We start from the raw sequence: 101,490 nt of genomic DNA on the forward strand, positions 1-101,490 counted from the left end.
TTAATGAGAAATCGGTAATTAAGAGAAAAGAATGAGAAAAAGTGAGCAAAATATGAGAGAGAAGAGAAAAAGTGAGTAAAGAATGCTAGAGAAACTTTTCATTTTTTGGAACGAGACTATTTTTTTGGACACCCAAAATAGAAAAATGAGACTATTTTTTATGGACGGGTGGAGTATATATTAACATTTAACTGTCTCAACCGAAAATATGTTTCCTTTTTATTTTTTAACAGTCATGCACAATTATATTACATTTTAAATTTTATATTGTCCGATCAGATTAATGTTTATAGTAATAGTTCCTTCCTCCTCTATAGCAAAAATCATTTTCATTAATTAGTACACTTAGTTGCGATTAAAAAAAAATCTATTTGCATTCAAAGTCATTTTGTTGATAGATCAATCCTACAGCAGTAAAAAAAATGCATAGAAAATAACATGAAAACGTGAAATTGTAGAATCACAAACATAAATGAAGTCATTGACATTAACAATTTAGCATTAACATTAACAAATTCCAATAGTGGATATGTGTGATTCACATTAACATAAACCCTAATTTTCCAGATCTCTCAACTCTAGTCTCTGCCCCAAATCTGATCCAGCGTATAGGTAGGGATGATATGATCGTTAATCTTGACCTGATTGGACGAAAAAGCAGCTTGATCTCCGCCCTTGATCTCCTTCTCCGTCGATCTTCTCTTCTCCGCCTCCAGCATCTTCATCGCCGCCTCGATCGGATCGATGCGGTCGATCAGAGCGGCGACGGAGGGGTGGCCGAAAGCGTAGAGCTTCTGCGCCGGGGACTGCACCAGAATCGCGACTTCCGCACCGCAGAGGATGGAGAGTTCGGTGGCTTTGCGGAAGAGGCCGCCGCGGCGCTTGGTGAAGGCGACTTGCAGGCTTGATTTCTTCTCGATTTTCCTCATCGGGATTTTCCTTCTCCCCAGAGTTTTTTTTCCGTTGGAATTCTCCATTGCTGTGATCAAAATAATTGTAATGCTGTTGCGTTGTGATTGAAACTAAACATACCATCTATATTTATAGAGAGTCGAGGGCTTCAAGATTCTGTCTTGATATCTTCTTTCTTTCCTTTTGTGATCTCAAATTTTCCTTATGTGATCTCAAATTACCATACTTCGCTGCTTTGAGCCGCGGCCAACGGCATTTTTTTTATTACTACTACTACACTTTGATCATTTTTTTAACTGATTTAATTTTTTTATGTAATTGTCTATTTCAATTAATATGATTGATTTATTTATCAATTTCAGATTTACATATACTTTAAAATGAGCAAATTAAATATTACTACGTATTTTTAGATTTTAATAAAATTGGCATTTTCGATTATTTTTGCATGTAAATTAAGATATGCAACTGTAAAATATATGGAAATATGGAACAGGAGAGAATTAAAAATAAGAGTTATAAATACCATGGAGCTAGATTTCTGAATAAACAAGCTTCAATATGATATCCCCCATGTTATTCATCATCATAATAATAAATCTAATGAAAGAAGTAGGATGGATAATAGACAGTTAAAAATTTATAACCCTTAATTTGAATAATTTGTGTTATTTATTTCCAGCCCAATATACTTGATATGTGTTTTATTTATTTCCAGCCCAATATATTTTCGGGCCAAATTGGAAAGCCTTGTAACGCAAACCGGGCTGGCCACATATCGGGCCAGCCGAGCCCGGTCTTTGGCTAAAAGAAAAGAAGTTTAGTTGATTAAACTCACCACGACTCTCTCTCTCTCTCCTTTTTGTCTCTCCATTCATCGATACCTGCAGATCAAATGTGAACCTAATTTCGATTCAATTCAAATCTCCCACTTTTTTCAGAGATTTAACTGAGGAGAACCAAACGAAATTGACACTGAATCTCAATTGAGATGGCAGGGGTCTCGGTTGCGGCGGAGTGGCAGCTCCTCTACAACCGGTACTATCGGAAGCCGGAGCTCTACCAGATGGAGTGGAAGCAAGTCGACCTCACTCGCAACAAAATCGGCTGCGCCCCCTTCGGCGGCCCCATCGCCGTCATCCGCGACGACGCCAAGATCGTACAGCTCTACGCCGAGTCTGCCCTCCGCAAGCTCCGCATCTTCACCTCCTCCGGCCGCCTCACCGCCGAGACCGTCTGGCGGAACCCCGGCGGCCGCCTCATCGGCATGTCCTGGACCGACGACCTCACCCTAGCCTGCATCACACAGGACGGCACCGTCTACTCCTACAACATCCACGCCGAGCTCCTCGGGACCTTCTCCCTCGGCAAGGAGTGCTTCGAGAACAGCGTTGTGGAGTGCCTATTTTGGGGGAACGGCGTCGTTTGCATCACTGAGGCGTTTGAGATTCTAGCGGTGCCGGATTTTAAGATGCCTAAGGCGGTTAAACTGGCGGATTGTAATTTGGAGGAGCTCCCGCATTGTATGGCGGTGATCGAGCCTCAGTACACGAAATCGGGCGACGTGGAGGTGCTGCTAGGGGTTGGGGATCACGTGTTGTTGGTGGATGAAGAAGGTGTGCAGACGTTGGCGGCCGGAATTGGGCCGTTGCAGAAGATGGTGTTGTCCAGGAAAGGGGAGTTCGTCGCTTCCTTCACACACGATGGAAGGCTTTTGGTTATGTCCTCGGATTTTTCCAAAGAATTCATTGACTATACTTGTGAGGTAAATTGTGCTCTGATTAGCATTTTTGTTCAGCTAATTCAATACCAATTCAGTTGTATTGAGCCTTGAAAAATCAGTGACAATTGCAATGTGTTTTCTCTCTGTTTAGCTAAATCAGTACCATTACAATTGTTTGGACTCTTGCGCACATTTATATCACTTCAACATTTTCAGTCAGCCATTTATAAAACCGTTACATTCATTGGCACTCCAGAGTTGCAAAATTTGATGTGTTGTATTACTTCCAACATTTTCAGTCAGCCCTCCCACCAGACCAACTAGCTTGGTGCGGATCAGACACTGTCTTACTTTACTGGGATGACATGTTGTTGATGGTGGGTCCTTATGATGAGCCAGTACGGTACATATATGATGAGCCAATTATTCTTATTCCAGAATGTGATGGGGTGCGCATACTATCTAACACAAACATGGAGTTTTTGCATCGAGTTCCAGACTCTACAGTATCAATCTTTCAGATTGGAAGCACGTCACCTCCTGCTTTATTGTATGATGCGTTAGAGCATTTTGATAGGAGAAGTGCAAAGGTAGTTGGTCCTTGCTTTAAGTTTTTAACTATCTCCTTCTATTGCACTATTCGGTTAATTGCATTTTCTATGTAATTATTATTTAAAATGTTATATACAAACTTGTCTAATGTGTTGCCTCAACTTTGTCTATGCTTGCAATAAGTAGAAATGTGGCACATTGTTGTTTGGTAGATTTAAGATAGTTGAAATGAAATACATAAAATACCAAAGGAGGAAACATTCCAAAACCGAGGTTCACAGAGAGAGTTTTCTCTGCCACAGCAATAGCCTGATCTTCTCGAAGATTTGTTATATGCTAAGCCGATGAAAAACTTGGAATCTATATTACTCTTCTCCTTTCATGCCTAGCCTATTTATAGAAGTCATCATACACTATCCTGTTAACGTCCCCTACACCTTCACTATTAAGCTGATGTAGTTCTTATTGAAAAGTGAAAAGTTGGAAAAAGAAATCCATCCGTATTAATGTTGAATATGGTAGTAGACTCATCGAAATTGGACAAGTTTTGTTTTGGGACTGTATTCTAAAACTATTCAAGAAATAATTAACTTTTGAATATTTGTATTCTATAATTTGCAGGCTGTTGAGAACTTGAGATTAATCCGCACTTCATTGCCTGAAGCTGTTGAGTCATGTATAGATGCTGCTGGCTATGAATTTGATATTTCACAGCAAAGGACACTACTAAGAGCTGCAAGCTATGGTCAAACCTTTTCTAGGTATATTTAGTGCTGAAAACGACTCATGTTTACGAATTAAGTTCTCTTTTTTCCTATTGGAATTGTTCTAGTGACTAATTTTCATTAGAATAACTATTTGTTGTTAATATGTTAAGTATGACTTTAATGGAAGTTCCTGTCTTTGTAATATTCAGAAGATAATTAGTTATGATAAATTTTATAGTCAGCCTATCTGTGTTGGCAACTTGGCACAGAGCTCCTTCATAGTTTCTAGTATTTATATGTACAAGTTGCAAACACCTTTTTCCATTCCTTATATGAGGTGTTATCTACCGTAATTGTTTAAGAAAGGATGAAAAATAAGTTTGTTAATACATTGGGATTTTTTGGTTGGTTATCGATTAGATGACAGTGTCAAGAAAATTTTTACATATTATATTCTTCGTGTTCTACTTTTTGAGATTTTTCGACTCCATACCATCATAAGTAATGAAATCTGAACGAGTGAACTGAACATTTATATACTCCTATTAGTTTATGTGTTTCCACAACCTGGGTTGTGGACTTGTTTGTTATAGTTTCTTGCTTGCAGTTAGTCTAAATTTGGTGGGATACATTGTTGTTCATGCTCCAAAAAGCAATATCTGCAGTGTTTTTTTTTCTTGCTATTGATATCCAGTTGACTTTTTGGCAGCCATTTCCGACGTGACAGCATTCGAGAGATGTGTCAGATGCTGCGTGTCTTAAATGCCGTACGTCATGTCGATGTTGGAATTCCTCTGAGCCTTCAGCAGTACAAGGTGTTAGCATCTCAGTACCTAATGCTAAAATTTTCATGTCCTGATAGGCCATCTTGCAAAACATTTATTTATTTTATTTTTTTGCAAATGTTTCTTTGCAGTTACTTACTCCATCAGTTCTGATCAACCGTCTAATTAATGCCCATAAACACCTTCTAGCTTTGCGGATATCAGAATACCTCGGCTTAAGCCGAGTAAGTAATCAATTTCTTGTAATGTATACTTCATTCTTATAAAAAAGTAAGGTTGTAAGCTGGTACTGTTTCATGCATGTCATTCAAATTTTATTGTGCTATTTGTCCTTTGGTTTCAGTTTTGTATAAATACTTCTCAAGTCTGATTTATATCTACATAGACTTTATTCTTGGAGAAGTTGGCCCAATTTCTTGTTTAACTTTTGAAAAATTCCACTTCCAAAAAGTGATGTGTAGTGTGTACATTCTCTTGATGTTTTCATCTTGAGCCCACGAGCTGTTTTTAAAGTTGAGGCTTATCATGATTCATGGGCAATTTGAGAAGAATGTGAACTCTAAACCTCTTTTGATAACTGTTAGGAAAAGATATGCTCCTTAAAAAAGCAGTGAGGCATTCATAACAAAAGCCTCAGTTAATTTGCAATGAGATCGTTATAATTTGATGCTTGTATAGGAAGTTGTAATAATGCACTGGACGTGTACAAAGATAACAGCTTCCGCAGCGATTCCTGATGCCACTCTTCTTCAGATTCTACTTGACAAGGTCAGTTTTTCAGTAGTCTATGTTTTAGTTATTTCCCAAAAAAATATGATCTTAAGAATCTTTCATGGCATTCAACATATATAGTACCTATTTTGTCAGTTTCCTTCTAAGGAGATTCTCACATTGCATCTTGTTACGTAGAGTAGTACTAAAGGAACTAATTAATATCCCCTGCCGTTCAACTTGCTGACCCAAAGTTTCATGACTAGTTACATTCACCATGATTGGTGGCTGAAAGATGTACAAGCAGGCATAGTTAGTTTTGCAGCAATCTTTTCTTTAAGTATTACTACATGTAGCTTGATTCTGTAATTCACACCACTTGTTTGGTTGCAAAATGTTTTGTCTAATGTCTTTATTTATTAGATCTCAGTTGAAGATATGCAAAGGAATATCTTATGCAGCAGTTGCTGCTCATGCTGATAAGAGTGGCCGTAGGAAATTAGCTGCTATGCTAGTTGAGCATGAGCCACGTTCCTCTAAACAGGTAGAGCTTAAGTTGTTTTCCGTATTTCTGTCTATATGCAATATTTCTTCATTACGTGTTTATATAGACAGGATTATAATTGGCTTGATAACGTTCAGCTTTAAAACTACTTGTTTTTCACTCTTTGGTAACTTCTGTACCAACATTAACTTATCTATATGTCAGATCCCTCTCTTGCTAAGTATTGGGGAAGAAAATTCAGCTCTTGTGAAGGCTACGGAAAGTGGAGACACTGATCTTGTTTATCTTGTCATGTTTCATATCTGGAAGAAGGTATGTAGCAGTAGTATTGTTTTAGATAAATATTTTCACAAATCTATATAGGAGCAAGATCTAGTTTATTTATAGTTTAAATTCCTGGGTCATAATTCATTGATTCACAAGTGAAATATTTCAGAGGCCACCATTGGAGTTTTTTTCAACAATACAGGCTAGACCTCTTGCACGTGATCTGTTTGTCAAATATGCACGGTAGGTAGTACTTATCTTCCCAAATTCCATGAGGAAGGAAGAAATTTGTTTCATTAGTGCAAGTTATCCCTCTAATAATTCAATCTTTTTTCAGGTGTTATAAGCATGAGTTCTTGAAGGACTTCTTTTTATCCACTGGGCAACTCCAGGTCAATTAACTTTAACCCGATTCATGTGGTCTTTCTTGTTCATTTGTCATAAATTCACATTTACCTGATCCATGGGCTCTCTTCTTCTTCCTTTATAATATACACTCTCAACACGTGTAAGGAATTGCTATGGTTATTTCAGATTGATAGGAGAAACTTGATATCATGGCTTTCTTGTCTTTCAAAACTTCCATTCCTATTCATTTCACATTTCTACTTCAATGATTCCTGTGAAATATTTGGTGGGATTTCAATAATTTTTTTATTGCCTTAGATATTGTATTCTTCTGTGCTGCCTTTCACAGATTTTCTGTTTTTGAAGTATTACTTGTTTATATGATGTTTTCTGATATGCTATCTAGGCTCTGGTAAAAAAGTTCTTTTGTGATCCTAAAGCACAACAATTTGCCTCTTCTCTTTTATAACATCTTTAGTAATAAAAGGTTTTATATTTTGTAGGAGGTAGCTTACCTCTTGTGGAAAGAATCGTGGGAACTTGCAAAAGATCCAAGGGCCAAAGGATCATCTCTTGGCCCACGCATAAAACTAATTGAAAAGGCTAGTAATCTTTTTGCAGAATCAAAAGAACATATGTTTGAGTCCAAGGCAGCTGAGGAGCATGCCAAACTCTTAAGGTATACTTTCTGTTGGGCACTTAAGTTCGTGAGTGCCTCCAAAAGTTATTGCCAAAAACTCTGTACTCCCTAGAATTATTGAATAACTATTGTCATTAATGACAAGAAACAAAAATAAATATTAAACTAAATTGATTTAACTTTCAACCATTTGATGTGATATCCACTATAAAACCACCTAACATGAGTCTATCCTGACATTTCATAATGGTATAACTTGTTTGAAATTATGGATTCTATCAATCATGTCGTTCTTATGATAATGCAACTCTGTTGATGGCCACTGTACTAATTCTAACATATGAATCTTGTATTTTCGTACTACCATTCAGTTTTAAGTAATGACTTAGTCCCGGATTAGACTCATATGAATTTAATTGTTATTCTTTTGTAATAAAGGAAAGCTACATGTCAAGTAACAAATTCAATCTACTACATTAATTAAGAACCCATATAGCTTAAAGTGATAATTTCATATCATGTAGGAGGCGTTTATTTGAGTGATACGATGGACTGATAAAAATAACCCAAGCTAATCCACTACTATTTATTTTGATGGATTGACTGATTTTGAGCTTGTTTGACCATTGTACCCTTGAAATACACAATCCTATCTTTAGAACATGTGATATGTAGAACAGGCTTGCTTAACTCAAGCTGTCAAGCAGCATAATTTTGTTCTTCTTTGATCCTCTCCTCCACACTCTTTTTTAACCTCTTTCAAGACTTGCTATTTCTATTTAAAATGAACCGTGCATAGTCTTTTATTTGCAGAATTCAACGCGAATTGGAGGTATCAACAAAGCAGGCTATTTTTCAGGATTCAAGTGTCAGCGACACAATTCGCACATGTATTGTTCTGGGCAATCACCGTGCTGCAAATAAAGTTAGAGCAGAATTTAAGGTTTGTATAATCCACATATTGCCACTTGAAGCAACAACAATATGCAATTAACTGTTCTAGGAATATTCTTTCCTTTTCATAGACTGGTAGACGGGTATTTTTTTTGGCACAATTGATTTTGAAATGTCATAATTATAATTTAGGTTTCTGACAAGCGGTGGTATTGGCTGAAATGCTTTGCTCTGGCAACAATCCGAGACTGGGATGCACTGGAAAAGTTTTCGAAAGAGAAGAGGCCACCTATTGGTCAGTGTTATGCGTTCATAGTTTATTTTATGTTAAAAAATTGTCCTATCTTCGACTTATTTTGCCATTCTCTCCTCTGTGCTCTGTTCACCTCGTCTTCAATATTTTACATAATCAGAATATGCTTTTCTTGCTAAGATATGATAACCTTTCCAGTTCTAAGATAGTAAGATACAATTTGCAAGTGTCGTTGTAAGTGTACAGGTCGGTTAGATAAACCTTTTTTTTGTGCCTCTCGCTTCACTGAGTTACGTTGAGACTATGCTTGTTTTCTGTGCAGTAATGAGTGATGGATGCAGATTCTTCTGGTGATGCGTGTTTACATTGTTATGCCTTACTGCAAATTTTGCTTGGTTTTTGCACTCATAAGGATAAAATGAGAAATCAATAACATGAAATCATTATTCAACCATAGTTGGTTTGAAATTTCAGCATATCTTGTGCTAATATATCATGCTTCTGACTCATCTATGAGAAACCTGAAACTTTTACTTAGTTGGTTCCATCCCTTTTCATGCTATATTAAGTTATTAACATATATTCACGCCGTCTCTAGGTTATCGTCCATTTGTAGAAGCTTGCATTGACGCTGGTGAGAAAGATGAAGCACTTAAATACATACCGAAGCTTTCAGATCCGAGAGAGAGAGCTGAGGTAACCACTCTAACATGCAAATTTTCACATAATTTTATTTGTGTCTTCTCTTTTACAAACTGAATGTGCTGTAATTGGTAAACAGGCTTATGCGAAAATCGGGATGGCCAAGGAAGCTGCAGATGCAGCATCTCAATCCAAGGATGGCGAACTGCTGGGGAGATTGAGACAGTCGTTTTCACAGAATGCCGGAGGTTCTTCGATCTTTGATACTCTGCGCGACCGCCTGACTTTCCAAAGCCTCTCTTAGTTCTGTTTGCTCATTTTTACAGTGATTTTATTTTTTGTTTGGTGCCTTCATTTAATCGTAAAGCTTTGTGGTGTGAGAAAAGGCAGTGTGACTGAATATTTAATGGATGTATGTAGCCAGCTAGCATGAAGAAAGCTATAGCGCCCTTGGTTGTATCAGTTTGTGTACACTATATAATTGAATTTCCTTCACCTGATTTGTAATTTAATTTAAAATATGAATTTGAATCTTGATCTTGTCTAATTATACACAAGTTGTTTTTTTTTCTTTAATATCTAAAAATGTTGCAATAACTTATATAAGTAACATCAAGAAAGACCGACTTCTTAAATTTGGTAAAAGTGAACAACTACATACTTCACACTACCATGATAATTTCTTTTACTTTAGTAGCTACATGTGTCTATAAGAATGATTGTCTACAAAAATAGAAAAGAAAAGAAAAGAAAAGAAAAGAAAAGAAAGAAAGGTAGATATTTGTTAAAAAGCTCAAATTAAAATACTACTCCACTAAAAAGTTCATGGAGACTATCCCTTCAAAGCAAGATCAAGGCATAGGTAGGAAAGCTAGAAACTCATTGCCATTGTCACATTTCCAAAAAGAAGTTGGCAAGAAAATAATGATGAGAGAGATGGAGACTCTATTCTTGTGATTCATCTCCAATCTTCATTTATATATCGGTACAATTATAGCCATCTTCATCCTCTCTTACCACATCTACAAACATGTTATCACTACATGACAACCTCATTTCTCTTGCAGGCTTGCTCCTCTTCAATCTTCTTCCACTAGCTTCATACACAGAGTTATTCCTCCATTTTCCTTCTCATCACAGTTTCAGATTTCAATTCTGTTTCCTTTAATTTGTAGGTGACTCCCAAACTCTCATATGAGATCAAACTCCATGGATTCCTCCTCTGGGATTCTGCTGTCTTCTTGATGCCAATCTCCATACTCATAAAGAGGATCTCAAATGCAAACTCATCTCCCACTAACCTCAGAATCATATTCTACACTCATGCCATCACCCAGGCAAGAAAATCACTTCTCTTCAATTTGATACATTAATTACATGCTTTATTGTTACAAACCAAACACCAGTGCTCTGCCCAAAAGATTAGCCTATCATGATAGAGAGTCCATTTGGTCTATAAAACTCGTCTCGAAAGACTAGCTTATCAAGAGAGAGCTTATTCGGTCTATAAATCCATATCTTTTATGTTACACACATCCCCTCACTCAAATCATCTCAATGATTATTATGATCATGCAACAATCATAATGGAATCTTGCAAGGAAAGAAAAGTACTAACCAACCCTAGTCCCACTCATGATCTTAGTTAGGTACTACATATTAAAGGTCAATGATTATTAACTATCATCACATAACATTGATTGTTGTTTCACTAGGTGTGTGCAGTCCTTATTGCAGCAGCAGGAGGAGTGATATCAATAAAACACTTCGACAACTCATTCACCAACCAACACCAAGTAATAGGTCTCCTCTTCTATGCCGCCATATGGTTCCAAACAATGCTCACCATCAGGCCACATAGGTAAAAATATGAGTAACAAAATGTCACATTTGTATATAAGTCTCTCATATATATATAAGGGGGAAGTAGAGGGAGGAAGATTTGGTATGTGATGCACTGGCTAGTGGGAGTGATCAATGTGTTCACTGGCTTACAAGCTTACCATGAAAGAACATTGGAGGATGTAAGAATTTGGACAGCTATTTTTATAGTTGAGCTGTGTTTGGTGCTTCTTGTCTATCTTCTTCAAGAGAAGTGGCACTACTTGGGGCAACATGGCGGCGCGTCGAAGTCGCAGATAGCTCACCACAAGTTGAGTGAAGAAGAGAGCTTTGAAGCTAGCTAGTGAGTCTCAACTAATATGTAGTCATGTTTGAAGAAAGAGAAGAATGTAATGAAATTCAGCAATTTCCTGAAAGGGGACTGAGAAATACTACTTGTGTTGCTTTATCTGATGATTATCAGACATTTTTCTGGTTTTTTTTGTGTAAAATACTAGGGGCTATTTATAAGTACTCCATTAAAAACCGGTCTGATTTGATTCAAAATTTACGGGCAATATGATAAATGAAGATTTAAAAAAAGTAATTTGTAATGAAGATTAAAATGAGAATATCAATTCCTTAAATCCCGTGCCCAAAAGAAGTGCTTCACTTATCTTGGATCGAACCCAGAATCTCTGGTTTCGTAGACCAGCGCCTTATCCATTGGGGCAACAGAGTCGTACTCGTTTTTGCTGATTCAGTGAAATTATTTAAACTAGGTTTTTGGTTTTGCTACTTCACCATTAGTTAAACTTGGTGTACAAATTACTACTCCAGGTTGATATTGATTATGTAGACAAATGGTATTAATTTATGAGTAAAGGTCAAAACTGGTCTTGAACATATGCTCATTTTACGATTTTAGTCTTATACTTTATCTTTTGAATTTTTGCATCCTGAACATGTCAACTCGAATCACAATTGGTCATCTATTAACAATTCCGTCAAATTTTAAACTGTTTTAACCCGATTTTGACCGATTTTGATGGTTTTAACAGTCTCATTCGGGTTAAAACCGTGTAAAAATCGGTCAAAATCGGGTTAAAACCGTTTAAAAATTGACGGAATTGTTAGTGTATGACCAATTGTGATCCGAGTTGAAATGTTCAGGATGCAAAAATTCAAAAGATAAAGTATATGACCAAAATCATAGATGGACATATATTTCTGTGAACATATACCAACACTGTAATAACACACAAGTAATAACACTACACAAGTAGTCTCTTTCAAATATGATTACATCCTCAACGTATACATACCAACACTGTAATAACACTACACAAGTAGTCTCTTTCAAATAAAAACATATACAAAATACAAACACACATACATTCATATGTTCATATCATCATCGGAATCATGAAATAAAGCTAGAAAAATCATAATCATATCCGCAGACCTCTTGCTGAAACGGAGCTGAAAACGAAGCGTTCGAACAATCCATGGAGTCAATCTCCATCAGCAGCGACTCCAAATCCATAATCTGTGACGAGAAATCGAATCCATATTCGAAAGAATCGAGCTCCCTCGAGTCCGGAGACCCCTCCAGCGGTGTACCGAAGCACGACGAGTCAAACGAGACGTCAAAGCTTTCATGCGGCGGCGGTGGAGGAGGAGAGGCGGAGGAGTTGGAGGTGGCGTTGCCGGTGAGTTGTTGGACGAGGGTCTTGAAGTTTGAGGAGTCGGTGATGAAGACTTTGGGCCTCAAGATCTTCATCAAGCTGTTGCTTTGCTGTTTTTTGTTGTTTGGAGCTTTCATGGCGGCTTGGCTTGATTTCTTCCCCATTTTTTTTGGAGAGAGAAGAAATGGGATTCTTGTAAATGATGATTGTAACGGAGGATGCGAGGATGTATTAATATATGGACTAGCTGGAAAAAAATATATTTCATTTTTTATTTTTGTTTGGGATTTATTAGGACTAAAGTGTGAAGATGAGCCCTAGCAAGTGATTGGAATTGGAAGATGCCGAAAATGATGTTTATTCAGTGTATTTTTATGGCTCCTTAATTCATTAAATTATTCATTATTAATCATATGCCAAGATTTGTAGTTATGTTGATGGTAATGGTTAGGAATGACCCTCTTATACACCTCCACGTCATGCAGTAGCAGAGCCAGTATTTTGACGATGGGATCCGAAGAAAGAAAATTTTTTACTCCGCCACTAGAGATACATACGGTGGTTGTCGCAAAAGCAATATTGACACTGAAAGAACCGACATTGTCGGACAAATGGTAGTAATACGGTGGATAAAGATTCTCTAAGAAATAAAGTGAGACAGATTGACATGAGAGATCTAAATGCAAAGATCAAATATATTGCGAGACAGATATGTGATTATGTAGGAACTTATGGATTCGAACCAATTCTAAGGGAATAAACACGACTTAAAAGAAGGGTAAATCCTGATTGGAGAAAATTATTAAATGTATTAATCAATAGTTAAATTATCAAAATATTTTCGAAAAATATCAGGGGCTGCAACTCTTTATTATTTTTCGTTATAAACAATTTGATTAATTAATGTTTGATTGACTTAAATGTGTATACTCTAATTGTGAATTGATAGATGGTGTTACAAAATTATAAACATGTTACATGCATTGTGTATTTTGTTGGCCTAATTAAAAGGACTTTGTGAGTCGTGAACTACCAAAGCCTTTAAAATATCAGTCAGAATTAATACGAAACATATCGTATTAAAATTAGGTGTATATTCCCTCACTTATATTCCTTGAATTGATGTTGTTTGATGAGGTCTTTTTTAAAGTTATTAGTATTTTTTTAATAATTAGATAAAATTTAATTTGTAGTCTTATAGCAATACAAAGTTTGGAGTTTGTAAACGTGGGAGTGTGTGGTGGACATAAATGTTGGTTCTTGAAGCTGAGGTTGTGGGAAAATGACACTATCTCTGAGAATTGAAAATAGTTTTATTTAATATGTATGGTGTGAGGTAGACCAACATCTAAGGCACGCAGATGAAACTATTCACTACTTTGTCATTTTATTCATAATTATATTCTTACATTATCAAAAAACACACACATCCACATGTGTGTGTATGTTTAAGGTGAGATATACGAACACATCTTCATTTCAGAATTTTATTTTATTTTATCGAGGTTTGATAGGAAAAAAGGATGAAATGGACGATATATATGAGCTTTCAATAAATGTATTAATGATAGAGCAAACATGAGAATTCACTAATTGAGCTAGTAGAAGAGAGTTTAATATTTGATATGTAAACCCAACATTTGTTTCCTTCACTATCGATTTATATACTAGAGTCCCTAACAATTTGGATATATTTGTTTTAAAGAAAAAATAGGCATAGGAATTTTGATACTTCATTAGGTTTGAAATGTGAAAATTAACAAACTAATCATCACTGTTATAGTAATATTAAATTATGACAATGATGATGATGATAAATAATATGAGAAAGTCCATTCAATTAGGTATATAGATACAGTATCCAAATCTGGAATTTTGGCTCTGGCTGTCTTTCCCCTATTTATATTTTTCTCCATTTGAGAGGGAGACTTTTATTATTAATATAGCCGTTTTCACTATCCCATTATTCCAATTTATTCGGCGTTTCATTAATATGAAAGCAACGTCTTAATAAAAAAAATATTGCGTAAGTCGTCTCTTTTTTGGATAAACAAATCACAACCCAATATAACATGAATTCACAATCTATTACAGTCCAAAGCAGCATATGTCTAATGCCAACACACAAATCAACAAATCCCTCACACTAGCATATAAAAAACATAGCAAATCCACGGCACTAAACAACAAATCGAAGACAAGAAATAGGTCACTTTTTCGGTGGTCTTTGATTGCAACCTTCTTGGGGCGGCCACAATGGCAAGCCAAAACAGCGAGATAGGAGCTGCCAACGTGCGCGTTGGTTCTAGAGTGACGGGACGAGCCCATGGTCGCCGGTTGCTAATGCCCTTATAGAAAATAGGAATCATGTATAATAGCGCATTGAACTTTTATGTTTTCTCATTTTTCTTTCCAAACTTGTTTACTCCAATTAAATCTTAAATTTGCAGTTTACGTAGTAGTACTCTATCTGGAGGGTAAAATACTAAATGTTTCACATTCAATAAAAATCCTTTGAGGAAAAGATACGAAAATTTGAAGTCTTTAAAAATAATAAAAGTACAACACAATAGTCTACGCATTACAATCTAATTAAAACTAGTTGGTCAATTGTAGATTCCTTTTTTCTATATAGTTTGTATATTAATCTTTATAACATTGAACTGCCGACATTATCAAATGGTAGAACAAATTTCAGAATTGACTGTTTACAAATTTAAGCCATTGATATAAGTCACCCAAATAAATTTCTAATAAAAAGATAATAATAAATTCAAAAATAAGCCACATTACCATGCTTTTTCTAATCTGAATCATACAGAATTCGCAATTTCAAATGTATATCTCCACAATAGACCAAAAATGTGAAAAAAAAAATTCAAGAACTGAAATCTATATATCATGCTGTTTTTCTATAAATCAGTACAGGTAAAGATTGCCAAAAATAAAAGATTGAGAGCAAGTGTAACAGCCTCTGTAGAAGGCAAGATTTACAAACAGATGCCCCAAATGCAAAGATCATCTCCCTGTTAGAGAAGAACCAATTTTCTGCATCAATGGATAAACCGGGCTGAACTCCTTATCCCCTCTGGCTCTGATATTCGCAGCGTAATCGTCCAAAGTTGCTTTGATGCCCTTCCATATCTGATCCTCCCCTTGGGAATCCATCCACAACGAGTACTGGAGAGGCGTGAGCTTGTTTCGTTGCAGAGGAGACTGCAGTTCTTCCGGGCCTCTTGAGTAGAGATGGTGGAGTATGACACTTGGGGGAAGATCTTGAAGAAGTGGCGATGATCCCAGTTGAGACGTCTCGAGGAATAGAACAGGGCGGAACGCTCTGAGGGAACGATATGGTGCACCTAGCTGCTCGACTGGAAACAAGTTCTGTGCAACTGCCAGCTCAAGCTCCGCCATGTCCCTAGCCATTCTCAGCTTCCCTGACTCGGACAGTGGCCTAACGAGCGATGCATGTCTAACAAAGAATACAAGGATTCGAGAAGCCATGCTCCTTACCAGCCTTGTGCATATAGTCTCCGTGCCAGCAGAGATGGCTCCTGAAGAAGGTAGGACCTTGGACAAGAACTCGGATCGGAAGTGATAGATACTTTTTTGCAGTTCTTCCATGTAAGGAGATGAATTGTTATCCATGGCAGCATCCAAGCCGAGAGTACCAAAATTTTGTTTGTGAATCTGCAAGATGCAGGACTCGAGTTGCTCGAGCATGGCTTGAAATAAGGATGACACTGAATCACCAGCAACACCATATATTGTGCCAAGAGCCGGGGATAAAACATCAGCAGCAATGGAGGGGAGTCCTGCTATCATGGACGTTACGCGTGTATGAACTTCTTGGAGATGCTGGCACAACATGAAGTTCTTCTGCTGCGCATGGGTTGCAGGACCAGATATTTGGCGTGCTTCAGGGCCCGTAGATATCTGTCATCAAAATGTAATAGTCATGTGTAAGCTCAATAATAGTCGAGGACACTAACAACATGCAAGTGGCCAATAGCACCAAATGCGCCAAACAAGATCTAACACACTGAGGAATGTCCAGACTAGCCTGTTTACACTTGTAATACTCAATTTTCAAATGCCAAAACTCGAATCTCAAGAACCAACTGTTTGTTATTTTGATTGCAAATTCTCCATAATGTATAGACCACAAATCATGAGCACAACCAGTTTGTTTTGATAAACATATATGCAGCTGATTTCAGAGTAATGACTTCTTGCAGTTAATGAACTAGTAGCAAAATCCCTCAAGAAAAGTCCAATTTCTGCTTCTACATGCAATAAAAGACCGAGAAGGCAAAAAGGCTCCTGTGATTAAATTTCACTGCCCCAGAAACTCATGTTTTAAGTTTCAAATTGCATATTTGTTACAGGTTTGTGATTTTTGAATTCAAATTAAATACTATATCAAAGTAAGTTTTTATCCTATAACCATTTTGCTAAAATTAGTCCACATTACAATTTACAACATGTTTGGCATGAACTAAAATCACTTCCACGGTTTAATTTTTAATAACAGGTGTTTCTATCCAACAGAATGACATGTTTAAAATTTCACAACAAAGCACGAAATAGGAAGAGTTTGCAGGGATTTTATAAGAGGTTTACCTGGCACTCTGCTCTTTCTGCTAATAGAAGCAAAACTTTACTGATTTGGCGCAAGACGCGAAGAGTCAAATGTGCATCTGACTGAACGGCTTCGATCTCTTCCTGAATCCGAGAAAGGATTCTAGATATATGCTCTTTGGAGGGAACACTTCCACGGCTTGACAATGGAAATACAGAATTTACAAGATCTGACAGTCTACTCAAGCAAAGGGCTAAAAATGCTGTCTCAAAATTCTCAACAGCAGCTACCATTTGTTCCTTGCCCTCTAAAGTCAGTGCTGGTGGAACTCCTTTCACATCTGTATCTCGAGAGATTCTATCAAGAAGATTCTCAATCATTGGTAGCAGCTTAGGATACCCAACAGTGAATATTTCCTTGACAAAGCTCGATGCAGTGAAAGCAGACTTCATTTGGTTTGCAAAAGACTTAACTAACACATCCCAGATGCGATCAGTTAGTGTTGGGTCACCATCCTGAGACAGCGTAAAAAAATCTTGAGCAACATGCATAGAACAGTAGCAGCTTAAACCGAAAAGGAAACATACAAAAACTGGTTATGAAACGTAGCTCATCTTCCCTCACCAAATTATAATTATGGATATGGAACTAGACAGCTACAGTGCCAATGTTCTATTAACATGATCTTATTCAGCAAAGTATCAATTCTTGGAGTAAGTTCTTAAATTCATGAGAAATAGTTGCTTTGCAGGTCAGGACTATGTTTGGTGTCACCAGGTGGATAAGAGGGGGTATACCAAAACCCCCCAAGCTGTTAGGTCTAACAAATATAGTTAACAGGGATGGATCATGGATGGCTACACTTGAGCATGGATTATCATTTAAATTGCAAATCTGAATATTACTAAACCCCATTTCTGAATCACATAACAAAGAATGCCACTCTAGGTTATGCCATTTTATGACAACGCAATTCATCAAGTCTAACATAGAAGGCCACTCTAAGTTATGGTATTTCTAAGGAAACACAATTCATCAAGTCTAATGCACAAAATCAAATGCTAGCAAGTCAATGAATGAGCTAAATTTCAAGAACAGAAACAGCAAAAATATAAATAAGGATTCATTCACTACCTCCATGACTTCATCCAACAACAGAACATGAGTGAAAGGATCCCGCTTCTTCGACAGCACCCTCTGCAAGTGCCAAACAGCAAGCATTATCGAATGCAATTGATCCATACAACCACTCATCCTCTGCCAAAGAGCCTCCCTCGCCTTCACCCCACCCCCAATCTGAGGCGTCCCGTGCCTCTGCACCCCTCCGGGACCTCCACCACCATAAACCCCAGCGCCAGAAACCGCCTTCATATCCAACGCGCTACCCACGCTTTTCACCCCCATTTGCTTATACTTGCTCACTAAACCATCCACCGTCCCCCTCAATTCGCCCATATTGTAGAAAACCTGCAACCCTAACCCTACTTCAGGTTGATTCAAACTCTCCAGCCCCTTCTCCAATACCTTCATACCCTCCTCCCTTATTTTCGACCCCATCTCAATCACCCATTTCAATTCAGCATCGACCACATCGATTCCCGATAAATGTGACTCGTTACATAGTGTCAAAATCTCGCAATGCAATTGAGCCGCCTTGGAGAGATCCCATTTCGACGCATCAGGCTGTGAATCCACAAGCTGCCTGAGCTTCTGAATGAGGCGGAGGGTTCGGAGAGTGTTCTGAAGCAGCAACGAAGTCGAATGGAGGTTGTTGAGCTGGACGGTCTGTACGGAAATGACGCGGTGGGGATCGGAGAGCTCCGATCGCGCGCGGCGGAGGGAGGATTGGAGGGAGGAGATGGAGGATCGGAGGGAGGAGAGGGAGGATTCGGTGGATTTGAGGGAGGAGAGCTGGTGGAGCAGATCGTGGTGGCGGGAGAGGACCTCGTGGCGGAGCTGGGTGTCGAGGAGGCGGAGGCCTTCCTGGAGCTTCTCAATTCGGGAGGCGGCGGAGCCGGAGGAGAGGGCGGAGGAGGAGAATTGGGTGGGATTGAAGTCGGGAGAGAGGAAGGCGGAGAGGATTGGATCGGAGGAGAAGCTGTCTAAGGGGGAGGAGGCGAGGGAGTGTGGGGTTGCAGCGGAGGAGATGGGAGTGGAGGGGATGGCGGTGGTTTTGAAGGTGGAGGAGCGTTGGAGGGGAGATCTGGAGATGGCCGGAGAAGCCATGGATCTGCGGTTGGGTTTGCTGTCGATTTTGCGTTTCAGTGATCGATTCAGAATTTACTAGTGTACTCAAAGCAGTAATACTTGTACTTTAGTGCTAACTCCATGATAATAGTAATACGGAAATACTTGTATTCAAAAAATTAAGTTGAATATGAAAAAAATACTTTATAATCCTAATTTATCAGTGTACATAAATTTTTTAAGTTTTCAAATTGTATTTTTATTTAGTAATTTATCAGTAACAATGCAATTGTATGAATTGTGTACTTTTAATTCAAGTCGGTTGTCATGACTAATTATTAATAGTATATAATAATTCATTCAAGATTTATTTATGAGATTATTTAACTTAGAGCTATATATCCATTTAGTAGGATTAAGTTATGAAATTCAGTTTCATGAACTAAGCAATATATATTTTAATTTTGAGATATAGTCTTCTAAATTGAATAACTCTTAATTAAATGATTTGTGTAATTTATAATAAATTGTTAAAATAGTTTACTTCGAGTAAATCAAATCACAGTCTATGTGATTTCATTTTATTTAATTTTTTTGAAGTAGTCTAAGAAAAAAAATCAAAATTACATTAAAATAACTCAAAAATAGATTAATGGGGTACTATTAAGAAGTGAAAATGGCTCGTAATTGGGCTTGTATTGCTGTTGTGATGGAGATCCCAAAGCCCAATACAGAAATTAGTTATAATCCTAATGATCGGAGACATATAAAGCCCAAAATAGAAATGTAGCATAACAATCATATGTTTTATAAGATAATTGAGCTAATACTAAAATTTGGTGCATATTTTATAGGCTTTAATAGGCTAAGAATTTTGGAATTTGGGAAACTTATGCGCATATAGAATGCTATTTTATGATGATCTGTTGCTTATAGTTTTAATAGAGGAGTTTACTTTTATTGATAAGTGTATTTGCATGAAAAGAATATAAGGGGACAAGTTTAATATATTAAATACTAATAAAGTGAGTAAGCATGTGAGCCCAATGATACAAGTGTAAGATTTGTTGAGTTTTTGTTATATATAGAATTTGTATATTAAAGTAAATTGAAATTGGACTTTAAATATGAGAAGATTATCTAAGGAAATTCCATGAGAGGAGGGAGTAAAAGAAAATGAATAAATAATAATATGAAATAACCTAATCCATTAATAGATTATTCAGAATGATTCTTGAAACATTTGAGAGATGCTTGGCCATGTTTGGAAAAGATTCTTAAACAATGAAAAAGAGGCTATATGGTCATGGAAGTAGGTGATGTATCCATAACAAATATGGATTTGGAATGATATCCAAACATAGAATTGAAGGGAGCATCAAACAGGACAAGAAATTATGAAATTCTCAAATAGTCTGCACTTGCACCAACATTTCAATGGGTGTTAATTTTTATAGTATACAGTATAAAAATATTGTAATTTGTAAGTGTAGTTATTCATTTTTTTTTAGGTTGAGGTTTGTGACAGCCAAATTTGTCTTGTGGACCCCATGGCCGCGGTCTTTTCGGCACTTGCAATAGCGCCGTGTAGGGTAGTTGTCTCATTCGTGGCTCTATTGCAACAATGGAAAAAAGGCAACGACCTATTCATACTTTTTATTGTAATGCCGTGCTAGGAAGGTTAGACACATGGGCCGTGGGCAACAGTGGCTGCACGTGCAGCGCGTGTTTCTCGCAACAACTAATAGTTTTCGTAAAAATGATCATAACTTTCTCTATGAATCGTTAACTACAGCGTGCAAAATAACACACGGAGCTCTTTGATGATGAAGGTATTGGCTCCCAAGAAATGATGAGGCCATATCATTTTTACACTCCAAACTTCATTCATTGTTCATTTTGCCACTACATATAAGAATAAAACTCAACACAATGAGTTTACAAAAACATTAAGGGGAAAAATTGAGCAAATGTTATTCAAAAAGATCGAAACACTAAGATGTAAGTTGCAATAAACCAAAATCAACAAAAAATACATTATAGAATAACAAACAACACTCATGGATAAGCACAATTGACAATAAGCGGCTAGCAAGCAAGTAACAAATAATTATAAGAATATATAAAAATTTTGTAAATTAAAAAAAGTGGCTTAGTTGTAAAATGGATCAAATATTATGAGTGTTATGACTGAAGTTGAACTTTAGCCGTTTTCATTTAAATGTAGTAGTACTTCGTAATTTTATTAATTTATATTTTCAATGCCGCCACATCAGATTAGTTCGATCAGATTTGGGATTTTAATTGAAACGATATTGATATATTGGGCAGCAATATACTATTAGGTTGGAATAATATGATCACAATTTAATTTTTTATAAATAATTTCAGTAAAAAAATAGAAACTCAGAAGCATAGCATGTGCTTAAAAATAAAACAAATCAGTCAGACGAAACTCCTTAATTACTTATACATTCTTTAATTTAGCATGTTATGCACTTTGATTAATACTACTATTAAGTTTTACCAATTTAAATTCTAATAAAACTAGAAATTACTATCTAATTTGGATATGAGACCGAATACAATAAACAGATATTGTCTCATTTTTATTACTTTTGCATATTGTAGATATAGGTTTGTATTAAAATGACAACACCTCTTAAAATGACACTGTGACACCACGTATCCAGCAATATTTTAAACGCTACACAGGATATTGCTGGCCGAGAAAAATTGTTGTGTAGTGTATTGGATATTGCTGGCCGAGAAAATTTACCATAGAGTATTTTTTATGATTGTCACATGGCAGCTGATTATTCGTCCATGTGTACAAATGATTGGCTAAGAATGGTGGTATGATGTTACTTTAACAGGTGTTGTTAGTTTAACGCACCCCTGTAAATATATACACATATATAAAGTGAGAGAAATGATCTGTCGAGCGCTCAAAATGAGCGACAGCATGAGCGCCCCTCTTCAATACTCTTTTTTGCTATTTTTTTCATTTTATAATTGAGTAAAGGCCAAAATTGGTCCTGAACATATGCCCATTTTATCATTTTGGTCCTAAACATTATCTTTTGAATTTTTTGGTCCTGGACATTTCAAATCGGATCACAATTGGTCCTCCGTTAACAATTCCGTTAATATTTAACGGTCGACGATTTTAATCACAATTTTGACCAACCTAAACAATTTTTAATTATTTAATCATCAAAAATATTTTTTAAAATAAAATCATAAATAATTTGATTATTTAAAAATTGTTTAAGTTGTAATAAATAATTTATGATTTTTTGATGATAAACACAAGTTTGACCAACTTAAACAATTTTTAATTATTTAATCATCAAAATTATTATTTTTAAATAAAATCATAAATAATTTAATTATTTCAAAATTGTTTAAGTTGTAATAAATAATTTTTGATTTTTTTATGATAAACACAATTTTGACCAACTTAAATATTTTTTAATTATTTAATCATCAAAATTATTTTTCAAATAAAATCATAAATAATTTTGTTATTTAAAAATTGTTTAAGTTGGAATAAATAATTTAATTATTTAAAAATTATTTAATTATTTCTAATAAATAATTTATGATTTTATTTTAAAAAATAATTTTGATGATTAAATAATTAAAAAAATTTTAACTTGATCAAAATTGTGATTAAAATCGTTGACCGTTAAATATTAACGGAATTGTTGACGGAGGACCAATTGTGATCCGATTTGAAATGTCCAGGACCAAAAAATTCAAAAGATAAAGTTTATGACCAAAATGATAAAATGGACATATGTTGAGGACAAATTTTGGCCTTTACTCTTTATAATTTAGTCAATTCTCGCTTTCCTCTTCGATTCCTCTATGCTACCCTTCTTTTTCTTCTACAATTCTCTATGCCTCCCCTCTTTAATTATCAACACCTCCCCTCGCTTTTTTTCATCTACAATCAATTCTCTATTTTTTTTTCTCTTTATGCAATTCCCTCTTCCAATTTTGTGCCTAAATTTTCTTGCTCAATTCTTAATTTCTTTCAGTGATGCTACTTTCAATTGCCAACTACATGCAACTTAGAATGCACATGGCTGTCAGATTTGTTCTCAAATTTTGAATCTCCATTTTTGAAATCATTATTCCCAAATCTGAATTTGATATTCCACATAGATTTGTGTTTGGAGAGAAAAACGTAGGAGAATTTCAATTTCTCCGTGTGATTTACATTTCTATGCAAATATGAGATTGTGGATATATTAGAAGTGAGAAATTACAATATAAGATGTGTAGTGGAAATCGATTTTGGAAAAAAAATGTTATGGAATCTCATTTGGAGAAATTATTGATAGAAAGAGTTCAAATTGAGCAGATGAAATTGTACGGGATAAAAAAACTGTGTGTATGGGGCTTTTTGACTCAATATCGCTGGAGAATCAGGATCTGTGAAGAAATATAAAATAATTTTATAATGTTAAAGGAATTTAAATTAATTTAAAACTAAAAATCAAAAGAAAAAATGAAAAAAGAAATTATTAAAGAAGCTCTTGCTCATGGCGCTCATTTTGAGCTCTCAGCGTAGCAATCCTCAATAAAGTGATTGGCATAGAGTTTTTTTTAATAAATTAAGCAATTAATGGAGACCCCCACATATTGCTGCATCTAAATAATTGAACACTACTTATTAAATACAGCTTAAATATACATGTCACACTCAGTTAACTGTTGTTTTACGAGTTGCATTATGATATGTACTTCTTCATACTTTATGGATAGTATAGGTTAATGGAGTAAATGATCATGGTTTATGGGAGTCGCTTCTTCAACAAATTAGGCCTTAAAATTATTTTTAATTTGTACTCCATATATTGATAATTAAATGTGAACGAAATATTTTGGAGGATATAATTGTTTTGGGTCTATATAATAATTTATTTTGTGCTAAATTGCAATATTTCTATTGTCTTATTTAATATCAAGATCAACATAGGAACATTCATCCATGAGATCACTCGTAAATACAAAGGGAATATGATTTTAATTGGGTTGCCTTCGTTTGATAAAACTCCTACATTAGAGTGTCCATTTATTGATTAAATGATATTGGACAATATATGAACAATTAATTATCCCTAATTTTAGCTCAGACTACTAATTAATTAATTAGAATTAGTGGAAGTTAATTGCTCAGTTGCAATAGCTCATCTCAAGTCAGTGTGGAAGATCTTCATCAATGGGCCAAGAACACTCAGGAGCCGTTGGATGGAGTAATAGTGTTGATTAATCCTAACCATAGGATTTGAAAAGTTGTTAGTTAGTTGAGTGACGCTTTATAAAAGGGAAATGAGGGAATTAGTGTGTGTAATTTTCCCAAATTCATATTGTAAACCTTCTTCTCGAGAAATAGAGATTCCTCAAATTTTCCTATCACAGTCTACAATTTACAATCTTTCGTCGGCTTCATCTCCAAAAGAAACCGCAACAAGTGGCGCCGTCTGTGGGAAGTGGCGGAGGTGACGACGAGTAGCAGACACGGTGCAGAGCTTTGGATCAGTGACGATGGCCTCAAGATTCGAGGCGGAGAAGTTCACGGGTAAGAACGATTTCGGTCTCTGGCGAATGAAGATCCGAGCGTTGCTTATACAGCAAGGGCTGGCAGATGCATTGAACAAAGATGATCCAGAAGCGGTGCTCGATGAAAAGGCTAAGATCAAGCGAGCGGAGGTACTCGCGAAGGCGCATAGCGTGGTGGTCTTGAGCCTTGGCGACAAGGTTTTGCGCGAAGTGTCGAAGAAGACAACAACGATTGGAATCCTTGCGAGGTGCAAGGAATTGTACATGACGAAATCATTGGCCAACCGACTCTTCATGAAGCAAAAACTCTATTCCTATCGCTTTATGGAAGAGAAGGATATCTTGGAACAAATAGAGGATTTCAACAAGGCGATTGACGACCTCGAGAATATCGACGTGAAGCTCGGGGAAGAAGATAAAGTCATTCTCCTCTTGAACGCCCTACCTAAGTCATACGACCAAATGAGGGATGCGATTTTATTCGGGATAGAAGGAACTGTTACATTGGTGCAGGTCCAGTCAGCTATAAGATCCAAAGAGATCCAGCGGTGTGGGGATAAATCAATTGAAGTGACCCCAGAAAGCCTGAATATAAAGAGATTCAAAAGCAAGAAACCGTTCAAGAAGGAGAAGGAGGTTCTGAAATCTGGTGGCCTTGATCAGAAAGAGACGCGCTCTTGCCATTGGTGCAAGAAGCCGGGTCATTTGAAGAAGGATTGTTATGCGTGAAAGAGAAAACAAGCGCAAGAATATGGCCCTTCTAAGCCGAGCTCTGATTGTGTGCAGGAACAAGAGGTGCCCCATGCATTGAATGTTATGGAAGCTGCGTATGGGCAACCTTGGATCTTGGACTCCGGTTGCAGCCTACACATGTGCCCTACGTTGGAGTTGTTTGAAGACATAGCAGAGGCGCATGGCTCGGTGGTCCTGGGAAATAATCAGGTGTGCCAGATAGAGGGGGTCGGCAAGATTCGCTTCAGGCTCGATGATAAGTCCTCGGCCATCCTGAGTGATGTGAGGTATATCCCGAAGTAAAAAAGAAACCTCATATCATTGGGGATGTTAGAAAGAAAAGGCTGCTCCTTCCATTCGACTACTGGAGTCATGGAGATCAGAAGGAATGGGGTTCTAGTCATGAAGGGCTAAAGGAATGGAAGCTTGTACTACCTATGTGGATCTGCTGTAAAGATCAGGGATCAAGTAAATAATGTCAAGAGTGAATCTGTTTAGACTTGGCATAGAAGGCTGGGGCATCCGGCCATGGGTAGTGTCAGGGAATTGATGAGCAAGGAAGTGATATCTGGCACTGATGAGAAGGCTGCTAAACCTTGCGAGGAATGCATCATGGGGAAGGCAAGAAGCTGCCATTCCAGAAAGGTAATCACACATCCACAACTCCATTAGACTATGTTCATAGTGACTTGTGGGGACCATCCCCTGTGACATCTATTAGTGGAGGCAAGTACTATATGACTGTTATTGATGATTATTCTAGAAAGTTTTAGGTGTATATACTTAAAGAAAAATCTGAGGCACTCTCAAAATTTAAAGAATGGTGCACTGCTGTTGAGATGGAAAAGGGGTGTGTGGTGAAGTGCCTTAGGACAGATAATGGCTTAGACTTTGTGTCAAAGGAGTTCGGGTTGTTCTGTCAAGCCAAGGGAATAAAGAGGCACCGCACTGTTCCATTGAATCCGCAGCAAAATGGTGTTGCAGAGAGGGGTAACAGGACAATAATGGAGAGAGTGAGGTGCATGCTGCTGGCTTCGGGCATGGAGAAAAGGTTCTGGGCAGAGGCTGTAGCTACTGATGTGAAATTGATTAATAAGTGTCCATCTTCAAGTATAGATGGGGACACTCCAGATCTTAGATGGTATGTCCGTTATGGGGACTACTCTCACCTCAAGACATTTGGCTGCAGGGCTTATGCATATATGAAGCAAACTAAGTTGGATGCTAGAGCCTTGAGATGTGTAATGCTGGGGTATCAACAAGGTGTGAAGGGCTATAGACTTTGGTGTGTGGAGCCAGGAAATCACAAAGTCTTGATCAGTAGGGATGTAACTTTTGTGGAGTCAGAAATGCCTTTCGGGAAATCTGATAATGTGATAGAAAAGCCCCAGCAGGTAGCTCAATCTGAGGTGGAGAATCAGGGACCCTCTGGTGAAGAATCTGTCGTACAATATGATGTTGATGAAGAACCAGAGAGTAGGGGAGCTCAGCCTCAGTCAGACATCTCAACTTATCAGTTAGCTCGAGATAGAACTAGAAGAAATGTGAAGCCTCCAGTGAGATATGCAGACACTGAACTGCTGTACTTTGCTCTATACGTGGCAGAGGAGATTGAGTTTTCTGAGCTAAAATCCTATAAGGAGGCTATGAATTGTAAACATAGAGACCAGTGGCTAAGAGCCATGGTTGATGAAATTGATTCCCTCATCCAAAATGGTACTTGGATCCTAGTTGATAAGGTGGAGGGTAGAAGTCTAGTAACTTGTAAATGGTTGTTCAAGAGAAAGATAGAATCTGTAGACAACCAACAAATCAGATTCAAGGCAAGATTAGTGGCTCGTGGATTCACACAAGAGCAGGGTATTGACTACACTGAAGTGTTCTCACCCGTAGTCAAACACACTTCAATTAGGATTCTGTTAGCAGTGGTTGCAAAACTTGATTGGGAGCTTGAGCAATTGGATGTCAAGATTGCCTTCCTACATGGGGACCTAGAGGAAACCATTTACATGTGTCAACCAGAGGGATTTATCAAACTTGGGATGGAGAACAAGGTGTGCCTGCTCAAAAAGAGCATATATGGCTTGAAACAAGCAAGTAGGCAGTGGCACAAGAAGTTTGATGATTATGTGTTGAGCAATGGGTTTGAAAGGTCCAGCTATGATGAGTGTGTGTACATCAAGAAGAAAGACAAGGTTGCAGTGGCCTATCTACTCCTATACATTGATGACATGCTAGTTGCAGGGGCATCAAGGCATGAGATTCAGGAAATCAAGAAGGATTTGAGCCTAGCTTTTGATATGAAAGATCTAGGTGGAGCTAGGAGGATACTTGGCATGAATATTGTGAGAAACCGAGAAAAGAGGGAGATTTGGCTGAACCAGACTGATTACATATCAAGAGTGCTTAAGAGATTCAGAATGGCTGATTCAAAGACAACAGCTACTCCTCTTGCTCAGCATTTTAGGCTCACTGTGGAGCAGTCACCAAAAAGTGATGAGGAGAGGCTAGAAATGCAGGCTATCCCATATGCAAATGTGGTAGGAAGTGTGATGTATGCTATGATTGGAACTAGGCCGGATGTGGCACATGCTATAAGCTACACAAGCAGGTACATGAGCAATCATGGGAAAGAACATTGGCAGACCCTAAAGTGGAGTCTTAGGTACCTGAAGGGAGCTGGAGATGTAGGAATCCTGTTCAAAAGCAGCAGCTACAATGAGGAAGATGCACTGATTGGGTTTTGTGACAGTGTGATAAGAACCTCTATTATTATTATTTAGTTTATATATTATAGGGATTTAGCATATCTTTTTCTATATCTTTGTTTTCTTGTTCATTAAGTCAGTAGCATTATAAATAGGATAGATTGTTATCCTTTTTATTCATTCAATCAATATATGAAATTATCATTCTTTTGGCTCAATTGAGTAGCAAACAAGAAACATCTCCTAAGGTTGCCGACGAGGCTGATCTCGCGCTCAACCGCCCCTTTTTGCCGTCCAAGTCACGACCCAACGTTGGGCGCTCGACAACGACGACATCTCGTTTCTTGATTTTGTGTGGAAATCGACGTTAAGGAGGACGGTCCTTAACAACTGGTGCTCTCATTGAGAGCTTACCCTCCCACCATCTCGAACCGAAGCTACACCGCTGCCCGACGGAAAACATTCCGCGCACAGCAACTCCTTTGGTTGTCGAGTCTCGCCTATCCGCCGAGCTCTAGCCGCAGGACAACACTACTTCTGCAACGCCCGACGGGAAGGATTCCCGCGTGCCGCGTCGAAGTCAGACGATCATCATCCACCACAGCCACGCCTCAGTCCGTCAACATGTCATACGACTACGCCGGCTATCGCCGTCGTCAATACGACTTCCCTCAGGCCACACAGCCATTCCGTCCCTACCATCCGGCCCAACCTCACCGTGTAACCAGTTGGGACCCTCCGAGCATCCGGGTGGAAGTACTCCGCCCGCCGTCGTGGCCTGATCCAGAATCACCCTACGTCTCACACCACTTGGATCCACCTGATCGTCGCCCACTGCCGAGATACCAGCCCATCGGGTACCGCAATCGCGCGCAAGACGCTTGGCCCCGACACCGCGGCGGCTACGTCGAGAGGGGTGGCCACCTATCTGATCGCGGAGAGCATCAGACCCAATTAGGGTTTGATCGCTACCCGACAACCGCAACGCAGCGACACCGCCCAACGTGCTGGGACCCACCGGCGAAACAGCAGGACCGCGGCTACCCGACCGTTGACCGGCCCCGACGCTCGAAGACGTGCTGGGACCGACCTCACCCTCAGGAGGAGGTGAGAGCGCGAGTCCAGCCCGCCTCCCACCAGCCCCGCTACTCCACCAAAAAGCCAACGCGGGACCTATACAGTCAGCCCGCACGTGTGACCAGTCAAACTCCGGAGCAGCCACGCCTGCCACTAATACGGGTCTCCCAGGCGAAGAAGTCAGAACGGTCCAGGTTGGGTCTCTGCTGGCACTGTCCCGAGAAATGGGTGATGGGACATGTGTGTAAACAACGCATTCTCTATTATGCGGATGATGGGGAGGAGTTTGAGGAGAACATTCAAGATGAGAATTTAGCCGAAGAGAAAACTGATAATACTCCCACGATAGTATTCGGTGATGATGTTCCCAATGACATTACCAATGTTCACAATGATGGCGCTCATCTTGATGTTCCAAACAACGAGTCCCCTGGAGAGTTCGTCAAGAATAAAGGGATTGTCAAGAACGACAATGAGTCACCGCAAGTGCTCGTTGGGGTATATGATGAGAAGATTGGTGAAAAGGAGGAGACATTGCTAAAAGATAAAGAGGAGAATGGTTCTATTGGTGAAGTGGAGAAGATAATCGCCTCACTCAATGTTGTTCAAGTGTCATCCAAAAATGTTGTTGGAAATTGTTGGGGCAAGAAAGGAGATGGTGCTTACACCGATTTGCCCGTAATTGCTTGTGTCTATGTGGATTTGAATGTCGGTGATGTTCCAAGTATGAATCATCGATCAACATCGCTCGACAAAGATGCAAGGTTGATCCCTCCGAGTAATGACATGCCATGCTTGGGCATTCTGGGAGGCGTGGACAAGCTTTTCGATTTGGCAAGGAATTTTTCCGACAAAGTTGGGTCTCCTTTGTTGATTTTTTATGGAAGTGAAGAAGGGAGACGTTCATCTATTCGGAGTGTGTTTGATCCAGGAGGAGTGGCCTCGCCGAAGCTTCTGCTTTCAACTCTCCTTTTTGCTTCGTGGTTCCCACCTTGAGGACAAGGTGGATTTTAACCGTGGGGGAGTTGATAAGAACCTCTATTATTATTATTTAGTTTATATATTATAGGGATTTAGCATATCTTTTTCTATATCTTTGTTTTCTTGTTCATTAAGTCAGTAGCATTATAAATAGGATAGACTGTTATCCTTTTTATTCATTCAATCAATATACGAAATTATCATTCTTTTGGCTCAATTGAGTAGCAAACAAGAAACATCTCCTAAGGTTGCCGACGAGGCTGATCTCGCGCTCAACCGCCCCTTTTTGCCGTCCAAGTCACGACCCAACGTTGGGCGCTCGACAACGACGACATCTCGTTTCTTGATTTTGTGTGGAAATCGACGTTAAGGAGGACGGTCCTTAACACAGTGACTTTGCAGGGAGTGTGGACACTAGGAAGTCCCAATCGGGTTATATCTTCACAATGTATGGTGCAACTGTGAGTTGGAAGTCGAGCCTACAGAATGTGGTGGCTCTCTCCACAACTGAAGCTGAATATACTGCATTAACAGCTGCAGTGAAAGAATGTACATGGCTGAGAGGTATTGCTGCTGATTTTGGAGTGCAGCAAGCTGCAATCTCCATTGGTTGTGACAAAAATGGTGCTTTGAGTTTAGCAAAGCATCAGGTGTTTCATGAACGTAGCAAGCACATTGATGTGCGGCTACATTTTGTCAAAGAAGAAGTAGAGAGTGGAAGGGTGAAGCTGTTCAAAGTTGATACAGTTGTGAACCCAGCGGACATGCTCACCAAACCGTTGCCTAAGGAGAAGTTTGAGTTTTGTTTGAGGCTAGTGAGTTTGTGTAAGAGATGATGTCCAGATGTTCAACTAAGCAATGAAGGTGGATATTTGTGGGAGTTAATTGCTCAGTTGCAATAGCTCATCTCAAGTCAGTGTGGAAGATCTTCATCAATGGGCCAAGAACACTCAGGAGCCGTTGGATGGAGTAATAGTGTTGATTAAATCCTAACCATAGGATTTGAAAAGTTGTTAGTTAGTTGAGTGACGCTTTATAAAAGGGAAAGGAGGGAATTAGTTAGTGTGTGTAATTTTCCCAAATTCATATTGTAAACCTTCTTCTCGAGAAATAGAGATTCCTCAAATTTTCCAATCAAAGTCTACAATTTACAATCTTTCGTCGGCTTCATCTCCAAAAGAAACCGCAACAGTTATGTTAGATCAGTCACTGTCGTACTTAATTAGAGCTATCTTAGGTTAGTCACTGATACGGCTATTATTATTATAATTATTTAGTTAATTAATTATGGACTTTCATATCTTTTTAATATCTTTTGTCTTGCTCATTAAGTTAGTATCCACTATTATAAATAGTGGACATTGTTCTTTAGTTCTATCATTCAAAAAATATCAATTATCCTTCTATTTTATTTTCTCTTGCTCTCTTTCCTTTTAAACGTGCAAAACGCACAAAACTCTAATTTTGACGCCGGATTGATCGACAGGCAAAAGCTCCCGCGACGTTTGACGCAAAATCTACGAGTTAAGGAACTTCATCCTTAACTATTGGTGCTTTCATTGAGAGTTCCTTAACTCGTAGATTTTGCGTCAAACGTCGCGGGAGCTTTTGCCCGTCGATCAATCCGGCGTCAAAATTAGAGTTTTGTGCGTTTTGCACGTTTAAAAGGAAAGAGAGTAAAAGAAAATAAAATAGAAGGATAATTGATATTTTTTGAATGATAGAACTAAAGAACAATGTCCACTATTTATAATAGTGGATACTAACTTAATGAGCAAGACAAAAGATATTAAAAAGATATGAAAATCTATAATTAATTAACTAAATAATTATAATAATAATAGCCGTATCAACTCCCCCACGGTTGAAATCCACCTTGTCCTCAAGGTGGGCACCATGAAGCAACGATGAGTGTTGAGGAATCCTCCTGGGTCAAACATACACCGAATAGTTGAGCGTCTCCCTGCAGCAATGCGTCCATGAATGCTCAAGCATAAAGTGTCATTTTGCGGAGGAATCAACCGGGCATCAGCGTCGAGCGATGTTGATCGATGATTCATACTTGCGACAACCCTTACATGAGATGAATCACTCAATAATTTCAGCGATGCGTTGTCCACAATGGAACTACCCAAACCAATCTGGACTTGGGGAATCTTGAATTGAGAAGCATTCAATTGTCGCGCGCACTGAATCTTGATGCAACCGTGAACCGGTTTCTCTTTACATGCGGAATCCGGACTGGACTTCTCTATCTTCTCAACCTTTTCAACTCCACCAAAATGAGAAGAAGAATGTAGAATCTTCTCCGAAGAGTCATCAAATCCTTCCTCGACTCGATCACAGTCAAGAATCATAATCTCTTTCTTATTGCATTCCAAAACATTCCCAACTGAAGTCTTGGACATAGCATAAGCCAACGAGCGATATTCCACTTTCCAAGGAAGAAGTTCTGACGGCGGCGGCGGCGGCGGCTCGAGGGCGGTATCGGGAAGCAGCGCAAAGGGTGGTGGTGTTGTACTCGACTGCGGAGCCAATGAGTCGTAGGGGACTAAACCCGACGGCCCCGACGAAGCCTTGCTATTTCCTGATGGAGGAAGGTGCTGAACGAGGTCCCCAAACCCGAAAATTTGGGAGCCGTAGGGCTGCGCAGGTTCAGGCAGTTCGGGAGGAAGCATGTTGTCGATTCGTCGGTCGGCTGCAACAAGGCGAGACTCCATCCTGTAGCACGCTTCCAACAATTGTTGAAGTTGTGCGAGAGTCAGATGTGCCGTGGTGGTGGCTGGACAAGGTAGCTGTGGCGCGGGTTGATTCCATCCTGAGTTATGGTTGGGGGGCAGTGGATGATCGTATGCCGAGACCTCGTGGAAGGGGAGTTGTCCCGTTGTCTCCCCATAGGCAGGTGGATCCCAGCTAGTGGGTTGTCTGAGTGCAGTGTGGTGTGGCTGCTGAGGCGGTTGATAAGGCTGAGAGTATCCCTGTTGCGTGCACAACCTTGGCAGGTCCCAACAAGAGGGCGGTGGTGGCGAGTACAAATCTGTCTCGTAGGACGATGGTTGCTGAAACTCAGTTTCCTGGCGCAGCCATGGTGGGTCCCAGGAAGTGGGTTGACGGGCTTGGTAGGGATGGTGTTGTGGGTGGAGTCTCCCATCCTGTGGATATGGATATGATGGTTGTTGATCTAACGCTCTGTTCGGATGGAGCAGGGGTTGAGATACGGGCTGCCATGGGTGGTAATCCGCCTGCCGGAGTTGATATCCGGTGTAGCTGTACGACATGTAGACAACGATTCGGAGGAAGAGATCACGATGAAAGCACCAATTGTTAAGGATGAAGTTCCTTAATTCGTAGATTTTGCGTCAAACGTCGCGGGAGCTTTTGCCCGTCGATCAATCCGGCGTCAAAATTAGAGTTTTGTGCGTTTTGCACGTTTAAAAGGAAAGAGAGTAAGAGAAAATAAAATAGAAGGATAATTGATATTTTTTTAATGATAGAACTAAAGAACAATGTACACTATTTATAATAGTGGATACTAACTCAATGAGGAAGACAAAAGATATTAAAAAGATATAAAAATCCATAATTAATTAACTAAATAATAATAATAATAATAGCCGTATCAGTCACTGTCGTAATTTTCTTGGAATTGGATCTTGTCTTTTTCCTCCTCTTTAGTTATTCTACTCCCTCCATATATCATCAATAATTTTGTTTTTCCAATTTCATTCAAAAAAGTTTTATTTTCTAATGTGACATGTGTCAATTTTTAAAAATAATATACTCAAATAATTCTCTCTCTTACCAAATTTACATTAGAATTTTTGTCATCTACCATTAAGACTATTATTAATGAAAAAATATTTCTATTCGATCATAATTAGTGTTCCTTTCTATTGCTCGCATTCCGAATTCAATCGAGGTGATTTTGTATTTTGTGTGCGAAAAATGTGATTTCATTTTAGTATATAATTTGCAAATTAAAAGTGTCATTTATCATCGAATTTTAATAGAGCATAAAATCGGACACTATTACCAGCCGATTAGTGACGTAATGTCGGCCGGAAAATTTACTAGCAAAATTAGCAATGGATTAGTGACAGAATGTACATATTTCATGAATTCATGTAATATATCTAGAATTGGAACTAAGGTGTCGATATTTTTTTTTGTAGATATTCGAAGTACTCTTGTGCTTGTAATTTATAAAATAACATAAACAAACATTATATAGCATAACTTAATTAAGATTAAATGGCCAGAAGGCGCCTGCTGTCATCTTAAGGATATTTGTTAGTACTACCTTTTTTTAATTAGATCTATCTAAAATCTAAATTGACTCTTTTTTAATTATATATTTGATCAGATATGTATAAAGCATATTTTACGTGTATATATATGATATATTGGCACCAATGTTGTACTATATATTCCATTTTGTAGTCAACTAATGTGACAGCAATTTTAATTCTATCATTTGTGCTACTTACCCTATGCCTCAAGAGTTGATATTGTAATTGGATCATGTGGGTACCAACTACCAAATAATTAATGAATTAAAGTATACTGTTAAAACTAAATATATGAAGAGTGGTACTTTTTTATCATATTATAAATTAAAGTATTTTATCTCTAAATCAATGAGAATGTGCATAAGATTATTTGATCAGTACATTAACTCAAATTTATTACGGAGTACTATTTTATTAATTATATCAATGTAAAATTAAGAACATATCTGAAGATCGGAGTATTAACGACGATATGTCTTAGACAAAAACTCCGATACACACACTTATACGCATTTATTATCTAAAATGTTTAAGATAATGTTTGGATCGATTATCAATTAATTAGATGGATTAATGCATGGTCTCGTGTAGCACATGAGACTATCAACAATATAACACTATATCAAATAAATACTTTGTAATTTGTAGTAAATGTTACGTCCCATAAAATATGAAACATTTGAGAATCGCCAAGTAATTTTATATAGTGTTGTTTTGTGAATTAAAATGAAGAGAGAGTAAAGTAAGAGTGATAAAAATAGAGATATAGTTGTTTCTATTTTCAAAAATGTTTCATGACAAACTAAAAAGGAAAACGTTTCATTTTTAATGGGACAGTTGGAGTATAGTATAGTCCTATATTAATAGTAAAAAAGGGGAAATTCTTGGGATTTGTAATTATTTACTTAACAATAGCCCTATCAATCTGGTTAGTTACCATTAATGTATGGATCAGGTCACTGAATTTTGAAAGTTTGATTAACTTTGATTGGCCCTATAATTATTAAGATGTGTAGCATGATCGTGCAAGATAGTTGGACCTATAAACTAGGTGCGCCTCCACTCTAAAATTTACTAATGCTATTCAAATTGAAATACATATGCACGAGTACACTTGCGTTAATCAATATCACTGTCAATTTAAAAAACTCCCGCGTGTGAGTAGGAGTTCCGTTTCTCATTTTAGTATGGCTATGAATAAAAATTTCAGTTCATTTTTATTACTACTATAAATGATAATATGATCTCACATTCTACTAACTTATTATATTCGCAATTCATTTATACTGTCATATATAAGTGTGACATATATTCTACAAACATTTTTCCATTCAATTTTTCAATATTTTTTTAAACCTGCACAAGAAGAGAAATGAAACTCCTAATGACGAACGAAATGAATATCTTTCCAATTTTAGGAAATTTTTTACTTTCCTAATTTTGTCTCGTATAGTTTACTCCTTAAATTTTAATAGTGGATGGGGATAGTATGATTATAATGGTTTTTTTGTTGTCCTTTTTTTTAATTATTCAATGTAAAAAATTATACTCTATTTAAATAGATGATAAAGAAAAAGAAAAAACAAATATATGCATTTTGAAAGGGTTTAATGGATAAGGTAATTTAATTTAATGAATGTTGAAAAGACTAGTTTAATTTTCCTATGGAAACATTTGAATGGCATTAATTTCTATCAGTTAGCAACAATGTTTTACGTGTATATAAAATAGTACTCTCTTTGTCTCTATATAGTTGAGATGTATTCCTTTTTAGATTGTTTCATCTTAATTGAGTCATTTCCTTTTTTTGATAAAAATAATATATTTTTTTTACTTTATTCTTTTTTTTATCACTTTATATTTAACTTACTACTTTATTCTTCATTATTCTTCATTTATTTAAGTTAAAACAAATTTTTAAATCCTGTTATTTTTCGTTGTTTTCTCTAGATTTAAGAGGACACAAACTAACTAAATTTGAGTAGTATAGGTTAATGTGCATTATGGCACTTAACCCATTATAGTTAAATTAATAGTCTTGGAGTGATGCGCCACAATAGTGGGACTGCGTAATTAAAGTATAATTAAGAATAGAAATTGGCACCCTCCAATTAATTAATAATAATTGTTGATTAAGTATGATACCGATATATAAAGGGATTTGTGTGTGACACTTTAATGAAGAGGTTATGCTTCAAATCAAAGACATTGTTCCTTCATCCAATAGTTGCTTCCCTTCTTTATATCTCCATAATCACACCCATTTTCTTAGCTTTTGAACTATTGCAATTCGAATAATCTTTGAATATATCATATAAATATCTCAGAATCAGATATATAACTAGGACGGTGAATTTATTGACATTGACTTTTTTTTAATCTTATAATCCAAGACATTATCAATAACTTGACCTATCCTTGTCACATATTCAACACCGAATGATAACCATAAATCAAACTATATACTGTAACAATAAATTTTTATTAATTACAAAAATTGAGGATAATTATTGGGACTCTACACTCTACAGTTATTTAAACCATACACATTGATTAAGCACTGGTCAAACTTCTCATTATCTGTCTGTGTCGTCAGGAATTCTGTGATAACCAAACAAAAATAATTTACATTCTCTATACTTCGCCTATGAATAACAACCTTATTTTAATTTTTTTACTGTACAAATTATAATCATGAAATCAATTAATAATAAAATACTTAATTCATTTTCATAGCATAAGATCATTGTAGAATCATACAGAGAGATGACATCCTCAAAAAAGGACAAACTTGTAAATGTAGCTGCTCTTCAATAGCCATAGATCTGCTCTCTCTTTCTCACACACTCAATTCAATTTTTTTCTTTTATTCACATTCCACTTCTGTCTGGATTTCACACTTTATCCACCATTTTTTTTCTTATTTTCTAACTCTATAGCTATAAATGCAGGATTTTACTAATCTATAATCTCATTTTTGCTTTCCCTTTACTATTCTCTTTCTATCTCTCTGGTTTTCCTCCATTGCAAACCAAGCAATTTCTTTACAGCTTTACTGATGTACCTCTCATTTGCAAAACCCTACCTATCATTTCTCCCATCTAACTCTGATTCAAATCCCAACCAAATAAGGGAACAAAGATGAACTCTCCCCCCTCACAAAGATTGGATTTTTGGTCTGCCATTGTTTCCAGAAGTAAAAGAAATTAGCTTTCTCATTTCCATGATTGTTAGTATCACTTTTCTTGGCCCACTCCACACCACAACCTTCTACTTCTAAACTACTCCTTGCCCAGCTCCATCTTTCTTTTGTCATACTCTTTTCTCTCTCTCTTTTTTGTGGGTTATTGGTATTTCATCTCTGCCTTGGCGCATCTATGCTCATTGTGCATCTGTTGAGAAAAAAAGGTACCCTTTCTTCGCTTCTTTGGATTCTCAAGGAGGAAGATCAGGGGGGTTGAATTCAGATCACTTGCCAAGGTCAGGTCTTTCTCTATTTAGATGCGTCTCTCTCTCTCTCTATGTTTCTGTTGCCTGAATTTTGACCTGTAATCTGTGTAGATCAATGGTGGTTTAGCTTATCTTTAGCTCTTAGATTTCTGTAATGCTGTTAATTGTGTTTCTTGCAATAGGTTAAATTTGGTATCCTTGAAAAGAAAGATGTGTTGACTGTTGATGTTGCTAATTTGTGATCAGAGTAAGCTCATTTCTTGTTTGGTTTAGTTTGTTTAAGAAATTAGAATTCTAGCAGCATTGAATTTGTTGATGCTTTGACTATACTGAAATCTTGAATCTTGATAGAGGGAAGTCTTACAGTGTATAATCATTGAACTCTTAGATGCACATTGTTGTATATTGTGTGTTTTCTGATAATGTGATGTGATTCTTGGATTTAAGGTTCAATGAGGTAGTCCTCGTCTGGGAAGTCTTACTGCATAATCATTGCACTCTTAGATGCACATTGCTATATATTGTGTGTTTTTCTGATAATGTGGTGCGATTCGCGAATTTAGGCTTCAATGAGGTAGGCCCTTGTTTGGGACTTACTGAGTGTGGATTTACTTTGTTGTGCTGACATATCAGGAATGGCTTCTGGAAGCTTAAATGCTGAGTTGTCGAAGAAGTATGGGGCTCTGAAGCTTTGGGTTCTCATAGGCATATGTGTGGGTGCATTTATAGTTCTGATTTTGGGGATCTTATCAATATGGATCATGTTCCAACGGAGATCTCGAAAAACCTTAGACAAGTACTCCTCTATATGCCAGATTCCTAACATCTCAAAAGATATCAGGGTAGATAGAGTTGAGGAAGAAAGCATGCGCGATCATCCAGAATCATTATACTTGACTATTAACGATAACCATAGTGATAAGAAAACGGAGAAGATGTTAGTTCATTTGGGTAGGAGTAAATCAGGTGATACTGATAACATCAGCCAGAGCAGTTCAGTTTACCATCACGAGAGTGGTAGCCATCAGTCTGGAGAGGAGGGGAGTTCTGGTAATGGGCGTAAACAATCTTCAATGTCGTATGGAATTGCCATGCCGTCTCCTTTAATTGGTTTGCCAGAAATATCTCAGCTTGGGTGGGGCCACTGGTTCACACTCAGAGATCTTCAAATTGCAACAAATCGTTTTTCAGCAGAAAATATCATCGGGGAAGGTGGTTATGGGGTTGTTTATCGGGGCAGATTGGTCAATGGCTCGGAGGTGGCAGTTAAGAAGCTTCTTAATAATCTGTGAGTATCCTCATCAGGTTTTCGTATCTGAAGCTTGTGGCAACTCTGTTTGATTTTTTAATAAATGACGTCCTGAATTGCAGAGGTCAGGCGGAGAAAGAGTTTAGGGTCGAAGTAGAGGCCATTGGTCATGTTCGACATAAAAACCTAGTCAGGCTTCTTGGCTACTGCATAGAAGGAGTTCAGAGGTCTGTAATATTGTTTTCGGTTCTGGTTTTCGTACTTGTTCATGGTCATTTTTTCTCCTTGGACTTTGTTTGCAAATTGAGATGAGGTGGCATGTCTTCTACTTTCAGGATGTTGGTATATGAGTATGTAAATAACGGAAATCTCGAACAGTGGCTTCATGGGGCAATGAGGCAGCATGGCTCCCTAACGTGGGAAGCCCGAATGAAGGTTCTGCTTGGCACCGCAAAGGCGTAAGTCAACACTATCTTTAACAATTTATACCATTAATTAGAGTTTTCTGCTCAATGAACTGCTGATTTCTGTTCCTTCCATTTCTATTCCTCAAAGCATCTACGTTAACTAATTGGAAAACGATAAATTTAAGTCTAGTGGATCGAATAACCATCTCCCTAACTAAAGGGAAATTGTTTTTAATACTCAGACTAGCTTATTTGCACGAAGCGATAGAACCAAAAGTTGTACATCGTGACATAAAATCAAGTAATATCTTGATCACTGACGACTTCAACGCTAAAGTTTCCGACTTTGGTCTGGCTAAGATGCTGGAATCTGGAGAAAGCCATATCACAACGAGGGTGATGGGGACTTTCGGGTATGCTTGTCTTCAAAGTTTACTCGCTCCACTTCAGTTTTATGATCTATCTTTAGTTTAGTTTCTCCTCGTAACATCAGGTGTTTTTGCAAATTTCAGTTATGTGGCTCCAGAATATGCAAACACCGGCTTGCTGAATGAAAAAAGCGACATATACAGTTTTGGCGTTCTACTTCTTGAAGCCGTCACTGGAAGAGATCCAGTGGATTATGCACGTCCAGCCAACGAGGTGATAATCTAATTTGTTTTTGAAGCTTGAAGGGTAAACATAGCTAATAAATTCGGATGCATGCTACTTCAGACAGAATGACTGGGAAACCAGCCCCACCCGTCGAGTAACAATCCATAATTGTGTCTGCTGCAGGTTAATCTTGTCGAGTGGCTTAAGATGATGGTAGGGCACAGGAGAGCAGAGGAAGTTGTGGACCCCAGCCTTGAAGTCAGGCCTACTATCCGTGCTTTGAAACGTGCACTTCTCGTAGCGCTAAGATGTGTAGACCCCGAGTGGGAGAAACGGCCCAAAATGAGTCAGGTTGTCCGTATGCTGGAAGCTGATGATTTTCCTTATCGTGAGGTGAGCATCTATATTTGTATATATCTGTTTACATTACTTGCAGAACCTAATTAAATGAACGAACTTTTGTCGAATAGGTTTTCGTTCCATTGAATCGTCTTGATAATAGACAGTGTTTCGGTAGATCTAACCTTCATTACCTGCAGGATCGTCGGAATAGGAAAACTAGGACGGTGAGTATGGAGATCGAGTCGTTGAAGGAGGGTAGTGGCTCGACCGAGCTGGAAAGCAGAGCGGAGCCCTCAGAAAGCCACACTTCCAAGGCAATGGATTGAAAGTTGAAACTGACTTTTTAGACATAATCTCTCTCTACCATTCACATTTGTTAAGTTTGTTTTCTGGAAAAATTCCTCCAGTGACAGAGTGCGACTGAGAGCAGGCATGGCCCAGTTTGGAATCTTGAATCATTGGCATCTTGTCTCCAGGATCCCTCCAAAAATAACGAATATGCGCTCCTCGAGTCGAGCTAACATGATGCGGTAAGGGTTTAGGGTTCCGGTGGGCGGGACCAAAGTGCCCATTCATTGTAAAATTATGTTTAATATCATTTGATCATTCTATTATCGACTTCATTCTGTCGTTCGTTGGTACGGTTAGGATACTTTCACGCTGATTCTACGGCATCCCTATTTATAGTTCACCTGTTTTATCTGCATCTCTTGTATGATTTTGTGCAGAAACATTGTTCTTGCATTATGAGATTTGAATGTGCAAAGATGGGTTATAGATTCAAAGAAGCTCTTACCCTACAATGTCTGAATTATGGCCCTAGATAGATTTACAACGGCTATGTTTCTTTGTTTTTTTGTTTTTGTCATTTGGAGTAATCATCATATATCCTATGATTCTAGTTAGGCCTATGAGTGTATCATATCTTTAGTTTCTTAGATAAGATAAGATAATAATGATATATGATATGATAGTATAAGATAAGTGAAGATAAGATTAAATTAGAAACTGAGTTTGAAAGATTATAAAATTGGTTTTGGTTTTTATGTTTTTATTTGGTGGTTAGGAATAAAAAATGAGTTAGGACATTCAAATGCATCCATCACAATTAGATTCTTTTGGATAATGAGTACAAACCTGGATAAACCAACATCTTTGATCAAAGATTGTTTATTACTCTCTTTGTCAGCGAATAAGAGCGTCATTTCTTCCTAGCACAGATTTTAAGAAATGTTAAAAAAAATTATTGGAAGAAAGTGAAATATGGATCTCAGATGTATGCTCTTATATTGATACTACTAATTAAAATAAGTTAACTGAGTTTTTCCCCTGTATTTTTGAAGAAAAATATCTTCTTTTGTCCATTGGAAAAAATGAAAAATATTAGGACTAGTATTCATTATAATCAACTCCATACATCTCGAAATCGATTACATTTCGAAAGGGACCACTCGACAAATTGATATGCTATTTTTTTCGAGAAAAGGGTTGTGATAACACCCATACATTATTTAATATTCAACAATGACTCGTGTAAATTGGAATCTTGTACCTTGATACTAAAATTTTAGATCCGTCATCATCTAAATTAATTATGTTGATAGTATATTATTAAAGAATGTTTTGACATAAGTATTCATACATGACAACCTTTAAAATGACCAAAATAATAACAGAAGAAACATGAGTAGTCATTTTCTTTTAATAACTCAACTTATTTATGGATAAAAATGTTTAAAATTCATCTCAAGATTATAATTATGAATAACTAGTTATTTGGATGAGCTTATTTGAAAGAAATAAATCTGATTTTGTTGGGAATATTCTATTTATTACCCTTATTTCTTGACAACAACGTTCATATAAAAAGAAATAAAAAGAAATTAATATATAATTTTGTTTGGGATTGGCTGGGCCAGCCCATCGATACAATCTGGAAACATTAACACATAAAATAACGAATTTAATTAATGGGCCAAAAATATCGTTGAATATTGTTTTGAGTGATTTTATAGATACACTCCTAGTTTATGAAATTTTATTTGGGACTATAGAATGTTTTTATTATTAATATTATAAATAAGGGGTGGATTGAATAAAACTAGCTTAATCCCCTACCAATTTTCACCCTTTCCTTTTTTTAATATTGTTGAAACTATTTAAAATTATAGTCTTTATTAAGTTGATGCTACTGAAGACCAAATTGCAAGAGGCCAAAGAATTAATGAATGATTGAAATAGCATAAAGATAAAGAAACTTTGCTGTAAAAGACAGATTTAAGAGAAGAAGAAAATTGTGATAAAGGTTGAATAGTACTACAAATTTCTTTTTAAAGCTAGCATGATGCAATTATTTCACAGTTAATGTGAGTATACATATATACCACAATTTATTCTCTCCAAATTATGAACATTTAATTTCATACTACAATAAAATTGAAGATATTCAATTAAATTCGGATGGATGATGTAAATAAGACGAAAACTTATGTGAGCGCACGCTACCTATTGAATATGTCATTTATAAATAATATTTACAATATTAAATAATAATATAATTAAACATTAAATACACTAGAATACTGATATTCTTGTGTATGTAAGTCATGGTATATCATGTGATCATATTAATTAAAAGTGTCTTTTCTTAAAAAATTTGTCACATAAATTTGTGTTTTTCTACTAACAAAAAGATCACCTTTATATCTCCATGAATACAAATGTGGAATCTTCACCAAAAAAATTTAGTAATTTCATTAATTGTACAATAAATATTCAAACTCAGTGTTGAACATCACTATCCACATATGTCTCTCTCCCAATTCCCTCTCTCTCTAGAAAAAAATGATGATGGAAGGAAAAAAAAGGCAATAAAGTATGTCAAAAAGCACAAGCTATTCTATCTCCAGCCCACATGAAACCATAGTCTTTTTGTCCAAACTATCATCATAATTCCTGCTTCCTTAACCCCAAAATCCTCCAACAATCCTCCCTCAAATTCTCACAATCCAAAACCCCATGTCTAATGATCAAAACAAGATCATCAATTCCAATCCATTCTTCGAATTCCACCATGATCATGAATCAGAAGGGTTTGCATTTCCCATAGTCACAGATCACTACAACCCTTTTATGTACAACCTCCCACAGCACCACCACCAAAACCCTACTGAATTTCAGTTCCAAGGGTACAACACCCTTGATGCACCACCATCTCCTTGTAATACCACGAGAAATTCGAACGATCCTGCCGTCGAGGCAGCTGCAGGTAGCGGAGGCGCTGGTGGTGGTGGTGGTGGTGATAGTTTTCCATTGACGCCTAATTCGTCGGCGTCGATTTCTTCACAGGAGGCTGGAGTGGAGGAGGATTCTTCCAAGAGTAAAAAGGAGGTTGAGAGAAGAGCTTGTGAAGAAGGAGATGCTAAATCTAAGAATGTGTATGTTTTTTGTTTAATTTATTTTTATTTTTATTTTTGTTGATCTTTGTGGAAATTGATTTGGGACAGATTTAATAGTTGAGCATGTGTTAGTTACAGTTGAGGTGTGGACTTTTTTTTAATTAAAAATGGTAGCTTTGGTGATTAATATTATTATAGTATATAATTAGCTTATTTTCAAAGCAGGAGATAACATGCCAGATTCATACATAGCTTAAATTCTTAACAGTTTCCTACTTTAATTGCAAAAGTATTCTCACATACATACTTGATTATTCAAAGCTAATGATATTACAATTTCCTGTTTTAGAAACATAAGAAAAATCACCTCTATTAAAAGTTTAGTAGTACTAAAAGTTATTGTAATGAAAATGATGTGGGAGAAAAGAAGAAACCCTAGTTAGTGTGTATGTGTTTGATGAATTGATTAGTCAAGAATTGGACTTGTGTGCAGCAAGGCAAAAGAAAAGGAAGGGAAAAAGCAAAGACAAGCTCGATTTGCCTTCATGACTAAAAGTGAGGTAGAAAATCTTGAAGATGGATATAGATGGAGAAAATATGGCCAGAAAGCAGTCAAAAATAGCCCTTTCCCAAGGTAATTTGGTTATACATAACGTGATGTGTTCATAATTTAAGAGTGATATAAGGAACGAAATAATGGATTTGAGTTGATGCACTAATTCAATTATCATGTATGGTCCTAATTAAGCACGCTCTCTTAGATTTAGAGAGTGAATGTTAGAATTCTAATGTTGTTTTGCGGTAAAAAGCGATCAATATGCGATTGCTCTTTCTCCTAATAGGATAAGTGTTTTTGGATGAATTCTCATGTATACACAATATAATATTGGTATTTTTATTGAGACCTGAAAAATGAGCCGGTATGATGAACAAGGACACTTGGTAACCAACTCATAGTCGTAGACTAAGATGTGAGATTTATAGACTTAATCAGTGTGACCAACGAGGATGTTTGGTAGCCTACTCAAAGGGGTGAGCTGTTTATAGAGCATATAAACTCGACTATAACATTTGGTATCACACATTAGTTGTGTGAGGCAACAGATGTGGGATTTATAGATAAAATGAATATGACTAATGAGAACGTTTGGTGGTCAATTTGGAATGATGGGTAATTTATAAACTAAATGAACTCTCTTCGTTAATAATTTTTTAAAATGAGTTCCTCTTTTATTATTTATTATGAGAATCCTTTATGATCACTTATAATATGCAACATAGTAGAAGAATTCTTTTTTTCATTTTTACCAAAAAAAAAGTTGCATGAGTGGTTAGTCAATTTCATCTCATTTCTTGAATTTGATTTGCTCAAGTAGTACTATGTTAAGTAAAACAATTCTTTTGTTCTTCGGATAAACATATTGTTCTGAACCAAAAATATGACTCGTGATCAAAATGTACATATACTTTTTTCAGGAGTTATTATAGATGCACTAGCCAGAAGTGCATCGTGAAGAAGCGCATAGAGAGATCGTACCAAGACCCTACAGTGGTGATCACCACGTACGAGGGGCAGCACAACCACCACAGCCCCGCAGTGATACGTGGAAGCGTAGCCGCCGCCATGTTGGCGCCGTCTTTATTCTCCCCACAGCCTACACCAGCATTTCCCACATTCCCTCAAGACATGTTCTTCCCTTCAACTAATGAGAGAGGCCAAACAAGTCCTGCCGCCTTCTACACACAACTGACTGATTCCGGCCGCCACCATCCGCCGCCTGATATTCCTGATCAATATAGCTTCTTAATGCCCGGCGCCGCCATGACTTCTTCTTTCTTCCACAAACCGGAGCCATGAGAGAGCTTCTTGATTTCGAAGATTAATTGTATCTAATTAATCAAGTGATGATTTCTTTTACTAGATTCTTGAATTATTGGTGGATTAATTTGGTGATCGATTAGGGTAAGTGAGGATATTTCGAAGCGTTTAATTAATGCAATTTATTTTTACTTACATGTGATTTGATATTTTTACGTAGTTATTTATTGTTGTAGCTATAAATATTGCATGAATCAATAATAGCCGTGCAACATTGCATAGTTGTGCATATATTGATATAATTCAACCGATTCCATACTCGGCTCATGAGGGCATGAAAACTCCACTATATTCACCTTTGAAGTTGTTGTGGAGCCTAAGGTTCCATACTCGAGATTTGGGTTCACTTTCGTTCTTCGTTCGACATCCATCGAAACGATAGCTGTCAAACCGCTTTTGACTTTCAATATTGTCGATCACCTTCTTTGTTGTGTCCGACCACATAAATTATGTTTTCTAAATCGGTCTTGGTAGCATTAGCATCTAGTATTAGGCTTGATAATTACATGTTCTAATCTTATTTCGAAAAATTAAATGTTTTTTCAATATTTGAAACGACTATTTGTAAATGTCCCTTTACATATATAGTACTAGTACTGTTTTGAAATTTAAAAATAAAAGTGGAAACTAACTTTGATTGATGGCCAAAGTTACACTAGTCTGACGCAGTTAGTTAATTACTAATATTGACACTGACAGTGACAAAACAAATGTGTGTATGAGAAGATGACTTAGTGGTCTATCTAATAAGTTCTTATTTCAAATTGTTTACTATCATTGTACAGATATATAAGATCATAAATTAGTAAATTTGTTTTTATATTCTATTTTTGCCTTTTTGGCCGTATTATTGATTAGGGTGGCATAGATCTCACCGCACTACTATAAGGGTAATTCCCTTATTAAGATGCCAGAGACGATAAAAGAGATAAAAGAGAAGTCCCGGGAGGCGGAATCCCGTCGACAACTCAAGCTTAAACAAAATGCGTAAAATAAAATAGAAAGAAACGTAAATTCATAAATTCGTTCATTCGTTCTTTGAAAAGAATAACAATGACACTTATTTATAATACTAAATACCCTAACTTAAGGAACAAGAAAATATCCTAAACATATATGGAAAAGACATGACAAATCACTAATAAACTAATTAATAAAGATATTGGGATATTCACATAGATATGCACGTATCAACTCCCCCACGGTTGAAATCCACCTTGGCCTCAAGGTGGAAATCACGACGCACCAACGAGAGTTGAAAGCCAAAACTGTTGACAGACGTCTCCTCCTGGATCAAACGCACAACGAACAGCGGAACGTCTCCCTTCATCATCCAGATTAGCCAACGGATCAACGTTGAACTTGTTCTGGAACTCTATCATCCCTTCCAAAATCACGATCTCGTCCTCCTCGCTCCACAGCCTATGGAACATATTCGAATTTTTTTGCCGCCTTCTCCGACTCGGCGGCAGGGCTCTTCTTTGGCTTCTTTGCATCCTTATTGGCCGTGTCCGCGGCGGGCTTGGATTTGGCCTTCCTGTTTGATTTCAGAGTCTCTTCGACTAGCTTCGCGGTGAGTGGCCTGACTTCCGGAGCGTCGGACTCAGACTCCGTTTCAGATCCGGAGTCGTCTTCGTCGTCGGATGAAGGGTGAGGCAGCAGCGACGAGGGTTTGGCGGCGGGAATCTGAGGCTGTGGCTTATTTTGGGGAGGGGTGGGGTCAAGATCGACGTCGGATTCCTCCCCGGAGGAGCTTCCTTCCTTGCTGGAATCTAATTCGGATTCCTCAACTGGGTTCACGGGTTCCCGGTTTTTAGCCATTTCTGTTTCACAGAGAGAAAGTATGGTTTGCGGGGGTGAGAGAATTGTGAGAGACGGCTTGGCTTGTGTCGTCCGCAAATTCGCCACCGATGGCGAGGGATGGCAGTGGTATGACTCCGACATTGGCTGGTAGGGCGCGTGAGGTGGCTGTGCGGCGGTGTACAGCCAGGGTTTGTCGGGTGGATCAGGTTCGGGCCGGAGCGGAGAGTGCGTTGCTGCTACCCTGCGCTCATGCTCAACCAATCGGGTCTCGAGCCGGGCGAGCCTAGCGAGAATATTCTCCCACGTTGCTGCTGTTGAATTCCATTGCAAGCCTTCATATGCTTGCGATATCTCCCACAATGAACGAAGATTGACTTCTGCCATGAGATCGAAGATAAAAGCACCAATTGATAAGGGTAATTCTCTTATCAAGATGCCAGAGACGATAAAAGAGATAAAAGAGAAGTCCCGGGAGGTGGAATCCCGTCGACAACTCAAGCTTAAACAAAATGCGTAAAATAAAACAGAAAGAAACGTAAATTCATAAATTCGTTCATTCGTTCTTTGAAAGGAATAACAATGACACTTATTTATAATACTAAATACCCTAACTTAAGGAAAAAGAAAATATCCTAAACATATATGGAAAAGATATGACAAATCACTAATAAACTAATTAATAAAGATATTGGGATATTCATATAGATATGCACCTATCAACTACATACTAATAATATGCATGATATTTATATTATTGAATGGAATTTCAATAATTATAAACTCAGATCATAACACATGGTTTGATTACTTGATTCATCAGGAGCTTGATATTGTTGACCCTTTTAGTATTACATGAATATATATGGGGACCAACTATCTACCTTTGTATATGTCATTTCTAAACACCCATTCACATTTGTTGGCATAAGTCAATCATCAAGTCACATTTTTTATTTTCTTAAAGTATTCATCTATGTATTACTACCAACATTTATGTTGATTAAAGGAATTAAGGTCCGCAATTAGTTAGTGTAACAACTAACAAGTGAGTTTATAATTCTCAATTCTTAAAAATTATATCTAGAGCTAGTAATATATGAATTAATAATATGGATATAATAAAGATTGCAAATTTAAATGAATTAATAATAGAAATGATTCTATATTCCATCTTCAATTGAGATTTGTAGTTATAGGATTTATGTTATTTGGATAGCTAGTAATCTCATAATTAATGACATGAAGTTAATTAGACAAGGACTGATATATTTAGTTAGCGTGTGTAAACAGATTAGTGAGAAGTAGTGACCATACCATATTCCAAGTTAGGTAAAAGAGCTTCTCAAACAGATTATATTCAAAGTAGCTTACCTACCCTATTCTTTGAACAAATCCCCCATACTTTCTAGTGCTTAATCATTACTAAAATATTAATTAATACTCTCATATAGATTAATATTGGTCGATAATCTGTCTTCCACATGTTATACTAATTAAGTAATTGCATTAAATTAAATAAAATGAATATAAAGGAGACATTGTTTTCATTAGGAAAATATGCGGTGGCTAATATTGGGTAAACTTTACTATTGTGGATTAGACTAAAACCACTCATTTCATGGCAGAATCAATTTAGTTACCTTATCATCGGCCCAAGAAGATCGATAAGCTTCATTAAATTCAGCCTTGGAGTTGCTAATTAATTCATGGTGCGACAATTTTGTCTCAATCCCGAAGGGTTTATGAGTTCTTCGTCCGCACTTCACTCTGTACGATCCCACAAGTTTCATTTCCTGAATCCGTTCAATAACTAACCTTTGTTTATAGACATGGGTAACAATCGATTTGTAAGTGTGTACGCTTTGACATTCAAAATCATTTGCACATGTTTGACTTGTCGACTAGATAGATTGCTATAGCATCAAATTTGTAACATAAATTAGTATATGTGTCAATATCGTCAGAACAATTAATCCCTTTTATTTCTTCGTTGCGGGAAGGAAGGATTAGCATGAGTTGTCACACTTTGCAAGGTTTAGTATTTATTGGGTATAGAGCTAGCAACATGTTTCCTTAATTTGAGATAACAAAATTGGAAGGGTTTGGACACAAAATGTTACCCTATTGTTCTATTCAAATTTTCAAATTGATATAAGGGTGGCACTCCATAATGATATAATGTTGCAATGAGTAACATTTATCTTTTATCTTATTGTTCTATTCAAATTTTCAAATTGATGAGAGAAGAAATGCTCGAGGTTCGTGAAATGAAGGGGGCGAGCTCACGGTCAAGCAAAAGAACAATAGAAACAAAACGAGTTTTCTGCAACAAATTAAACAACACTAAACCAAGAAAAAAAAGAGGGTAACAACGACCGAACAAAGAAACGTTGAGGGACGATTCCACAAATTCTTAAAATATAATTTTATTTTAATGTCCCAGATTGACCATGAAATGATATAGAACATGGCGATCCACACTCGTTTATCAAATTATCTTAAGGGAGTACCAAGCCTTGGATAAAAACCACATTTGGTTAATTATTAAATGACCCAACTCCCAGACTAACGGTTGTTTTTTCATGCCAATAAAATCTTTTCAACAAGTTTTTTCCTCACTTCTCAACGTGTTTTGGATATTATTGTTTGAATAAATGAAATGTATTGGCTCAGTGTTGTGTGTGCGTGAGGTGAAATGACTATTTTGAAAACACTTAGACAAATATCGAATTATTATACTAGTATAAGCTCAAGGGACCATTTCAATATTGATTCATCATGACATATAATAATGTGTCCACACACAGATTTAAATCAACTTCAAAGCTCATTTCGATGCTATTAATGTTACATAGTGTTCACAGTTTCGCACACTATCATCCTCAAATACTTTTTTGTGTTACATTAATATTGTAATCATCACATAAAAACTTTTAGCAAAAAAGCTCATAATTTAAAAGGTACATAATACTTATTCAATTATCACAAAACGGTGTGTCTTTTTTGTAGGGTTATTTTGCTATCACGAGTTGGTTTTTCCGTGGGGACTTAATGAAATGATTGATCTATTGATTAAACAACAAAGCAAATTCTATTTCATTTTGAATCGACAAACCATTTTTTTCAAGAAAAAGGGAAAAATAGAAAATGGTAAGATGAAATCAAATCAATAGGCCTAGGTGTTATGAGAAGTCTCCACTTCAAAATGTGGTCCAAAAGAGTAAGTAAATTTCAGTGTTGAAATTAGATTTCAAGATAGATACAAGCCCCACTACATAGGAATTCAACCTAAACATATTTGATTGATTTGAAATAAAAGGGATAAATGGGCAAAACCCCACACATTTAAATTGTGCATTGAATCTAATCTCTTCTTCTCTTTTCAATCTTTTCCACTATTATTTTACTTTCAATTATTTCTTTGACACTTGAAAACAAATTAAAAAGGGAGACATCAATAGGGTCAATCTTCTAATGATTTCCATTATTTTGCATGCCTTGTAACGCTATTTCGATGCATTCTTTTAGCATATGGAAGCAAGACTTTTTTTTTTCTTCCTATAAAAATGCTATATAATCGTCTTTGACCATTGTTTTTTGAATTAACTCATAAAATAAAGCCTACACGATGGGAGCAAAATATAAGCTACTATTAACTTTTACTGAAATGCCTATTGAATCTTAAATCTGAAAATAATTACTCCTAAAATACAGGTCAAAACACGAGGTTCACGTCATCGAATAAAATGAATAATTTTGTGTAATAGTATTTTTTTTGTGAGTTAATTAATATAGAAATCAAGGCTAATATAGAGTAATAACTTATGATACTGTTTTTATCAAAATATATTGAAATCAAGGTTCATGTATTTGGGCTATCAAAACTTCTTAGTATGTTATTTATAAGGGAAATCAATAAGCCCATTAACTGTGGATCATACTATAATATATCGTGAAATAAGATAATTTGGGTTGGGCCGTTGCGAAAATTACCTCATGAACTGAATAACATTTCTCTATAATATACAATTATACTACATTATAAATTTGTAAGGGCCGATAATTTTTGACACGACACGATAACACGACACGAACCAGCACGAAATTAATGGGTTTGGGTCAGAGCTTATTGGGTTCGTGTCCTTATCAGGTCGACCCGTTAAGGACACGAAAATTTAGTGTCGTGTTCGTGTCGGGTTCGTGTTATCAGTTAAGAAATAATATTATAATATTATTAATTCTTATTATTTTCATTTTTGTTGAATTTTGTTGGATATTTGTTGGATTTTGTTACTAAAAAATTATTGATGTTTTTATGTTTAGATCATATTTTGTAATTAGCAATTGGATGTTTTTAATAGGTTTAGCCGTTATCAGGTCGTGTTGTTATCGAGTCGTTATCGTGTCATCTCATGTACGTGTTGTTATCGCGTCGTATTGACCCGAAGTGGTTCGTGTCGTGTTCGTATCGTGTTCGTGTCTGAGGGTAGCGGGTCGTGTTCGTGTTCATGTTTGAGGTTTTCTTAACGGGTCGTGTTCGTGTTTGTTGTTATCGTGTCGTGTCGTTATCGTGTCGACACGATAACGACCCAATACGCTCGATTTGCCACCCCTAAAATTTGTACTTTGTCAAACTTATTCCCCACAGTTTTTTTCTATTCCTCTGAAAAAATGGTAAATATACAAATATCCTATTTTATGGAGTAAATATACAAATATTCCTCTGAAAAAATGGTAAATATACAAATCGAAGGTTGTGGATTTAAAAATGAGAAAAAAATTTAATTTTCAAATTGAATCATATCAAATTTAAAAATTTGATATTTAATATTTAATATTCAGATTTTTATTTAGTTGGATTCGGTTTTTCAATTCAATGGATGATAAAAAAAAAACTGAAAAATAAAAAATTATCCGAATAATTGAAAATATAAATTTAGGATTGTAATTTGAGCGTTTTTGAAAGGAGATGATACTGGATTGCGGAGTAGTGGCACTTCAATGGCGGCCGCGTCGGAGCATTAAGACTCTCTGTAATTCGGCTTCTCCGTCTCTTACGGCGGAGCAGCTCCGCCAACAGCTCGATACTCTTCACAAGGAGGCAGACACCACAAGGATCAAAGGTCAATTTCTTCCTCTAAATTATTTCAATAAACAGCATTTCCTTTTTGAATTGGCGATATATTGGGCATTTAGGTTGCTATTGCATCGATTTGGCGTTTTAGCAATCTAAGGGTTTCCTTTAATTTTTGCTGAAACATCCTTAATTTGTGAAGAAACCTTCCATTGGATCAATCTATATATGATAAAATGGTTGAGATCACTAGGGCTTTAACACTCCTTGACTGCGGGGGTTAGGGTTTAGCTAGCCAAGATTGAAACTTTGAGATAGGAAAAATACACAAGAATGTTTAATGTCAAGAACAGTTTTATTAGTTTTCTGGTATGTATAGCTGTCTCTGTGGAAACACTGAGTTAGTTTCTATTGCAGCCAGTAATGCAAGGCTTAGACTCATTCGGTTATCCGAAGCAGTTGAGAAGATTAGACGGCAAGCGGCGGTTAGTGTTCAGACTGGAAAGGAAAATGAAGCAAGGGAGTTGCTTTTTCAAAAGAAGAAAATCATGCAAGCCATGGAGAAGTTGAAGGCTCGTATCGAATTGTTTGATCAGTTTTCGGTGAAACTGAATGAGGTATATATAGCTTCATATCTGCATTTGGGGGTGACTCCACTAGTGGACCAAATACATAAGTCTGAAACCTATGGATCAAACAGGGGTGGAAAATGCTTTTGTTGATCCCTCTTGATAGAAATCATTTACCAAGAAAATTGGGAACGTGATTGAATGTTTTGGCTGAATCAGATGTAATTCAAAGTAACATAGCTCTGATAGATTCTTTAGGCGTCTTGCATGTAGGGTGTGCGTGGCACTAAAACTTTATTTCCATTGGAAAGTAAAATGTGTCTGAAACAATTGCATGGTAGTGATGGATGTATGTATTTACTTCCTTGTTTAACCATCAACATTCTTGATTGATAGAAAATCTGCAGGTAAAGTTGATTGTGAAAACTTGTTAGAAGCTCGTAACTAATTTTATCCGCATCCTGCTATGATTGAGTTGCTAAAGCTCATTGCGCCTAATGCAATTTCAGTCATAAAAAGTTTTTTCTGTGGACTGTGATTCAGAAGATTAATTGTCGCAAATTGCACAACCATCCTTGCAATTACAACGCTGCTTTTTCAGTTTGTGCAATGACAACAACCCTAATATTTAAGAGGTGATTAGTGGAAATACATTGTTCTATGGTGCTGTGGAGTGTGGTGCCTGCCTGGCAAACTAGGTTGTAATTGAAACTTTTGAACTGTAGCTGCAACTCAGGGTGAATGTCGTGTAGTTTTATCTGCAGCACTTAACTCGAATTCAAAATTCAAAATCTTGCATGATGCGAACTGCAATAGAAAATCATACCACAATTGTGACAAGCTATTTATCTTTCTCTTTAAGCTTAGTTTTTTATGTGTATTCTGGATTGATGGAGGTAGTTTTCTTTCTCTTATGAGTCTACCTGAAGCTTGGTCTAAAGAAAAAGATTAAGTTTCAGGCAATCTCCATGAAGGAAAGTCTACTTATTGGGAATATGACTCTAGACCTGGAGGTTAGTGAGTCAGAACCCTCTAGTCCCGTTCGAATCGTATCACCGACAGAGGAAAACATTAAAGATGATGACCTGCATTTGGATTCGGATAACATGGAATTCGAAGAAGGTCAGGAAATGCAAGTTTCATCCGAGAATCAAAGAACCAACCACAGTGAAAATGGCTGTAACAGCCTCGAAGATTCTGTCAGTGAAAAAATGTTAAATGACGCTGACGACGTCCGGGATCCGAGGGAATCCTCAACTTATGAGGACTTTGTGACACACATAGATCAACAGCTCAACAAAATCCAAGAAGAGCTTGAAACATTTGTAAGGGTTTCAAACTTGTTTCTGGAAAGCAAAGAAAGGCCAGAGTATTTGAAGGTACAATATGCAACGGAAATTCTCGAGGGCGTTTATCATATAAGAGAAAGGTAACTATGGCTCAAGACCTCCATATTTTCATTGGATCCTTTTTTTTTAATTTAACCTGTGTGTATAACAGGATTGCCATTATCAAGCAAACAAAATGAGGTCTAGGTCAAAGTGCCATTTTGATGGTCTCTTTTGTTTCAGCAAATGACATGATGAAGGTAAGTTGCCCCTTCTTTTCTTATCTACTATTTTCTTTTCATTTTTTGGGGGGTAACACTCTTTGTATTGTTCTAAGGATAATTGGAGATAAGTTATTTTGTATAGAGTGATTTGTGATCTCCAATATTTGATTCCAACTTGTAAAGAATAAGTTATTCATGACTTATAAATTTTGATTATCTTAACTATCATAGATGTAACTTTTGGGTTAAAAGTATTCTTTATAAATAGAATCATATGTGAATGGAGTTCACGAACTCTTAATTTTGTCTTCTAAACATGTAGATGATCAATATTTTAAAAATCAAATTACATGTTATTCTTTTAATATCATGGAAAAATGCCTCTAAAAAAAGGTTACTGATAAGATTGTTAAACTAGTGTTGGTTTGTGCTATGTAGGAAATATCATTCTGTTTGTATAAGTTGCACTTAACACAATGGATAAAAGAAAGCACTTTATAAAAAATAAAACTAATATGCCATTAAAACTATTTTAAGAAAAATTGAAAGTAAATTCCTTCTTAAATGGAAGACACAAAATAATATCAATGATATTAACAATACTATAAATTATAAATGGTAGGCTAAGGAAAAAAAATTGTCAGAAAACATTGTTGCATACATGACACACACAAACAAATAAAATTTCAAGTAATTCACAAAACAATTTAAATCAAGTCAAGCATGTCACTAAAACCAAATGAGATTTATAACAAAAAATTTTGGTCACATAATTAACATAATCTAGAAACTACTAAAGTAACTTGGGACGGGTAGAGTATAGATATTGATTTTGTTTTTCTACATTAGCTATTACTATTTCGTGTTTGATATTCAGGACCAGTATCTCATTTGATCAGACTCCTATATGATGAGAATGTTCGATGAAGAATACTCCAACGCGAAAGATCTTGTTTAAGATGTTGCGCGCCAAGATCATCGATTTTACAATTCTAATAAAATGAAATTGCACTTAGTAAAAAGGGATATAGAAGATAGTATTACTCATGCTTACTAAGTGATTAGGATCTTACCCTTATAGCCTTGACGATGGCTCGCGCCTTCTCCTCGAGCTGATTCCTTGGATTCAACGTTCAATCTTCTTTTCAATTCCAAATATAGTACTTTGATTCTTGTGTGGATAAAACCAATTTTCACCTCAAAATACATACCTTTATAACCCAAAATGAAGTCTTTGAAATCAGATTGTAAAACATCATCAAGACAATATTGATTCATAATTTAAAAAATTACGTTAAGATTTTTTAAATTATTAGTACTGAATTATGATTCATAATTTTAAAATCAAATTAAGATTCTTTAAATTAATTTATAATTTATAACATAATAAATATTATTGTTGCACAAAATAATAAATACTTAAATATGTAAGAATTTTAAAATATGGAAAAAAAATCTCTAACAAAAGGTGAAATAAGCAGAATCCTAGAAAGTTGAACAACTATTCTTATTTTTAGAATTATGATCACTACCTTCTTGGTATAATTAAAAAAACAAACAAACATCAAAATTTTAAAAATTAAGAATGAAATTACTTTACCAAGCATAATCCTAGAAATACATATATATTTTCGACTGATTTTCAATAAGATAATTACTACTAGAGTTGGGACAAATACTTATTTACGTATAAAAATCATGCAATGTTAAAAGACTACTACCCAACTCAAAAGCGATAGCTTTTATATTTATTGATTTCATATTATTGCCCACAATTTTTCAAAAAAGGTGCCGAAGATCCGTACCGATTTCAACATATTGTGTAAGTTCATTTCTAACTTGTCTCCAATTAATGAAAATGCTTCCCTTGAATGTGATCTTCCGCATGTAACCGATTGAGCATCGAGCATGATAACCATATCGTATGTCACGTGTTGTTAGAGTCGCTACGAAGAAAAAAGATATATTGAGAATGTATATTTGTCATTTTTTAAAATAAAATATTTTCTTAAAAAGTCGTACATTCAAAAAAAGAAGTAAATGATAAACAATTATTAAGTGTCTTATTTATCTTGTGTTGTGAATGATTATATATAGCTCTCCAAAATTAGAAAGGAATAACACATTCTCAAATACATTGCCGGTTGAAGAATTTTTCTATTAAGAAAAGATAAATATGACATTTATTGATACAGACCAAATAGGAAAATTCATCCCAAAAGACTAGCCTGTTAGGAGAGAGAGCTCATTTAGTCTATATAGACCACATCAGTTGTTCTCACAACCGATGTGGGAATTGAGTCTGTAACATTCGACCCTCCTTTAAGGGCCAACATCCTCGTTGGTCACGGCCACGTTGGCCACGGCTGATTCTTTGCCCGGCCACCACTCCGTGGGTCACCACTCCGAGTTCTCGTTGGTCACGGCCACGTTAGTCACGGCGGATTCTTTGCCCGGCCACCACTCCGTGGGTCACCACTCCGAGCGGTCCCAAACGCACTCGTTGGTCACGGCGAGTTCGTTGCCCGGCCACCACTCCGAGCCGTTTGGGCTCACAATGAAAGCACCAATTGATACAAACCAAACATGAGAACTCATCCCAAAAGACTAGCCTGTTAGGAGAGATAGCTCATTTAGTCTATATACCCCACATCAGTTGTTCTCACAACCGATGTGGGAATTGAGTCCGGAACATTTATTTATCGTTGTCTTTTTATTACCTCTTCTTTTAAAGTTGCTCTTACAGTTAACAATTACAAATAGGTGTGCTTTGTACCAATACAAATAAGGGATAATAAAGGATTAATTAATTAATTAAAGTAGCTTGATTAATTCTTATATACATATAACATATTTAGTTACAATGTGTGTAATTATAATTGGTGTGCTTTAATTTGTACCAATACACATAAAGGATTAATTAGTTAATTAAAGAGCTTGATTCTTATATAAATATTTAGTTAGTCAAGACATTTTGCGATCCTTTTCAAAGTTGGGGATAATTGGTGTGCTTTAATTTGTACCAACATGCGCATCACACGGCCAGTTATAAATATTTGTCGTTTGTAAAAATATTCGTATCCTATAAAATATCTTAGATTTATTCTTAGTATTATTCAATCTAGTTAAAAGAACTAGTAGTATAAAAACATGAATTTCAATAAATAATTGTATGTAAAATTTTTCCCCTTAATTTATACTCCCGAGATCCATATACATTTTAAGTTAGTCAAATTCACAATCACACTTGCCTTTATCGTCAAACAAATTAAAACAACAGGATTCCCCAAAATCAAAAATGCAATTCGCATTTATTGATTTTAGCAATTTTATATTAATCTTCTTTTTTTTTAATCCATAAAAAAACAGCAATTTTATACTCCTATTAATCTTCGAATCTTTTATAATTGTAGCGACTGTATTTCAGTTTTGTCAACTTACATGTTTTGTCCCAATGTTTTCAATTACTATATTGGAGTGATATATCAAAATATTTTATCGTATCAATTTCTATATTGGTATTTCACACAATTTTAGAATAACTTAAAAATAAATTTTATGCGACAAATATTAATATTTTTTAATTTGTGATTGACTCAATCGATACACAGTCAAAAGATTGCAATAGGATCGATAAAAATTAAAGAATATGAGATAGAATCGATAAAACAAATTACTGAATATTGTTGATAAAATTGATAAATTTGGGATAAAATTTGATTATCAATTTGAGTCAACCTTTTAAGAAAGGAAATCAGCCATTTCATGGCGTAATCAACGGCGTTTCTTTCTTCAGATCATGGAATCAAATAATGGAAAAAAATCAAAAAATATTTTTTCTAAACAATTGTTATAGTAGCATAAATTAAACTCTATATAAACCACAACTCCATTATCTTCTTCCATCACTAAACACTCCAAAAAAATAGGAAATGACAACTGCAACACTACTCTTGCTTTTGCTCTGCTACATTGTGAACGTTTCATGTGTAGTAGCTCTGCCACCGAAAGTCTTCAATGTGATGGCTTACGGAGCCGTCAACGACGGCACCAAAGACAACGTAAAGGTAAAAAAAAAAAAAAAAAAAAAAAACATACACATGGTACGAGGACGAAAATAGTTTTTTTTTTTTAATTTAACAGGATCAATAATGATTCTCCATTTACTTCTGATTAAATAAGTTAATGACTCAACATTTCACATTTATTATAGGCATTTTCGGCGGCGTGGAAGGATGCGTGCGAGTACGAAGGGAGGGGTAGGGTCGTGATTCCGCGAGGGGTGTATGCATTGGGTTCGGTGATATTCACGGGCTATTGCAGAGGTACGATGAGTTTCATCATCCATGGAAGTCTTAGAGCCCCAACCGATCGTCAGTCATTTTCCCTTGACACGTGGATCGGGTTCCGGTATGTCGAATACCTGACCATAAAAGGCGGCGGCTACTTGGACGGACAAGGCCATGTTGCGTGGCACTATAATGACTGCAGTACCAATTTTAAGTGCAGCAAGCTTCCTGCGGTTAGTATTATTCTCTCTCCAACTTTCTATTTTTGTGAAGAATTTAGGAAATATGAATACTGGATTAAATCGGAGGGTATTTTGGTATTAAAATGGAATTTATTCACATAATTGTGTGTTTGATTTGATGTGAATATGAATGGTCAATTGGATGATGTTGAGATTTTTTTCAAATATATGTATGTGGCATTGTAGTTTTAGTTCAGGTTGACAATTTTAGACATGAGGTATGGAATTAAAATTAGTATATAAAGTGTTACGGTATTTTGTGACACTTTTATATTGATACAATAAAGACAAGATATCTTTGTGTTGATTTATAATGGTTTCGTGTTACTAATACTATACTACTTTGTTAATTGACTATTCAAATTAAATTCTTAGTTGTTTTTACACACATTAGAATTATGTTTACATATATGGATGTAATATTTTCAGTCACTGAGGCTTGATTTCGTGAGAAACTCATGGATCCATCACATCCGATCCATCAACAGCAAGAACACACACTTGAACATCTTCGCGTGCCACAACATCACCATCAGCAACGTCCGCATCAACGCCCCGGCCGACAGCCCCAACACCGACGGCATCCACATCGGCTCCTCGGCCAACATCCGCATCCTCAACTCCACCATCCGCACCGGCGACGACTGCGTCAGCATGGTCTCTGGCAGCCGCGGCATCGAGGTCGCCAACGTCCGCTGCGGCCCCGGCCACGGCATCAGCATCGGCAGCCTCGGCCGCAGCCACGCCGAGGAGCCCGTCACCGACATCACCGTCCGCAACACCACCTTCGTCGCCACCGACAACGGCGTCCGCATCAAGACCTGGGCCCCCTCCGATGCCACCTCCGCCTCCAACATCACCTTCCAAGACATCAACATGATCGCCGTCGCCAACCCCATCTTGATCGACCAAGTCTACTGCCCCTCCGGCAACTGCTTAGAGGTATAATATAATCTTCCTGACCATACCTCGTTTATTTGAAAATATGTCCGGATTTATAACTTCTAAGGTTGTGGTGTGCAGGCTCAGTCGAACGTGGAGATACGGGACGTGGTGTTTAAGAATATAAGGGGCACGTCGAGCTCAGAAGTTGCGGTGAAGTTGCAGTGCAGCAGAGCTCGGCCCTGCAGGAACGTGAAGCTCGTCGACATTAACTTGGCGTACAGAGGCCTGAGAGGGAAGAGCAGAGCTGTGTGTGTGAATGCGTTGGGCTCTTCTTCTGGAACTCAAATTCCAAGTGGATGCCTATAGCTGTTACCTCTCTTTTTTTAGTCAGTTGAGAGAGATTTAGTTTCTTCTTCTAAGTTTTTGTATCATGTATATTTGCCTTCTATGTAGCAAAGAACCTCCTCTTGATCCTACCATTGATAATCTCAATGTTGTATTTCTGAGGATGTGTAGAATTAGAATTCAGTTCCAAATCTAAATACTTTTGTGTAATTTTCAATTTCATGTCACCAAACGCACCCAAAAAAAAACTTTATTATTGAAAACACAACACAAATCATTATAACCTCATTTACATCAGATAATGCCAATTTCCAGCAGCTACAAACTCATGAACCTCCCCATTCACTTCAATCAAACTACATCCAGGTTCCTTCTCCATCCCCTTCCTCTCCATCTCCCTCCTTTCCTCCACCGCCTTCTCAAAATCACCCGACCCCGCATACACGTTCGACATCAGGACGTGCGCACTCGTCTCCTTCCCATCCAACGACCTCAAGTTCCCTGCAGCCCACTCCGCGATCTCAACGCTCCCTCTGTGGTTCCTGCACGCCGCAAGCAGAGAACCCCACACGACAACATCCGGCTCCACAGGCATACTCGCCACAAACTCGGCCGCCTCCTCCACCATCCCCGCCCTTCCCAGTGCATCAACCATACAGCCATAGTGCTCGATCTTCGCCTCCAACCCGTACTCCTCAGTCAACAACCTGAAGTACCTCCTCGCCTCGTCCACTCTCAACGAATGGCTCGAGGCCGTCAGCACAGCGACGAAGCTCACCCCATCCGGCCGGAGATTACTACATTCGAGCTCATTGAACATATCAAACACTTCCTTGTAACATCCATTTGTGGCCAAACCTAGCATCATCGAGTTCCAACACGAAAGCCCTTTCCTCGGAGCGTTCTTGAATGCTAACCGCGCAGAATCAACGTCGCCGCACTTGCAATACATGTCTATGATGGCAGTAGCAACAATCACATTCATCTCAAGATCATTCCTTTTGATGTAGTCATGAATCCATCTCCCCTGCTCAAGAGCTCCCAATTTCCCACAAGCATTCAGCATACTAACCAGAGTAAACTCAGTAGGCCTAATTTGTTCACTTTGCATTTCATGGAAGAGATCAAATGCTTCAATCCATCTCCCATTTCTAACAAATCCACTAATCATAGTATTCCAAGAGATCTCATTTCTAAATGGGATCTTGCAGAATAACCTCCAAGATTCCTCAACCTCCCCACACTTCGCAAGCCCCATAATCATCGAGTTCCAAGCCACAACATCCCTCTCAAGACTTTCATCAAACAGCTTCCACGCATCTTCAAGAAATCCCCAATTCGCATACATGTGAATGATTGAGTTCCGAATAAAGGGATCCGATTCCAAACCCTCCTTCACGATTCTCCCATGAAGCTGAGCGCCATCTCCGGCCAGCCCCAGCTGAGTGTACGCCTTGAAAACGGAAGGGTAGGTGCGGCGCTCGGGGAGAATCTCCGAGCAATTCAGCATCTCGAGGAAGAGTAGAATCGCAAAATTAGGGTCTGAGCTGTGGGAGAAGCCTCGGATTACGGTGTTCCAAGTGAATTGATTGGGTTTTTCGATGCGGCGGAAGATGGAGAGCGCGTAATGGAGGTCTCTGGGGGCGGAGAAGGCGAGGAGTCGGCTAGCGGCGATGGTGTCTTTGGCTAGGCCGGTTTTGATGAGGTGGGCGTGGATTATTTTGAGGTCTGTGATCGTGCGGCAGGTGGTTTCGAGCATGGAGAGGTGGGGGTGGTTTGAGATAAAGGTTGAGATAGAGGCTGAAGGTGGATTGAAGGAGCAGAAACATGCTGGCATTCGTCTCTTTCTCTCTCTCTTTGTGTGGTTTTTTAGTGTAGTAGTGTGTTGAATGAAACAGTGATTGTGGAAGAAGAGAGAAAGAGAAGGATTGTAAATGCTGTTGTTACCATGAAAGGATTGCTTCTGCTCTCTGTAAATGCTCGAGTTTTGTTAGTTGCAGAATTTGAGTAATGGATAAGGTTGTATGGGGGAGGATGGAAGAAGATAGCCTTCCGTTTGTAAGTTTTCTGTTACTATCAGTTATCACCTCATTTTTTTCGAAGAGTAAGGACATCGCACTATGACATCCTAAAAACACCTTCTTCACGTTACTAGGACATCCCAAAAACACCTTCTGTCACGTCATTGTAGTTTTGTAGCATCAAATTCGTCATTTTTAAACTTTTAAAGAAAATAAATTTGTGGCATAATATATATATTCCACTTAATTCTTCACGGATTGAAAACCCATCAACTCTCACAATGTTATAAATTTTGCACTTTTCAATTTTTTTATGTTGCCATAAACGTTAATTTATTACACACATAGTCATAAAATATTAGTGTTCCTATGTGTTTAGGTGATAAACTGGAAATCCACGTTTAGTGTTTTTTCCTCATAATTGTGCTTTTAGAGGGTTAGAGAAAAAAAATTCTCTAAAAACCCATTTTACAGATATTATTTTTTTTTGTTATTAGACCAAGAGAGCTATTAGATCGATGTTCTTTAATATTCTTATTTTAAAATTTATTTAGTTCTAATGATGTACAAACAAAGTAATGAGATCCAAATACTCAATTTTAGATTTTAATGGTCTCTTTTTGATACATTCTTTTGTTATTGATTGCAATATTATTTTTATTTCGCTACAGTCAATAGCCCACTTTGTTTCAACTTTAGAAAAAGCAATAGTAATGAGTAAATTATAGTAAAGCGGGACGAGGAAAATGAAATACTATAAAGCAAGTCTAAGTAGACTTTAAATATTAAATATACCTCGGCCAAACTGATCGTATAATTTAGTTATCTTTTGCTAATTCATTGTCTCTTTTTTCTCGAAAAAAAATTAAAATTTTACTATGCTATATGCACAAACAAACTATAAATAATATTCAACCAGAAGGTTCATGTTTTATGTTCACTTCTAAACTAATAAAACATACAATAATTAGTAAATGACTTCATTAAACTACGAGAGGGGACAAATGAATAAAATAGTCCAGATTAAAAAAAAAGGTTGTAAATAATAAAGGACAAAATCGATCATTTATTCTAAATTGATCAAAGAGCATCAAGTAGGTGAAAGAACAGTAGAAAATATATAAAACTGTATTCCTGGGTAGCAGAATCAGTCCCCTACAAGAGTGAAGTGATGGTAAATGTTAAGGTTTATATACATATAAAAAGCCATCATCATTAGTGCTGCAAACCCCACCACTCTGTCTCTCTCTCTAGACATGTGTGTATTTATGAAAACCAAAGTAGAAGCAGAAGATGAGAGGGAAAGGAACAAAGCATTTTGCAAGCATGGGAAGAAACAGAGTAACCATTCACTGCTTCACATTCATTCACATGGCTGCTCTTTTGCTGCTCTCTTCAGGTGATTGCTTTTCAACTCTTTAATTTTCTCTATTTTCTTCATCATGGCTTCTTTCTTAATACAAGCCCACCTATTTCTGCAACAATCAACATTTATTTTCTTTAGATGAACATTTACTTATCCTTAATATTTGGGGGTTTGAAGGCAGTTTTCAGTTCAAATTGCTTACATTTTGATATGGTAATAATAATTTTTAAAAATTCAGTGTATAATCCTTTTCCTCACCTGATAATTATCATGTTTTTTGTTCTATCATCACATGCAAATTAGGTTCAAGCTCCAAATTAACAGAGCACATCAAACTTGAAGAATCATTCAAAATCTCCACTAAACAAATGGACATAACAACCCCAATCACAACAGTCCCAACTGCAAACAACCCTTTCCCGACAATAACAACAAATCCAATCCTAAATCCAACTGATTCCAACCCTGATGAACCCCCCACCACAATGAACCCTAACAATCCACAAATGACCACAAACTCACCCGCTCCCTCGGGCCGGAGCTGGTGCATCGCCACCTTCTCCGTCTCCCAAGCCGAGCTGCAGCTTGCCCTCGACTACGCTTGTGGCCACGGGGGAGCCGACTGCTCCCCCATCCAGCAAGGCGGGGGCTGCTACACCCCCAACACGCTTCACCACCACGCCTCCTTCGCCTTCAACTCCTACTACCAAAGGAATCCCATCCCTACTAGCTGCAACTTTGGCGGCGCCGCTGTCACCACCAGCACTGATCCAAGTAAGAAAACATACATACATATATATATATATATATATATATATATAGAAGTTGCATTCATTCACTTGCAATTTTATTTGATGAGTGTTGCTTAATTTGTGCAGGTTATGATACATGCAAATTTCCATCTATTAGGTGAATGTTACTCTCGTAATACTAATATGTAACTTGTGACATTTGAATTTTATTGATCAATCAATGGCTAGATTTTGCAGCACAAGTTCTTCTATGTTGAATATAACTAACTCAAGTGGATCTAGAGTTTTTGGAGGCGGTCGGCCGGTCGCTCCGGCTAGTTCAGCAGCTGCTAGGCAGAGCTGCATCCCCTGTTTTCACCACATATTAGCCTATATGATTGTTATAATATTAGGTATGTTATGATGGATTTGATTAAATATTTGAGATATGGGAGACTTTTTTTGTATGATATTTGAGGTTTGCATTTGGTTAATTTGAGGTAGGGCTTGATGTCAACTGATGCTTATTTTTTAATCATTTGACATCTCATAAATGAAGTTTATTCTACGTGTTTGATTTACGGGGCTACTTACAATCTCATTCATTGAAGCGTAACATGGTAAATAAACATAAATTTGTAGGTCATGTCACAAAGAACTGAATTAGACCTTTGGCCTCAGGCATTATCTATTCTACCACTCGGCCAACACACGCACACTAATGGGAATGTTGGTATGGAAATCTATAACTAAAAACCATTCTTCTTCTATGTGTGTAGATGAACTTTGACAGGATAACTGACTTGTGTTTATGAAAGTAGAAAAGTAGAGAAAATAGAGAAAAGTGGTAAAGATACGAAAAGCAAGAATCAGTCTAAAACCTATGAATCCCATTTTGATAGAAGTGAGGGTGCAACATCAGTCAACAAGCAAATGAAATATATCAAGCTATTCTTGTTTGGGCTTATATCGAAAAAATAATAGTAATTCGAAAATGTGAGGAATGATTACGTTACATTCAGGCCATCCACATCCGTGTCTCAATACCGTCTTTTAACCGTCTCATCCATTCACTATTCATGGGCCCAACTGCACTTTTTACCTCATCTCTTATCTAAGAAACAACACATGCATCCCTCCATCTCTTAACCATCTCATCCCTTAACTATTCATTCAATTTAATTTTTTATTTTTATTTCCAACAAATTCAATTAATATTTCATTGAAATATTAAATTAATACTAATAATTCATAAAATCATTGAAAATCACGAAAATTACAACATCCAAAAATACGAAAAATACATAATTGAAATCCTAATATTACAATTTATTGAAATCCGAATAATCATGGAAAGTGATGCGGTGATCGTCTAACGGTTGCCAAATTTTGCTCAAATGTGCTCCATTAGATCCTCCTGGAGTTGGGCATGGGCCATAGAATCACGTTACCTTTCCCGAACAGATATTCGCTCTTGCAAAGAAGGATGCACTCCACTGCGAGGCGGACTACTTGCGTAAGAGATTCCCGCGGTTTCAGGGTCGAACCAATTTCCCGCATTAGGTCCTTTGTCGGCGACAATCACGTTGTGCAAGATTATGCACGTATACATGATATCGATCATATTCTCCATAAACCACGTACGGGCCGGGGATTAGATAATGTTGAATCAAGCATGTAGAACCCCGAACGCTCTCTCCACATCCTTGCGAGCAGCCTCTTGCTTCTGCACAAAAAGAGCATGTTTTTCGTTTATCGGCCTGTTGAACGTCTTCACGAAGGTTGGCCACTTCGGATAGATGTCGTCGGCAAGATAGTACCCCATTTTAAACTGACGGTTGTTAGCGGTGAAGTTGATGGCCGACGCTTTACCATTCAAAACTTCGGTGAAGAGGTCAGATTGGTTGAACACGTTGATGTCGTTGTTCGATCCGGGAACCCCAAAAAATGCATGCCAAATCCATAGCCGGTAGTCGGAAATGGCCTCGAGTATAACAGTGGGGTAGGTGACTTTGTAGCCGCTCGTGTATGATCCCCTCCACGCCACAGGACAATTCTTTCATTGCCAATGCATGCAATCGACGCTGCCAAGCATCCCGGGGAATCCGTGCGCTTGTTCGTGAAGTCGGAGCAGAAACTGACAATCTGCAGTGCTTGGCTTCTTCAGGAATTCGTCGGTGAAGGTTGCCCGGACGCCTTTGCAGAAGTTCATCAAACACAGTCTCCCAGTGCTATCCCCAATGTGCAGGTACTCATCGAACAAATCCGTTGTTTGTCCAATAGCAAGCTGACGGATTGCTGCAGTACATTTCTGGAGCGTCGTGAGATTGGGACGGCCAGTAGCGTCGAACCTTTCTTGGAAGTACTCTTCCCGGGCGGCCAATGTATTTGCGATATGCAGAAATAGCTCCCGCCGCATGCGGAAACGGCGACGGAAGTAGGTAACTCCCCATACTGGGTTCTCACAAAAGTAATCTCGTACTAACCTTGCGGCGGCTTCCTCCCAGTCACGATGGATGTATTTTCCGGGGTCGCTTTTGACGCGCCGCGGCGGCCTCCTCCTCCCTACGTTGCTCTTCTTCTAGCGATTCTTCCATTATTGGACGCATTTGCTCAAATGGATCCATGAATGGATTAAATTTGGGAGAAGAATTGAAGAGGAAAGAGAGATGATATGCTAGTGATGAGAAGAAAAAAAGATGAGGAATAGTGTGTTTGTGTGTAAAATGAAAGAGTATGAGTATTTATAGAATAAAAAAAGAAAAAAAATTATATTTCAAAAACGGTAGTATTACCGTTGAAATTTTTAATTTTTTTTTCGAAAAATTGATTTTTTTTTAAAAAAATATTTATTGCGTCAGCAATGACGACGCCCACTCGCGGGGCGGCGAGTGGGCGTCACGCCGCGCACCAGAGCTCGCCACGTGGCGCTGGCGCATGGCGTGATAGCCCGCCGACCCACCCTCCCCCAGCTAAGCGACGAGACCGGGCATCTGCAGCGGCAGCTCGTTGCTGTCTCGATACGCATCCGCAGCGGCAGCTCGTTGCTGTCTCGGTGCGGATGCCCTCACAACAATATTAAATTTAGCTGCGATGGATTTTGTTGGACTTTGAAACACGTGTGAACTTATTTGAAATTTTAATTCATATTTATCTTTATTCATTGCTTCATTTGTGTCCACAAATATTAAATAAAATTGTTTTATTAAGAGACCTTTTTAAGATAATTCAAATAGAGTGTCCACAAATATTAAATAAAATTGATTTATTAAGAGACCTGTTTAAGATAATTCAAATAGAAAATCAAATAGAAAAAGTGAATAGTACTAGGGTGGCGTTCGGTTACCATGACTAATATCATGAGACTATCCATCTAAAATTAAATTGTGGGATTATTTTAGTTGGAGGGGAAGGCTATGACTAATTATCATGAGACTATCCATCTAAGATTAAGTTGTAGGGTTCAATCTTATGATCCAAACATGATATATATTTAATCATGAGATTTAATCTTGTCAACCGAACACCCTCTATTAGATTATTTGATGCGATGGACAGAGTAATATTTCATACTCTCTTTAATTAGCCGAAGTATGTAATTTTATTAACCACGTTAATCTTGGATATAAATTTCAAACAATTTGGTCATGTATTAACAAAATTTTATTTTTATTTAGGGTCAAAACATGCTAGTATTAAATCGCCATGATAATTTTCTTAAATTTCATATAAAAAAATAGCACATGTTCCAGAAATAATTAACTTAATAAATTTGACAACTAATGAGTAGCCAAGTTGGTCCATAGACACAATTATAACGTGTCACATGTCACTCCCCACACCTTAGTGCTTTTTGATTGTGACACTAATAATTGCCCAATTCCTTATTCACATCCAATTTATTTATTTATTTATTTATTCCCATAATTTCCCACTTTAATCTCAATTCTCCACCACCTACACACATGGACGAGCTCGAGCGGCATCATCCACTTCTATCCCCCTCCACCACCACCGCCGCAGCCTCCCCGCCGCTCGACGATGACGACAGCAACGACAACATCAAGCTCATCTCCTCAAATTCCGCCATCTTTTCCCGCCTTTTTCTGGTGGCGATCATCGCCGCCGTCTCCGTTTGGGCGAACCGCGAAGCGTCCAAAGGCTTCGCCATAACCGTAGCCAGCGAGTCCGCCGACGCATTCCTCGCGAACAGATTCAAGCTCTTCTACGTGTCCAACGACGGAGCCGCGCGCGAGGCGATCAAGGCGAGTGATGCCATCGAGAAGCTCCTCTTCCCCGATTCCGACGTCGCCAAAAAGCCGATCAAGAGCATCGAGATCAGATTAGTCGATCGGAACCTCACCGATAACGTCGCCGCGGCAGAAATGGACGGCGATCGGGATCGATTCGCAATCAGCGTGAGCTCTTCGGTCATGAGAGGCGCGGATTTCGATCGCGAAATGGCTCTGGCGATCAGGCGCGGCGTGGCGCGTGTTTGGCTGTGGGACGGTGGATTCCACGCGCCGAGGGGTGTGGTGAGCGGCATTGTTGAATATTTGGTCGATCGCTTGGGTGATTCGGCGGAGGCGTTCGAATCCGCCGCCGGCGCCGTGTGTTTGGACTCTGGAAATCCTAGATCGGTGGCGGAATTGTTGCGGCGCCGACCTGGATCCGTCGGAAGGTTGAACCGAGCTATGAAGGAAGGGCGGAGCGATGAGAAATTGGGCGGCGCGTTGGGTTTGCCGGTTGAGAAACTGTGTGCCACTTCCGATTACGAGTCGTTAAGGTACAAATCTTCCAGCGTGTAGTACCACAGACAGGCTCTCCACTTGTTTACATGTTATAATCGTGTACATCTGGCGTAGTGCGACAGGGAAAAAGAGTGAGAAATGATCGGAGGGTGAAGATGATATCGGACGGCTGAGAGTTTATATTGGGGTCTAATATTATGGTTTATTACTCTATTTATTATGGCAAGGACAAGGAGACGAGTTTCAGGCCATTCTATTTCATTATTATTATTATTTGTGTTAATTGTTTTACTCGTAACATATTGGCTGTTTAAATTAGAAGTAGTAGTTGAATTGTATAGAGATATCGACTTACACGTAATTGAATGTGTGACATCAGTATGATATTTTTTTTGTCGAAATTGTCAGCATGAGGATAAAAGTTCTGACAATCATTTTTAAATAATGCATAACTCAAAACTATCTTGTTCCAAATCCATCCACAAGAGCATGCATTTTTTTTCTTTTTATTCCGTTTCATAAAAGTGTCCACCTTCTATTTTTCTTTTTAATAAAATGGACTCATTCTCTGCTAATAATACTTTAATTTTTACATCTATCTTACTTTATCAATTGTCTACTAACAATAAGATGGACTCGTTCTCAAATAACAATACTTTAATTTTTACATCTATCTTACTTTAACAATTGTGTATTAAAACATGTGTTAAACAATTAACAATATTTTAATTATTCTTTTTAATCTCTTTTACTTTATTAATTATAAATTAAAATATCTTTCTTACTTTATTAATTATAAATTAAAATTCACGTTCAACTAAAACTATATACTTTTTTTTGAAGAAATGAGTATTTTCTAAGCCAAAAGTCAATTATGTACTAATCATTTAAGTAGTACTAAACTGAGCATCAATGCAATCGCTTTCCTTAGCAATAAATCAGATCGCATATCTGTTAAAGATGGTAGTCAAACCATTCCTAATCATTTAGCTACAGGCGATAACATTCTTCACGTAGTCAACTTTTTTATAAAAATATTAATTGTTCTATCATCCATCAACTACATATATACATAATCTAACCTAATATCATTTTTAATTTTTTAAGATTCATAATCATTCATGTATATTAAATAATATTAAAAATTTACATAAATTATAATATAACTTATAATAAAAAGTACTACTAGACATTCATATCATTGAACCACAACATAAAAAAGGTACACAACACGTAGTTGTTCAAAATAAAAAGGACAACTAAATAAAGATAGAAATTGCATGTTTAATTGTGAGTACCAAGTTTTCTCCATAAGTGCTCTATCAAGTCTTTTCGAAAGGCATCGTGGCGGTGTAGTTGATCTCTATTAGTGAAAACGAAAATCCAAAAGAATACTTGTTACAGAATGAATTTAATATTTAAGTGTGAAATATTAAGATATTAGGAGTACATAGATAAATACTCCATCCGTCCACCATTACGAGTCTCATTCTTTGACGACACGAGTTTTAAAAAATATTAAGAAAAATGGGTGAAAAAGAGTTAGTGGACTATGAGACCCACTTTTATATATTAGTTTTAAATGAAATGTGAGTGGAATGAGTTAGTGAAATATGAGACCCTATTACATTTATGGTAAAAATAACTCTTATTCGCGGACGAACTAAAATAGAAAAACTAGACTTTTCCACAATAAGGAAAATTACGTCTGGAAAGAAAAAATAAAATAAATCAAAACGAACAACATACCATACTATGCCACGTGTATGTGATAATTTTTTTTAGTAGCATGGTTCACAACTTATAAAAGAATTTTCCATTTTTTATCATTTATTTCTTAATTGTTTACATAATTCGATCATACGCAGAAGAGAGAGGAAAAAAGTTCGGAGTATATATGTGAACTATACGTGATTATATAACAAAAAAATGTACAGTAGTTATGTGTCGGTAAATAAGTTCGATAATTTGAAAGATATACTATTATTGAAGAGTGATTTATTTATATGTGGCGACAGGAAATAAATGAGAGCATCAGAGAGAGTGGAAATAAAAGAGGATATCTGCATGCGTTTGAATAAATGAATTAATTGTTTATCAACATTATACATTAATTGCAACTACAGTCATGATTGCAGTTGCTAGCTGAATTTCCCTGTACTCATCACTACTGTTGCATTATACTATAAGATTTACTTTTTCCTATATATATATATATATATATACATAATCGTTATTCTCCTATTCATCCCTTAGATACTTTATTCTTCTTAATATGGTATATATATATATATATATATATATATATATATATATATATATATATATATATATATATATATATATAAAAGTTATAACTAAGTGGCGTGGCTTGCCAAAATTAACAACTTTTGTTTCCATTTAATGTTTTTAGCATATAATTAATTTTTTATGCCAAATTATTTTCCATGAGGACTCTTAATCTCTAGTTTTGATGCTTGACACATATGTTTGATTATTCTTTTTTGAACACTTAAATTGAATCATAATTCATATAGAGGGTAATAAATGATCGAACATTTTTTTAGAGAGATGGATATATGGACATGGTTTTGAACTCTTGAGAAGTGTTCGCCCATGTTTTTGTACCTAACTTGATTTACGGGGTGACCCACTAAATAAATGTAACTCATTGTGGGAAAAGTTATTCATTACTACTATTTATTAATTTAATGAATAAAATAATAAATTCAAATTAAATCACTAATTCTATTTACATAGCACATTCTCATATAGTTAGTGCTAAAGAGGGCCGTAGCCCTTTAAATCAAATTACAAATGTCTAACAAATCTTGAAAAAGAGACACCAATAACATCTGCTAAAAGCAATTTAAATACTTCTCTAGGTGGAAATTGAAATAAAAGAAAATCTACATGTAAACTAAGACTATCTTTAGCAAACCAATCAGCTACCTGATTCTTTTCCCTTGGTATGTATTTGATGTTGCACTCCCAGTCTAATTGCATCATCCGATGTATTATCGCATGGATTAAGTCTCTCAGAGGATGTTGCGCATTAACTCACTTTCTAATCATATCAATTGAAGGCATGGGGTCCGATTCAAGCTCCACTCGGCGGTAATTCTCTCTCCAAGCGACTCTAAGCCCGGTTAGAATTCCCCATAGCTCCGCCCTTTCAATGCCTCATAGTCCACACTTTATTTCAAATCATGTGATCCACTTACTGAGGCTGTCTCGCAGGACACCGCCTGCACCTGCCCTCCTTAGATCTTTGTTCCAACTGCCATCACTATTAATTTTAATCAATCCACCCTTCTGCTGGCCTGTATGGGGTTGAGGAATATTGTTAGACAACAACACTTAAGTTCCCTTATCAGCGCAGTGGCAATGTGCAGTGCAATTTTTCCTCTCCGTTTCGCTTCTTATTTTCTATACATTCTTCGTTCCTCCACCCCCAAATCTTCCAACAAAGTGATGGAAAATATTGAAGGCCAGGCCACCTTAGGTTATGAACTAGCTTTGCTTGTGATTCCACTAAATTAAAACTCAGCCATTGATCCCATGATACCGAGAAGAAAAATTGTTCATGTCATATGGAACCCAAGCTTCCCAAACAGCAGCTGCAGCCCTTTCACAATCCCAAACAATTGACATTTGACAACTTTGATCATCAGTTAGTTGCCTGACAAGTTTGTAAGCAATTTATGTTTCCACATAAAATTTAGGTAAGACATAAAGTTTCCAAATAGTTTTGGCCATTTTATAATCACTCATAAGTCATAACAAAATAAGCAGTAGTAATTAATTGCTATATATACACAATCCTCTCATTCTTCAGCCCCACATTAATGTTATGTTGACTTTTTCCAGCTGCTCTAAACAGGACATGGTTTTGACTATTGACTTTTCCATTTCCTATTTCTGTCATTAATTCCATAATCATCGCTTCAGAGTAAATCATCTTGAAAATTATACCCACTTTTTACAGCCACATGAAACCGTGTGCATTTTCATTAACTACTTAGGTTTGACTCTATTATACCTATTTAGAAAATTATTTGTCGCAGCTTTAAATGTCACCAAAAAACAAAAAACTTTATTTGTATGTCACAACAAAAAGTTCAGATCGTTTAAATGTACATATTACTATTGACATCTCAAAGATGATTATTTGAGTAGGTGTCAATTGTGATGAAGATTTCAAATAGTATGAAAATTTGGACGAAGTTATAATCTCAAATTTCGAGTATCAGATTGTCATGATTTTTCCTATCAAATTAAATTTTAAAGTTACTAAACTAATCATAAGTTTATCAAATTTTATAATTTTTCACGACCTAACAATACATATTCGACAACCACCTCTCTCTCACACAAAAATCTCCACGACTAACAAAGGTGATATGGTTTGTTTTTGTTTTTTCTTGATCAGTTGTATTATTGTATACAAATGTGGGAACAAAATAGTGTGCCATGGTGTTTCCCAACCTTTGTAAATTAGATGCAAAAACAACATATGTACTATAGTATACTAATCATTTCCAATTAGATGTAATTTCAAATTCACACACACAAACCAAAACATTAAAAGCGTACATTCATATAAACTAGCCAAACATTAACATATTTCCACTCTAAAAAATCCAAAAAAAAAGAAAGAAAGAATCATGCATTAGATCACAACATAAACATATATGTATCAATTCCCACTCCTCCCCTTCTCCGGCACGACGCCGTCGTTTCCGGCGAGCATCAAATACTTATCCCTCCTCGTCAAATTGGTGCACTCAAACCCTAGCGCCGCCCCCAATTCCCTCTGTATATAATTCGCCACCTCATGGCTCGTCCTCCCCCCGCCGCATGTCAGCCGCCTCGGCACCTTCCCGAGGATCCCGAGGCGGTAGACGGGCTGCGGGTTCATCAGGAAGAAGATCGGGTCGAGGCACTTCAGCCCGCTCGCCGTCGTGCCGTAGAACATCGTCACCTCCGTGTCCACCGCCACCGGCACGATCTCGTCGGCGAGCTCCGCGAAGAGGGAGCTGAACCGGAGGAGGTACGGCTCCCGGCACGTCGTCCCCTCGGGGCACACCACCAGGTCCCCCTCCGCCAGCAGCCGCTGCATCGTGTCGCCGTCGCGCCGCCGGTCGCGCGTGAGCCTCACGGTCTTGATCGGCGCCATGATCTCCGACATCTTGCTCAGGCTGTAGGTGACAGCGGTGAGCGGCTTCTGGAGGGCGGTGCTCAGGAACACCGGGTCGAGGAGGGTGCGGTGGCTGCACACGTATAAAACGCCGGCGCCGCCGGCCACGCGCTCCGGCGCCTGTCCGGAGACGTGGAGGTTGATCCCGGTGGCAGTGCCGAGGGCGATGGCGAGTGGGTAGGGGAGGCAGATGCCGATGAAGAGGCGGAAGACGGCGAGGAGGATCCCGACCGGGAGCCACAGGAACATTGCGAGCGTCGCGGCGGGTGTCGGGAGGAACGCGAGGCGGCCGTCGTGGAAGACTAGGGGCTTCGGGTAGCGGCTTCTCGGCATTATGCTGCTTTTCGAGTTGTTATCGTCTCGTGTTATAACATATGCTTCCTGTTCGCATAACAATTTACATAAAATTTAGATAAATTTATTATAAAAAATTATGGTTTGATCACTTGATTTGTGTCGGCAAGTACTTAGAGACATGACAAAGATTACTAAAGAGTGGGTCTAGAATTTAATTCTAGATTATCTTTTATTTAGAAAAAACAAAACCAAGATTCTTTGTTGCAACGAGATTGTACTATAGTGAAAAGTACAAAACATCATTTTCAATGATTAAGGAAAACATCAATCTTAATTTTTTTACTCCAATTATTTATATCAAACTCCTCGAAACAAATTCAAATTACATTAATTTCTAAAATTGCGGAATAAATCAGAATTCGACTAAACTTCAGCATTACCTTGCAGAGAGAGATCATGAAGTGATCATGAAGCGTGGAGGCTCCGATCCCGACATCGGGCCTCTTATCGCCGAAAAAATCCTTGAGAGCTCTATGCTTGACAAGCAAACCGGCGGGAGATACCATGCCGGTGAAATATCTCCCGGCGGTTCGCAGCTCGGTGCCAACGACCGAATCTACGTCGAGATACTCCTTCAAGAATCCCTCCACCATAACCCTCGGCACGGCGGTGAAGACCTTCTTCGATCCGGCCGATTCCAAGGCCTCAAAGGCGTGGAGATTGAGGTTTTCGAGGTAGAATTTGGGGAGCACAGCTCTGGAAACACTCTCCACATCTCTCACTCTCATCCCGCAGAAGGTGATGAAGATCATGACCCGCATCTTCTTGTCGTGGTTGAGGACGAGGAGAAATGGGGAGGAGAGGAGGAGGAGGAGGGCGCGGAGGAGGCCGCCGCCTTCGAAGGCCACGAGCATGAAGTAGGGGAATAAGGAGGGGGAGCGGAGGAGGCAGCGGTGGATGTCGCAGACGAGGGTTTGGGATTTTCGGTTTTGGAGGGTGAATTTGGAGATGCTTGGGTGGTGGTGGTGGTGGAGGGGCGGCGGCGGAGGGGGGGCGGGGAGGGTGGTTTTTGAGGGGGGAGGTGTGGTGGCTCTTGAGCTTCATGGCGGCGAGGAAATGGTGGAGGAAGGAGTATGCTAGCTTGAGGAGGAGCATTGGGAACTCCATTGTTCTCATTGAAACTGTCATTTTTGTGCTTTGGAGGGTTGTACTTTGGGAGGGTTTTGGTTGTGTTTGTGCTTTGGAGGGTTGTACTCTGACTGCTACAAGAACAAAAGTGATGAGGATGGAGAAAGATGAGGGGATTTATAGTGGTAGTTAAGGTGGTCTGAAGAGGGATGGGGGTAGGGTGGGGGGGAGGTTGACCATGCAAATTTGGTTAGCCATACCGGTGGCATTAATTAGGGTTTCTTCTTCTTGTTCTTCTTCCCTTTTAACGAAGTTACATAGTTTTTTTATTTTCCTAGGTGAGCAATATTGGGTAGGTCATATGTTGTTCACCTCCATCTTTTTTTTTTATGTTTGAAAAAGTGGGAATTTAATTTAACGTATGGGATTGTGTGTAGGTGTTTAAGTAAAAGCTACTTCGTGGATGGATCATTGACGTTGATCAGATAAGTTTGGAAATATATTGAAATTTAATTTGATTTATGATTTTGTGGGGCTTTGACATTTTTTTAAACCTTTAAACCGAGCCAATAAGAAGTTTGGTTTTATTTTGTTCAGAGTAAATTAATTGCAGTCGCCGCCCATCACTAGCTGTTGACTTCTTGGTATATTTCTTGCTTTAGATTACTAATTTTTTGGGGAAGAAAGTAATAAATTGTTATGTGCAATAAATGGAACTGGATTGGTTACATATATACAATTGGACCTGCCGGTTCGGTCCGATTTAGATATCAAAACATTGAGCACTTCCATCGCCGCTAATAGGAACAATTGATGTGTTCGACCTTGAATCGGCCTGTTGATTAAACCTTGAATAATGCAGTGACTTAAAAACGAACGTAATAATATCAACGATGACTTTAATGACTTCCATTTGCATCAATCTTCAAGTCGAAAATAAGATTAAAAGAGATGAATATTGGATAGTGTGTATTAGGATTATTACTTTGATATTTGAACTTGTTTGTATATAAGCTAGCTAATTGACTTGTTGGCATTTATCGTTATTGAGATTCAAGTTGTTGGAAATGTCTTTTTATTCACTAAATTTTACTACAATTTTTTGTTTATATAAGTACTATATATTTACTTAAATATTTTATGTATTAGATAGTACAATATTTTTGGTTCGATCAGTGGTTAGATCGGTCTTACATTTAAATCATGAACTAAGAACTTCGATGTTAGCTGACCACTTCGGTTTTCTAAAACATTGTATTCATATTATTAATTACTTACACGTCTCTATATTTCTAATTTAGTTGTATCTCATCTTGTGTAGTAGGCTAAGCTCTCTCTCGAGTGCAAGTATTCTAGATTGCACGCTTAATTTGCGGAAAAATTAAAAATTCGTTAATAGTAGTTGGAATACCAACTGCATTTCACCAAGAATTTGAAGTTTGTTTCTTCTTCTTTTTTTGGTATTTACCTAAAGCCTAGAGGAGATGACAAATTACTTGGAGCAGTCGATGCCAAATTGGGATGTTAGAGGATAAATCTTTTTGGGTTTGAAAAAATCTTGCAACGGTGGAGTTAAGAAAAATGGATCATGCAATAGTTGTCAATGAGTATGGTGAATGTTCAATCATTCTATGTGAATGTAATGTCTGCATACCATTTGCATGCTCTCTCTCTAGCTTTGAATAGTCCAACAACGAGTTAAGTCACTTTTTATTTCTTTACTTCCCTCCAATGCATGTGTAGTGCCTTCGACAGTTAATGTGAAAAAACACGGTTCATCAAATTAATACAACAATGCAAACACGCGTTAGGAGTTAAATATGGAGAGGGAGGGGGAGGGAGAGAGAGAGAGAGAGAGAGAGAGAGAGAGAGAGAGAGAGAGAGAGAGAGAGAGAGAGAGAGAGAGAGAGAGAGAGAGAGAGAGAGAGAGAGAGAGAGAGAGAGAGAGAGAGAGAGAGAGAGAGAGAGAGAGAGAGAGAGAGAGAGAGAGAGAGAAGGAGAGAGAGAGAGAGAGAGAGGAGAGAGAGAGAGAGAGAGAGAGAAGGAGAGAGAGAGAGAGAGAGAGAGAGAGAGAAGAGAGAGAGAGAGAGGAGAGAGAGAGAGAGGAGAGAGAGAGAGAGAGAGAAAGAGAGAGAGAGAGAGAGAGAGAGAGAGAGAGAGAGAGAGAGAGAGAGAGAGAGAGAGAGAGAGAGAGAGAGAGAGAGAGAGAGAGAGAGAGAGAGAGAGAGAGAGAGAGAGAGAGAGAGAGAGAGAGAGAGAGAGAGAGAGAGAGAGAGAGAGAGAGTTTTGTTAGAATCGTAATTTGATGTTTCATGTATGAGAGCATGTTGAATACGAACAATAAAGAAAACGGGAGCGTACTTATGTTCACGTCGTTGATGAATTTCCGAAGTACGGGACTCTTCTAAGTGAAAATAAGTGTGAAATTGTAGAGAGAAAACATTAGGTTCTTATATATTACGTTCGGCTGTTAAAAATGAGATAATATATTCAATACTATTTTGAATTTCTTCCTCTCATATGTAACCTATCGGTTGAATGAATTCAATTGTTTTTGTCGGGTTTGAAAGATTGCATCTCATGATTAATTATGTATTATGTTTGGTTCATATGATTAGATCTAACAACTTAATCATAGATAAATAATCATATGATAATAGGTCATAGCCACCTTTTTCAAATATAATAATCTCACATTTTAATCCTAGATAAATAATCATATATATAATAATTAGTTATGACAACTGAACAACACCTAATTAAGTGGATACTGGATATCCACTCTATTCTTATGGATAACGTTTTTAAATATACTAAAAAATGGCTAGAGTCTATATTGGCAAGTAGCAATACATATAAAAGCTGAATAGAAATATGAAAAAACAATAAAATGTTCTATCCAAAACCACTATAAAAGAACTTTACATATTTTAAGATTGACAAGACACGACGAACAAGCACGTAATTATTAGATTTAAGCCAAGATTTGTTGGGTTCGTATCTTTATTGAGTTGACTCATTATGAACTTGATAATTTTCGGATGGATAGAGTTAAATTCATGTGGCTAGTTAAAAATTTTATTTATTTTTTAATTCTTTTTAGAAAAATATATATTTTAGTTTTGTTTTCTATGTTCGTGTAAATCTAGTTTTTATCGTATAAATCATACTTTAATAGTGTAAATCATGGTTTTATTGTATAATTATAGGTTTTTTTTGTACCATAATAGTAAAAAGGTTTAATCATGGAACTCAAGTCTGGGTTGTCAGAGTCCGGTTCGAGTTTTAATATAGCAAGTCGGATTCTGTTCAGACATGAGAAATTTTCTTCAACATGTCGAATTCAGATTAGGTCTTAGTTAGGTCATTATCAGATTAATTCAATAACGACCCAACCCACATGATTTATAATGATCCCATCTTTTATGTGTTATCAGGTTGAATCGTTAGCATGTAGAATTTGGCACTCCTAATGATATCCGACTACCTTATAGTAGTCTCATATTTTGCATCAACTATACATGGAATTCAATGTATGAAATTATTTTACTAACCGAAAATTGATCTAGATTCATACACCAAACGTCATTAAATATTTATATATTAACCCATGCTACAAATTTAAACCAATATCTTACACAAAGTTTTTGTAATAATGGTCATAGTTGGCACTGATCATTGTACTTGATCCTTATCACTTTGACTTGCAATGTTATATCCTTTTCACTTAGGGGAGGCAATGTGAATATCTTTATTGCAGAAACTAATTAATTATACAGATTAAATAAATTGATATTTATCGAATATTAATTTGAGTATCTTTTTTTTGGAAACGGCCAGAAGAAGCAAGACGAAGTGTGAGGTGGGGCCCTGCTCGCGCCGTCATGATCCGATTTTCCGGCGACAAGGAAAACAAGAATGAGCTCTATATGCATCATGGATGCATGGGCATAGGAAAACCCATTAATAATACAGCTGACCACAAATTAAAGGCTTTCACAAAGTGAATAAATCAATATATGTTTAATTATTGATTCTATTTCTAGTAATTATTTAGGAAATTATGAAGATGTGGATCGACCTTGATTGATTGTTACACGTTTAGAATGTTAATATAAAGCAAAAGGAAACTTAACTGCAAGGATAGACGGTGGTTTGTTATTGTTATTTGGAATTTCTCCTTCAACTGAGGGTTGTTACGTCGCACCTCTATAGTGGAAGATGTTTCAACTGAGGGTTGTTACGTCGCACCTCTATAGTGGAAGAGGTTGGCAGACAATGTCATAACGTGTGTTGTCCATTTACTATCTTGTTGTGTTTGTCCATTAATTTCTTTTATTATAGTTTTAGTCTTAGATATAACGTTTGCTTTTGTTGATTTATTTATTTTTGGTTATTGTTTTTTATTCCGAACATATTTGTAAGCGCTCCAATTTTAGACTCTGAGCATTTCTTTTATACTCTCTCCGTTCCTGGAAGTTTGTCTCATTTATCCATTTCCGTCCGTCCCACAAAGTTTGTCTCATTTCATTTTTTACAATTTTTGGTAGGGTGATGCTAAATGGCCATAATGTGGCCGGCCATAAAGAGTTAATTTAGTCCATTTACATGTATAAAAAAATTAGAATTACCGATATAAACTTATATGTGTGTGAATGGACTTGTGAGTTGATACTTATCTTTGAATTCCATTACGTAAAACTCATTAATATCACGAATTACTGTATACGTTGAGCAACAATCAAGAAATGACAGTAGTAATAAGTTGAGCAAAAATTACGAAAGAGCAACACTAACATGTTGAGCAACATATAATGAATATGATATAAAAGTAAAATCAAGTAGAACTAAACCAAAATTTTTTAAAAAAATCATTTTTTTGTTATTTAATTAATTTATGGCTGGCCATAATGTGGCCGCATAGCTTTATTCTTTTTAGTAATGGACCTCATATTCCACTAACTCATTCCTACTCACATTTTATTATAAAACTAATATATAAAAGTAGGACCCACATTCCACTAACTTTTTCAACTCACTTTTTATTACATTTCTTAAAACCCGTGCCGGGTCAAAGTGGACAATATTTAGGGGACGGAGGGAGTATCAAACAAATTGTAGAGTAAACTTGATTTGCGTCCATCAATCCATTTGTATCACTTTCATTTTTCATTTAACTCGAAGTCTATGTACTTTAACTGAATTTTTGTTACTTAGTACCAAAAATTTATTACATTGAATTAGAGTATTTGATTTTATTGAATAATTATTAAAATTGATAATTTCAAAAAATATATATAAATATATAAAATAATATTAATAGTTGTGGCAATAAATCTCAGTCGATTTAATTTATTTCTTTTTCCCAAGCCCAGTGATATTCTTAAAAGAAAAGAAACAAGAGCCCAAACCTGATAATTATCTCCAAGCCCATGAATATTCTTCTCAAAAGGCCCAACACAACTACAACACTAATTCCAGCCCACTAAATAATAAAAACAATAGACGTAAAAAATAAAATAAATAATTAAAACTTTTATTTCAAAATAAGATTACTAATAATATTAGAAATATTTCTCTCTTCTCACACTCTTTATCCCTCTCTAATTCGCTTCTCTTCTTCTCAAAATTCCGGCGAAACTCACCGCCGACGCCGACTCAGCCCCCATTCTTCCTCATTCTCAGCCGACCGACCAGACCGTAAGCTCTTCTCAGCTGCCGCTGTGGACTTGTCTTACTGGCCTTCTTCACAGCCTCAACTTAACAGCATCAATAAGCCTTAAGTCTACTTGTTCATCAGGTCAACTTTCTTAACGAATGTCGTATCTCCTTCTCGGAGTGTTCTTATTTCTACCTGAATTGAATTTATGGATCGAAAGATTGGAGTAATTAGAAATGTGAGATGTTGAAATTTAATGTCAAATTGTTTTAATTTTTGTTGATTGGCTAATGGATGTTGTGTATTTTGGTTGAACTAAATTTGACTGGGATATGTACGTGTTTATAATGGAAAGTGATAACCAGAAATGTGTGACAAAACGCCCAAATCTTAAGCTCCGATGCTTTATCTCATGCGTATTAACCGCTAATATACAACAGATCTACACCAAACTCATTGCCTTTGCAAGTAAAATAGTACTACTTTATTAGCAGTATTACTTATTAACTGTTGTCAAACTTTGCTTCTGAATTGGATGAATGCATTTTGGTTATCTGACAGGAACTATATGAGTTATGAATTGCATATTACTACCATGTATGGAATCTTATATGGAGTAGTTTTTATTTCTTCGATTGAATTGCTGGAAGAAATTCTTGATTGATTGCTAATGCTATGGTTATGAATTAATTATCAGTTACCTCTTTTGTTATAGTGGAATAAGAAGCAAAGAGTTGAGCCATGTTTATTAGTATGTTGTTCTTGCAGCGCCTTGCTAATTGAAAAATGATTCGTTCGTTAATCTGATTACTCGCAGAGAAGAATGAAAACAAGTTAAATCTGAATACCTTGCACAGCTCATGTTATGGGAAGTTGGGAACTTAGACAAGGCAACTAGATACAGACTACATTTTGATAGAATCATTGATGTAATACATTTCTTAGGACTTTATAATCTAAGGTTGATAAATTGAGTTTTACATTTCATTATGTTTCCATTGATTATGTGTTAGCAATGCGATTGATACAAACTACAAGGAAATCCTTCTATAAAGGATGGACATGGTTTCATTGTTTGTCCCCCTGTTAACTTTATTATATAAAGGACATCCAAGAAGTGCTATATTTGTATTGGTGGTGTATTTATAGACTGTTGTGAATGATACATGTCATACTTTTTTTTATTTTCCATGGTTATTTGATGTGATTTATTGTATGTCACTGGTAATGGCTAAATAGTTTCTCGAATATTCATTTACAACTGCAGGTTTCAAGCTTTCAGATGTTGCTTCTGATGAAATCAACTGTCTTTACAACTGCCAGAATACTTCTGTAGTGTTGGGTCATGGTGCTGTACTATTTCTTCTCCACACACGCTTGTGCGTCATCATAAAGAAAATTAACATGCTGGCAGCTACCCAGATCCACCCTGTTATCAATGCCTCCAAAAGGTCCTTTTTATTTGCTTTTTTTGCCCCCTTTAATTTCTCTGTGTTTCGGCACACAGTAGAATAGTACTATATAATTTTTTAATTCCTTCTAACCTTTTTTCCCTCCAAATCCCTGCAGAGGAAGCTTTATTAATAAAAGTAATCCTGCAAGAGTCGAATCGTTGCGCTTCCAGTGCCTTGCTGAGAAAGCTAGTTTTGCAGAAGGATCTAAGACCTTGAAGCTTTTATCTTCTGTTCAAACGAGGGAGCATAGTTTTGTTCTGAACACAGATGGCCACGCAAGTGTCTCCATGCCGGGAGAAGAAGAAACTAGTGAAGCACCTGTATTGAACCTTGAGTTGAGTACATTCTTGAGGACATGGTCACCTCCCCGGTACTTATGGAGAGGATTGTCGGTTCTGATTTTGGCAGGGCAGGTGATTGTGAGAGCTATTAAGGGAAAGATTCACTGGAAAAATACTCTTCAGCAGCTGGAAAGAGTTGGGCCTAAATCAGTAGGCGTCTGTCTCCTGACAGCCGCTTTTGTTGGCATGGCCTTCACCATCCAGTTTGTAAGGGAATTCACCAGATTAGGGCTGAACAGATCCATCGGTGGGGTTCTGGCCTTTGCTTTTTCGAGGGAGCTGAGTCCCGTCGTCACATCAATTGTCGTTGCTGGGCGTATTGGAAGCGCCTTTGCTGCAGAGCTGGGAACTATGCAAGTTTCAGAGCAAACCGACACACTGAGAGTTCTGGGAGCGAACCCCGTTGATTACCTGGTGACGCCAAGAGTGTTGGCTTCGTGTATCACTCTCCCCTTGCTAACTCTGATGTGTTTAACTGTGGGGTTGGCATCGAGCGCCCTCCTAGCTGATAGCGTCTATGGCATCAGCATTAACATAATCTTGGATTCTGCACAAAGAGCTCTCCGAGGGTGGGATATAATCGGTGCAATGATCAAGTCGACTGTGTTTGGTGCAATAATATCGATTGTGAGCTGCACGTGGGGTGTCACCACCTTGGGAGGGGCCAAGGGCGTTGGCGAGTCAACCACATCAGCTGTCGTAGTCTCCCTTGTCGGGATTTTTATCGCGGATTTCGCTCTTTCTTGCTGCTTTTTCCAGGGAGCTGGAGATTCCCTCAAGAACTGTATGTGATACATAGTCACCACTCACCATAGATGGCTGCATCCCTTTGTTTGACACAAACAAACACTTGAAATATGATCAAAGTGGCATCTACAATTTGCTATATTCTCGATTTGAAATGTACAGCATGTTAGTAATTCTTTTGATAATCTAATGATACACAACGTAAATATAGACAATAATAAAAAAATATTCCAGATTTATAATTGAGATTATGTATTGAGCAATGAAAACATAGTACCATAAAATATACTTGTTGCATAGTTTGTTTCCTCCATTTCTTGGAGGTGGAATCAATTGTTTTATATATATGTGTGTGTGCTAATTAATTCGATGTAGAAACAGTTTTTAGCACAACCATGTCATGAAAATTTATGGTAATTGTATCTCTTTATTAAACGAATGAACTATAAGATTGAAAATCTGCTCTTATTATTCTAGTGCAACTAAATTTACGATAAATGTGTTGAAAATTAATTTCACGTAATGACCAAAAAGTATATACTTGTAAGAAAAACATATCGTCCTTGGAAGTCTCGAATCATCCGATATCGCACACATTTTGTAGATCACTATTCACTAATACATAAATCATCAACATAAGAAATATCTATAAATACTAATCTCCTAAGGAATATTTGTTTCTATTAAAGAAATTCTAACAAGAATATATCTTCACGTCCACTGATTTATTAAATTTATTCTAATTTTCAAATTTCATCAATTTGTTTTTAGATTTAATACACTAACTTTTTCAATTTACCAATATATCTCAATTATTCAGCTTTTATTATTGGGATTTCATTCCAACTGTGGAATCGTGTAAAATAAAACACACCGTTAAAAAAGTGTAATAAATAATATCTAATGGAAAGAAAAGTAGGACCCACCTGCCGAAAGCATCAGGGCCCGCATACAGGAAAAAATTCCCTAGTCAAGGAATACCAAGGTGACAATCATATTTGGTATGTCACACCTTTAAACTTTTGACAAATAGAAATATATATAACCTCAATTCCAATTAGATATATAAAATATGGAAATAGTGTAAATATAAATGTACACCATTTATTATATGGAAAGATTGCACATTCTATGGAGTACTACAATATATATACGCACATACTATATTATATATACATATAGGTTTCATCATTTCATGAATTTAATATTATTAAATGATTTATTCACTCAGACATCTTAGACATAAATTAATATAAAAAAATGGTCACATCACTCATTTTAAGTTTTTTAGGAGATTACTTTTTTTCTTCTTTATAAATAAAAAAATGTAGACAGATAAAAAATTGTAATTATAACTTCAAATTTGATGGCATTAGATACAATATAAATTAAATTAATACATACAAAATGATTATGTAGTGTATAAATTAAATAAATATATGGGTAATTATATAGTGTATATATTAACTGTATGATTATTATACATTATGTTAAATTATAAAAATAGTTAGTAAAAATAAGATAATCTAATTTTATTATTAATAATAGTTATAAGATGATCTAAAAAACTAATTTAATTACATTAATCATTTTCAATATATTATGAAAAAACTTCATAAAAAATTAAGACAAAAATGATTGTTGCAATTTAAAGCAATTAAATAAAAATTTTATAAACTAAAACTACTATTCAAAAAAAATTTGCTCGTCATTTCAATTACTATATATTATGTGGGTATATATATACTCCTAGGTGTTTATATATAGTGTGTCTATTATATAGAATATGCATAAATTTCCCATATAATAAATAAATGATGCACATTTATATTTAGATTGTTTCCATATTTTATATATCTAGTTGGAATTGAGGTTTTATATATTTTCATTTGTCAAAAGTTTAAGAGTGTGATATACTAAATAGGATTGCCACCTTGGTAATTTTTTTCTCCGCAGCCAGTTTTTGAGGTCATCGGGCCGGTTAGGCTGGCCCGAAAGCTTGCCCTGGTAGCTTTATTATATATGTAGAGAGAGAGAGAGAGCCCAATTCATATCCTCTCTACTCTCTCTGTCTGTGTGTTTGTGAGAGTGAAAAGGATGGAGAGGAGAAAGAAGAAGGTGCTGCTTTTCTACTGCGTGGAAGCTGAGGATTTGGCGCGTAAAGTTGCTGCTCAATCCAACTTCAATCCATTAACTGGAGGTATATCCTAAACCCCACCCCTAGTTGTTGCTACAAACATTTCTTCTTCTTCTTCTTCTTATGGAAAAAAGATTCGTTTTTTATTTGGTTGGAGAAACAACTAGCCTGCCATTTCCTCTGCTGTTGTATGATGTTAAGTGGTTTGTTGTTGTTTTTTGTCCTTTCAACGGATTCATGTTGTTTTGTGCAATGTAAATTACTTTACTTTCAGAATGAATATATTGGCTGAGTTAAGAGACATTTTGATTTTGGTATAAATCAGTTTTTTTTCTTGGCCCCATACTTAAAGAGTTAGTTTTTCAGAGTTTCATCAACATACCAAGAGTTTTCACCATGAGAATTGATTAGTTTGACTCCACATTATAATGTCTGGAGCCTCACTATGAATTTACAAATTGATGATTAGCTTGCTAGTTGTTGTTATCTGTGTATTTGTCTTAAAGCTTAATCTGAGGGATGGGAAACAATTCTTTTATGTGTTAATCTATTGGTTTATGCAGGAGCTTTGATGATGGATTTCCAAATCTATTCATTAACAATGCACATGATATACGAGGCCAGCACGTTGCCTTTCTAGGATCTTTCAGCTCTCCTGCGGTCATATTTGAACAGCTTTCGGTCATTTTTGCACTTCCAATGCTGTTCTGTGCCTCTTTCTCAGTTGTATTGCCTTTCTTCCCTACTGGTTCCTTTGAGCGAATCGAAGAGGAAGGTGACGTTGCAACTGCGTTTACCTTGGCCAGAATGTTGTCTAATACCCCTGTCTCGAGGGGTGGTCCGACCAGTCTGGTTATCTATGACATACATGCTTTGCAGGTTCCTTTCTTTCACTAATTCTGTTATTCATGTCTTTGTTTTACATCTCTTCTATCCATTTCTCGTGGTATGTCTTTGCTTATATTCGATTAATAGGAGAAAGTTACACATTCCCTGTGTTTCGTCTTATGATTTCATGATTTTGCATTTCCTTCATTACCTACAACTCTTATAATCTGCTGTTGGTGTTAACTGTTAAGCAAAAAGGCGGTCTTGACTTTTATCCTTCCGAATGATCTCAGATCCTTACGAGAACTTCAACTTGAAACGTATTCTCTAACAGCTTCGAGATGGGACTAACATACTTACTTACATCAGTTCATTCCTTTACAGGAGAGGTTTTATTTCGGTGATAGTATTCTACCTGTTTTCGAGAGTAGGATCCCACTGTTAAAGGAACGGCTTCAGCAACTTCCAGAATCGGACGAGGTCAATGCTTTAGTTTGCTTGTAATACGATATTGTTGCTTTTCTCAATGATTTTGATGATCCGAAACACAATTAGGATATTAGAGGCTGTTGTCTGACTTCAATTTCTTTGCAGATAGTCGTTGCGTTTCCTGATGATGGAGCATGGAAACGATTCCACAAGTTACTCGATCATTTTCCTATGGTTTGTCCTTCAACGAATATTAAACCTTTTCTTCATCTGCTCTGTGTTTTCTGATGCGATCATTTCATGTCCGAATAAATGGCCTTAGGTCATCTGCAACAAAGTTCATGAAGGCGACAAGAGAATCGTGAGGATAAAAGAGGGCAATCCCGCTGGTTGCCATGTCGTCATTGTTGATGACTTAGTGCAGTCGGGTGGCACCTTGATCGAATGCCAGGTATTCGTTACAGCCCTCTTCTTTTAGCTGCTTGACAGAAATCTTGAGGCTTTTAATGTTTGAACATTCATTGTAAAACAAATTTGTAATGGATTGTAAAACCATATCATTCAGTCTGTTGCATTTCTTGTTTTATCAGAAAGTTTTGGCAGCACAAGGTGCAGCAAAGGTGAGTGCATATGTCACTCATGGTGTGTTTCCAAAGAAGTCTTGGGAGCGATTAGTTCACAAGAACGACAACGGTAGGGTTGATTCGTTTCATCTCGTTGATGGTTCCTGAACTCGAATGTACATATTAGTCATTCTGATGGTTTACGATGCATCTGCAGTTTCAGTGAAGGCATTCAGCCACTTCTGGGTCAGTGATTCGTGCCCCCTCACCGTTGAAGCCATCACCGGAAAAGCTCCCTTTGAAGTGCTGAGCCTTGCAAAATCCATATCCGACGGCCTCCAAATCTAAGGCCCGGATCGCCACAGTCACCGGAGGAATCAAATCCATCGCTCAACTATGACTCTTGTGTTGAACTACAGAATTCATTTCCTATTTTTGCCAATTTAACATGTATGAAAACAGACAATCTTGTATTTTTGTGGAAGATCTATTTGAGTATATTCTATTCAAGATTGAGTTTTTCAAGATCATTTTTTGGGGGTATTGACTTCTTGATGATTAATGTAATAATGTCAAAAATTGAAGATCAAATAAGGTGAAACACAGACACAAACTAATAAGTAACAAGATTAATGTCATAAATTTATGATTCCCTCCATAGTAGTAGTACATAAGAGGAGCAACTGAGCTATACATTTTCTTCAGAATCTCAGCCAACTCTAGAAAGTTCTATACATATAGCCAGAAAGGAAAACCAACACAAAACAAAGATTAGATTGGAAAAGCAATTGACAGCTTCTTCTCCCACTGTTAAACCATTAACTTATGTCTTTTTTTAGTTTTTCGCCTCCGAGGATCGAGCATCCATCACAAAAAGTGGACACTGAAGTGAAGAACACGGAACACTTAAATAAACGCAAAAAACTGTACAAGAGTCGGACACATACTCTACCGCGAAAAGTGTTATTAGAATCCGTAACTCCACGAGCATGTTAGCTTCCGTACAGCTTCTCATCTGGGTCGCTCCTTGGGCTGTCGAGGGAGTCCCCTATGTAAGATCCGTCTGGCTGGCGAACAAAAATGTTCAGATTGCTGGACGAGAAGGCCGCCTGAGTCACCAAAGACGACAGCAGATTAGCAATTCGAAAAGCATGGCAAAACGGAAACATGTTAAAAGGTGCAACTGAGAAATTTTTGCACAAGTACCATATCATCAGATTCTTGGCCCTCGTACTGGAAGAGAATTGGTCGACAGCGCTTGTCTTCATTCATCAAACTTGAGTTTTGAAAGTGTGAAACGAGAGCGACTTTTCCCTGGATTCTTGCATAAGCCAACGAAGCAACTTTTTCGCTGTTGAACTTTTCCCATTTCTTGCCATTAAATGCCTTCAAAGACGCATAGCGCGAGTCCAATTAATCAAATATTCGGATTTCATGGAAATGAAGGCCTAATGTGACCGGGGAAGGAAGCAAATACCTCAACGAAGGAGATGATGTGAAAAGGAGAAACCATATTGATGAAGGCGTATCCAACATTGCACTTATTCTGGATCGAGATAAATCAACCAAGTTAATACTGAAACGGAGTTTAATATCGAATCAATGGTTGAGGGAACACTTTCTTTAACTAAACATGTGATTACCTTAAAGTCAATCGGCAAATAGAGAAAATCATATGCACCCTTGTGAGTTTCATCGATAGCTAGGAGAAGCATCTTCGAAGTGTACCTTTAGGCATGGATAAGAAGACATAATCGGAAGTAAATAAGCATTCGGAATGCAAAAACCTCATGTAAAGCAAGCATTACAGTTTCTTACTTGTTCGGGATGTTTTTAATCATCAAAGTAGTCCTAGAATCTTCACCATTTCTGATCTTTTCCAAATCAAGTTGGTATTGCCTTTTGTTATCCACTTGGCTTCCGCTATCACCCCTTCTTCGACCACGATCTATTGTTCCATCGTTGCTAGCAGATCCCATGCCTCCAAAATACACAGGGCCGTTTCTGGACATTGGCATCATTCGGGAACTAGGAGAACCACTTTCAGCAAAATTTCCAGCATAAGCAACGCCTAGGTTGATAGACACGGGGACTCTATTCCCGATAGTGTGGCTAAAATTTGGAACTCCATACGCCGCCTGATTTATGTAAGATGAAGGCTCAGGGGAGTCGGGGAAAAAACCAAAATGTCTTTCCATCTGAATACCAGACGGAGCAGATCCAACGTGAAGATGATGCGAACCGCGGAAAGAGCCATGCTGAGTGGTGTATGGGAAACCAACTCCCGGTGCTCTAGATGGAAACTGATGGCCTTTCTGTGAAGATGCCCACGCCGAAGAATTAACATGGTCGGAGTGGATAGTGGGACTTCCCCACAGAAACTGAGGACCGGAAAGAGTTCCGACGCTGGATGGCTTGGAATCACTAAATGATGAAGTAGCTCCAGGGCTTAAATTTATCATCGGGTCCGGAACAGAAAAGTGTTGCTGATAGGCTGCTCCGTGCGTGCCATTAGGGAATACCTGGTTCGAATGGCTTATGCGCGCAGTATCTTTACCGATGGGTGAAATCTTCACAGGACTTGATACATGAGAAGGCAGAATAGAAGCCAAACCAGACAAGTGAGAGCTTCCTACAGGGCTGAGCCCCCCTAAAGTAGGCGACTGACTGTAACCGTGTAAGGAGTTTTGCTCGACCGGGCTGCCAAAATTCGTCCAAATACCTGAGTAGACACCATGATTGTTAGTTAATAATTAAAGTTGTAGGTGGAACTAATAAGGAGACCAGCCATTAACATGCCTGGGGGAGAGTTGCCTATGGGTGAACCGATTGGGTGTCGGAGACCTCGAGCTTCATCTAGTTCCTGATCTTGGCTCAGTTGCAGCATTAAGCTGGAGGAGAGGCATAATGAGTTAAAGAAGCAAGATTTCAACTTTATGCCCAACGCATGGTTGTAAGGAGTTACCTGCGACGAGCACCACCAGGCCGGCTAGGTTCAAGCTTTATGCGCTTTCCAGCTATGTCACATCTGTTTAAAGCCTTCAGGGCCGCATCCGCACCTCTAACATCATAAAACTCGATGAACTTATGGTGTCGCTTATGTGGTGTTTCCCTTATCTACATTTAATTAAAAATGTATCCATTTCAGTTCATCAAATACGAGCAGGCAAAGTTACATTTAGATGCATGTCACTACTTGACATGGTAAGAAGAATTTACCTCCTTCACTTCCCCATAAGCACCAAAAATTTGGCGAAGGTCGTCGTTGGATACAGAAGCATCCAAATTGAACACCACTAAAGTTCCCTGATTCACATCTTTTTCGGATGGATTGTCCTGTACATGAGGTATAAACAATTGAGCAAAACACATACAGCGAAAAACCAAGAGAAGACACGGGGGTTCAGACCTTCGGAATTGAAAAATGGATGTCAAGTTTCCTTCGCCTCAGGGGCTTATTTTGTAAGCCACGCATTGCACTTCGAGCAGCTCTGATGTCATAGTAAGATATCATCACAAATCCCCTATGCTTACATGCAGTATAAAGAGTTCTGATATCTCCATATTGCTATTCGGCATGAGCAGAAAGAAAAAGTAGAGCACAGATTAGTAATTTTTTTATGCAGTCATAATATAGAGTGAGTTTAAGTATGGAGTAGTTTATAACTAATGGTGCGAATTCAAAAGGGAAACAGAAAGCAATATTCGAACACAATGAAGTGTTACAAAACTGATCATATATATAGCACGAAAGAGAGAAATTAAGTATACAAACTAAATAAAAGCTGAAAACTGAATTTGAATCTTGTTAACCATACCTCAAAGAGAGACTTCAGTTCAGAATCTTCTACATTACTGTTGATATTGCGAACAAACAGTGTCCTCGAAGGGTGCTCTCCGTATGGATGTTCTCCGCTGACTGATCCAGCAGCACCATTGGTGAAACCAAATTGCGTAATGCTACTAATACCAATAGTGTCAGTACTCATCCTCGGTATTCCATTGACTGAATTTTCTTGATTTTCAGGTTCGATTTCCATTCCCCCTCCACTTCCGAAAAAATCATCATCCAAGTCCTCGAGTTGAGTCGGCAAGCCAGAGAGGTCGAAATCATCCATAAGACCAGCCAAAAGTTCATCTTCGTCACCAGGAAGAAAAGTTCCCGTCACACTCGGATCAATTTCTTTGAGTGGATCCAATGCCTCATCTTGTAGTTGCAGTTTGCTAAGGCTCGGAAAGCCATCATCCAGTGAAAGACCACTTGGATTGGATCCATTAAAGTTAACTACAAACATAAACAAGCAAATCTGAGATTTCACCATAAAAATAGAACAAAATCAAAATGATGCTATCAGGATTTCGATTGCTTGGACTTACGCTTCCCATGCAAAAGGACAGGCAACGACGAAGAGAACAAGCTGGCATCACTAGATGCATGATACGCATCAGTTCTGCCAGGAAGTCTCCACGCGTTTTTCTCTTTCCCTCCCGTACTCATGACTGGGATTTCAGGTGGTACAATCTGGCGACTCGGGTTAGAGGAAAATGTAACCCTTCACGTAAATGCTTCGCGATGTATGAAATCAATGCGAACTCGTTAATGACCCCGGAACTCAAATAAATTACTGCAAGAAACACAGCATCAAACACTGGACCATCTTAAATCTTGCTGTGGCAAGTCAATTAGCTACAGTTGATGTTAGCAACCAATAAACCGAAAGAAAGACCGGCGAAATCTTACAAAATATAACTAGGAAATAAAAGTATCTTTAAAATCTCTTTAATGTGCTAAGCTAACCACACAATTTCTGGTAAACATGAGGAACAGCAGCATGCAGATGCATAGAAATCAAGACTGCCTACTTCTCACTAAACAGGACACCACAAAACCAGTAAATTAACACAAAGAAAGGGAAAAAAAACATCAATAAATCAAAGAGAAAGGACAAGCTAGTGGCCAGGGAGAAAATCAAGCTTTAATTAACCAAACAACCAAAAGAGGAGTGAAAAAACAAGACCCATATTGAAAACATCACGGTTGAGTTCACCAAAAGTTTACACTTATCAAACTGTATTATTAAAGCTTCCAAATTAAAGCATAATCAACCCAAGTTCTGATCAGAACTTGGTGCAATTAACACAACATATATTTAATTTTGGTCAACCGTCGCTAACTGATGAACACTGCTATAAATAGGAAACCCACAAATTCCCCAAATCAAATACTAAACAACAAGTTCATGTCCAAAGAAACAATCTTGCAAACAACTAGGCAAATTCAAAGCTTTACTCAACCACATGCAACAATTGAACAAAATCAAGAAAAAGATTGCAACTTTACCACATAAAGATCGCAAATTTGCACTAAAATCTACTCAGTTCCGGATTTTGAAATCACAAGACGGTTTTTTTTCTCTCCAAACAACGGACAGAGAGAGAGAGAGTGAAAACCAGAAGCAGAAAGGAAAAGAAAAGAAAAATCTTGGGCTTGGTGGGAAAGAGAAGTCAACAAGGAAGGGGAAGAGAGGAATTCAGAAGCTACAGATAAACAAGAAACCGAGCAAGAAAAGGAAACAACAAGGCTTACGTATAAGCAGAGGAATTGTTAACTTCCACTCCTTCACTTCCTTCTCTCCCGCCGCAACACAAGTTAATAATGTTTGAGAGGAGAGAGAGAATTGTTTTTAGAGAGATAAATAGTAACACTTGCAGAGAGAGGGGAACGGAGAGGGGAGAGAGAGAGAGGCCCCACAAAAGCCAAAATGGTCCAAAGGGAAAACACAGTGGGAGATGATTGGAGGGAAAGAGGTATCTGACAATCCTATACGATTATTAAAGTGAATTGAAGTTTAGATTTTTTCTTACAAAATCTTAATGGCAGAAAGCTGAGAAAAATATTACCATTGCTTTCAATTCCATCTTCGGTAAGCTCTGTTTGGATTGTGATTATTAAATTGAGTATCCAAGAAAAAGTTTAATTATAAAAAGAGTGCAACTTGGGGAGAATACTTCAAATAAATTAGGTTTAAGTTACTTGCAGTTGTGGAAATATGAAAATTTTATTAAATTGAAGATTGAGTATGTGAATTGAATGAGGGTTATTCATGAAGATAATCTAACACTGAATATTGTCGTGTTATTATTTCATTGGATAAGAGTTATTAATAAAGATAGTCTAACACTGCACATACCCATATTATTATTTTATTGGATAAGAGTTATCAAATGAAGATAGCTAACATTGTATATTGCCATATTACTAATATTTACCATATTATAAATTATTACCTGGAGAAAAATATAATATGACATGGTGTGTGGTCGCTATCCGTGATGGTTTGTGTGTAAATATATTTTCCATTGGACAATAATGCATTACTGGAATTAATTTTTATTAATTGAAATACATAGGACAAAGTATTGTTGTGAAATTACCGAGTCATCCAATATGTGAATGTCCTAATTGTTTTTTATACGGAAAAAAATTCCTAAATTGAATGCCAAAAAAAAGTGACTGAAAATGATCGTTTTTAATGCAACGAAGCAAAACCAATGATCATTATGAGTTTCTTTCATTAGTACTAGTAAACTAGTGATAGAGTTATGGAATGGTCAACTTTTTATCTAGTTGGGCATCAATTATTGATCATATATAGTGTGATAAATGGTGGGTCTAGGTGGGTCAATTGACCTTATAATTAGTTAATGAGTGTTGGAAAATTACGTTCAATTTGGTATTTTGAGCTGTCATCGACCTATCATATAACATTTGGTATTTGGAGCTGTCATCGACCTATCGTATAACAGTTTCATTTCGATTCTTTGAACTTGGGTTCTCTTTTGTTATTCTTATGTGATTTATTGTCAATGATGATTCTCAATTTACTTATAATGTTGGCTAAGGTAGTATTAAGTATTAACTGTGTATGATTCTACGAGTTCCATTTTTAATTGTCAACTAGAATTATCAATACCAACTTGTTAGAGCATCCACTACGCCGTCCCCCCACCGTCCCTTAAACTACTATTTGAGGGCCTCACTGTACTTTATTCCTCCATCCTTTAACTAAGGGACGGAACCTGCAACGCTCCGTCCCTTATTCCGTCCCTTAAATTACTATTCATTAAATTTCATTTTTATTTTTTTTCCAACCCAATTCAATTAAAACAAACACACTTTATTAAAATTAAAACAACATTAAAATTCAAAAAAATAGAAAATGGACATAATTAAAATCCTAAAAAAATAAAAATGACATAATTTAATTTTCTCCGCCAAAGTTTTCCCAAATGTGCTCAATTAGATCCTCTTGGAGTTGGGCGTGGGAGCTAGAGTTGCGTGTCCTTGCCCGAATAGACAATCATTCTTGTATGAAATTGGAGTGGTTATAGAGAGGATTTGAGATGAATAAATGTGTGTTTGTGTGTGAAATGAGTATGAAATAGGATTATTTATAGAGTAAATAAATAAAAAATAAAAAATTAACGGTAACATTACCGTTTAAAAAACAATTTTTTTATTAAAATTCGAATTTTTTTTAAAAAACGAATTATTGCGTCATCCGTGCCGATGCCCACTCGCGGGCCAGCGAGTGGGCGTCACGCATGCTGCATGCATCGGGGGCGCGACACGTCGCCCGGGCGCGTGACGGGACGGCGCGTCCCTTGTCTCCCGGCTACGGGACGGGACGAACGTTGCAACGCGTCCCGCGGCGGAACCGTCCCTCCGGGACGGAACGCGAGCCGCGCGCGGGACACGTAGTGGATGCTCATAGGAGTATGCAATGTTTTTTTGTAAAATATATAAAATAGAAAGCCGTGAACGCTTTAGAAAGAGTTAATGGTCCCAAATGACTTTTCCATTCTCTGTCCATTTTATTCCTATTTTTGAAGTACTAATGTCAGTTTCGTTGATAATTGACGTCATTTTAATCGTGTATGACCGACAAAATTTTTTTGTAAAACCATCAAGTTATAATTGCATAAAGAAATTTAGCCATTATAAAGTAATTTTTATTTGTTTATGAAAATGAAAATAACTAATTAATTACAGTAATTTCTCCATCCTCGAAACTTGTGTTATATCATACTCCCTCCGTCCCAAGCTACTTGCACTTATTTCCTTTCTGGGCGTCCCAAGTTACTTGCACTCTTTCCATTTTTAGTAAAAATTATCAACTACAGCCGTAATATTTGACTTTGTCTATCACTCATTCCTTAATCCCCGTGCCGAATAGGAAACGTGCGAGTAGCTTGGGACGGAGGGAGTATATAACACATATTTTAATAAATACTTAGGAAAATATGTGTCATATTATAGAAAATACATGGAGTATTCGTGTGTGAGTTGGGTAAATGTTTGTATAATTAATGGATATTGTAAGTGTGAACACTACTACCATAAATAAAACTACGAATATTTTTGTGCACAAATAACAAAGAAAATCGTGTCCATTTTTTCTACATGTGTGAATTTTAAGAGCATCTCCGGCAAGATTGGACATCAAATAGCCCTCACATAGCCTTCACACTGCCACATCATCAGCACTACAATTCTCCTGCCACATCAGCTTGCCACATCAACTGGACATCAAATAGCTCTCACATAGCCTTCACACTACCTATCCACACCGCTAATAACAATTATATAATTTAATTTACACTCGTATCAACATACGGAATTTAATTTACGAGAAAAATACGGAAAATTCGAATAATAATATTAAAACTTAAAAAGTACATTAATTTTTAAAAAAAATACAATAATTTTTAAAAAAGTACAAAAATTAAAAAGTACATTAATTTAAAAAAGTAAAACAAAATCACTCCTCGCCGCCGTCCTCGTCTCCGTCGTCGCCCAGCGCTTCTTCACCGTCGTCGTCGCCGCCTCCGTCGCCACCTACGCGGCGGCTATTCCCGCCGGTGTCCCTCCTCATCGCCTCCAATTCTTCACGCTGGCTCTGGAGCAATACACGAAGAAAATCCTTCACCTCGGGGTCCACCGCCGCTTGGAAGTCGGCTAAGGTCTTCACCATTTGAGCGCGCGAAGAATTTGAGCTCCTTGGTAGACCTGCCGAGGGGGGATGTCGAATGGACCCCCTGGGAACTCGGGGTGCCCCCCCTCGCAACCTGTTGCGCCCGCCTTTGGCCAACCGGGCGAGGTCGGCGACCGAGCGAACGAGGAGTCGGGACCTCCTGGGCCGTCTCGGGGAGGTCTGTCGAACCACCGCTGCTGCCGCTATAATCTCCGGTATAGTTCAGTTTCTGCCTCTTCGGCCAGCCAGCGTCGACGCCTGCCCGGAATTTCTCCGACTCGTTGAGCACAACGTAGCAGTTCCAGTAGGTGAACTCATAGTACTTCTTCTGCGGATCGGGGTAGGCTCTCTCCGCAATCCTCCTGCAGTCTTCCTCTGTTTGGCCACTGGTTTGCATGCGGGGGGCGTTGGCGTACAAACCCGAAAATCGAGAGACGCCAGACCTGATTCGGTCCCAGCACTTCCGGACCTCATCCCCGGTGCACGGTCTCCCTTCAGGGCAAAATGCCATGTAGGCTGCGGCTATCTTGGCCCACAAGTTGACGATCCTCTGGTTATTCGAAACGAGAGGATCGTCGCAGACACTCACCCACGCCTTGGCAACCGCAACGTTCTCCTCTTCCGTCCACTTCCTCCGGCCCCGGATTTCGGCCTCCGGCTGCGACGACTCGCCGACCTTCTTGGCCTTGCCCTTCTTCTTACCCCGCCCTACTCCCTGGCTTTGAATGAGAGTTTCCGGAACCTCGTTAATATCAAAACCCAAGTCCGCTAAGGAGAAGGTCTCCGTATACTGTGCATCCGTTGGGGTCGATGTGTGCGAAGAACCGGTGGAAAAATCAAAAGTCGGCCGTTAGGCGTTGTCCCCCCGTGCGTCCCCTGCGCCGGGGGAATCATCTGCTGCGCCGGTGGCTGCATCCCGGGTGCCCACCCCGGCATCATCTGCATAGGGGGCTGCATGCCGGGTGCCCACCCCGGCATCATCTGCTGCCACGGGTACATGTTGTAGTACCCGGTCATCGGAGGCCAACCACCTCCCCCAGGAGCCGGGGAAGTATGGGACCCTACCCCGGGAGTCGGGGGCGTCTGAGACCCTACACCGGGAGGTGGGGGAGTCTGAGACCCTACCCCGGGAGTCACTGGAGTACCTTCGTAGTTGTTCTCCATTGCTCGTTATTGATCTTGAACAGAAAGTAAGGTAGAGAGAGTACTCGTTAAGACAAGTGGTGCGAATGAAAATGACGTTCAAAGCGCGTATATATAGTGTTTTCGAAAAAAAAAATTTAAAATCTGACGCCGGTTTGACGCCGAATAGGGGTCCTACAATGGCGCCGTGAGGATCGGCGTCGGAACCGGCGTCATCGCGCGAATCGGCATGGCCACGCCGATTTTGACGCCGATTTCGCCGACGCCGGTTCCAATGGTTCGGCGTCAGAACCGGCGTCGGCGAAAAATCGGCGTCGCGATTTTGACGCCGGCATTGGAGATGCTCTAAGGATCATTAATTATAAGCACTTCACAATATATTACATGAGTCTCACAACTATTATTATAAATAATGCTATCATTAATACGTAAATACATTTACGGTAGTGGAGCACTATAAGCACTTTTCACCAACATAAGTATTTCTTACTTTTATACTGCTAATTCTTTATTATTTTTATAATATGCAATTATATGTATAATTATTTATATTGATATGATACACTAATTAATTACAAATAGTATTTTTATTATAAGAAAACTACATGATTTAAATAAATAAAAAAACTCATCAAACTCACGGCATGCAAAAACTTGGGTGCGTCTATATTAATACTACATTAAACCATAATTTTCATTTAAATTGTGTCACCAACAACTCAAATCAATCTGTATGCATTCTATTGTGTAAAAGAAAAGATTCAAACTATCTAAAAGTGGCGAGGAAGAGGTTATTAATAAGAAATCAGCAAGGATCTGTCACAAAAATAAATAAATAAAAACAACCAATTAATAAAGACGAAATAACTTCCAAACAAATCATAGTGATTTGCTTATTTCAACCTCGTTTAAGGTAACGACAAGCAATATTCTGGCTGTATTATTAAAATTGAAGTGTTTAAGACGATGTTTTGAATTTAAAATTTCGAAACAATTATTTTAATACGTTGATTAGATGATAACTTTAGGGATAAGATTTTTGGGCTTGAATTGTAGAGTTAAATACGAAAAAATCCACTGGTTGGTATGTGAGCATGATTGGTGGATAGAGACAAGATTATGATTATGATGGGATTGAAAATTTGATGAATTCTTTATTTAACCAATCCCATGTTTAGAATAATAAAAAAAGTTATTTATCAAAGGAGTTGTAGTTATTTTATCAATGAAACTCCGCAAAAAGAGCAAAAAAGGGACTAATAATTTAGGGGGATTATGACTTGTGACAAGTTATGAAGATGATTGGGATTTGGGGTGGTCGACTAGTCTCGAGATTATCGAAATTGAATTAGTTAGATTAATTATTTTATAAAACAAGATCACTATTTATAAATCAAATACAATTATTTCTATCATTATCACTATATTAAGTATTGAGTCTTAATTATCCAGCAAAATAATATTTATAAAATTAATTTTTATTGAACATGATGGACAATTTTAAGTTTAACTTTGCTCACGAGGTCATATGTTGTCAATGGTATTTTCAAAATTCTTCACTTTTTTAATACCAATTGCACGGTTGGAAAAAAAGTGACCAATCGTGTTACTTTATATAATAATTAAATTATTATATAGAAATATTAAGGGTGACCAATATCTAGCAAACTTTCGGGGAGAGTTTTTAAAAATTAGTTTTATATGTTAAAATGTTATATGATTTATAATTTGGATGCTGGAAATTTCTGGATTTCCTTAAATTAGGATATTAGGGTGTTAAAATTTTGAATTGGAGATTGTAGATTTATAATTATAGGGATAAAATAGTGAAAAATTCTAACAACGACACCCATCTAAATTTATTAACATTGTCACGGTTTTTGTATTTTCAAGAGTGGGCCGATTCACTATAAAACTCGGCCCATATAATAGAATTGTCTAATAGAGGAGTATATTTAAATCCTTTAAACTTTTTTCATTATTTTCTTAAACATAATAAATAATAGTACTATCTAATTTAATAGTAAGATATGTATGAAATAAAATTCTGACATGAATTCTGGATTCTGGCTTAGAAACAAGGTTTTTTTTGGCTTGGGAAGTGAGTTTTAGCTTATGGCTTTAGAAATGAGTTCTTTTTAGGTTAAAGAAATCAATTTTGACTTTTTTGCTTAGGAAATGAGTTTTTTCTTATGACTTAGGAAATGAGGTATGACTTTTGATTTAGGAAAAAGTTACAACTTCTGACTTAGAAAATAAGTTATACACTTCTAACTTAGGGAAAAATTGTGAAATTAGATTTATCAAAGTAGTTTTTGACTTATGACGTAAGAAAACGAGATCCAAATTTTGGATTAGAGAACAAGTGGTGATTTATGGATTTTAATTACTAGTATTGATTATTGATCTAACATTTTCTCAATTAAGTTAGTTAGCTAGTGATTGTGATTTTTTCAATAAACAAAATCATCACTAAACGCCACGCACTCTCCTCCCCATTTTCACACTTTTGGCCGGTTTGAATTATTTAAATCCAAAAGTCCAACTCACTTGTTATTGCTCTTTAATTGTAGGAGTATATCTAAATTAAGATCGTAATTAATAACAATAATTGTATTCTTCAAAAGAATTAACCTCACACGAAATCGACGTCTGACATTAAGCATATACTAGTATTACTGCCGACACCCACAAACCAATAATATATGATACGATAATCAATATAATAATTTTATTATTGTATTGGATGACAAATAAACCAATGATTAGCAGCATGACTACATGAGCTTACTTAAGTTTTGAAATATGAATACACGTTAATTAAATTTAAAACAACTATGATTTCTAAAGTTAAAACTCGATCCCTTTGTTTAATTTTTTAGACATTGGCAATTTTGTAATTATAGTGATTGTGAACACACTCAAATTTGTTACAAAATCAAAATTCATAAATATTCAAGCCAATAATATGAATAGTTGTATCCGACAATTATGTCACTATCTT

The 101,490-nt window shown here is 37.3% G+C and overlaps 12 protein-coding genes and 3 pseudogenes across 17 annotated transcripts; 10 read left to right on the forward strand and 5 right to left on the reverse strand.

The window, feature by feature from the left end:
• Positions 1 to 578: 578 nt before the first annotated feature.
• On the reverse strand, positions 579 to 977 carry LOC121746104 (agamous-like MADS-box protein AGL61). The gene has a single exon (XM_042140024.1). It carries the CDS (start codon positions 975 to 977, stop codon positions 579 to 581), a length of 399 nt encoding a protein of 132 aa, XP_041995958.1.
• Positions 978 to 1,751: 774 nt separating this feature from the next.
• LOC121744996 (protein VACUOLELESS1-like) lies at positions 1,752 to 9,473 on the forward strand. Its single transcript, XM_042138724.1, has 15 exons — positions 1,752 to 2,677; positions 2,935 to 3,225; positions 3,809 to 3,948; positions 4,604 to 4,709; positions 4,811 to 4,903; positions 5,358 to 5,447; positions 5,821 to 5,934; positions 6,100 to 6,207; positions 6,332 to 6,405; positions 6,500 to 6,554; positions 7,014 to 7,189; positions 7,964 to 8,093; positions 8,237 to 8,339; positions 8,896 to 8,993; positions 9,079 to 9,473. Exons 1-15 carry the CDS (start codon positions 1,904 to 1,906, stop codon positions 9,241 to 9,243), a joined length of 2,517 nt encoding a protein of 838 aa, XP_041994658.1. The 5' UTR covers positions 1,752 to 1,903; the 3' UTR covers positions 9,244 to 9,473.
• LOC121746105 lies at positions 9,369 to 11,258 on the forward strand (annotated as a pseudogene).
• Positions 11,259 to 15,216: 3,958 nt separating this feature from the next.
• LOC121745509 (conserved oligomeric Golgi complex subunit 5-like) lies at positions 15,217 to 19,322 on the reverse strand. The gene is made up of 3 exons (XM_042139449.1): positions 18,165 to 19,322; positions 17,072 to 17,545; positions 15,217 to 16,384 (listed from the first exon to the last, which is right to left on the reverse strand). Exons 1-3 carry the CDS (start codon positions 19,254 to 19,256, stop codon positions 15,467 to 15,469), a joined length of 2,484 nt encoding a protein of 827 aa, XP_041995383.1. The 5' UTR covers positions 19,257 to 19,322; the 3' UTR covers positions 15,217 to 15,466.
• Positions 19,323 to 37,409: 18,087 nt separating this feature from the next.
• On the forward strand, positions 37,410 to 41,405 carry LOC121743376 (probable receptor-like protein kinase At2g42960). The gene is made up of 8 exons (XM_042136668.1): positions 37,410 to 38,058; positions 38,662 to 39,316; positions 39,400 to 39,504; positions 39,613 to 39,735; positions 39,927 to 40,097; positions 40,197 to 40,326; positions 40,462 to 40,671; positions 40,818 to 41,405. Exons 2-8 carry the CDS (start codon positions 38,664 to 38,666, stop codon positions 40,944 to 40,946), a joined length of 1,521 nt encoding a protein of 506 aa, XP_041992602.1. The 5' UTR covers positions 37,410 to 38,058; positions 38,662 to 38,663; the 3' UTR covers positions 40,947 to 41,405.
• Positions 41,406 to 43,443: 2,038 nt separating this feature from the next.
• LOC121743585 (WRKY transcription factor 28-like) lies at positions 43,444 to 46,032 on the forward strand. Its single transcript, XM_042136913.1, has 3 exons — positions 43,444 to 44,057; positions 44,512 to 44,652; positions 45,495 to 46,032. The coding sequence occupies exons 1-3, from the start codon at positions 43,639 to 43,641 to the stop codon at positions 45,874 to 45,876; spliced, it is 942 nt and encodes a 313-aa protein (XP_041992847.1). The 5' UTR covers positions 43,444 to 43,638; the 3' UTR covers positions 45,877 to 46,032.
• A 6,586-nt stretch (positions 46,033 to 52,618) lies between these two features.
• Positions 52,619 to 56,081, forward strand: LOC121743661. 3 transcript variants are annotated; one of them, XR_006038313.1, is made up of 5 exons: positions 52,619 to 52,823; positions 53,192 to 53,391; positions 54,303 to 54,772; positions 54,844 to 54,931; positions 55,795 to 56,081. XR_006038313.1 is itself a non-coding variant. In XM_042136987.1 (4 exons), exons 1-4 carry the CDS (start codon positions 52,670 to 52,672, stop codon positions 54,869 to 54,871), a joined length of 852 nt encoding a protein of 283 aa, XP_041992921.1. In that variant the 5' UTR covers positions 52,625 to 52,669; the 3' UTR covers positions 54,872 to 55,117. The 3 variants fall into 3 exon arrangements, 1 of the variants encoding a protein (XP_041992921.1); XR_006038312.1 differs by having other exon boundaries at positions 52,620 to 52,823; positions 55,773 to 56,081; XM_042136987.1 differs by lacking the exon at positions 55,795 to 56,081 and having other exon boundaries at positions 52,625 to 52,823; positions 54,844 to 55,117.
• Positions 56,082 to 58,823: 2,742 nt separating this feature from the next.
• Positions 58,824 to 60,873, forward strand: LOC121745377 (exopolygalacturonase-like). The gene is made up of 4 exons (XM_042139250.1): positions 58,824 to 58,962; positions 59,109 to 59,417; positions 59,856 to 60,368; positions 60,450 to 60,873. Exons 1-4 carry the CDS (start codon positions 58,828 to 58,830, stop codon positions 60,675 to 60,677), a joined length of 1,185 nt encoding a protein of 394 aa, XP_041995184.1. The 5' UTR covers positions 58,824 to 58,827; the 3' UTR covers positions 60,678 to 60,873.
• Positions 60,874 to 62,719, reverse strand: LOC121745376 (pentatricopeptide repeat-containing protein At2g42920, chloroplastic). The gene has a single exon (XM_042139249.1). It carries the CDS (start codon positions 62,491 to 62,493, stop codon positions 60,946 to 60,948), a length of 1,548 nt encoding a protein of 515 aa, XP_041995183.1. The 5' UTR covers positions 62,494 to 62,719; the 3' UTR covers positions 60,874 to 60,945.
• A 1,199-nt stretch (positions 62,720 to 63,918) lies between these two features.
• On the forward strand, positions 63,919 to 65,286 carry LOC121743974 (glucan endo-1,3-beta-glucosidase 13-like). Of its 3 annotated transcripts, none has more exons than XM_042137394.1 (4): positions 63,919 to 64,076; positions 64,347 to 64,817; positions 64,922 to 64,952; positions 65,024 to 65,286. In XM_042137394.1, the coding sequence occupies exons 1-4, from the start codon at positions 63,971 to 63,973 to the stop codon at positions 65,196 to 65,198; spliced, it is 783 nt and encodes a 260-aa protein (XP_041993328.1). In that variant the 5' UTR covers positions 63,919 to 63,970; the 3' UTR covers positions 65,199 to 65,286. The 3 variants fall into 3 exon arrangements, with proteins under 3 accessions (XP_041993328.1, XP_041993329.1, XP_041993330.1); XM_042137395.1 differs by having other exon boundaries at positions 65,033 to 65,286; XM_042137396.1 differs by having other exon boundaries at positions 65,078 to 65,286.
• Positions 65,287 to 68,682: 3,396 nt separating this feature from the next.
• Positions 68,683 to 69,977, forward strand: LOC121742946. The gene is made up of 2 exons (XM_042136094.1): positions 68,683 to 69,560; positions 69,640 to 69,977. The coding sequence occupies exons 1-2, from the start codon at positions 68,740 to 68,742 to the stop codon at positions 69,665 to 69,667; spliced, it is 849 nt and encodes a 282-aa protein (XP_041992028.1). The 5' UTR covers positions 68,683 to 68,739; the 3' UTR covers positions 69,668 to 69,977.
• A 4,149-nt stretch (positions 69,978 to 74,126) lies between these two features.
• On the reverse strand, positions 74,127 to 76,276 carry LOC121744031 (annotated as a pseudogene).
• Positions 76,277 to 81,729: 5,453 nt separating this feature from the next.
• LOC121746192 (protein TRIGALACTOSYLDIACYLGLYCEROL 1, chloroplastic-like) lies at positions 81,730 to 84,499 on the forward strand. Its single transcript, XM_042140114.1, has 3 exons — positions 81,730 to 81,950; positions 83,077 to 83,260; positions 83,379 to 84,499. Exons 2-3 carry the CDS (start codon positions 83,214 to 83,216, stop codon positions 84,394 to 84,396), a joined length of 1,065 nt encoding a protein of 354 aa, XP_041996048.1. The 5' UTR covers positions 81,730 to 81,950; positions 83,077 to 83,213; the 3' UTR covers positions 84,397 to 84,499.
• Positions 84,500 to 86,448: 1,949 nt separating this feature from the next.
• On the forward strand, positions 86,449 to 88,694 carry LOC121744049 (annotated as a pseudogene).
• A 228-nt stretch (positions 88,695 to 88,922) lies between these two features.
• Positions 88,923 to 94,110, reverse strand: LOC121744758 (protein MEI2-like 5). Of its 2 annotated transcripts, none has more exons than XM_042138386.1 (12): positions 93,896 to 94,110; positions 92,686 to 92,933; positions 92,127 to 92,593; positions 91,718 to 91,876; positions 91,528 to 91,644; positions 91,274 to 91,425; positions 91,108 to 91,199; positions 90,127 to 91,030; positions 89,952 to 90,036; positions 89,786 to 89,854; positions 89,515 to 89,694; positions 88,923 to 89,417 (listed from the first exon to the last, which is right to left on the reverse strand). In XM_042138386.1, the coding sequence occupies exons 2-12, from the start codon at positions 92,804 to 92,806 to the stop codon at positions 89,301 to 89,303; spliced, it is 2,463 nt and encodes an 820-aa protein (XP_041994320.1). In that variant the 5' UTR covers positions 92,807 to 92,933; positions 93,896 to 94,110; the 3' UTR covers positions 88,923 to 89,300. The 2 variants fall into 2 exon arrangements, with proteins under 2 accessions (XP_041994320.1, XP_041994321.1); XM_042138387.1 differs by lacking the exon at positions 93,896 to 94,110 and adding an exon at positions 93,650 to 93,872.
• Positions 94,111 to 101,490: the final 7,380 nt, after the last annotated feature.

Source organism: Salvia splendens, chromosome 8 (genome assembly GCF_004379255.2).
Source record: "Salvia splendens isolate huo1 chromosome 8, SspV2, whole genome shotgun sequence".
NCBI lineage: Eukaryota > Viridiplantae > Streptophyta > Magnoliopsida > Lamiales > Lamiaceae > Salvia > Salvia splendens.

Coding starts and splice junctions, on each gene's coding strand:
- LOC121743661 (XM_042136987.1), top strand. CDS start 52,670: ATGATACTGGATTGCGGAGTAGTGGCACTTCAATGGCGGCCGCGTCGG. Junction 52,824..53,191: donor AGACACCACAAGGATCAAAG/GTCAATTTCTTC, acceptor TTTCTATTGCAG/CCAGTAATGCAAGGCTTAGA. Junction 54,773..54,843: donor GTTTATCATATAAGAGAAAG/GTAACTATGGCT, acceptor TGTGTATAACAG/GATTGCCATTATCAAGCAAA.
- LOC121746104 (XM_042140024.1), bottom strand. CDS start 977: ATGGAGAATTCCAACGGAAAAAAAACTCTGGGGAGAAGGAAAATCCCG.
- LOC121742946 (XM_042136094.1), top strand. CDS start 68,740: ATGGACGAGCTCGAGCGGCATCATCCACTTCTATCCCCCTCCACCACC. Junction 69,561..69,639: donor TCCGATTACGAGTCGTTAAG/GTACAAATCTTC, acceptor CATCTGGCGTAG/TGCGACAGGGAAAAAGAGTG.
- LOC121745377 (XM_042139250.1), top strand. CDS start 58,828: ATGACAACTGCAACACTACTCTTGCTTTTGCTCTGCTACATTGTGAAC. Junction 59,418..59,855: donor AGTGCAGCAAGCTTCCTGCG/GTTAGTATTATT, acceptor TAATATTTTCAG/TCACTGAGGCTTGATTTCGT. Junction 60,369..60,449: donor CCTCCGGCAACTGCTTAGAG/GTATAATATAAT, acceptor TGTGGTGTGCAG/GCTCAGTCGAACGTGGAGAT.
- LOC121744996 (XM_042138724.1), top strand. CDS start 1,904: ATGGCAGGGGTCTCGGTTGCGGCGGAGTGGCAGCTCCTCTACAACCGG. Junction 7,190..7,963: donor GAGCATGCCAAACTCTTAAG/GTATACTTTCTG, acceptor TTTTATTTGCAG/AATTCAACGCGAATTGGAGG. Junction 8,094..8,236: donor AAGTTAGAGCAGAATTTAAG/GTTTGTATAATC, acceptor ATTATAATTTAG/GTTTCTGACAAGCGGTGGTA.
- LOC121743974 (XM_042137394.1), top strand. CDS start 63,971: ATGAGAGGGAAAGGAACAAAGCATTTTGCAAGCATGGGAAGAAACAGA. Junction 64,818..64,921: donor CACCACCAGCACTGATCCAA/GTAAGAAAACAT, acceptor TAATTTGTGCAG/GTTATGATACATGCAAATTT. Junction 64,953..65,023: donor TGCAAATTTCCATCTATTAG/GTGAATGTTACT, acceptor ATCAATGGCTAG/ATTTTGCAGCACAAGTTCTT.
- LOC121743585 (XM_042136913.1), top strand. CDS start 43,639: ATGTCTAATGATCAAAACAAGATCATCAATTCCAATCCATTCTTCGAA. Junction 44,058..44,511: donor GATGCTAAATCTAAGAATGT/GTATGTTTTTTG, acceptor ACTTGTGTGCAG/CAAGGCAAAAGAAAAGGAAG. Junction 44,653..45,494: donor AAAAATAGCCCTTTCCCAAG/GTAATTTGGTTA, acceptor TACTTTTTTCAG/GAGTTATTATAGATGCACTA.
- LOC121745376 (XM_042139249.1), bottom strand. CDS start 62,493: ATGCCAGCATGTTTCTGCTCCTTCAATCCACCTTCAGCCTCTATCTCA.
- LOC121746192 (XM_042140114.1), top strand. CDS start 83,214: ATGCTGGCAGCTACCCAGATCCACCCTGTTATCAATGCCTCCAAAAG. Junction 83,261..83,378: donor GTTATCAATGCCTCCAAAAG/GTCCTTTTTATT, acceptor AAATCCCTGCAG/AGGAAGCTTTATTAATAAAA.
- LOC121744758 (XM_042138386.1), bottom strand. CDS start 92,806: ATGAGTACGGGAGGGAAAGAGAAAAACGCGTGGAGACTTCCTGGCAGA. Junction 91,645..91,717: donor TCCATTTTTCAATTCCGAAG/GTCTGAACCCCC, acceptor CCTCATGTACAG/GACAATCCATCCGAAAAAGA. Junction 90,037..90,126: donor ATTAAAAACATCCCGAACAA/GTAAGAAACTGT, acceptor CCATGCCTAAAG/GTACACTTCGAAGATGCTTC.
- LOC121743376 (XM_042136668.1), top strand. CDS start 38,664: ATGGCTTCTGGAAGCTTAAATGCTGAGTTGTCGAAGAAGTATGGGGCT. Junction 39,505..39,612: donor TGCATAGAAGGAGTTCAGAG/GTCTGTAATATT, acceptor TTCTACTTTCAG/GATGTTGGTATATGAGTATG. Junction 40,327..40,461: donor ATGCACGTCCAGCCAACGAG/GTGATAATCTAA, acceptor TGTCTGCTGCAG/GTTAATCTTGTCGAGTGGCT.
- LOC121745509 (XM_042139449.1), bottom strand. CDS start 19,256: ATGGCTTCTCCGGCCATCTCCAGATCTCCCCTCCAACGCTCCTCCACC. Junction 17,546..18,164: donor TGTTGGATGAAGTCATGGAG/GTAGTGAATGAA, acceptor ACGCTGTCTCAG/GATGGTGACCCAACACTAAC. Junction 16,385..17,071: donor CAGAAAGAGCAGAGTGCCAG/GTAAACCTCTTA, acceptor TTTTGATGACAG/ATATCTACGGGCCCTGAAGC.